This window comes from Amblyraja radiata, chromosome 28 (genome assembly GCF_010909765.2).
Source record: "Amblyraja radiata isolate CabotCenter1 chromosome 28, sAmbRad1.1.pri, whole genome shotgun sequence".
Classification (NCBI taxonomy): domain Eukaryota; kingdom Metazoa; phylum Chordata; class Chondrichthyes; order Rajiformes; family Rajidae; genus Amblyraja; species Amblyraja radiata.
In genome coordinates this window covers 34,425,667-34,546,384 of record NC_045983.1, presented here as the reverse complement: position 1 = coordinate 34,546,384, position 120,718 = coordinate 34,425,667, and the positions used below count along the sequence as shown (strand labels likewise).

The following is a 120,718-nucleotide window of genomic DNA, read 5'->3' as shown; positions in this document are numbered from 1 at the left end:
CCACTACTTTTTTCCCTTTGCTTCCTCAAGTTGCCAATACTGTTTGAAACATGGAGCTGTTCCTTTCAGAGATTAATAAGGAGTAGGGATAAGAAGACAATACAGGTAGGTTCTGGTACTCATTTTATCATGTATGAAAACTAACCTCACAATTATGAGCTATAGTTATTAAAGCATGTCTAAAATTGTGTTCAATTTTTATCTGACCTGATTCATAACTAGATTTATAAGTTCAAAGAACACCTTTGGCAATGACATCCTAGAGTACAATATCCAAAATGTTTGGCATAGGATCCATAATAGTGCATGTTGTCATTCTATTTAATCATATTTTACACAATAGCGGATCCAACTTTACTGAAATATTCACATGACCGCACCAGAGCAGGTGGGCCTTTCCTTTACCCAGGTGGCCAGTGTAAGGTCCTTTGCATTTTTGAATAATGATAAATACATAGTAGTAAAAGCTGTGTGGGAAGGAACTGCAGATGCTGGTCTACACCGAAGATGGGACACAAAATGCTGGAGTAACTCAGCTGTAGAGACAGCATTTCAGGAGAGAAGGAATGGGCAAAGTTACGGGTTGAGACCCTCCTTCAAAGTCTGAAGAAGAGTCTCAACCTGAAATGTCACCAATTCATTCTTTAGTACTAAAAGCTGTTGTTCTCCAATGATGTTCAAGAAGGAACTGCAGATGCTGGAAAATCGAAGGTACACAAAAATGCTGGAGAAACTCAGCGGGTGCAGCAGCATCTATGGAGCGAAGGAAATAGGTGAGAAAATATGATGGTTTATAATCTATCAGGACACAGGAAGGATCATGTCAGAGGAAAACAAATAAATCTCCTGATGAAAATACCTATTCATATAGCATTTGATATCTTCCTGAAACTCACTCATGTGTGAGAAGATAATCATGCATGAGAATTGTGTTGCCAGGGCGCAACCTGCAATAAACACGTCTGACAGAATCACGCTACAGGGAGATCTTTTCATGTGGCTTCATGAAGGGGAGGGATTTAAGGAATTGTTATGATTCGGTATCTCAGGGAAGTCGTAGACTAATTGAAAAGATGAAGGCTCCTTAAGTTTGATGAAAATGATCAGAAAAATAATTAGAAATCATTTTTATATTTTCTCTAGCAGGAAACAAGTCGTTACCCTCTTAGGAGCAGCTGGAATGGTGGAAAATTAATTTAAATCAATGGAGTACAGAAGTGGAGATTAGGAACTGTTCATTAGGTAAAGTGGACAACAATATTCAATTAGGTGAAAAAAAGGTTACAAGTAGGAACCTGTGGCAATTTGTTTGCAGTTTCACCTCTGGATTATGATGGTAGTAAAAATGTTTACTTTGTTATTTTTAAACGGAGAACTCAATTCCAATAGAAGGTATTTTAACTGTACACAAGCAAAGAAAGCCATGGGATTGCAAACATTGCAATTGATCAATAATGGACCACACCTATATTTGTGTTACTGACTTTTGACCGCCAAACAAAATGGTCAACACTCATGATTTTATAGGTCTAAACTCAAAATCCGTTTACAATAAATCTCAAAGACCTAGCCATCTCACAACAATAAAACACAAATCAATACATTTATTCCATGTCAGAAATATCTTTAATCTTAGAAAGGTTCAATCCAACAAATGTTATAGCTCAAGAAGTCATCAAATACTTGTTTGTTGGAGTTTACTTCCAGTTGGTTATGTACTTAACAGTGAAATGGCAAGCACACTAAAATTAATACTTTGCAAATCAAACATTTCAACTCTAAGACAATGCAAAATCACATGCACTCGTAATATTTAATAGTGACACAATGAATACCATGCTAATTAATGCACTAAATCCTCATTATCCATATGGGATAGGGACACAGCAGATTGTAAAATACAGAGACAGGCTCTCTCACTTCTATCCAATACACCCTTTTCGGAATAAAACACAAATATGCACCACTAATGAAAAATTCTAAGATTGCAGATGCTGGAAATCTGTGATAAACAGAAAATGCTACAAATATTTACATTAAGCAGTATCTGTGGAAAGTGAAAGAATTAACATTTCATGCAGTATAAATGATCCAAAAACCATTAACACACACTAAGATTCAAGATCCCATTTAATTGTCACACGTACCAATTAAGGTATAGCGAAATTTGAGTTACGATACAGCCATACTAAGTAAATAAGCAAAAATAAACACAGCACATAAAATAAAGTTTAACATAAACATCCACCACAGTTGAATCAACATTCTTCACTGCGATGGATGGCAATAAAGTTTAGTCATCTTCCTCCTTTGTTCACCCGTGGTCGGGGCCTTGAACCCTCCGCACTTGCCGTTGCACTAAACTAAACACACTAAACTATTTAGATGCCCATCAGGAAATGCTGTTAATTTACAACCTTTTTTTAAAAGAAGCTTGCATGCGGAGGGAGAGTGTGAGATCAAGGTGCACGTAGTGAGACCCCGCTGAGTTACAGTACACAGCACGGAGCCACTTGAAACAAATGGCCTGCAAACTGATCAATGCTTTGACAGACAATGATTGATTCCTCAACGTGTGCATGTTCTTGATATATCTGTTTGAAAATTAATTCAAGATGATGCCTTAGGCAGACTCCATGAGTATGGAGAGAGCAAATCAGCAGATAACATGGGCTGAATATATCATCATATCAACAATCACTTTCACAGTAGATTAAACTCCTTCCCCTTCTGCCTAGGCTGTCTGGACTTAGACAGACAAAGGCTGGAGTAACTCAGCAGATCAGACAGCATCTCCAGAGAAAAGGAATAGGTGACGGTTACAGGTCGAGACCCTTTTTCAGATTGAAACCCTGCCATTCATATTTCCAGTCTTTCGAGCCACCTCCAGTCATTTACTCCAAGCAACCTTGACAATGTTACATTTAAGAAGGAAATGCAAATGCTGGAAAATTGAAGGTAGACAAAAATGCTGGAGAAACTCAGCAGGTGAGGCAGCATCTATGGAACGAAGGAATAGGTGACGTCACTTTGGAAGAAGGATCTCGACCCGAAACGTCACCCATTTCCTTCGCTCCATAGATGCTGCACGCACCCGCTGAGTTTCCCCAGCATTTTTGTCTACCTTGACAATGTTACTGTACCTTTCGATCATTTATTGTGTAATGCCAAACACAAAAATAATCCTCTTGGATATCTAGAAAAACACTTGGCTCATAATTGCTGCACCAATAAACATTCTACTACTGTCACAACTCTATAATTAGCCATTGCCTTGGAAACACAATGTGAGACATCAATGGACCAGAAAAAGCTACGGAAACATTCAGAAAAAAAGGGCACAGAATACAAGGAGTATCGAATCTCAACATTCTTCTCCACAGAACAGCAAACAATTGTTCACACCAATGAAAGTTTTCTCATTTATTATGCTGCAAGGCCCAAACTAGATTAACGTTCTGGGCTCATTCTGCAATACAAATTTGTATTAAAATAAAGTTGTTTTGTGCATTTAAAGTCAAATCAGCAATATGCCTTTGTATTTCCCCATAAATTAAAAAAAATGGTGCCATGGGAATGTGACATTTGTTCAACTGTATTTCTCATTTAGACTTTGATAAACATTGCTAGTGTACAGGACTGATAAATAAAACACAATCCATGCCCATACACCTCTACCCCAGGCTTTGTCCTGCCCCCACCTCTTTTCCAGCGTTCTCCCCCCCCCCCCCCACCCCCACACTCCAATCAGTTCCATTCTCTCCACAGATGCTGCCTGACAGTTTATTCCAGTGGAACTCCAGTATTTTGTTTTACTTGTTTTTAATATATTTTTTCAAAAATGACACCAAGGCCACAAAATGTATTTCCAATTCCACATTATCATTTCACCAATGTATTGAGGCAGTCTGGATTTCATGTTAGCGAGGGTTATAGTTTGTGGGTAGTCGCTGTTCACCAGAAGCATGTATAGCATCAGATCACGATGTCAACAAGCACGAGATACTGATTTGACCGTAGTGTTGTTATTTTAGAATACAACGCTCCAAGTTAATTCGCTCACTTTATATCATTCAACTCAACTTGCATTCAATTTAACAAAATCCACCCGCACTATCCCCCTGAACCACAAAATAAAACAAGCATACTATTACTTCGCCAATTACTTTCAGCTTAATTCCTGTTGATGTTTTGTTTGTTAGTTCCTGCAATTGTAGAAGAGCTTAATGTTTTACAGTTGCAGGAAGTGGTGAGTCAGCTGCCGAAAGACACATCCTGACTTCAAGGCTTCTGCACAATCAGCTGCACCTATGCACCTGCACGGGAGGGGAGAGTGCGCAGAGTGGAAGAGGGGGCAGGAGACCATGTGCCCCTGCTGTTCAGGGACTCATCCTCCTCCCTGGACCAGTGACTAAATGCTGACATCCTGCCTGCAAACTGCAAGGTGACGCAGTGCTCCTCACCTTCAGGAAGTGCAAATTGATTATATCGGACCAACTGTAAGTGGTGCTAACCACTCGTGGGTTTGGGTCTGATGTTGAAATGAATGCTGTGCAGTCTGCTGTACAAGCTGGATAGTAGCAGAAGAATTGATACCCTAGTAAATAAACCAGTTTAAAAAACCCTTCCTCATTTTATCACCCACCTTTCATCGTTCTAAAGATAACACTGACTCATTAGAATTAGAATTAGATTAGAATTAGATTCCTTTATTGTCATTCAGACCTTTCGGTCTGAACGAAATTATGTAACAAACTCATGCACCTCAATCTGGAAGACCAGAAAAGTCATATGGAGGAAGTAAGAGAGAAATAAAGCAACTGGCAACTCACTTGTAGACTGATCAGGTATTCTGTAGGTAATCACACAGCTTCCAATTTTAGGGGGGGGGGGGGGGGGGGGGGACGACGGACGGACACATTTAGGACTGCCAAATGCAAGATACTAAATTGAATGCGGTGCAAGTAAAGTGCCTTTCCAACAAACCACAATGCAAGGTCGAAGACAACACATATTCTATCAACAGAGCCAAAGCTATTTTTTTTAACATTGCATGGGTTTCCAAGTTTTGTTGCATCCTAGAGATCAGAGAAGGATTGAGAGAGCTAAAGTGAAGGGCAACTGGAAGATCAGTCGGCAAGGATGAGTTAAAGCTTTTCTGCAGACTGGTCACCCAACCTCTATCTGTTCTGCCAAATGTAGTGATGATTATATTGGGAACATCAAATGCAATTTACTAAAGGACAGTGGGCAATAGAGGCAGTGAAGGTATTGATTTACCGTATTTCACAATTCTATTGATTCTGGAAGGCTGCTGCAGATTTAGGACCTGGCCAAAGGAGAGATTGCTTCACCTGGAGAGTGAATTCCATACCACAGCTGGCAGTTGAGCAAAACCATTAAATATATTGAGCGAGAAGTTAGACAGAGATCGAGGGATACAAAATAAACGCAGAAATACAGGAATTAGGATGATTATATTGAATGGCAGAGCTTGCTCAAAAGGGTCAAATACCTCTTGCTCTTAATTTCTACACTTACTCCTAATGAAAGATCTCATCCCTAGATATTGACAGTTTTTTTTTGGTTTTACAGATGATGTTGATCTGCTGTGCATTTCCTGTTTATTTCAAAGTGGCTTTTTGGGTTTAGTTTAGAGATGCAGCATGGAAACAGGCCCTTCAGCTCGAGTCTACACCAGCCATCAATCACCCATTGACACCAATTTTACCGTATTCCACTTTCTCATCCACCATCTCCACACTAGGGGCAATTTATAGAGGCCAGTTATCCTGTGAAACAGCACAACTTTAGGATGTGGGAGGACACCGGAACACCCAGAGGAAACCCACAAAGTCGCAGGGAGAACATGCAAACTCCACACAGACATCACCCAAGGTCAGGGTCAAACCCAGGTCTATGACGCTATGAGGCAGCAGGTCTACCAGCTGCACCACCCATGCATCACATTGTGTCTATATGAATCAACGCAGCCAGAGGTTGAAGAATTGTACACTTTCTGAATTGCCCCAGTGATCATCCAAAACTATGCCCGATTCTTCATGCAACTAATAAAAGTTATGTACATGGTGTTGGCTAAATCTATGTTTTTAAAAGATTCAGGAGTGAAGGATATCAAAACTAATTTCTTCAACTGATGTGGCCAGATTTATTTCACTTGTGAAAACGGAGAAAGAATTCTGCCCTGAATACTGCCTGTATTACATCCCCCACTTTAGAAAATATGTACTTTGCATGAATGCATGCACGTGAAACCATACAAGCAATTATAAACAGTCACTATAGTCACAGCCTGTAATTCAAAATCCAAATTGCAGACAAATGCATACTTGGCATTTTACAATGAATGTACCACTTTGAGTTGGAGTCTAAGCCAGTTCCATTTGCCTGCATTTGGCCCATATCCCTCTAAACCTTTCCTATCCATGTACTACTCGAGTCAGAGACCAGGAGACAGTTTGATCCTCGTCAATGGAGATATGACCTTACTGCCTCAACACCCACATCACACAAATGCATTAAAAGGGTCCTAATCTTGATCATTATCTAATGAAAGTACACGTGAAGAGGCAAGGATTGTGATAAAAACCATGAGGGGGCACCTCGTAGATAGATTATCATCCAGTCCACATCTAATTAAGGTTGAATCTTGAACCAGTGTGGTCACCAGAGTTAGATACCAGGAAACAACCACTACCTATCACAATTGGCCTACCAGGGAACCACCCTGCCAGAGATCATGTGTTGCCAGCCCAGAGTTGTCCTGGTCTTTTCCTCCCAACCCCCACCTTTGCTTTCAATCTGAAGAAGGTTCCTTACCCAAAAGGTCACCCATCCTTTATCTCCAGAGACGCTCCCTGACTTTGAGTTACTCCGGCAATTTGTGTCTATTTTTGCTATAAATAAACATCTGCAATTCTTTGTTTCTACCCTACATTACTGTTGGATTGTATTCTGGAACAGATGATTGAGCGACACCTTCTGGCATCAATGGAGTTTGAAAAACTTTATATTTCATTCAGAATAATGTGCTTTGCATGTTGGAGGAGATACAATGTGCAGCTTTATACAAACAAACTTCGCCTGGCTATAAGCCAATTCATCAGTAGCATTCCAAACTGAATACAAGGGCTTCTTCCACATATGAAGCTCCACGTAAAGGGGCTGGCCCACTGCGGCGACCTAATCTGCAAGTTTAGACGAGTTTGCCCTCGACTCAAACTCGCAGCATGGTAGACACGTGGTCCTAGGAGGTCCTACGAGGTAACTGAAACTCTCCTTCATGCTCGAGGGAAGTTCCCGAATACTCGCGGCCTCAGCTAGGTCGCGGAAAGATTTTCAGCACGTTGAAAAAATTTCCGCGAGTAAAATTTGGTTGGCATGGTTCTTTTTAACTCGCAGTGCAGTGGAGTGGGGTTGCTATTTAGTCACAGGCAGTCGAGGGCAGCCGTAGGCAATCTCCTTCGCTGACTGGGCATTTTGATTGGCTCATTGGAGTTTTCAGGACCAAGGAAAACCGACCTGTAGGTAAAATGCCCGCTAAACTTTATTATACTTCTTAAAAGTGTCTCCACTCCTCCTTCCCCCCCCCCCCTTCTCTCCCCCCCACCCCCCACCCCCACTTACTGTGACTGAATCCCAAACTGAATTGAAGGTTCAGACCAGAGACCAATTGTTGCTAAATCTGCCCTTCAATATTACTCCTATATTTACTTCTAGCTCTGATCTTATTTCTCTTCAACTCTCCCCCAATATTTTTGCTTCCTTCAGATAAAATTTACATTCCAAAACTTTCCAACCAACTGCTAGACATACAACTACTTAAACTTTGCTCGACGTTCATTGCAGCAAGATTCTTCAAGCTCTTGACTTCAAAGCTAGTACTTAGCTCCTCTACAAAGCTCATAAAATACAATCTGCCACTGGACAAATTGTTGAACATCAGGCTATTACAATGCACCCTTATTTTAGAAGCAGGCTGCTCCAACGTCATAGTTTTCGATCTAGAGGAAATTGAAACTGCCAAGAGATCCGATTTCCATTCGCAAAATCGTATTTATAGTAATGGCACATGTTTCTCAAGAATCAGGAGAGCAGGCAGATAGGAGCATCACCATCTGCAGATTGCCTTCCAAGTCACACACTATACTGATATTGGAAATATATCACTGGTCTTTTATTGTCCGAGTCATACATCACTGAAACAGGCCCTATGGCCCAACTCGACCACACTGACCAAGTTGCCCCATCCAAGCTAGTCCCATTTGTCCGCGTTCGGTCCATATCCGTCCAAATCTTTCTCGTCCAAATGGGTTTTTTTAAATGTTGTTATAGTACCAGTCTCAACATTTCCTCTGGCAGCTCGATCCATATACCCAACACCCTGCGTGTGTGTGTAAAAATTGCCCAACATACTACTATTAAATCTTTGGTCCAAAAACTGGATCTCCTTGCCTTAAGCACTGTTGGAAGGTCTTCTTCAAAAAAGTGCAGTGGTTCAAGAAAACAACCAACACCTCCTTTAAAGACAATTAAAATAGGCAGTAAATGCTGCTCTGTCAATAACGGATCGGGTAAATAAGGAATATAAATGAAAAATTACAGTTGCTGGTTGTTAATACACAAAAGGCTCCAGTAACTCAGCAAGTCAGGAGATGCTGCCTGACCCGCAGAGTTACTCCAGCAGCTTGTGGCCTGGAGAATAACATGTCCTTTCAATGCAATTTAAAAAAACTTTATCAACTACAGAAGTCAAAAACATAAAAATACATTTTCAAACACAAGCAAATTCTAATTAGGTCATCGTTCACAAAATATACTCTCAACAGCAGATACAAAAGAGATTATATTTTCCCAGCATAGTTAAATGGATTTTAAATCCATCTGAAGGGAATTAATTTAAAACCATTTCCCAATTTTAAAAAAATGGAAGGAGTACCGCTTTCAGCATTACACAACTGCTTATTTGGAGGCTGCATGAACAGAAATATCAAATGGAACATTTTCAGGTCATTGTACAGAAGATTGTAATCATTTTTAAACTCATAACTAACAACTTGGAGAACTGTCATCATGGGTCACAAGGACCACTTTGCTGCACTTTATTTTATAGTCGATCAAGAAAGAAAGATGAATTACGTAGTTATTCTATTCTGCAATTTCACTTGAATCTGAAGAAAATTAACATTGGATCCCAATGCAAGAGTGAATAAATGGATTGTTGGATTGTTTTTAAAAGCAGGATATCGATTATAGACATTAGGGGCAGTAGTAGACCATTCGGCCCTTCGAGCCAGCACCGCCATTCAATATGATCATGGCTGAGCGATGAAAGTCTGCTCGAGCGCAGCTGTAATAATGATTCTTTGTAATCTGTGAGCAAGGAAAAACATCTCTCCAGTGGCCAGAACAATTATAAAATGCCAACGAACAGCCAAACTATTGGCCTTTCAGTCAACTACTTGGGGTCAATGTCAACTCAGAACAAATACCCTTCCCAAACAAAGGACACAAAGTGCTGGAGTAACTCAGCAGGTCAGGCGTCTCTGGAGAACATGGACAGGTGACGTTTTGGGTCAGGACCTTTCTTTGGACTGATAAAACCAGCATCTGCAGTTCCTCGTTTCAAACCTGCATCAGTAGTTCCTTGTATAGGAAGGAACTGCAGATGCTGGTTTAAACCAAAGTGAGACACAAAAAGATGGAATAACTTGCTGTGTTACTTGCGTCTATCTGTAGTTCCTCGTGTACTCTTACCAAGCCAGGAATTAGTGGGTTCTAGAAATTTTCATTTGTAATCTAGACTGCAAGACTAACTCTTCCAAATAACCCAAGATGGACACGAAAAGCTGGAGTAACTCAGCGGGTCAGACAGCATCGTGGAGAGAAGGAATAGGTGACGTTTCAGGTCTTTGTTTTAAACCAGCGTCTGCAGTTCCTTCCTACACTCTTTCAAATAACTGGTCTTTCAAAGATCTGGCTCCTTAGCTAGAGTGGCTATTTCTAACTCTCAATGGTTTACCTATAGCCAACCTTTCCAACTGCTACATTCCTTAGGAGACACTTTCACTGCAGAAAGAGGTACAGGGGAAGGGTTAGGGAAATATGAGATCTATTTTTTTTTCTCACACATCAACCCTCCTTTTCTATCCTCCCACCACCATGGCTTTTAATTGCATTGGATATCAAAGATATATCATCCTATGGTCTGCCCACCAAGTGCTGCTGGAACCCAGTTGGCAGCCATTTTAATCTCCTTGCCATACTAAATTTGATATATCTTTCATATCCTGTACCTTCAACCCATAATCTTGCAGTCTCTTGTGTCTCTTTTTGCAGTGTGCTTTGCAACTTTTTGTTGACCTTTATGTCTTCCGTTACTAAGAACAGGGCAGGTTTTTCCACTATTGTGCTTTTTTAAAAGTTTTACATTCTCCCTTACCCATTTGGTTGTTTGTCTACTTTCTTTGACAAACTGCGTTCTAACCTTTTAATTGGTAAGTGGTCTGCAAGCTATTTTTTACCCAAACACATTCCAAGGCCTCACTAAAAATTTACCCTCAAGCAAATATTTTACCCTTGAACATAGGTTCTTTGTCTTTTTACCAAGAAGTCATACCTACCCAAAATTGGAATCTGACAAGCTATTTGTCTATCTCTTTTTGGAACACTACGCATAATTTGTTTGCGTGATCGCGGTTACATAATATGTTTACCCATCGTTAGACTGAGCCTATACAAAACTTCCACATTCTATCATAGATAAGAGATAATGCGATTTGACTGTCTAATTTGGGTCACACAATCTGTCTATCTCTACTCAGATATTTTACTCACCCCACTTCTCCAATTATTTAACCCTTCCTTTTTAGTTACTTGTAGCGCCTAAAGCAGTTTAACTACTAGTTGTTTCCTCCTTTCACGATCAAATAAAGTAGATGCAGACAAGGGGTAGAGCCAAGGGATATTTTAGAGCTAGTAGTTTTGCCTTATCCCCTACCAACTCCCCACCTAACAACTCTACCCTACTTCCAAACTCCTAATTCAAAGTCCTTAAATCACTATTTATCTAGTATCAAGTTGTCACCACAGTAATCTAGCCCTAAACCTAACATTGGTAAGAAAAAGAGTAGGTTGGTGAACTAAAGTGAAGTAGATGAACACATCCTGGTCTTCATCCATGGAACGGCTGTAGAGACAGTCAATGGCTTTAAGTTCCTAGGCATCCATAATCACCAGCAACTTAACCTGGTTCCTTCACACTGATGCAGCAATCTAGAAGGTACATCGGCATATTTACTTTCTTCGGCATCTGAGAAGATTTCAACATGTCCATGATGATTCTTTTGACATTTTTCAGATGCCTTGTGGAAAGTATTTTGACGTGACGGATCTATAGCAACTGTTCTGCTCGACTACCTGACCGTGCAGAGAGTGTAAACACAGCCCAGTTCATCACCGGCTTCCTTCCATCCAGTTCATTTTCGCGGTACGTGGCATCAAGAAGGCTGGAGGTATCGTCAGGACGCATGCCACCCTGAACATTACTTTTTTCTCTTCTATCTTTTGGGAGAAGACACAAGAGCTTGAAAGCTCAGCCATGCACATTTGAGAACCGCATCTTCCTCACCACTATCCCGTCTCTGAACCAATCACCTCTTTCACAATCCATCCCCGGATTTGCTGCCACACCCTCTTGAACTCTTCCCCATTCCATTATTGCGTTATTGTACTTTAATCTTCTTTTAAACTCATTGGATTTTGAACTACAATCGGACCATCCTGCTATTTTGCATTCATCGTTATATTTACCTTATGTATTCTGTTTACTCGGAGCTTCATGTGAAGAATGGATCTCATTGCACCCTGCTGTGTACATGGCAATAAACTAATCCAAATCAGAATCTTTTGAACCAACAAGGCAAAATTCACTTTGCACACTAATATTTTACAGTAGAAACAAAGAACTGCAGATGTTGGTTAATACACAAAAGGGATACAAAGTGCCAGAGAAACACAGCGGGTCAGGCAGCATTCCTGGAGAAGATGGAAAGGTGACATTTCAGGTCAAGACCTTTCTTCACATTTTGATTTAAAATAAATTGTTATTTCCTACTAAACCTTACATTTTCCAGTATTATTCTGTATCATATTTTCCACCTCCCTGTCCACATCATGTTGCAGTCTCAGTCTCCTTCCCACAACCAATTTGTAATTTAAGTTAATTTGGGAAAGTTGCTCTTTTTTTTTTTTTTTTTTGAGTACACAGACTGGAACCTGGTTCTATGTTCTCTTGCCCTTCCATTGGTGGGGAGGTCAGTAACTGTGATGGACTGGGCAGTGTACCACTCTGTGTTCCTGGGTATTTGAGTTACCAAACCAGGCTGTGATACAACCAGTCCATATTCTCTCCATTGTACACCTGTAGAGGTTTGATAGAGTATTCAGTGGCATACTGAATCACCTCAATCTTATGAAGTTGAGTCGTTGATGAGCTTTCTTTGTGATTGCATCATTGTGTTGGGCCCAGAACAGATCACCAGAGATACACATGCCCTTAGAGCTGTTGACTCTCTTCACTGCCGTAAAATCATAAAGATAAAGATTCTCCAACTTGGTCTGAAGAAGGGTCTCGTCCCAAATTGTCACCCATTCTCTCTCTCCAGAGATGCTGCTGGTCTCGCCAAATTACTCCAGTATTGTGTGTCTATCTTCAAGATTCTCCAACTGTCTGCCCATATTTGAAGCTTTCATTCACAACTGAACACAGGTCCAAATATTTTTATGACAAAACTCCAATGATGTAAAATATTTTGAGACTTGTTTGATTGGGTCCTTTAAAAGGTCATATGGAATAGGAGTAAAATTAGGCCATGCAGCCTATCAAGTCTACTCCGCCATTCAATCATGGCTGATATATCTCTCCCTCCTAACCCCATTCTCTTGCCTTCTCTCCATAACCTTAACTCAAAGGTCAAAAACTTTATTTGCCATTTGTGCTTACACACATAGGAACTCTTGTGCGGCTATTCAGAGAGTCAAGTTAAGTTAAAAATTAAAATTAAAAATTTTTTTAAATTTAAAAAGACACACAGAAGACACATAGAGCATTGTAACTTGCACAAACCCTATATCAGGACATCAGTTCATTTTGTTGTGTTTTGGCCAAGAGTCTCACTGTTGCAGGGAAGAAGCTCTTAAAAAAGCGTGTTCTATTTGTGGCGATACTGTCCGCTCGTCTGTGCCTGAGGTTGTATGTGCAGTTTTTGTGTTTGAGCAGGGAGTGAGCTGGATGTAGTGTGTCTCTAATGATTCTCTCTGCTCTTTTTTGACAGCGCTGTGTGTAGATTGTGTCCATGGAGGGGAGTTCAGTTCTGATGATCCTCTCTGCAGTCTTTATGACTCTTTGCAGGTGTCAGAGGTTAAGTGGGTTTTAATATGCTCGACTTGAAAGTAAAACTGAGGAAAATTACCTTGAAGGTGGATCTTAAAATCAAAATTAAGACTTCGTCAACAGCTCTGGTCGTGGCATTGCCTGTTAACACATCACTTCCTTCACACTACAAGGATATCTGAGCCAAGTGTGCTGAGAATTATTTTTCCAAGATCCACATCACATGTCTGATGTACTAATAAAATCAGACATGCGATCATTCAGAGCAGAAATATTAAAACTTTTACAAAAAGAGCATATTTTTAAAAGGGGATTCTAAATTTGAAGACCCTCCCCCCACCTAACTAAACCACATGACATCCAAAAGGAAGCTACCACGATACAATTGTCCCTCTGTATTTCCAATTTTGGCAGGAAATACGAGCAAGTTAATTTTTACTGGAAAACACACACCTTATTGCACATTTAAAACAAAATTGTTAATTTCCATGCTGGGTTATTCTTCCTGCCACCAAATAAACTAATCTGTTTGGAAATGTATTGGATTGGTTTAATTGTGCCTGTAATCGGTATCAGATGGAAATCATTTTTCTACGTCTGCCAGTTCATCCAGAACCTCCACAGATCACAGATTTCACATTCCAATCTACATTTGGCCTGATTGATGGTCCTAAAAGAACATTTTAAATCATTGCCCCAATTATACGAGCCGATTTATGGCTCCGTGGTGTCAAGCATTCATCACAAGAATACTGGGTGACGCAAGTGGGAGTGCAATTGCAACAGGCAGCAGCATCTAATCCTCTGTGGCCACACACAAAGTAACGCAGCACCAGAGGTGAATAGCAGACTACAACCACATCTCCCTGTTCCACCAGTGTTGTTCCCTCAGCTCCAGCAAGAATGACACAAGTCTAAAGAATAGCTAAATAATTATCCTGTGGAGGGATACAGGCTAGGCGCAGGTAAGTGGCACTAGTTTGGCTGGGCAAATTGGTCAGCATAGATGAGTTTGGCCGAAGGGTCAGTTTCCGTGTTATATAGCACTATGACTTCATGACACCATTCCTAACACGTGAAGACATTATCCACTCAGATTGCAACCAATTTACAACATTGAACTACACCACACCATCAAGGTCTGACACACAAGAACACAACTGCAAAAAAGCAATTACACAGCACAATATTTTAAGAATTTAATCGTCAGCAAATCCTAAGCAAAGCAGAGTGTATGAATATTAAGTGACCTTTAGAAACATACAAAATAGTTATTAGTGTTGGTCAGACACAAAATGCTGGAGCAACTAAGCGGGTCAGACAGCATCTCGACCCGAAACGTCACCCATTCCTTCTCTTCACAGATGCTGCCTAACCCTCTGAGTCACTCCACCATTTTGCGTCCACCTTCAATTTAAACCAGCATCTGCAGTTCTTTTCTATACACTTAGTGTCGGCCATTCAGCCCTTCAAGCCTGCTGTACCATTCAGGGCTAATCATCCAAATTCAGTACCCTGTCCCTGATTTTACCCCATCCCCTCTCTCTTTGGTCACAAGAGCCATGCCTTACTCTTTGAATTTAATGATTTGCTCTCAACTCAAATATAAATCAGTCGTTTTGTGTCAATAGCTGATAAATAATCCTATTGTCGTTTCCACAGATTTAGTTTATTTTTAATCACTGAGAGATAGAGCATGGAAACAGGGCCTTAAGGGCAGGACCTACACAGTAAATGGTCGGTCTCCAGGTAGTGTTGTCGAGCAGAGGGATCTAGCAGTGTAGGTGCATGGTTCCTTGAAGGTTGAATCACAGGTAGACAAGGTGGCCAAAAAGGCTTTTGGCACATTGGCCTTCATCAGACAGAGTATTGGGTATAGAAGTTGGGAGGTCATGTTGCAGTTGTATAAGACGTTGGTGAGACCGCATTTGGAATATTGTGTTCAGTTCTGGGCACCATGTTATAGGAAAGATAGTCAAGCTTGAAAGGGTTCAGAGAAGATTTACAAGGATGTTGCTAGGACTAGAGGGTGTGAGCTATAGGGAGAGGTTGAATAGGCTGGGTCTCTATTCCTTGGAGCACAGGAGGATGAGGGGTAATCTTATAGAGGTGTACAAAATCATGAGAGGAATAGATCAGGTAGATGCACAGAGTCTCTTGCCCAGATTAGGGGAATCTAGGAATATAGGACATCGGTTCAAGGTGAAGGGGGAAAAAAAATTAATAGGAATTTGAGGGGTAACTTTTTCACACAAAGGGTGATGGGTGTATGGAACAAGCTGCCAGAGGAGGTAGTTGAGGCTGGGACTATCCCAACGTTTAAGAAACAGTTAGACAGATACATGGATAGGACAGGTTTGGAGGGATATGGACCAAGCGCAGGCAAGTGGGACTAGTGTAGCTGGGACACATTGGCCAGTGTGGGCAAGTTGGGCCAAAGGGCCTGTTTCCACACTGTATGGCTATGATCCACCTATTTTGGTACAGGTGATAGAGATACAATGAAGAGCTTTGTTTGCGTGTTATTATCCCATTAAAAATCCCACTCGACATAAATGCAAACAAGCCATACACAAGTATACAGGTAGTGCAAAGAAAAACAGAGCAGTGAAAAGCTTTGTTTGCAAGCTATCCATTCAAATTAAACTCGAGTACAATCAAGCCATACACGTAACAACAGGTACAAAGAGAGAAATACTCATGTATACTATGGTGATGGGGATGGGGGTGGGTTTGCTGGTTTGTGTGATGGACTAGGCTGCATCCACAACACTCTGTAATTTCCAGTAGCCTTGAATGAAGCTGTTGCCAAATCAAACTGGGATGCATCCAAATAGGATGCTTTCTACAATGTGTCTGTTGGTTAAAACAGAGAACAGTATAGTACAGGAACAGGCCCTTCAGCCCACAAATTCTGTGCTGAGCAAAATGTCAAGACCATCTTCTTGCACATAATCTATATCCCTCCATATCAATAGGCCTATCCAAAACCTGCATCCACCTTGGCTGTAGCTTCAATATGGTTGGTCCAGGACAATATCACACAAATTGGTGGTGATATTTACACTTAGGAACTTGAATCTCTCCTCCATCTCCATACCATTGGTGCTGCGTGGTGTGTACTCCGCCTCGCTTCCCGAAGACAATAATTAGCTCCACAGCTTGCTGGCGTTGAGAGATAGGTTGTTGACTTGACATCTGGTTACTAAGCTCTTTAGCTCCTTCATGCACTCCATCTGGTCATTGTTAGAGATCTGGCCATTTGCTGCAAGCTTATAAATTGAGTTAGATCAGATATTGGCCGCACACTCATGAGAATTATCATGGAGGATGTTTTGCCATCTATCCTCATTAACTGTGGCCTTTTATTTATTTATTCTCCCCATGTTGGCATTAACTTCCTCCCAACTCAAGGCACAATTCACACTGGCAAGTTAACCGACCAACCAACACACCTTTGGGACATCTGAAGAAACCGGAACACCCGGAGTAAACACATCACCGGAGGAACCTGCAAACTCCGCACAGACTGCATCGGAGGTCAGGTGTGAAGCAGAGTCTCTGACATGGTGAGCAACACCACTGTGATGATTGAAGTTTCTGAACAGTGCTCGTAACGTCCGATGTTAATATTGTACTCTTGCATCTCACCACCAAAGTATGATTCAGCAACTGCAGGTCTCAGTTATCACACCATACGCAAAGAATCAGTTTAAGTGCTGGAGCAAGATGTTGACTGTAACCAAGAATGATCTCATCTTCCAACACAATGAGCCAAAGTCTAATCAAGTGGCCCATCCACCCTTATTCCACTCATAGCACCAATTCTCAGATTACTTGAACAATTTATTACATCATTATAAAAGAACTCTTAAGAATTTCTGATCTCGAGAAAATATTTTCCTGTGGCTCAGTGTATTCATTGGACATTCCTACACTTTGCTAAAAAAATAATAATTAAGTAGAAAAACTACTGTGAAGATCTACTGCTCCAACTGTTAATGAGAATAGAAGCAACAATCATAACTTATTTGGAAATGTTTATGCATTATCGTACCAGTTTTCATTTATTCTAATAACAGCATGAATTTAAAAAAAGAGACATCTTATTTTCAAATCCCTCCAATTCCCACCTTTAATCTCGTTAAAACCAAATGTCAATTCTTTAGATAGATAGATAGATATAATTTATTCTTTAGATAGATAGATAGATTCTCCAATTCCAGCTCATTTATCAACCCAAATGCTCCAGCAATGGTTGCTGCACTTCCATGTTCCAAGGTCCACAAGCTCTTGAATGCTCTCCATAAAGCAGAAGTGTCCTTAGAGATGACTTAAATCTTCAGCCCACAGCCAGCTTTTAAGTCATCCCCAAAATCTTCCTATGAGGCTCTACATTACATCTTCATCGATGACACTTTCGTGAAACCATTTGGGACATTTAATTATGCTAAATGGTATGATATAAATACGTCTATGCTCAGATAATATCAGCTGATCGGTACTGGAAACTAAATGACTCATTTCTCTTGGGAGGAAAGGAAGTAAATAAGAAAATAGCTAACTAGTATTTCAATTTTGAGCACTAGTGAAGGGCAAGGATAAGACACTTATTGGAGGGAAAATAAGTCAGTGGATAACATCAAATGAGTAATTGGAGCGAAAATTAGTCAGTGGATAACATTAAATTTACTGCCCAACCATAACTGATTGAGGTACGTGCTGGTTCATTTTTCAGTGAGTTTAAAAATAATTTAAAAATCAGCCACAATAAATCAAGGTGCAGCACAGTGGCGCAGTGGTAGAGTTGCTGCCTCACAGTGCCAGAGACCCGGGTTCGACCCTGACTACAGGTGCTGTCTGGAAGGAGTTTGTACGTTCTCCCAGTGACCACGTGGATTTTCTCCAGGTGCTCAGGTTTCTTCCCACACTCCAAAGACGTACAGGTTTGTAGGTTAATAAGCGAGTTCGGTATTCTGACTGCGCATGCCCAGGTCATAGGTCACTGGAGATAAACATTCTCAGCAGCTGAACTACTGTCCCCCTCAGCCACGGTGTATGTGTTCCATTCTCACTTGGGCTGCCCTCCCGGGTTATGCAGGGTTATGATGCAGGGGCGAACCACGCACCCCTCTCCTGCATAACCCCAGGAGGCAGATTTGAGAGCGGAGTCTCACTACCATCCCCATCCCCTCCCGAGTATCCCATCCCTGTCTGGGGGCGGCCGGAGATGTCCGGGATGACCCTGGAAAACGGGACACCAGCCCGGAGCAGTGGCAGCCCCAGGCTTACAGCCAGCGCAGAGAAGAAGCGACAACTACAGCTCAACTCTGCTCCAATTTCCAAGGAGCCCGTACCCCGACGGGCCAGGGACCGTCAGCTGCACTTCTCTCCTTATCCAGTGGTTGTTGGTTAACCCCTCGGTGCCAGCAAAAGCTGAGCACCAGTCATCAACGGGGATACACACAAAATGCTGCAGTAACTCAGCGGATCAGGCAACATCTCAGGAGAAGGGTCACGACCCGAAACGTCACCTATTCCTTTTGTCCAAAGATACTGCCTGTCCCGCTGAGTTACTCCAGCACGTTGGGTCTACCTTTGGTGTAAACCAGCATCTGCAGTTCCTTCCTACAGAGCGACGCTTGTACGCGAGTAAAGGCGAGGCGGCAGGGAGAGGGGAACTTGATATCACTTCACTGCAGGTTCCGGACACCCCGTCTCCGCAAGAACTCCCTGGCGCGAGGACAATCCCTCCACCCCCCAGCCCCAGACTAGAGGGAGAGACTGGGGGACATTGCCCGCCTCTGCAACCAACGTGCAAACACATCTGTGAGCAAAACACAAACACGCACGTCTTTCACCCCCTTCCCCCACCGTCTCCCACTCGCATCTGCCCCCTCTCTCTCTCTCTCACTGTTACACCCCGCTCTCTGGCATCCCTGTACGCTTTTTTCCCCCCTTGAATGAACTATGACAAATCCCATAATTCCTTGCATTTTTCGGAATACTGAACTCGCTTATTGATTTCAATAAAATTGCCCCTGGTATATAGGATAGTGCTAGCATACTGGGTGATCACTGGTCGGCACGGACACGATGGGCCAATGGGCCCGTTTCCGCGCTTTATCTCTAAAGTCTTCCCTCAAAATAGGTGAACAGTCTTCATTTCCTTCCTTAAAGGGCATTAATGAACCTGAAGGTTTTTTTTGACAATGCAATATTTTGGATGTCATGCTTTTTGTTCAAGATTTATTAATCTTCTGAATTTAAGCTGCCCAGCTTATTCCAAATCAATATTCCAGGCCTTTGGTTGCTCGTCCAGTAGCAGAAACATTCTCCTATAGGTTTGACCTTTGCTGTGATGTCTCAAGGCATAGTAATCTCCTATGTACAAAAAAACTCAAGTCCAGGCAAGGTCTGAATGTACAAGGAACCACCTTCAAGAAAGGAATGCAAGTAACACCAGCTTAAAAATGTCAGTGTTTGTAAAAGTTGGAGTCAATATAAACAGAACAAAAAGCTGGAAGAACAGTATTATAAATGTATTACAGTATTATAGTAATGTAACCAGTATTATAAATTTTGAGTGGTGAGTCTGTGGAATTCTCTGCCTCAGAGGGCGGTTGAGGCAGGTTCTCTGGATGCTTTCAAGAGAGAGCTAGATAGGGCTCTTAAAAATAGCAGTCAGGAGATATGGGGAGAAGGCAGGAACGAGGTACTGATTGTGGATGATCAGCCATGCGGTGCAGGCTCGAAGGGCCGAATGGCCTACTCCTGCACCTATTGTCTATATTGAATGTTTAACCAAGAATGCAACCTTGATCACAGTGGAGCCAACTTTTTTTTTTTTTTAAACATGTATATACGAGCAGTATTTTAATGTTGGAATTGTATTTTATGAATTTGTGACAACCCTGATTTTGTTTCCCCCCCACCCCATCTTTAGACAAATTTGATGACAACGTTTCAAGGCTTTGTTAGTAATAATATTGTGATGGCCCTTTGCTTTTGTGCCTCTACTGATAATAATGTAAACAAGCGGCTTAGAAGGAAACTAATAAATATGACCCATGACTTGCACACACCCATCCTTCCCCCGCCCTCCAGTTGACCCTTACAACTTCCCCATAGCAATGTAGGTAAAATTATTAAATTAGAAACTGGGTAGAGGAAAGAGAAGAAAACAGAACCAAACACCACAAATGTTTAAGAAGGAACTGCAGATGCTGGAAAATCGAAGGTAAACAAAAATGCTGGAGAAACTCAGCAGGTAAGGCAGAATCTATGGAGCGAAGGAAATAGGCGACGTTTCGGGTTGGGACCATTCTTCAGACCAGTACTGAAGAAGGGTCTCGACCCGAAACGCCGCCTATTTCCTTCGCTTCATAGAGTTTCTCCAGCATTTTTGTCTACCACCAAACACCACATATAGTCAGTCATACAGCACGAAAACAAGCCATTCAGCCCAAATTGATCACGCCGACCAAGATGCCCATCTAGGCTAGTGCCACATCACTGAATTGTGCCTATATTCCTCGCCCATCCTCGTACCTGTTCAAATGTCTATAGTTTCTGCCTCAACTACCTCCGCTGGCAGATCATACCATACATCCACCACCCTCTGTATGGAAAAAGATGCCCCTCAGGTACCCATTACATTTTGCCCTTCTCACCATAAACCCATGTCCTCTGGTTCTTGCTACCCCTACCCTGCCATTCCCCCCCCCCCCCTCCAGATTTTATTCAACCCTATAAAATCATCCCTTAGCCTCCTGTGCACACCTGTATTGTCATTTTAATACGAAGTTATCTACACAGAAAAAGTTTTATATGAAAAATAAATTATCTTGATAATAAATCAAATTTAAGGGAGGACTAATCCATATTGCTACACTTTTTATTGGCTATGGAAAATTCAAGCAAATAGAAACCTCATCTACTTTAGTGAAAACCATCAAGAAGCATTCACATTACCAGAGAACACAGATGAAATGCAAAATGCTTACTGCACAAGAGAATTAGTTTAGCACAATATTAAACAGATTATAATTTCTGTAGAAAACAAACTACATTTTATATGTGGGTTTCCAAGCATGTGATGTGTAATTACATGATGTAGGATTCTCAGAATAAACGATCAATGTCTAATTAAGGAGATGTGAAGTGAACTTGAAATTGCTCAAATCACAATTTTTGTGTTTTTAATCTCACTTTCCACCCTTATCCTCAATGATGGGCTTTCAGACACTTCAAAGATAATTCCAGTTAATCCAGATTGATACCAAGCCAAGCTCGATGTACCGTTATTATATCCTAGCTGTCCTGTAGCCTGCAACAGGCTGATTTAATACATTGAAAGACAGAGCAAATTCATAAACTCCCCCACCTCCTCCTCACTCCTAGTGTCCTACCCCAGAATCTACAACAAATTAATTTTTGAGTGTGGGTGCAAGGAGAGAATTAGTTGGAAATCAATATATTTGGATCATAATTTGCTCATTCTTAATATCCAAGTAGGCTACAGGCAGGCACATGCATCAGGGTAGGCAAGGTAGGCACTACCTGCCTACCCCGACTAAAATTAAAAAATGGTAATTACTAAATATAATATAGTAAAGGCATGGGAGAATAATGCCTATCTATTGAATTTTCCATAGCCAATAAAAAGTGTAGCAATATGGATTAGTCCTCCCTTAAATTTGATTTATTATCAAGAGATCGATCTCTTAGATAGGCATAATTCTCCTTGCCTTTCATCCCGATTGAGGTTACTCGGCTGTGGGAATTTAAGGATTTGCGGGAAGCGGCTGACATGAGCGAAGTCGGCGAGCAGCAGGTGAAAGTTGCTGAGACGGAGAGCACTGCCAAAGGTGAGCGGGCCGGCAGAATGCGCTGAAGTGGCGGCCAGTTCTGCTGTCGGGTCCTGGCGGCCGCTCGCAGTTACCCGAGCTGCTTCTATCCCCGGCCACAATGTGGTGGCTCCGCGCCCGGAGCGCCGCAGCAGTGGTGAGTGAGTTACTGGCATTATCCCCGACCCCCTCCTTCTCAACGTTTCTGCCCTCCCCGCAACTTTACCTCTGGCACAGACTCTCCACACGTTGTGAAAGGAACTGTCCCCCCAATTGGTCCCTTGAACAAGTATTGTTATTCAATAAGATGACAACTGATTCAACTTTTCCCTGTGCTCCCGTTTTTCCCACCATCTCTCCACCTGCCATCACCCTTCACCCCCCCACCCATTCAGTAATTCAGAATAAAGGAGACTTGGAAGCCTTGGGCAAATTGAATTGTTACAGTCTTTATTTTAATTTTTTATTTTTACGGAAAGAACAATGCACGGTTTAAGTTTTTTTTTTTAAGGCGACTGACTGCCTACCCTGAGTAATTACTCACGGCACGTGCCTGGCTACAGGAGAGGTTGATTGGTCTGACAACATAAACACATCATCAATAAGATGAATTGGAGAACTGGATAAAAGTAAGTTACATGGGGATGTGAAGTTATATCCAGGTTAATTGATGATAGTCAGTATAGTACCTTCTAAAATAAACACGACTTTATACAAAGCAGAATTCAAAACATCAATGAAATATAACAGCCTGAAGAAGGGTCTCGACCCAAAACATCACCCATTACTTCTCTCCAGAGATGCTGCCTCACCCGCTGAGTTACACCAGCATTTTGTGTCTATTTTTGGTAGTTCCTCATTATTGCAGACGACATTTAGGGTCAGAACCCTTCTTTAAGACAGGCTTCCGACTCAAAACATTGCCTGTCCATTTCCCTCCACAGATGCTGCCTATTCCTCCATTATTTGCTCATAATTCCAGCATTGCATTGTATCTCCAATGAAATAATTGTTAGCTGTAAACAAACCTCGGTCTCTAAAGCCCAATATATCCAGTACCTTGCGGCTTAAGTGAATGAACATGCTTACAATATTACCGTGACCATATTCAGTCATATCAAGTGCTTCAGCACTCGATCAAACATTTAATCTGCTAATAAATCCACAATTATTTGTAACGAAAACGCTTCGATGTTCCCTTCATGAGTTGCTTTTAAATCAATAATGGGCATTGGATTGGGTAGGGAAGGTCAGAGATGAGTCACATAATTTACATAAACTGATATCAACAACAACTTTCATTTACATAGACTTTCAAAGCAGCAAAGCAACCCCAGGCATCCCTCAGAGTATTAATTATTCCAAAGCCAAGGAAACACAATAGATGGCCATAACCATGGACACAGTTGTTTAAGTGTCTTATAGGTAGAAAGGAAGATATTGAAGTTTAGCAAGTCTTGTCTTCCACGCCTGAGCAAGTGCATCAATTACCAAGCAACTAAAGCTGGGAATGATCAGGACAAATGTTTTGAAAGATTAAGGGAGAGGCACTTTGAGGCATGTAAAATCAAGACTGTGGAGATTTGAGAACAAAAATTAGATTTTTTGGTGACAATGGGTGAAAGAAGGTGCATTGTGCAAGCTTTGAATGATGTCAAGTTAACAGAAGGTAGAACAGACTCACCTAATGTGTGCTAAACTAGTCCAGTACAGAATTGACAAAGACATGGATGAGGCCTTCATTAGAGATAAGCTATATAGAGCCAACAATGGTAAATGTTATGGAGATGAAGATAGTTGTGTAGTAACAGGGTGGACATGTACATGGGTAGAACAGGTATATGGACCAAGCACGGGCAAGTGGAATTAACTTGGCTGGGGCATCTTGGTTGGCATGGACGATTTGGGCCAAAGGGTCTGTTTCCGTGCTACATGACTCTAGTAGGTCTGAAGACTTGAGGGAATAAGAATGATGACATAATGTATAAGGATTTATCTATCAACTAAAGAAGCACATTTCAATCAGGAATTAAATAAGAATTTAATTCAAGCAGAACTCCAAAGGATTGGAACAAAATAGGGAGAATCCTGACCAAAGAACAATGGTGCAGCAATAAAGTTGGCAAAACATGCTTGCAACAATGACCACAGCAGTGCCAAGAACAATTATCAATGGTAAAAATCAAAGTGCGAGAGGAACTTAGCAGGTTAGAAAGGATCCGTGAAGAGAATAGGCAAGCGACGTTTTGGGTCAGGACGCTTTGTCAGACTTGTGGAGTAGAGCGGAGAGAGCTGGTAGAGAGCGAGGAGAAAAGGCGGAACAAGGGCTGGTAAGTGATAGGTGGATCTGTAGAGGGGATTCCACTGTCATTTGATTGCTCCAGCCCCACGCCTTCCACACACTTTCCACCAGCTTTATTCCCTTTCCTCCATCTATCTGAAGAAGGGTCCCGACCCAAAATGTCATCTGTCCACTCCCTCCAGAATGAAGCTTGATGCCACCATCACAAAGCCTCTGTGGGGGAGGAACATAGGTCTTGGATCCCTCCCCTGCTGGACATTGAAGGGCTGAATCCAATGAAGACACCCATTAAATATGGGAAGAAACATCACCACAGTGGCCACATGAGTGGCTATGGTGCTTTGTAAAAATAAGAGGTAATAATAGGTACTAGTGGCAGCATAATGGCACAGCTGGAGAGCCGCTGCCTCACAAGACAGACAGTGAGCAGCATGTGGCCTAACAGTAGAGTTGCAGCCTGAATGCACCAAAGATCCGGGTTCGATCCTGACCATGGGCACTGTCTGTACAGAGTTTATAACTCTCCACAGCATTTCTGGGAGCGCTGGTTCCCTCCCACACCCCAAAGACGTACAGGTTTGTAGGCTAATTGACTTTCCCACCATCAAAGGGATTTACAAGAGTCACTGCCTCAAAAAGGCAGCCAGCATCGACAGAGAGGTTAATTGGCTTCAGCAAGTTGTCAATTGTCCCCAGTGAGTGTAGGTTAGTTTACAGGGCGATCGCTGGTAGGTGCAGACTCACCGAAAGGTCTGTTTCCGCGCTGTATCCCCAAAGTCCAAAGACGCAGATCTAATCCTGACCTCAAGTACCAGCCATGTGGCGTTCATACATTCTCCCTGTGATCACGTGGGTTTCCTTCAGTTTCCTCCCACATCATGCAGGTTTGAGGGTAAACTGGCCTCTGTAAAATGCCCCTAGTGTGTAGGGAGTGGATGTGAAAGTAGAATAACATAGAACTAGTGTGAAAGCGTGATCGGTGGTCAGCATGGACTCAGTGGGCTGAAGAGCCTATTTCAATGCTGTGTCTTTCAATCAATCAATAGGCATAACACCAGCAATATTGAATAATAGAATAAGATTGCTTTGGATTTTGATTTTGCATAATTCTTTTACATTTATATATTTTATCGTGAAAAAATGTTTATGTAGGTAGGAAGATTTTCTGTGAAAAGATGCTGCATGACCTATCATTCCAGCATCTGCACTTCCTTGTGTCTCTATTATCAATAAACACACTGAGCCATCCATGCCTCTCTAGAAAATGCACCTTCCTCTCCCCCCCCCCCCCCCCCCCCACATCTTATTCCTGTGCTCATGTCATAGGAGCAGAATTAGGCCCATCAAATCTACTCCACCATTTAATTATGGCTGACGTTGGTTTGCTGGAAGATCCACAGCAGCCTGGGGCTCGCCTGGAACGGGTACCGCTCACGAGCTAGAGCGTGGACTGGACTTTGAAAATGGTGCCAAAACAATTGCGCCTCTTGCATGCGGGATCAGTAGACTATTTCTGTACAATTTGCTAACCAGAGATGTGCTTAGGTATGGCAATACATTACTGGACTGTTTGTAAGAATAGAATGTGTGTGTGCACAAATGCACAGCGACGTGACGATAAAGCACATTATTACCACTCCTCGTCTACCTGTGACATCACTTTCAGGGAAATATGTTCCAGCACTCCTAGATCCCTCTACTCCACGACACTCCCTCTCCACCCGTGACTACATTCAGGAACAAAACACCTGCACTCCTGGATCCCTCTGCTCTCCAAAACTCCCAATCTACTTGTGATCCCACTTTCAGGGAACTATGCACCTGCATTCCTGGATCCCTCTGCTCAACAACACTGCCTAGAGCCCTACCATTCACTGTGTAGGTCCTGCCCCTGTTGGACTTTCCAAAATGCAACACATCACATTTCTCTGTATTAACTCCATCAACCATTTCACAGCCCACCTGGCCAACCGATCAAGATCCCGCTGCAATTTTTGACAACCATCTTCACTATCTGCAAAACCACCAACTTTAGTATCATCTGCAAACTTGACCCCACCCAAATCACACCAGCTTCTCGTTCTCACCTAGCAAACAGCTAACAAGGTTTCCTTTATCATCATCACTTTTTTGCATATAATTCATGAATTTGTTCTATAGCTCTCTCTCTCTACATCATCGTCTATATCTCTCGTTTCCCTTTCCCATGACTTTCAGTCTGAGGAAGGTTCTCGACCCAAAACAACATTTCTTCTCTCCATATATGCTGCCTGCCCTGCTGAGTTACTCCAGCTTTTTGTGTCCAACTTGCAAACAATGCCTTGTAGACTCTCATCCAAACCATTGATATAGATGACAAACAGTAACATCGTTTGGGCCACCTAATACATTGGATAGGAAGGAACTGCAGAAATGCTGGTTTAAACTGAAGATAAGACACAAAATGCTGGAGTAACTCAGCGGGACAGGCACCATCTCTGGAGAGAAGTAATGGGTGATGTTTCGGGTGGAGACCCTTCTTCCGACCCCGAGAAGGTCTGAAGAAGTGTCTCAACCCGAAACGTCACCCATTCCTTCTCTCCAGAGATGCTGCCCGTCATGCTGAGTTACTCCAGCATTTTGTGTCTATCTTCTCTTAGTACATTTCCTCTGTATTGTATTAAAATTAAATGGCCAAGATGCAATTTTACACCCCCTGGCTGCAGTGAATCAGAGTCCATTTGGCCCATCCGGAGGCTGCAGTGCATCGCTCGATCAGCCAAGAAGGTTAATAGACAATAGGTGCAGGAGTAGGCCATTCGGCCCTTCGAGCCAGCACCGCCATTCAATGTGATCATGGCTGATCATCCACAATCAGTACCCCGTTCCTGCCTTCTCCCCATATCCCCAGACTCCGCTCTCTTTAAGAGCCCTATCGAGCTCTCTCTTGAGAAAGAACTGGCCTCCACCACCCTCTGAGGCAGAGAATTCCACAGACTCACAACTCTGTGTGAAAAAGTGTTTCCTCATCTCTGTTCTAAATGGCTTACCCCTTATTCTTGAACTGTAGCCCCTGGTTCTGGACTCCCCCAACATCGGGAACACGTTTCCTGCCTCTAGCGTGTCCAAACCCTTAATAATCTTATATGTTTCAATACGATCCCCTCTTATCCTTCTAAACTCCAGAGTGTACAAGCCCAGCTGCTCCATTCGAAGTTGTTGGCCTCAACCTTCCCATCGACAAACTGTACATTGCAAGAGCCAGGAAGCGAGCAGGTAAGATCCCTCTCACTCTGACGACAAACTCTTTGAAGCACTTCCCTCTTGGTGAATAAAAATGTATTCAATACACGTGGATCTCACACACACCGGGAGCCTGCCAGCGCCTTCCTCGCCTCCTGCTCTCCCCCCTCAGTGGAACCAGGAGCTCAACCCCGGGTCAGGGGGGGTTGAAAATTGGGCGCAAACACCGGCCGGCCGGTCGGGCAGCACGCATGCGCGCCGGGGCATTAGGGGGCGGGTGAGGGCAATGGAACCCGGGCTCGGGGAGAGATGACCGTTTGGTTTGAACTGCGTGAGGGTGAGCGCGCCCGCCACCCGCGCGGATCCACGTGACCCACCCTCCAAATATGGAGGCGCTCGACGTCACCGACCCGCCATATACGGAGGTGCTCGACGTCACTTAACTCCATATATGGAAGGGCGGGCGCGCGGCCGTCCAAATATGGAAGCGGGTGAAGCGCGTGCGCGGCACAGAGAGGGGAGGGAGGGGGTGAAGCGCGCGCGCGCGCGGGTGTAGTCGGGCGGCAGCAGCTGCAGCGGCGGCACTCACCGAGACACAAGGGCTGGAGGTGGTGCTTGGCGTCGGCGACCGCTGCACCGTCACCAAAGCCATCTAGAGAGCCCCGGACGCGGTCAGTCGCATCCTCGTCAGCAGTTCTCCGTGAATGTAAACTCTGTTTTTGAAGTGTGTTCCGCGGATCCCTCTCGCGGCGGTTCAAGTGGGAGTGAAGGCGACCAGCTGCAGCTACTACCCTCGGGCTGGGCTCCGCGCCGCACCCGCGCTCCAACGCGACTGACTCGCCGTCCGCCCCAACCCGGCGTTTCTAGCCCCGGGCGGCGCCACTGCGCACGCGCGGCGCGCCACCCTCGCCTTGTCAACAAACCTTTAACTCTTTGCAATCTTCACCTAACTCAACACAAGAGTGGTTTATGTCCCAGACAGAACAATGAAATTCTTACTTGCAGCACGTGTCAACAAACCATTGACTCTTTGCGATCTTCACTCTGCAACACTCCACAAGTAACTCAAGCCAAGAGTTTTATGTCCCAGACTGAACAATTAAATTCTCACTTGCAACCTCAAGATTCAAGTGTGTTTATTGTCATGTGTCCCTGATAGGACAATGAAATTCTTGCTTTGCTTCAGCACAACAGAACATAGTAGGCATGAATACAGAACAGATTAGCGTGTCCATATACCATTATATAAATATAAACACACATGAATAAATAAACTGATAAAGTGCAAATAAACAGATAATGGGCTATTAATGTTCAGAGTTTTGTCCGAGCCAAGTTTAATCGCCTGATGTCTGTGGGGAAGTAGATATTCCTGAACCTGGTCGTTGCAGTCTTCAGGCTCCAGTACCTTCTACCTGAAGGTAGCGGGGAGATGAGTGTGTGGCCAGGATGGTGTGGGTCCTTGATGATGCTGCCAACCTTTGAGGCAGCGACTGGATCCCCTAGATGGAAGGGAGGTCAGAGCCGATGATGGACTGGCAGTGTTTACTACTTTTTGTCGTCTTTTCCGTTCCAGGGCGCTCAAGTTGCCAAAACAAGCCACGATGCAACCGGTCAGCATGCTCTCTACCGTGCACCTGTAGAAGTTAGAGAGAGTCCTCCTTGACAAACCGACTCTTCGTAATCTTCTCAGGAAGTAGAGGCGCTGATGTGCTTTCTTAATAATTGCATCAGTGCTCTCGGACCAGGAAAGATCTTCAGAGATATGCACGCCCAGGAATTTGTAGCTCTTGACCCTTTCAACCATTGATTCGTTGATATAAACGGGACTATGGGTCCCCATCCTATTCCTTCCAGAGTCCACAATCAGTTCCTTGTATGCTGGTGTTGAGGGCCAGGTTATTGTGCTAGCACCATATGGACAGTCGCTCGATCTCTCTTCTATACTCGGACTCATCCCCATCAGTGATACGTCCCACAACAATGGTGTCGTCAGCGAACTTGATGATGAAGTTCGCACTATGACCGGCTAAGCAGTCATGAGTATAGAATGAGTAGAGCAGGGGGCTGAGCACACAGCCTTGAGGTGCTCCCATGCTGATTGTTTTCGACGCTGACACATTTCCACCAATACGAACAGACTGTGGTCTGTGAATGAGGAAGTCGAGGATCCAATTGCAGAGGGATGCGCAGAGACACAGTTTTATGAGTTTGGTAACCAGCTTGGAGGGGATGATTGTATTAAATGCCGAGCTGTAATCAATGAATAACAGCCTGATTTGAGTTTTTGTTGTTCAAGTGGTCCAGAGCAGAGTGGAGAGCCAGCGAGATCGCATTCACCGTTGATCTGTTCTGGCGGTGAGCAAACTGCAATGGGTCCAGGTTTTTGTCGAGGTAGGAGTTGCGCCATGATCAACCTCTCAAAGCACATCATCACCACAGACGTTAGTGCCACTGGTCAATAGTCATTGAGGCACGTCACCTTACACTTCTTGGGCACCGGTATAATTGATGCCCTTTTAAATCAGGTGGGAACCACAAACCTCAGAAGTGAGAGGTTGAAAATGTCTAAAAGCTCCAGCCAGTTGGTCCTTGTCAACAAACCATTAACTCTTTGCAATCTTCACTCTGCCACTTAGAAGCTGTCGGGACAGAAGAGGTGTTTACACTGGGCGGCGGACTGGCTTGTGATGCGAATAGGGCTGTTGAGCCAAAACCAAAAAGGCCTAAGGCAGGCAACGCCATTGTAGTGGGAGACTCCATTGTGAGAGGTATGGACAGGGGTTTCTGCGGCAACAGACGGGATGCGAGGATGGTGTGCTGCCTTCCTGGTGCCAGGATCCAGGATGTCACGGACAGAGTGCAGAAAATCCTCAAGGGCGAAGGTGAACATCCGTAAGTGGTAGTGCATGTCGGCACAAACGATGTCAGAAAGAAGGGGATGAATATTCTGCAGCCTGACTTTAGAGAGCTCGGAAAAATGCTGAAAAGCAGGACCTCCAGGGTTGTTATCTCCGGTTTGCTTCCAGTTCCTCGTGCTGGCGAGAGTAGGAACAGGGAGATACGGGACCTGAACGTGTGGCTGAGGAACTGGTGCACGGGGCAGGGATTTAGATTCTTAGATCACTGGGATCTGTTTTGGGGTAAGGGGGAACTGTACAAAAGGGACAGATTGCATCTTAACAGGTGTGGGACCAGCATTCTGGCAGGCAGGTTTGCCACTGCTACACGGGTGGTTTTAAACTGAATAAGGGGGGTGGGGTGTCGAATGGGCTAGTGGAGGATGGAGTTAAAGGGAAAGGGTTTCTTAAATGTGTGAGCGTAGAGACAGAGGGGTGTAAAATGAGGGTAGAATCAATAGGTAGCAAGGTGAAAAGTAAAAGTGGCAGGCCGGAAAATCCAGGGCAAAAATCAAAAAGGGCCACTTTTCAACAAAATTGTATAAGGGGTAAGAGTGTTGTAAAAACAAGCCTGAAGGCTTTGTGTCTCAATGCAAGGAGCATTCATAATAAGGTGGATGAGTTGAATGTGCAGATAGCTATTAATGACTATGATATAGTTGGGATCACAGAGACATGGCTCCAGGGTGACCAAGGCTGGGAGCTGAACATCCAGGGATATTCAATATTCAGGAGGGATAGAGAGAAAGGGAAAGGAGGTGGGGTAGCGTTGCTGATTAGAGAGGAGATTAACGCAATGGAAAGGAAGGACATTAGTTTGCAGGATGTGGAATCGGTATGGGTAGAGCTGCGAAACACTAAGGGGCAGAAAACGCTGGTGGGTGTTGTGTACAGGCCACCTAACAGTAGTAGTGAAGTTAGAGATGGTATCAAACAGGAAATTAGAAATGCGTGCGACAAAGGCAAAACCGTTATAATGGGTGACTTCAATCTACATATAGATTGGGTGAATCAAATTGGCAGGGGTGCTGAGGAAGAGGATTTTTTGGAATGTATGCGGGATAGTTATCTAAATCAACATGTAGAGGAACCAACGAGAGAGCAGGCTATTTTAGACTGGGTATTGAGTAATGAGGAAGGGTTAGTTAGCAGTCTTGTTGTACGTGCCCCCTTGGGCAAGAGTGACCATAATATGGTTGAGTTCTTCATTAGGATGGAGAGTGACATTGTTAATTCAGAAACAATGGTTCTGAACTTAAAGAAAGGTAACTTTGAGGGTATGAGACGTGAATTGGCCAAGATTGACTGGCAATTAATTCTAAAAGGGTTGACGGTGGATATGCAATGGAAGACATTTAAAGACTGCATGGATGAACTACAAAAATTGTTCATCCCAGTTTGGCAAAAGAATAAATCAGGGAAGGTAGTACATCCGTGGATAACAAGGGAAATCAGGGATAGTGTCAAAGCGATGGATGATGCGTACAAATTAGCCAGAAAAAGCAGCATACCGGAGGACTGGGAGAAATTCAGAGACCAGCAGAGGACAAAGGGCTTAATTAGGAAAGGAAAAATAGATTATGAAAGAAAACTGGCAGGGTTTGTTGACTGGTTTTTATAGATATGTGAAAAGAAAGAGATTAGTTAAAACAAATGTAGGTCCCTTGCAGTCAGAAACAGGCGAGTTGATCATGGGGAACAAGGATATGGCGGACCAATTGAATAACTACTTTGGTTCCGTCTTCACTAAGGAAGACATAAATAATCTGCCGGAAATAGCAGGGGACCGCGGGTCAAAGGAGTTGGAGGAATTGAGTGAAATCCAGGTTAGCCGGGAAGTGGTGTTGGGTAAATGGAATGGATTAAAGGCCGATAAATCCCCAGGGCCAGATAGGCTGCATCCCAGAGTACTTAAGGAAGTAGCTCCAGCAATAGTGGATGCATTAGTAATAATCTTTCAAAGCTCTTTAGATTCTGGAGTAGTTCCTGAGGATTGGCGGGTAGCAAACGTAACCCCACTTTTTAAGAAGGGAGGGAGAGAGAAAATGGGGAATTACAGACCAGTTAGTCTAACATCGGTAGTGGGGAAACTGCTAGAGTCAGTTATTAAAGATGGGATAGCAGCACATTTGGAAAGTGGTGAAATCATTGGACAAAGTCAGCATGGATTTACAAAAGGTAAATCATGTCTGACGAATCTTATAGAATTTTTCGAGGATGTAACTAGTAGCGTGGATAGGGGAGAACCAGTGGATGTGGTGTATCTGGACTTCCAGAAGGCTTTCGACAAGGTCCCACATAAGAGATTAGTTTACAAACTTAAAGCACACGGCATTGGGGGTTCAGTATTGATGTGGATAGAGGACTGGCTGGCAAACAGGAAGCAAAGAGTAGGAGTAGGGTCCTTTTCACAATGGCAGGCAGTGACTAGTGCGGTACCGCAAGGCTCAGTGCTGGGACCCCAGCTATTTACAATATATATTAATGATCTGGATGAGGGAATTGAAGGCAATATCTCCAAGTTTGCGGATGACACTAAGCTGGGGGGCAGTGTTAGCTGTGAGGAGGATGCTAGGAGACTGCAAGGTGACTTGGATAGGCTGGGTGAGTGGGCAAATGTTTGGCAGATGCAGTATAATGTGGATAAATGTGAGGTTATCCATTTTGGTGGCAAAAACAGGAAAGCAGACTATTATCTAAATGGTGGCCGACTAGGAAAAGGGGAGATGCAGCGAGACCTGGGTGTCATGGTACACCAGTCATTGAAAGTGGGCATGCAGGTGCAGCAGGCAGTGAAGAAAGCGAATGGTATGTTAGCTTTCATAGCAAAAGGATTTGAGTATAGGAGCAGGGAGGTTCTACTGCAGTTGTACAGGGTCTTGGTGAGACCACACCTGGAGTATTGCGTACAGTTTTGGTCTCCAAATCTGAGGAAGGACATTATTGCCATAGAGGGAGTGCAGAGAAGGTTCACCAGACTGATTCCTGGGATGTCAGGACTGTCTTATGAAGAAAGACTGGATAGACTTGGTTTATACTCTCTAGAATTTAGGAGATTGAGAGGGGATCTTATAGAAACTTACAAAATTCTTAAGGGGTTGGACAGGCTAGATGCAGGAAGATTGCTCCCGATGTTGGGGAAGTCCAGGACAAGGGGTCACAGCTTAAGGATAAGGGGGAAATCCTTTAAAACCGAGATGAGAAGAACTTTTTTCACACAGAGAGTGGTGAATCTCTGGAACTCCCTGCCACAGAGGGTAGTCGAGGCCAGTTCATTGGCTATATTTAAGAGGGAGTTAGATGTGGCCCTTGTGGCTAAGGGGATCAGAGGGTATGGAGAGAAGGCAGGTACGGGATACTGAGTTGGATGATCAGCCATGATCATATTGAATGGCGGTGCAGGCTCGAAGGGCCGAATGGCCTACTCCTGCACCTAATTTCTATGTTTCTATGTCTATATAACTAACTCAAGTGTAACCAACTCAAGACCAGAGTCTAGTCAAGAGTGGCTATGTCCCAGATAGAACAATGAAACTCTTACTTGCAACAGCACCCTTGTCAACAAACCATTACTTGCAGCTGATCACTCGCCTTGTCAACAGACCTTGAACTCTTTGCAATCTTCACTCTTCAACATTCCATGACTAACTCAAGACAAGAGTCAAGTGTATTTTATTGTCATGTGTCCCAGATAAAACAAAGAATTTCTCACTTGCAGCAGCCCAACAGAATGTGTAAACATAGTATACTGTAATCAATTTTATAAACAAGAAAATTCAGTGTGTGTATATATATACACATAAACATACATGCAAGAAGATAGACATAAAATGCTGGAGTAACTCAGTGGCAGCATCTCGCTGAGTTACTCCTGCATTTTGTGTCTATCTTTGGTGTAAACCAGCACCTGCAGTTCCATCCGGTAAACATAGTGCTCTGTAAACAATATAATAAATAAGAAAAAAAAGTTTAATGTGTGTGTGTATATATATATACACACAAATACACACATATGCATACATACTTTCCTTGTCTCCAGAGAGCTTTTGGTTTAATCCAGCATCTGCAGTTCTTTTATTTATATATATATATATACACATATATACATATATACATATATACATATACACATATACATACACACATATATATATATATATACATATATATACATACATATACATATGTGTATATACACGTACGCGCGCACGCACGCACACACACAAAACAGCAAAATCAATGCCCCAAATTCTATGTAGTTTAGAGCTTATTTGGAGGTTGTGTTTAATAGCCTGATGGCTATAGGGAAGAAACTGTTCCTCAATCTGGATGTTACAGTTTTCAGGCTCCTGTACCTTCTTCCCGATGGCAGGGTTGAGATGAGTGTGTGGCCAGGGTATGGGTACAGGTCTCTGATGATGCTGGCTGCCTTTTTGAGGCAGAGACTCCTGTAAATCCCTTAGATGGTGGGGAAGGTAGACAAAAATGCTGGAGAAACTCAGCGGGCGAGGCAGCATCTATGGAGCGAAGGAATAGGTGACGTTTCGGGTCGAGACCCTTCTTCAGACTGATGTAGGGGGTAGGGGGGGGGGGGGGGAGTCAGGAAGAAGAAAGGAAGAGGCGGAGACAGTGTAGGAGAGCTGGGAAGGAGGGAGAAAGCAAGGACTATCTGAAATTGGAGAAGTCAATGTTCATACCGCTGGGGTGTAAACTACCCAAGCGAAATATGAGCTGCTGCTCCTCCAATTTGCGGTGGGACTCACTCTGGCCATGGAGGAGGCCCAGGACAGAAAAGTCGGATTCGGAATGGGAGGGGGAGCCCGTGATGGACTGGTCACTTTTTGTAGTCTTCACTGCTGGGCATTCAAGTTGCTGAACCAGGCTGTGATGCAACCAGTCAACATGCTCTCTATTGTACACGTGTAGAACACAATCACACACACTCAAATGTGCCGTGCCATTACTGCAATAACCCAAATGGAAAAATAAAATCACATCCCTGCAAAAAGAAACCTTGTCTTGTGAATGGTGGCAATGCTTCAAATCACATTTGCACATTTTTAAAACACGCAATAAATATTTGTTTTGTGTTCAACATCAAATATCAAATCGTGGCACTGCCTTTGCAATATATTTTGAAGAGTTTATTTTTTTTTAAACTATATATATATATATATATATATATATATCAAGTTGTGGCAATTCTTTAGCAATATATTATGAAGACTTTAAAAAAAAAAACTATTTAAAAAATATATTCCAATAACTTTGCCACAATTTGATATTTGGAGCTGAGCACAAAAACATTATTGAATGATTTAAAAATGTGTAAATGTTATTATTAAATTATTCCACAACGTTTAAAATATATTTGAAATATATTAAAAAAATAATTTAATGTATTTGCAATATATTTTGAAAATGTAAAATATAATTTGAAAGTTTAAAAATATTTGCAATTTTGAAGTTTAAATAAATTTGTAATATACTTTGAAAATACATTAATATATTTGCAATATATTTTGAACATTTTAATTATAATTTGAAAAGTTTAAAAATATTTGCCATTTTGGTGATATATTTTGAAAAGACTAGCATATTTTGCAAATTTAAAATATATTTTGAATAGTTAAAAAAACATTTACAATATATTTTGAAAAGAGTTAAAACTATATATATATATATATAGTTTTAACTCTTTTCAAAATATATTGTAAATGTTTTTTTAACTATTCAAAATATATTTTAAATTTGCAAAATATGCTAGTCTTTTCAAAATATATATATATAGTTTTAACTCTTTTCAAAATATGCTAGTCTTTTCAAAATATATATATATAGTTTTAACTCTTTTCAAAATATATTGTAAATGTTTTTTTAACTATTCAAAATATATTTTAAATTTGCAAAATATGCTAGTCTTTTCAAAATATATCACCAAAATGGCAAATATTTTTAAACTTTTCAAATTATAATTAAAATGTTCAAAATATATTGCAAATATATTAATGTATTTTCAAAGTATATTACAAATATTTAAACTTCAAAATTGCAAATATTTTTAAACTTTCAAATTATATTTTACATTTTCAAAATATATTGCAAATACATTAAATTATTTTTTTTAATATATTTCAAATATATTTTAAACGTTGTGGAATAATTTAATAATAACATTTACACAATTAAAAATCATTCAATAATATTTTTGTGCTCAGGTCCAAATATCAAATTGTGGCAAAGTTATTGGAATATATTTTTTAAATAGTTTTTTTTTTTAAGTCTTCATAATATATTGCTAAAGAATTGCCACAACTTGATATTTAGCGCCGAGCACAAAGAAAATACTAATTGGATGTTTTAAAATATATGAACATAACTATTGTTCAAATGCATTATTAAATTCTTGCACATACAATTGATTGTAATTGGTGCTATGCTGTAGGCATTATAATTAATGTAGCATCCATGGACTAGTTTAATTTAGAGGTACAGCATGGATTCAGCTCACTGAGTCCATGCTGACCATCGATCACCTGTTCACACTAGTTCTATGTTATCCCACTTTCACATGCACTCCCTATATGCTAGGGGCAATTTACAAAGGCCAATTAACCTAGAAACCCCGCACATCTTTACGATGTGGGAGGAAATCAAAGCACCTGGAGAACAGACATCACTCAAGATTAGGATCGAACCGGGTCTCTGGTGCTGTGAGGCAGCAGGTCTACCCGCTGCGCCACCATGCCACACATCAAGTTAGGATAAAATGAAAAATCAGCTGAGGTTTCTGATGTTGATACAACTTCCTGTTGGAAAATAACATTGGTTGAAGATTGGTGTGGATTCAAACCTGAGGTTAAATAATTCGCTGAAGCTCACACACATAAATAACCACAGTGCCAAAAAAATAGACAGGTTATCAGGTGAAACTAGAATCTCAGCATCTATATTGGTGAACTATACCAAGATATTGCAGATGGTTCTTTGCTTCATCAACAAAGCAAAACCAATCTCAAGGTAAGGTGAAATAGTGAAGGCTATGTGAATTTAATGGTAACTAATGTTCTTGTTTGGTAAAGTTTCTGGAAAGGGACTTCTTTAAACTTTGCTTGAAATTGACGGTATCATCTGTTAAAGATGAAAAAAAGTAGCAGCAAGCAAAGAATGAAAGGAATAAAGAAGGACAGTAGTAACAGTGTATACACTACTCTGGTTTATAAACAAGCAACGTTTACAGAATTTAAAAAAAGAGTTGGGTGATTGTAAATCATTCTCAAAATATCAAAAAAAAATTTTTATATAGCAACTCATCAAGTTCTAAGAATGTCACAAACCACTTAACCATTCAATAAATCATTTAAGTGCTTTTGTTGTTATGTAGCAGACCCAGTGGCGAATGTTAACATCAGCCCCATAATGACCAAATGAGATGACTGACTAGTTATATTGTTTTTGGTGCTATTAGTTGAGAGAGGAATTTTGGCGTAGACACAGAGAACTCCCTGTACTTTTATATGCATCACACAACAGTGATCTCACTTCAGAAGTAATTTAATGGCTGTCATGCAATGTGAAACATATTCAGATCATAAAAGGATCTGGGAGATCCAAGTTATTTTCTTAATTTTTCTTTACCTGAATAATTCTCCGAGTACTTTTAAAATAGCAAAAGGCAGGACTGAAGATTGGTTTTGGCAGGAATAACACAAAACGGCAAGCTTTCTCTCCAGCTTTCACTCCAGCTTTCTCTAAATACTCTTCAAAACTCCAAGAGTCAAGAGTGTTTCATTATCAGACACAAGGAACTGTAGATGCTGGAATCTTGCAGGGAACTGAGTGACTCAGCGGGTCAAGCAGCATCTCAGGGACACGAGTAACAATTTACAATTTTTGCCAAAGCTAATTAACCTACAAACCTGTATATCTTTGAAGTGTTTGAGGAAACTGGAGCACCCAAGGAAAACCCACGCGGTCACAAGGAGAACATACAGACCACCCGTGGACAAGATCGAAACCGGGTCTCTGGTGCTCTCAAGCAGCAACTGTACCGCTGCACCACCGTGCCGCCCAAATTCTTGGACCGGTTGCTCCATTTTCCCCAGAGCATCTATCCTTGACGAGGCTCGGATGAGAGTGCTTGTTTCTGGTGTCAGGTAGGAACGGGTGGAGCACAGCAACTTCTGCAGCAGCTGAGTGGCTCAGGCAGCATTGATGCTGGAGGTTTTGGGCTGGTGAGGATGCTGGCAATGTTATGCCAATGCTGCCAATGGAGTTTCTGCAGAGGTAGTCTTGCTGCTACCACTCCAGTGATTTGTAGGGCCTGCTGTAAATGTCCTTACCTTGAGCCTGCAAGAGGTCAGAGACCACAGCCGCTCCAAATACCATCATTTATGTGATGGATCTGAGGTCTTTAGGTTGGATAGGCTGTGGCTCTTCTCATTCAACATTCTCCTGCCTTCTCCCGATAACCCCCGACACCCTTACTAATCAGGAATCTGTCAATCCATTGACTTGGCCTCCACAGCCGTCTGTAGCAAAGAATTCGCGGCACGGTGGCGCAGTGGGAGAGCTGCTGCCTCGCAGCCCCAGAGATCCGGGTTCGATCCTGACTGTCGCTGCTTGTCAGTACGGAGTTTGGGTGTTCTCCCCGTGACATGCGTAGGTTTTCTCAGAGATCTTCGGTTTCCTCGCACACTCCGAAGACGTACAGGTTTGTAGGTTAATGGGCTTGGTATAAATGTAAAAATTGTCCCGAGTGTGTATAGGGTAGGGTTAATATGCGGGGATTGCTGGTCGGTGGGCCGAAGGGGCTATTTCTGCGCTGTATCTAAATTAAACCAAACTACCCTCTGACTAAAGATATTCTTCTTCATCTCCTTTCAAAAGGTAAGTCCTTTTATTCTGAGGCTATTGCCTCTGGTCCTAGACTCTCCCACGAATTGAAACATCCTCTCCACATTCACTCTATCCAGACCTTTCACTTGAGATTAGTTCAATTAACATGGAGCAGAAATCAACTTCTCTTTCCCGATATGTATGCCCAAAGGCATAATAGTATCCTTGCCAACTAGCTCTCATTGATTTTTACATATATCTGTGTGTGATTGTGTTTACGGGTCTGTTAAGCTGCAGCAAATAAGAATTTCATTGTTCTGTTGTCCATTAAACACTCTCAACTCTTGAAGATCAGGAATATCATTTTACATTATATCAAGTTGCAATTTTGTAAAATAAATAATGGTGATGATATCATTAACATTATAAATAGTTTAATTAAGGGTGGGGAATCTATGGAATTCATTGCCACAGAAGGCTGTGGAGGCCATCAATGGATATTTTTAAGATGGAGATTGATAGATTCTTGATTAGTACAGGTGTCGGGGTTATGGGGAGAAGGCAGGAGAATAGGGTTGAGAGGGAACGATAGTGTAACGGATATAGCTTGGACCCAATAGCAGCACAGAATCAGGCAGGTATAATTAGTACTGAACTTTATTACGATACTGTAACACAGAGTAGTAACACAGGAATGGGTACACTGTACTCACACAGAGGCTCAGGATTGAGCGAGGGTTCCGAAGAGGGGCAGGCAGGAGACGTAGTCGGGGTAGCGGAAGGTCCGGTCACCAGGAGATCCAACACACGATGCAAACAAACCAACGAGGGACAGACGAAAGGAGAGTCGAAGCCAGGCAGGAAGTCAAGAAGTCGCTGGAGAGTCTTGCATGAATGCTGAGAACAATCTGGCACTGTGTGAACGGTGAGGAGAGTCTATATACCGGGTTAATTGGTGATCAGAGGCAACTGAGTGCAACAGGTGAGGAGAGTTGGGCTGATGAGAGGGGAGTGGCAGGCAGGCAGGTGAGGAGAAGGAGGGACCTGTGGAAAAGTACTGGGAGGTGAAGTGGATGAGAATGAGGAGAGGGCAGACTGTGACAGATAGTTTAGTTTCGAGATACAGTGCAGAAACAGGCCCTTTGGCCCACCGAGTCTGCAGCGACCAGCGATCACCCCACACACTGGCATGATCCAACACACTAGGAACAATTTACAATTTTCACCAGGCCAATTAGACTACAAACCTGTACGTCTTTGGAGTGTGGGAGGAAACCAGAGCACCCGGAGAAAACCCACGCACTCACATTGAGAATGTGCAAACTCCGTAGAGACAGCACCCGTAGTCAGGATTGAACCGGGGTCTCTGGCTCTGTGAGGCAGCAACTCCATCGTGCAGCAGTGATAGATCAGCCATAATTGAATGGCGGAATAGACTTGATGGGCCAAATGGCCTAATTGTGCTCCTACAACTTATGAACATAAATAATTAGATTTTATTATAATTTTTAATTAAAACAACATGGGTTTTTTTAAGCAATTCTGTGATAGCAGTCCTGATTTTGAGGAGCCTCCACTGAAATGTTTTGTGGACAAATACCTTACTGCTTTCTTTGAGTTATTTTTATACCACACATATCTGATTGAATACTGTTTTCTTCTTCTTGCGTATGCCGTGCAGAGCCTAAAGTTGTAAGTCAACTTGTTCTATTTGATCTATTTGTTTGTGCATGTCGGGTTGATTGCATTAGTAGAAACAGGGTGGACCACGTGAAGGTTGCAATCTCCCACCCTAATGAATACTGTAAGTACTTTGTGTTATGATTCTGAGAACTCATATCCTAAAGGCACGTGCGTTCCAGATGATCCTTTGTCCTCAGCTGTCATAACTTCCCCTCCATTGTTAAAAATCTTGTCTGTCTTCCAGATATGAAATCTCTGACTCAGGCATTATCTTTCAGTGCCAGATGGTGACTGAAATAAGACACGTACCCTGGGAGTAGACGCATGAAAACTTGGAATAAATATTCATTAACGTTTGATCTTAACTTTCATTCACAATCTTCTTCCTGCGTATATGGCGTGCACCGCCTAAAGTTGTAGGACATCTTGTTTTATTTGATCGTGCATGCCAGGTTGATTGCATTCGTCGAAACAGGTTGCAATCTCCCACCCCATTCCCAATCAAAACAGACATACCCCTTGGACCATATCTCAAACCAGGCTTTCAGCAAGAGTGTTAGGAATGTTTAACAGTCATATGTACCAGGAATAGAACAATGACATTGTTAATCGTTGCGGTTCTACAGGCATACTAATGCAACAACACAACAAATAAATAAATAAACAATAATCAATAATATCATGAACTGGATCAGCAGTACTATGTAAGCAGACCATGAGAGTGCAAACTGAAGTACCTGGTGCAACATAAACAAAGTCCATAGCAGATCATAGTTGCCGATAGAGAATTGTGGTGAGGGTGGTGCAACTGGTTGTTGGGGAGAGGCTGTTCTTGAACCCTATCGACCTCATTAATAGATAGTGCTGAACTACTATCATTGGTGGCCCTCATTGGTGACCCTCGGACTATCCTTGATCGGACTTTGCGGGCTTTACCTTGCACTAAACGTTATTCCTTTATCATGTATCTGTACACTGTAAATGGATCAATTGTAATCGTGTATTGTCTTTCCGCTGACTGGATAGCACGCAACAAAGGCTTTTCACTGTACCTCGGTACACGTGACAATTAACTAAACTAAATTGATCACGACGGTCACAGTTCTCAGCCTCCTTTCTCTTCTCCTCAAGGGTAGCAGCATGATTGGAATGTATAAGAAGGGTCTCGACCCGAAACGTCACTCATTCCTTCTCTCCAGAGATGCTGCCTGTCCCACTGAGTTCCTCCAGCTTTTTGTGTCTACAGTATCTTTGATTGGAATGTGGTTTGGTTCTTTGATGATCCAGGCTGTCGTTTTGCGGAAGACCCTTCGATGGTGGTGAGGTCAGTACCCGTGATAACCTGGGCAATGTTCACCACTTTCTGCAGCCTCCTTAGTTCAAGTTACTGAGCCATGCTGGGATGCAACCAGTCAGTCTGCCCCTCTACCTGTAGAGGTTTGATGGAATATTTTTGCCCAATTTCCCCAATCTTCTGATCAAGTAGAGGCATTGATGGGTTTTCTTGGTGATTGCATCAATGTGCTGGGCCTCGGACAGATCTCCAGAGATGTGCAAGCCCAGGAACACGAGGCTGTTGACTCTGCCGTCCCATCAATTAAAACATTCATGGGCAGCCATGGTGGTGCAGCGGTAGAGTTCCTGCCTTACAGCGCATGATACGCCAGAGACCCAAGTTCGATCCCAACTACGGGTGCTGTCGGTACGGAGATTGTACGTTCTCCTCGTGACCGCGTAGGTTTTCTTCCACACTCCAAAGACGTACAGGCATGTAGGTTAATTGGCTTGGTGTATGTGGAAATTGTCCCCAGTGTGTGTAGGATAATGTTAATGTGTGGGGATCGCTGGTCAGTGCGGACTCGGTGGGCCGAAGGGCCTGTTTCCGCTCTGTATCTCTAAGCTAGACTAAACTAATGAGTCCTCGGCTTTGGCTTTCTGAAGGCAACAATAATCTCCTTGTGTAGGAAGGAACTGCAGATGCTGCTTTACACCTAAGATAGACACGAAAAGCTGGAGTAATTCAGCAGGTCAAGCAGCACCTCTGGAGAAAAGGAATGGGTGACGTTTCAGGTCACGACCGTTGGTCTTGCTAACATTGAGAATACGATTGTTATTCTGGCAACATTCAATCAGATCATCCATCTCCCTCCTGTATGCTGACTCATCATTACCTGTTATACATCCAACAACGGTGGTGTCGTCTGCCAATTTAAAATGACATTTCAGCTGTGAATGGCTGCACAGTCACGCTTACAGAATGAGAAGAGCAGGGAACTGCACACACAGCCTCCAAGTGCTCCTGAGTTGGTGGATAGAGGTCTGCTGATGAGGGAATCGAGGAACCAAATTCATTGGGTCGCGCAGAGACCGTTTCTCTGAGTTTGATGATACGTTTAGAGGGAAATATTTAACATTTTTGATCACGGTTTTTGTCCAGTTCATGCAGATGCAGCTTGGAAACAGGCCGTTCGGCCCACTGAGTCCATGCCAACCATCAATCACCCGTTCACACTAGTTCTATTATCCCACTTTCTAATCCACTCCCTACACATTAGGGGCAATTCACAGGGGGCCAATTAACCTACAAACCTGTACGTTTTTCGGATGTCGAAGGAAACCGGAGGAAACCCACGCGGTCATGGGGAGAACGTACAAATACCATACAGACAGCATCCAAAGTCAGGATCGAACCCGAGTCTCTGGTGTTATAAAGCAGCAACTCTACCGCCGTGCTGCACAAAATATATTTACACCCCAGCGGTATGAACATTGCCTTCTCTAATTTCAGGTAGTCCTTACTTCCTCCCCACCCTCACATCAATCTGAAGAAGGGTTTCGGCCCGAAACGTTGCCTATTTCCTTCGCTCCATATTTTGTCTACCTTTAATATTTTATATCATGGTTTTTGTCCAATTGATTCAGATTCACCTTAAAAACAGGCCCTTCGACCCACTGAGTCCATGCCAACCTGTTCACACTCTAGTTCTATGTTATCCCACTTTCTCATCCACTCCCTACACACGAGGGACAATTTACAGAGGGCCGATCAACGTACAAACCTGCTCATCTTTGGGACCCGGGAGGAACCCGGAGCACCCGGGGAAAACCCACGCGGTCAGGTGGAGAACGTGCAAACTCCACACAGACAGAAACCCGAGGTCGGGATCGAGGTCAGGTCTCTAGCGCTGAGGCAGCGGCTCTACCAACTGCGCCACTGTGCTGCCATTAATCCATAATCCATGGTAGACAAAAATGCTGGAGAAACTCAGTGGGTGAGGTAACATCATAGATACTGCCTCACCCGCTGAGTTTCTCCAGCATTTTTGTCGACCTTCGATTTTTCCAGCATCTGCAGTTCTTTCTTAAACACTCCATAATCCATGTTACTTTTACAACACTGTGATATACTGTAAATGGCTTTTATGAACACGAGTGTCACTCCTTGCACTTTTATTCATGAAAGACAAACCAAATAGCACCCTTGACCAAATGTTCACAAGTTCAGCAATTGAATGGGGCCAGATGCCTGACCTACCGGCTATTTCCAAAATTAACTGTTTTATATCAGATTTCCACCATTTGCAGTCGTTTGCTTTTGAATAAAGAATGATTTTAATACCTCTGACCTTTCTATGAAAACAACTAACTTGGTACATTTGAGCAATAACATTTCAAACTTTTCCACATCACGTGGATCGACATCTGCTGTGCTAATGAAACACAGGAGAAACATACAGTTGACGGTTATTAAGTACTTTATCAGATTTATTTTAAAAAGTTTATTAGGAAGGTGTATGATTGCCTTAAATATGAATGCAACGCTGAACAGGAAAGCACAGTTTATGGAACAATGTCAACAATATAGTTGCATTGCTGGCCAAAGACCAAGTCAGAACAGATTATTATAGATGCGAGTTACCAAGTTACCAAGAAAAACACAACCTGTTTACTCAGTGATCCATGGCAGCTCTGAGGATTGTTGTTAAGATTACATGGAAGCTGAGGTTTTGGGCTTGGAAACCAAACGCGATATCAGCCATGACTCAATGTTGACACTCACCTCTGAATGAAAATTATTGTGGGGTCAAGTTCACGACATACCAGCAAATAATCCAAGCTGGATTGATGCCCCAATAACCAAGGAAGCACCCTCTCAACCTGGACAGCACAGTGTCAGTGCCTCCGTTATCAATACAAATTGGGAAGATGTCGTATATTAGTTACAATTTACCTCTCACTTGCGTTACTGAGAAAATAAGCTAATCTGGACACTGTTATACTGCTGTTTGTGGGACCATGCTGTGAACAGATTTGCTGCCAGATTACAATATGATGCTGACGCCACTAGCTCTTTGAAGTCCTCCCCTCCATTCCCAGACACAAAAACAGCTTCTTCCTATTTTTAACATTTTTAAGTTATAATGTTATTTTTAATTGTCAGCGGCCCATTGTGTTTTTACCATATGTGAGCAAGGCACCGTCAAATTCCTGGCATGTGTATGTACTTGGCTAATATAGTCTGATGGTAAATTGATAAATGTTTTCAGTTGCAAATGCATTGGAGAAGACTAACTGACACTATGAAAGGCACAGCAAACGTGCACGTCCTTGTAGAGACATTCAGCACAGAAATAGGCCCTACAGCCCAACCAGCCAAGATGTTCCATCTAAGCTCATCCCAATTGTCCGCATTTGGCCCATATCCCTATCCCTCTTGTGGGAAAACAATAAACTTTGCAAACGTAAAGGCAAAAAAATGTCTACACTTCTCACACAGTGCAATTCCACTTTATTATTTATAGAAGACACAAGGAACTGAGATACTGGTTTACAAAAAAAACACAAAGTGCTGGAGAAATGTAACAGGTCAGGCAGGATATGTGGAGAACATGGATAGGTGACGTTTCAGATTGAAGAAGGGACCCGACCCAAAACATCACCCATCCATGTTCCCCAGAGATGCTGCCTGACCCGCTGAGTTACTCCAGCACTCTGTGAAACCTCACCTATCCATGTTCTCCAGAGATGCTGCCTGACCCGCTGAGTTACTCCAGCATTCTGTGAAACCTCACCTATCCATGTTCTCCAGAGATGCTGCCTGACCCGCTGAGTTACTCCAGCACTCTGTGAAACGTCACCTATCCATGTTCTCCAGAGATGCTGCCTGACTCACTGAGATTAAGAACAATGTTCTTAATCTGTATTTACACAGTAAACGACTAAAGTTCCTTTTGCTGATATCATCAGTAATGTAAATATAGGTGAAAGCAGTAAACCTACGAAAGGTACAGAAGTGTGAAAACGCACACCTCCAGTTTCAGGTACAGTTTCCTCCCAGCTGTTATCAGGCATCTGAATCATCCCATCATCAACCAGAGTGTGGTCCTGATCTCCCATCTACGTCATTGGAGCGCTTTGAAATGTTTTAAATTGGACTTTATCTTGCACTAAACATTATTCCTTTTATCCCTCATTTGTATACCGTGAACAGCTCGATTGTAATGACATATAATCTTTCCACTGACTGGATAGCACGCAACAAAAAAGCTTTTTAATGTACCTCAGCACAGGTGACAGTAAAATAAACTAAATTCTGGAATAAAGATGAAATTTGGTTAATATTCCATTCTAGATTTACACCACTGTAAAGATATAACTTGGTGAAGAAGTTTTGAATTGAACTTTGCTTTGCAATGAACTAGTAAAATTCTGTTGAAACGATATTGATCAGAAATATTGAACTAGTTTGTCTCTCCGTAGCTGCTGCCTGACTGAAGTATTTTCAGCATTTATTTCAATCGGTAAATCAGCGAGACAGGCATCATCTCTGGAGAGAAGGAATGGGTCGAGACCCAAATGTTTTTGTGTCTATCTTAGGTATAAACCTACACATTCCTTCCTACACATTTATTTTAATAAAATATGCTTCCTGGTTGTCTATATTTTGTTTAGTTCAGTTTAGTTTATTGTCACGTGTACCGAGCTACAGTTTTTTTGTTGTGTGCTAACCAGTCAGCAGAAAGACAATACATGATTGCAATGGATCAATTTACAGTGTATAGATACATGATAAGGGAATAACGTTTAGTGCAAGGTAAAGTCAGCAAAGTCTGATTAAGGATAGTCCAAGGGTCATCAAAGGGGTAGATAGTAGTTCAGCACTGTCTATTAATGAGGTAGATAGGGTTCAAGAACAGCCTCTCCAGAGCACTGCTCTCTGGTTGTGGTAGGATGGTTCAGTTCAGCCAGCCAGCCAACAACGTGGTGGTGGGGTTTAGCTGTTATCCCCACGCCCACCTTGGTAACAGGGTCTTGAGGGTCTGTGTTACCAGCTGTTGATGCAGAACTCACTCAACAAGTCATGCTTATGACACGCTGCGTGAGCGTAGGCTGGTACACCCGATATAGCGCACAGGTATAGAACCACACTGATGCTATCCCAAGCAAGGTCTTGGATATACTGTAAAGGGAAAGGAACCGTAGAGGTGTTTCGCCATTGCTAAGCAACACCTAGACCTAAACAACACATAAACCTAGACTGACTGGGGCAGCGACACGGTTCATGCTCGAGGGGCCGAGGTGGGTCGCGATGACTTCAGATAACGAGTCACAAACAGGTCACAGCTCCGCTCTATGATCTTTGGGTCAGACTTGCGACGCGGCGGAAGGAACGCCTTACACCTGTTCCAATTTTCTGACCAAGGTAAGAATCGCTTGGGGGTTCTCGCCACAGTCTGGCCGGTGGCACTGGTCCAATGCACATGTGTTCACCTCGACAATTCCCACTGAACGAGACCAGGACACGAGTTTCATTAGACCCCCCTCTCCCGTGAAGGCAATCTGCCCGGCCCGGGATTGGAGGGGTGAACGCCGTCACAGAGACAGGTACACAGCTTTGTGTGTGGTTAGATATGCTTCATCCAAAACTTGAACAATGTTATTGAAAACTTTATTTTAAAAGTGTTAGGCTGGACTCCACGTGTTGTGATTGATTTTTATAAGAAATTAATTCAATTTGCGTGAAATTAATTCGGGATGTATCGGAGAAGGGTCTCGACCCGAAACGTCACATATTCCTTCTCTCCAGAGATGCTGCCTGACCCGCTGAGTTACTTCAGCATTTTGTGTCTATCTTTGGGATGCATCATATGTTGGTTTGGGAACAGCTCTGCCCTAGACTGCATGAAATCGCAAGGAGCTGGAGATGTAGCCCAGTCCATCACACAGACCACACTCCCCACCATTGTAGATGTAGCCCAGTCCATCACACAGAACACACTCCCCACCATTGTAGATGTAGCCCAGTCCATCACACAGACCACACTCCCCACCATTGTAGATGTAGCCCAGTCCATCACACAGACCACACTCCCCACCATTGTAGATGTAGCCTAGTCCCACACAGACCACACTCCCCACCATTGTAGATGTGGCCCAGTCCATCACACAGACCACACTCCGCACCATTGTAGATGTAGCCCAGTCCATCACACAGACCACGCTCCCCACCATCGACTCCATCCACACTTCACGCTGCCTCAGGAAAGAAACCGACATCATCAAGTAACTTTTTGACCCCGCTTATTCCCTCTTCTTTCCAACAGCTCAACCTTTCTTCAGACTGAAGAAGGGTCTCGACCCGAAACGTCACCTATTCCTTCGCTGCATAGATGCTGCCTCACCTGCTGAGTTTCTCCAGCATTTCTGTCTACCTTCGATTTTTCCAGCAACTGCAGTCCCTTCTTAAACATTTTGGGTCGGGACCCTTCTTCAGTCTATCTATGTTCTCCAAAGATGCTGCCTGACCCGCTGAGTTACTCCAGGATTTTAAGTCTTTCTCCCACAGGCTAGGGTATAGGCCCCATCTTCCCACCTACATTGTTGTAGACATTGGACTTTTTCACTGGAAGTGTAACTCTACCAAACTGTGAAGCTGTATTCTGCACTCTGACATGCTTCTCTTTGCGTTACTAGTGAGTTATAAAGCAAGAAGATGGCTTTTGGGCCAACTTGGCCATGACAACCAAGATGCCCCATCTACTCTAGTGCTAACTGCCAGCATTTGGTCCATATCCATCTAAATTATCCTAACCATGTACATGTCCAAATGTCTTTTAAATGTTGTTTAAATATTTAACAGCCCCAACTACCCTCTATGGCATCTTATTCCATACACCCACCACCCTCTAATTCCCATTAAATCCTTCTCCTCTTGCCTTAAGCCGATGTCCTCTGGTTCTTGATTCCTCTACCCTGGGTAAAGGACTCCTTGCATTCACTGTATCTATACCCCTCATCATCTTATACACCTCTATAAGATCACCTCTCAGCCTCCTGCGCTCCAAAGAATAAAGTCCTAGCTTGCCCAACCTTTCCCTGTAGCTCAGGCCCCTCGAGTCCTGGCAACATCCTTGTCTATCTTCTCTGTCCTCTTCCCAGCTTAATAACATCCTTCCTATACCAGGGCGACAAAGACTAAACTCAATACTCCAAATGCGGTCTCACATAAGTCTTCCAAAACTGTGACATAACGCCACAATCTCTACACTCAGTACCCTGACTGACGAAGCCTGTTGTACCAAAGAGTCAGGTCGGGGGGAGTTCCCCCCGCCAGGGGTTCCATGTAATCCCGTGCTACCTGCTCCATGGTCGGATAGTCGGGGACTAAACCGTCTCCCCCACCTGGTTTTCCAGGTGAGGAGGGGGCTGTGGACCCCCAGCAGGACCAAAAACAAGACCCGTCAAAGGGCGGATGAGCTCCTGGTGAGCCAACGGCCATCCACACTTCAGTAGAAGTTGCGATCACTGTCGTACACGGCATTGTAAGGCACTGCGCACGTTGATAATAATAATAATAATAAATTTTATTTAATGGGCGCCTTTCAGACATCTCAAGGACACCTTACATAGTAATCGGAATAACATATAATCGGAATATAACAAGTAATAAAGACATCACAGAGACACAAATTAAAAACAGAATTCAATCCAAAAACAGAAAATCAAAAACACAGTGTGAAAAGAGAGCAGCGGCAGCCAAAGCGCGCCAGCGTCCACTCTCTCTTCACGGCAGCCATCTTGGACACAGACCTACAGGACTACAATTAGACAAAAAAATCATCCCCCCACAGTGGGTACCACTGTGGAGGAAGGCACAATGTCCAGTCCACACCCCATGATCACCCCAAAGTCAGGCCTATTGAGGCCACCGCAATTGCCTCTACGGAGGCCCGATGTCCCTGGCCGTTCTCACCGGGTGGTCTTGCCCCGGCGTCGGGAGAGTCCTTTCGGTGGCTGGGCCACCTGGAACGGCCGCTTCCTGGTTGGAGCCCGCGGCTGCCGAAGCCGACAAGGCCGCTCCGGTTTGGAGCTCCCACGTTGATGTTTGCAACCATGATGATGACCAAAAGCCATCTTGCTCGCCTACCTACCTGTGACGCCACTATGTACGTGTACTCCTTGATCTCCCGGCTCTACAACACTCCCCAGAGCCCTGCCATTCACTGTGTAGGTCCGGCCTTGGTTTAACTTCCCAAAATGAAACACCTCGTGCTTATCTGCATTAAACTCCATTGACCATTCCTCAGCCCAGCTGACCGAGGACCTGCTGTAATTTTTAATAATCACCTTCATTGTGTATGGTCACTTGCGTATGCCCTCGTGTATAGTTTGATCTGACGTGACTGGACAGCATGCAAGCAAAGCTTCTCACTGTATGTTCGGTACACATAACAATAATAAACCAATAATAATTGTGTAATTCAAATAAAAATAGAAAGAGAAATGTGGGTTTAGTGTAAATATATGATTGCCCGGTTATTGTATTACAGAACGTATTTGATGGTTTGTGATCCCAGGTGATAATTCAGATAGTCATACATCGTGCAAACAGGTTCTTCAGCCCAACCTGTCATGTTGACCAACATGTCCCATTTACACTAGTCCCGCCTGCCTGCGTTTGCCCAATATCCTTCTAAACCTGTCCTATCCATGCACCTGCACAAAGGTGTTTTAAGCATTGTGATAGTCCCTGCCTCAACTACCTCCTCTGGCAGCTCGTTCCATTCACCCACCGCCCTCTGTGTGAAAAACGTTTCCATTCATGTTCCTATTAAATCTTTCCCCCTTCACCGTAAAAAATTATTATATGGTACGAATGTTAAATTTCCATGACCTATTGCCTACTGCGGTTAATACCTGTGTTGACATTTTACAGTATTGTACTTTAGTGCGGCACGGTTGTGCAGCGGGTAGAGCTGCTGCCTCACAGCGCCAGGGACCCTGGTTCAATCCTGACCATGGGTGCTGTCTGTACGGAGTTTGTACGTTCTCCCTGTGACCTGCGTGGGTTTTCACAGGGTGCTCCGGTTTCCTCCCACACTCCAAAGACGCACAGGTTTGTAGGTTAAGTGTCTCAATACTCATGTCCGAAGAAGGGTCTCGACCCGAAACATCACCTATTCTTTCGCTCCATAGATGTTGCCTCACCCGCTGAGTTTCTCCAGCATTTTTGTCTACCGTAGGTTAATTGGCTTTGGTAAAATTGTCCCTAATGTGTCGGTTTGGGGATTACTAGTCGGAGTGGACTCGGTGGGCTGAAGGGCCTGTTTCCATGCTATATCACAAAACTAAACTGAAGTAAACTCACATGTGTAGGAAGAAGGGTCTTGACCCAAAACATCACCCATTCCTTCTCTCCAGAGATGCTGCCTGTCCCGCTGAGTTACTCCAGCTTTTTGTGCCTGTCTTGAAGTAAGCTCAACCCTGGGATTCCACGTTGCCATAACATACCAAAATCATGAGAGGAATAGATCGGGAAGACACAAAGAATCTCATGCCCAGAATAGGGGAATCAAGAACCAGAGGACATAGGTTCAAGGTGAAGGGGGATAGATTTAATAGGAATCTGAGGGTTAACTGTTCCACACGGTGGGCGGTGGGTGTATGGAACAAGCTGGCAGAGGAGGTAGTTGAGGCTGGGACTATCCCAACGTTTAAAGGGCCTGTCCCACTTGGCGATTTTTTTAAGCGACTGCCGGCATCATTGACTGACGTATCAGGTCACTGAAATATTCACGATGTGACTCGGCGTGATGACATATCGACGCGCGGCGTTTTTTCAAGTGTTGTAACATTTTTTTTGTCGCCGCTGGATTTTGGAATGTTCAAAATCTTTTGGCGACACTGATATGACGCCGGCAGTTGCCGAAAAAATCGGCAAGTGGGACAGGCCCTTTACGAAACAGTTAGACAGGTACATGGATAGGACAGGATTAGAGGGATATGGGCAGGTGGGACTAGTTAGTGTAGATGGGACATATTGGTCGTGGTGGGCATTGGGCCGAAGGGCCTGTTTCCACACACTATCACTCTACGATTCTACTCCAGGCCGACCTTCCTTCCTGCTTTGTTGAAGACTTAGCCGCATGATACTATAAATGGGATGTTTTTATTACGAGGGCCTTCACAATGCCAAAGCCAGCAACGATGACATTAAAAAGAAATAGAAAATGCTGGAGTAACTCAGCGGGACAGGCAGCATCTCTGGAGAGAAGGAATGGGTGACGTTTCGGGTCGAGAGTCTTCTTCAGATGCCATTAACCTGGAAAGAATGCAGAGAAGTGGTGCAGTTGGGCTGGCTGTAAGACTATCACTCTTACACCTGTGTGGTTTTTTTCTTCCAGCAAACCCATGGTTACAATCCTGAAAACTACAGAGATGAAGTGACCTGTGGACCTTAAACAAATGAAAATCAAAGAGTAGTAAAAGAAAATAATCCAGGAGCAGTTGTGAGAAAGCAGCGATGGATAAAGAGGAGGACCAGATGAAACTTGCCTCCGAGCCAAAAAGGCAAAGCATTACCATCATTTCAGAAGGTGAAGCGGACGATGGCAGCAAGCTTAGTGTTCACGCTATGTTTGGGAGAAGTGCTTCACTTGCACCGTCCTCAACAGACAATGATTCCCTCAGCTCGTTGCGCCTGGGGTCGGGGAGGAGTACCTCCCTGGTCCCGGGCATCATCGACCACGTGGAGGACAGTCAGGGTGCCGGAGCCAGTGATTCCGCTATCTCCCAGCTTGTAGCCGATGGTGTCAGTAGTAAATTGCAGCTGGAATCAAGGGACAGCGATTCCTCTGCTCTTGGCGTGAGCGAGAATGAGTCGTTCCAAGGGATTGACAACCGATTGCAGTTCCCGCTCCTGTCCAAGCGGAGCGCCTCCCTGGCGACCAGCTTCATCCGCCGCCCTGGGGCTGATGGCCCATCGGACACCTTGCTGGGCACAAAACGCAGCACCTCTCTCGTCCCTGGGATCATTGACCGGCTGAATGTGGACAACACCGTTGGCAATCTGCTCGTGCCGTCAGCGAGCTCCATTGGACATGCAAGGGCAGCAGATGCAACCAAGTTTCACAAATCCTGGACTGACTTCGGGGCACGCGAGGCCCAGAGCAGGGAGTCCAAGTTCAACAAGGAGGGACAAAGCTCTTTGTACAAGCCCACCGCAGATGAGGCCGAGCAAGATCCAAAAGATGGCCGTAATTTGAGGCAATCTGCAAAGAGACCCTTTCCTTCAGGAAGTCCGGCAGGATCTGCAGAAGATCGGCATAAAATTGGAGAGAGAAAGATTTCCATTTCAACCACTGGACCCAATGTTCAGAGCGTTGTGAGCATAGGTAGAAAGGGTTCCATAGACACCTCAGGGCATTCTTATGTTCACCGCATTGTCAAACCTCCAAGGGCTAGATCTTCCTTCAGTGTACACGACCCATCCGAACCGCTGAAATCCAAGCTGGAAGTGAAGAGGGCTTCTTTCCAGACCTCTCTCATTGAAGGCTTTGTCGTGAGAGACATGAACTTGGATGAACAAGAAGACGGAGCAAAGAACCTTTGGAAGCGAATGTTTGGGCGCAAGGTGGCCAGGCGAGTGTTGTTCCTCCAGGAGCAGAGGACCTTGTTCATGCAGAAGCACAAACGGGAGAAGGCAAACTTGGAGAAGAAGATCCCGATGGATCTGTTGACCAAGGAGTGGTTCGACGAGAACAAAACCACAGTGCAGACCCGCATTTACCTTCTGGAGAAGCTCTTGCCCACTCTCATCCTGGGTCTGGAGAATCTGCTGACGGAGGTTGAGAAGAAAAGCCTAAACGTCCTGGACAAAGCCCATCCTTACTTCAACCCCATCAATTTCCTGGCCCAGTTCCTAATGCGCCACAACCCCAAATACTACAACCTCCCAGAAGATGATGCATACATCATTGGCCTTCAATATGTTACCCAGGAACTGAAAAACTATGTGGCTGATATTAAAGACAACAGGCAGGATTTTCTTTTTCCCATTTATACTTTGTTCTAGTTTATTAATGTAGAACCGTGGTATTCCCCCTTGCATGGAGTTCATGGTAAATATGAATAGGTCCAGGAGTTGGCCATTCGGCCCTTCGAGCCAGCACCGCCATTCCATATGATCATGGCTGATCATCCAAAATCCGTACCCCGTTCCTGCTTTTCCCCCATATCCCGGCAGTGGACCTTCTGAAAGAGTGGACACGGGTGTTCACAGAAAATGGAGAGTATTTGTAACTTCAACTAAGAAGTAGAAACAAAGAACTGCAGACACAAAGTGCTGGAGTAACTCAGCGGATCAGGCAGCAGCTCTGGAGATAAAGGATGGGTGATGCAATGCAACCCGATGCATCACCCATCAGAGGTTATGAGGAGAAGGCATGAGAATGGGGTTAGGAGGGAGGGATAGATGGGCCGAATAGCCTAATTCTGCTCCTGTCACTTCTGACCATACGACCATCCTTTTTCTCCAGAGATGCTGCCTGACCCGTTGAGTTACTCCAGCACTTTGTGTCTACCTTCAGCTAAGAAGCTCCATGGATAGTGGACGGCACGGTGGCGCACCTGCCTTACAGCGCCAGAGACCCGGGTTCAATCCTGACCTCGGGTGCTGTCCGTGTGGAGTTTGCACCTTCTCCCTGTGACTGTGTGCGGTTCCAGTTTCCTCCCATATACCAAGTACGGGCGGGTTCGTAGGTTCATTGACGTCTGCAAATTATACCTCGTGTGTCGGGAGTGGATGAGAAAGTGGGATAACATAGAACTAGTGTGAACTGGTGATCGTTGGTCAGCATGAACTCGGTGGGCTGAAGGGCCTGGTTGCACACTGTATCTCTAAACTAATAAGGGAACACAGTTGCAAATACCTGGTTAACTATTTTATCCCAAAATGTTGGCTAACTAGTTCCACAGTTGGTTCTATAGTTCCCTCCTCTAGCTCACACCTTTCTCCAGCCAACTAGCAGCCTATCTGGGACCCTCCCCCTCCTTGCCTGAGGTTATCCATTGCCGGCTCCGATTTATCCTGTATTTTCTTCCCCACTCTTGGGGAGTTTTTATCCCCACTCTTCCTTCTACAATCAGTTCCGACCCCAAGCATCTATCCATGTTCTCCACAGATGCTGCCTGACCCACGGAGCTGAGGAAATAGGCAACGTTTCGGGCCGAAATCCTTCTGGAAATAGGCAACGTTTCGGGCCGAAACCCTTACGGGTTTCGTCCCGAACCGTTGCCTATTTCCTTCGCTCCACAGATGCTGCCTGACCCGCTGAGTTACTCCAGCACTCTGTGAAACGTCACCTATCCATGTTCTCCACAGATGCTGCCTGACCCGCTGAGTTACTCCAGCACTCTGTGAAACGTCACCTATCCATGTTCTCCACAGATGCTGCCTGACCCGCTGAGTTACTCCAGCACTCTGTGTCTATAAATGCATGTTCAAAAGTTTTGGAGCAGAATTAGGCCATTTCAGCCCATCAGGTCTACTCGGCCATTCAATCATGGCAGTCTTTCTCTCAGTCCGAACCCCATTCATCTGCCTTATGACAATAGACAATAGGTGCAGGAGTAGGCCATTCGGCCCTTCGAGCCAGCACCGCCATTCAATATGATCATGGCTGATCATCCCCAATCAGTACCCCGCTCCTGCCTTCTCCCCATATCCCCAGACACCGCTATCTTTAAGAGCCCTATCTAGCTCTCTCTTGAAAGCATCCAGAGAACCGGCCTGCATGCTTACTTTCATTGACTGATAGGCAGCATCTGTGGAGGCAATGGACAGACAAGTTTTAATGTCAGGAGCCTTCTTCCGACAACTGAAAAAGGATCCTGATCCACAACATCATCTGTCCATTGCCCCCACAGAAGCTGCCTGACCCACTGAGTTCCTCCAGCACTTTGTCTATTGCTGAAAATTCCAGCATCTGCAGTTCCTTTTGTCCAAAATTTGATAGTCTGTTCTCTTTGTAAAGAAACATGGAATATCTTAAGCCTTGTTGAATAAAATGTAACTAAGTCTTTAAAAGTGTACTAAAATATAATTATAGCTAAACAATGTTCTGGACTCTGGAAAAAAATCACACTTTAAATGTCTGGATTATCAATCTCTCAAAATAGCATTTCATTTAATTGTTGATAATATAAATATTTTTTAAACTTTATTCTCATGTGTTTGTTAAAATTTGTAGTTTGCTTTGATAAAGTCTCCACAAATAAAATTAATATTTTTTTCCTCTGGGGTTTGTTGAATATGATAATATTCTTCCTGCTGAGAGGGTCACCTATCTTTGGTCAGAGGGCGGTGAATCTGTGGAATTCTTTGCCACTGAAGGCTGTTGTGATCTTGTGGGTTTCCTCTGGGTGCTCCAGGTTTCCTTCCACATTCCAAAGACGTGCGGGTTTGTTGGTTAATTCCACTGTGCCAATTGGTGCATGTGATAATAAATGTAACTTGAACTTGAACTAATAGAAACATAGAAATTAGGTGCAGGAGTAGGCCATTCGGGCCTTCGAGCCTGCACCGCCATTCAATATGATCATGGCTGATCATCCAACTCAGTATCCCGTACCTGCCTTCTCTCCATACCCCCGATCCGCTTAGCCACAAGGGCCACATCTAACTCCCTCTTAAATATAGCCAATGAACTGGCCTCGACTACCCTCTGTGGCAGAGAGTTCCAGAGATTCACCACTCTCTGTGTGAAAAAAGTTCTTCTCATCTCGGTTTTAAAGGATTTCCCCTTACCCTTAAGCTGTGACCCCTTGTCCTGGACTTCCCCAACATCGGGAGCAATCTTCCTGCATCTAGCCTGTCCAACCCCTTAAGAATTTTGTAAGTTTCTATAAGATCCCCTCTCAATCTCCTAAATTCTAGAGAGTATAAACCAAGTCTATCCAGTCTTTCTTCATAAGACAGTCCTGACATCCCAGGAATCAGTCTGGTGAACCTCCTCTGCACTCCCTCTATGGCAATAATGTCCTTCCTCAGATTTGGGGACCAATAAACCAATTGGAACCAGATAGAGTAAAGGAAAAGATATAGAGTGCAGAATATAGTTCTCAGCATTGTAGCGCACCAGAGACAGGTTGGTCGGGACCAGTCAAGGAAGCTGCTTTATCCTGGACTGTGTTCAGCCTTTTGAGAGTTGTTATAGCTGGTCAGAGTTAATAAATTCATAAGTGATAGGAGCAGAGTTAGGCAATTCGGCCCATTCAATCAATGCTGATCTTTCTCTCCCTCTCAATCCCAATCTCCTGCCTTCTCCCCATAACCCCTGACACCCGTACTAATCAATCTCCGACATAAATAACCAATGATGTGGCGTCCACAGCCGTCTGTGGCAATGAATTCCACAGATTCACCACCCTCAAGAAATTCCTCCTCAAGAAATTCCTCCTCATCTCCTTTCTAAAGGTACATCATTGTATCCTGAGGCTGTGCCCTCTGGTCCTAGACTCTCCCACTAGTGGAAACATCCTCTCCACATCCACTCTATCCAGATCTTTCACTATTCTGTACGTTTCAATGAGGTCCCCCCTCATTCTTCTAAACTCCAGTGAGTACAAGCCCAGTGCCGACAAATGCTCATCATAGGTTAACCCATTCATTCTTGTAAACCTCCTCTGGACCCTCTCCAGAGCCAGCGCATCCTTCCTCAGATATGGGGCCCAAAACTGCTCACAATGCTCCAAATGTAGTCTGACCAGTGCCCTGTGGAGCCTCAGCATTACATCCCTGTTTTTACATTCTAGTCCCCTCAAAATAAATGCTAGCATTGCATTTGCCTTCCTTACTACCAATTCGACTTGCAAATTAACTTCTTGGCAATCCTGTACCAGCACTCCCAAGTCCCTTTGCACCTCAGATTTCTGAATTCTCTCCCCATTTAGAAAATAGTCTACGCCTTTATTCCTGCTACCAAAATGCATGACTATATTAGACAGTAGACAATAGGTGCAGGAGTAGGACATTTGGCCCTTCGAGCCAGCACCGCCATTCAATGTGATCATGTCTGATCATCCTCAATCAGTACCCCGTTCCTGCCTTCTCCCCATATCCCCTGACTCTGCTATTTTCAAGAGCCCTATCTAGCTCTCTCTTGAAAGCATCCAGAGAACCTGCCTCCACCGCCCTCTGAGGCAGAGAATTCCACAGACTCTCTGTGAGAAAAAGTGTTTCCTCGTCTCCTTTCTAAATGGCTTACTCCTTATTCTTAAAATGTGGCCCCTGGTTCTGGACTCCCCCAACATCTGCCACTTCTCTGCCCACTCTCCCAACCTGTCCAAGTCCTTCTGCAGAGTCCCTGCTTTCTCTACACTATCTGCCCCTTCACCTATCTCCGTATTATCTGTGAACTTGGCCACAAATCCTTCAATCCCCTCGTCCAAATCAATAATGTACAACGTGAAGGGTAGCAGCCCCCGCACCAACTCCGCTAGTCACTGGCAGCCCCCTTCATTGCCACTCTTTACCTTCTGCCATCCAGCCAACCTGCTATCCATGCTCGTATCTGCCCTTTGATACTGTGGGCTCCCATCTCGTTTAGCAGGTTGTGTTTAAGGGAGGAGAGGCTGAGAAAGGTCATTCTTGAGCCCAAGACCTTGGCAACTGAAGGGTTGGCAACCAACAATAGAATGGTTATGTTCAGAGGAAAGGCGTGTCTTTGTTGTGTGTTGTGTGAGTCGATGTCGCTTGCAAGGAAGATGTTCCACTGTGCCCGTACCCAACTGTATTCATGGATATGACAATAAGGGGCGGTCATGGTGGTGCAGCGGTAGAGTTGCTGCCTTACAGCGCTTGTAGTGCCAGAGACCCAGGTTCGATCCTGAGCACGGGTGCTGCCTGTGTGGAGTTTGCACGTTCTCCCCATGATCTGTGTGGGTTTTCTCTGAGATCTTTGCTTTCCTCCCGCACTCCAAAGACGTACAGGTTTGTAGGTTAATTGGTTTGGTGTACATGTAAAATTGTCCCTAGTGTGGAGTTAGTGTGCGGGGATCGCTGGCCGGCCCGGACTCTGTGGGCCGAAGGGCCTGTTTCCGTGCTGTATCTCTAAACCTAAACTGAACTTGATCTTGAGCACTTGAGTCATGGAGTCATACAGCATGATAACGGGCCCTTCTGCCCAACTTGCCCACTCTGACCAACATGCGCCATCAACACTAGTCCCACCTGCCTGCGTTTGGCCCATATCCCTCTAAACCACCGTTACTGACTTCCTCATCTTGGGCCTTCCAGACAGGTCCTCGATTTAATAGTAACCTGAGGTACAACCTTTTTACACAAAGGGTGGTGGGTGTATGGAACGAGTTGCCGGAGGAGGTAGTTGAGGCTGGGACTATCCCAACATTTAAGAAGCAGTTAGACATGGATAGGACAGGTTTAGAGGGATATGGACCAAACGCTGTCATGTGGGACCAGCGTAGATGGGACATGTTGACCGATGTGGGCAAGTTGGGCCGAAGGGCCTGTTACCACATGACATGACTCTATGCACTGTGACCACACGCCACTCCGACCCTGGCCACAGGCAAATGAGCCACAACTGGAACTGATTAATGGTTATTGGACTAATTAATCTGAACCATGTCCTTATAAACCCGGGGCCCAGCTAGAGGGAAGGTGTTGCTGGCTTGGTTTGAGATGATCTTGTTTGCCGTTGGAAATAAAGCACCAATCTGAAGAAGGGTCTCGACCCGAAACGTCACCCATTCCTTCCCTCCAGAGATGCCGCCCGTCCCGCTGAGTTACTCCTGCATTTTGTGTCTGTCTTCAGCCCATTGGGTGAGTTCACCTTACTGTGTGTTCCTTGCTGAAGTGGTGTCATGATTGATGTGTCCGCAGCTTATAAGACCCTGTGATGTAACGACACAGTTAAATACTGGATACAATACTGGTTAGTTTAGTGTCACGTGTGCCGAGGTACAATGACAAGCTTTTGTTGCGTGCCGACCAGTCAGCAGAAAGACAATACATGATTACATCGAGCCCTTTACAGTGTGTAGATATATGATGAGGAAATAATGTTTAGTGCAAGGTAAAGTCAACAAAGTCTGATCAAGGCTAGTAATATAATAATGATCAATATCACTAGGTAACCAGAGTCCATTGTGCACTTTGGCCTTCAACAGTCAGAGTATTGAGTATAGGAGTTGGGAGGTCAAGTTGCAGTTGTATAAGACGTTGGTGAGACCGCATTTAGAGTATTGTGTTCAGTTCTGGCCACCATGATTCACACACAGAGAGTGGTGAATCACTGGAATTCTCTGCCACAGAAGGTAGTTGAGGCCTGTTCATTGGCTATATTTAAGAGGGAGTTAGATGTGGCCCTTGTGGCTAAAGGGATCAGGGGGTATGGAGAGAAGGCAGGTACAGGATACTGAGTTGGATGATCAGCCATGATCATATTGAATGGCGGTGCAGGCTCGAAGTGCCGAATGGCCTACTCCTGCACCTATTTTCTGTTTCTATGTTTCTATGTTATAGGAAAGATATTGTCAAGCTTGAAAGGGTTCAGAGAAGATTTATGAGGATGTTGCCAGGACTAGAGGGTGTGAGCTATAGGGAGAGGTTGAGTAAGCTTGAACTCTCTTCCTTGGAGCGCAGGAGGATGAGGGGTGATTTTATAGAGGTGTACAACTCATGAGAGTAATAGATCGGTTGGAGACTCGCACAGTGTCTCTTGTCTAGTGTAGGTGAATCGAGGACCAGAGGACACGGGTTCAAGGTGAAGGGGAAAAGATTTAACAGGAATCTGAGAGGTAACATTTTCACACAAAGGGTGATGGGTGTATGGAACAAGCTGCCAGAGGAGGTAGTTGAGGCTGGGACTATCCCAACGTTTAAGAAACAGTTAGACAGATACATGGATAGGACGGGGTTGGAGGGATATGGACTAAGCGCAGGCAAGTGGGACTAGTGTAGCTGGGACATTGGTGGCCGGTGTGGGCAAGTTTGGCCGAAGGGCCTGTTTCCACACTGTATCACCCCTCATCCTCCTGTGCACCAAGGAATCAAGTCCAACCCTGACCAATCTCTCCCTGTAGCTCAGGCGCTTGAGTCCTGGTAACATCCTCATGAATCTTCTCTGCACTCTTTTCCCAGCATGCCAACATTGTTTCTACAGCACAGTGACCAAAACTGAGCAAACTAAGATGCTGATTGCAAGATATAGTGTTTAGTTTCGAGCAACAGCATGCAAACAGGCCCTTCGGCCCTCGGAGTCCATGCTGACCATCGATCACCGCTATCCCCCTGTTATGTCCAATCCCTACACATTTTGCAAGCTGAGAATTCTTTATTGCAAGCCCACAGATTGGCACGGTGGCGCAGCGGTAGAGTTGCTGCCTCACAGTGCGGGAGACCCAGATTACATCATGACTTCGGCTGCTGTCTGTGTGGAGTTTGCACGTTCTCCCTGTGACCACATCCCAAAGACGTGCAGGCTTGTAGGTTAAGTGGCCCTCTGTAAATTGTCACTAGTGTGTAGTGGATGAGAAAGTGGGATAGCATGGTGCTAGCATGTCGCTGGTCGATGTGGGCCGAAGGGCCTGTTTCCCTGCTCAATCTCTAAACTAAACTAATTGATACTTTCCGTAGAAACAAGGAACTGCAGATGCTGGTTTACAAAAAATGACAAGTGCTGGAGTAACTCAGCGGGCCAGGCAGCATCTGTGGAGAACATGGATAGGTGACGTTTCAGGTCAGGCAAGAAGGGTTCAGATGTTGCCTGACCCGCTGAGTTACTCCAGCACTCTGTGAGGACTGTTGTGTGGAAGTAGTAACAATGCCCCCTTTATGTTCCAGGCTTTTCTATCTAAAATTAGAAACAAAACACCGGGATAAGGAGAAACAGGACAAAATAAATGCAGCGATTCGGGAACGGAGAAGAGAAAAACTACGGGTGCATTACAGAGACTGGAAGCAGAGCACGAATGGCATTGTGCTGCTTAGCTTGGTAACGAACTTAAACCTGGAGATACAGTGCAGTAACAGCCCCTTCTGCCCACCGAGTCCACTCCGACCAGCGATCCCCTGCACACTAACACTATCCTGCACACACACACTGGGGACAATTAAAAATGTCACCAAAGCCATTTCACCCACAAACCTGTACATCTTTTGGAGGGTGGGAAGAAACCAGAGCACCTGGAGAAAAAGCCACGCAGGTCACGGGGAGAGCGTGCAGGCAGAACCTTTAGTCAGGATCGAACTCGGGTCACTGGCGCTGTGAGGCAGGAACTCTACCGCTGCCCCACCATTGTAGATGTAGCCCAGTCCATCACACAGACCACACTCCCCACCATTGTAGATGTAGCCCAGTCCATCACACAGACCACACTCCCCACCATTGTAGATGTAGCCCAGTCCATCACACAGACCACACTCCCCACCATTGTAGATGTAGCCCAGTCCATCACACAGACCACACTCCCCACCATCGACTCCATCTACACTTCACGCTGCCTCGGGAAAGCAGCCAACATCATCAAAGACTTGTCCCTGTCCCACCCCAGTCATTCCTTCTTCTCCCCGCTCCTATCTGGCAGAAGGTACAGAAACTTGAAAGCGCGCACCACCAGACTCAGGAACAGCTCCTTCCCCTCTGTGATCAGGCTTCTGAACGGTCCTTCCATAAGCTAGGGTACTGTCCGATTCACCTCTACCCCATTGCGGACATTGGACTTGTCTCTGGAACTGATGCGCTACATTGCTGAGAACTATATTCTGCACTCTGTATCTTCCCCTTTACTCTACCTATTGTACTGGAGTTTGTGTTGATTGTATTTATGTGTGGTATTATCCAATCTGATTGGACAGCGTGCAGAACAAGGCCTTCCACTGTAATATTCTAAAAGCTAAGACTAAACCAAGTTCCAGTTCTCAGAAGTTCATGTGAATATTCTGGAATAGTCTGGGGATTTGGACCAGCTTTATTGGGAGGGCTGGGAAGTGTTCCACTTTCTACATTCAACTGATATTATTTCAAAGTATCAGCTCAATGTTTGTACAGGATTTTTGCAAAAACATCTGAAATATGACAAATTTAAAGATAAAACAAAGCTGGTGACTTTCTCCGAATTGTTTATCAAAAGCTTCACACTGACAACGAGATTCACTTTTGATTGAGAGAATCACTGTCCTTCCTTTGATTAAAAAGCCACACTAACTTACTTAACTAACTGTAAATATTGAAATCATAGGGACAACATTTAGAAAGATAATCTACAGTTTTTCTCTGAATTAAATCAAGGTTAGCGTCAGGTCAAACTGACGAACCGATCTGGTGTCAAGAATCTGTAGAAGGGTCCTGACCCAAAACATCACCCATCCTTTTTCTCCAGAGATACTGCCTCAGCTGCTGAGTTACTCCAGCACTCTCTGTCTATTTCCGGTATAAACCAGCATCTGCAGTTCCTTCCTGACACACATGTTTCCACTAGTGGGAGAGTCTAGGACTAGAGGGCACAGCCTCAGAATTAAAGGACGTTCCTTTAGGAAGGAGACGAGAAGGAATTTCTTTAGCCAGAGGGTGGTGAATCAGTGGAATTCATTGCCGCAGAAGGCTGTGGAGGCCAAGTCAGTGGACATTTTTAAGGTGGAGGTGGATAGATTCTTGATTAGTGCGGGTGTCAGGGGCGATGGGGAGAAGGCAGGAGAATGGGGTTAGGAGGGAAAGGCATCATTATCAAGGACCCACACCATCCTGGCCACACACACATTTCCCCGCTACCTTCAGGTAGAAGGCACAGGAGCCTGAAGACTGCAACGTCCAGGTTCAGAAACAGCTACTTCCCCACAGCCATCAGGCTATTGAATTCAACTCAAACAAAACATTAATAGCCCATTATCTGTTTATTTGCACTTGGACACACTGTATATGGACACACTGATCTGTTCTGTAGTCATGCCTACTATATTCTGTTGTGCTGAAGCAAAGCAAGAATTTCATTGTCCTATCTGGGCCACATGACAATAAACTCTCTTGAGTCTTGAGATAGATCAGCCATAATTGAATGGTGGAGTAGACTTGATGGGCTGAATGGCCTAATTCTGCTCCTATCACTTATGACTTTATGTTTAATTATCATATGTACCCACAACTGAATAATTAAATCTTACCTGTTGCAAGGGGGGGGGGGGGGGGGGGGGGATAGGGAACGGGAATGTATTGTAGAGAATGCCAAAGTGATTGCTGATCTGTGCATTTCTATTCTAGGCTCAGAGCGTTTTGGTTTCCTTCTCGGAGGCATTTGCTGATTATCTTTTTGAAACATTTGAAGGTAAGATCAGGATCATGCATGTTGTTCCGTAAGACTGGTGCCCGTGGGACTGTAAACAGCTTGAATCGCCCAGCCCAGGCGACTGTTTGTGTGCCAGTCACAGAAGCAGAGGTACAATCACAGGTTACAATCGCTCCGCACTTTGAAAACACTGTGAAAGACTCGATTGTAATCATGTATTGTCTTTCCGCTGACTGGTTAGCACGCAACAAAAGCTTTCCACTGGTACACGGGACAATAAACTCAACTTAACTGAACTGATCAGTTTCAAGTCCTAGGTAGACATAAATGCTGGAGAAACTCAGCGGGTGAGGCAGCATCTATGGAGCGAAGGAATAGGCGACGTTTCGGGTCGAGACCCTTCTTCAGACTGATGTGGGGGTGGGGGTGACGGGAAGAAGAAAGGAAGAGGCGGAGACAGTGAGCAGTGAGAGTGCTGGGAATGGGAGGGGAAAGAGGGGGAAAGCAAGGACTACCTGAAATTGGAGAAGTCAATGTTCATACTAAAGTCCTGATTTAGTTGAGTTTAGATTTGAGATACAGAAACATCCCCCCCCCCCTCCCCCCCACCCCCGTCCCCTTCCACCCACCTCCCTCCTCCGGCTTCACATTACACACCACCCCTTCTCTCCCTATCTGGCCCCCCCGTGTCTCCTTTTCACCTCCAGCCTTTGTCACTTACTCCACCCATCTGCTCACCTGTATCCACCTATCACTCGCTATGCTTTGTCCCACCCCCACCTCCCTTTCCCAGATTTCTCCCCCCGACTCCATCATCCTGAAGAAGGGTCCCAACCCGAAATGTCGCCTGTCCATTCCCTCCACAGATGCTGCCCGACCGGTTGAGTTCCTCCAGCACTTTGTGTTTTGCTCAACATTCCAGCTTCTGCAGTTTCTCGAGTCCCCTAATTGATCCAGGTTGTCTGGTGTTTTTTCAGTGATATGAATATCTAATCCATGGACCGACAAGTGAATCCAAACCCACTACCTGCTCCCTCGACCCTCTCCCCACTCCCCTGCTGAAGTCCTGCCTCCCCGTTCTCTGCCCCTACCTCACTAATTCTCTTCAACTCTTCATTGTCCCAAGGAATTGTCCCCTCCGCTTTCAAAACTGCTGCTGTTACACCAATCTTAAAGAAACCTGGTCTTGATCCCTCCTCTCTCATTAACTAACGCCCAATCTCAAACCTCCCCTTTCTTTCAAAAACCCTGGAGAATATAGTTGCGTCGCAACTTCATTCCCACCTCCTTGCGTATAACCTACTTGAACCCCTCCAATCTGGCTTTCGCCCCCTCCATAGCACAGAAACTGTTCTCCTCAAAGTCCTCAACGACCTCCTCACCTCTGCTGACACTGGTTCCCTCAACATCCTCATCCTCCTCGACCTGAGTGCAGCCTTCGATACAGTGAACCATAACATCCTGCTCACCAGACTCAAAGACCTCGGCATTGAAGGCTCTGCACTCAGCTGGCTCCGTTCCTACCTTTCCAACAGATCCCACTTCATCTCTCTCCACAACCACACCTCTGCTACAGCCACAGTCACTCAAGGCGTTCCCCAAGGCTCCGTACTCGGCCCCCTCCTCTTCATCATCTACATCCTCCCCCTTGGTCAGATACTCCGCCACTTCAACCTGGACTTCCACTGTTACGCTGATGACACCCAGATCTACCTCGGCACCAAATCCCCCCACAACCCCCCCCCCCTCTCCCATATCAACTCCTGTTTGTCAGCTATAAAAACCTGGATGCAACATAACTTCCTCAAACTCAACAGCGATAAGACAGAATTCCTCCTCATAGGCTCCAAAGCCACACTCAGCAAAATCAATAACTCCACTCTCACCATCGACGGCACCACTGTCTCCCCATCTCCCCAGGCCCGCAACCTTGGCGTGATCTTTGATTCCACCCTCTCCCTTGAGCCTCACAACCGCCACGTCATTAAAACCTCCTTCTTTCATCTCCGCAACATCGCCAAACTCAGACCCTCTCTCACACCTCCCGCTGCTGAAAGACTCATCCATGCCTTCATCTCCTCCCGACTGGACTACTGCAACTCACTTCTCCTTGGCATCAGCTCCACCTACATCAACCGACTCCAACTGGTCCAGAACGCAGCCGCCCGACTCATCACCCACACCAAATCCTGGCATCACATCACTCCAGTCCTCAAACAACTTCGCTGGCTTCCCATCTCCCACTGGATCACCTACAAAATCCTGGTCCTCACCTACAAAGCCCTCCACCATCTGGCCCCCCCATATCTCACTGACCTCCTCTCCCCCTACCAACCCTCACTGTCCCTCAGATCCACATCAGCGGTCTCCTCTCCATCCACAAGTCCAACCTCCGCAATTTTGGGGACAGAGCCTTCTCCAGGGCAGCTCCCAGGCTCTGGAACTCCCTCCCCCAACTGATCCGCAATTCCGTGTCCCTCACCATCTTCCAGTCCCACCTCAAGACCCATCTCTTCACCTCTGCCTATCCTTAGCCCCACGTCCCCGTCCCTTTTCATCTGTGCATTAATTAGAAACATAGAAACATAGAAATTAGGTGCAGGAGTAGGCCATTCGGCCCTTCGAGCCTGCACCGCCATTCAATATGATCATGGCTGATCATCCAACTCAGTATCCCGTACCTGCCTTCTCTCCATACCCTCTGATCCCCTTAGCCACAAGGGCCACATCTAACTCCCTCTTAAATATAGCCAATGAACTGGCCTCGACTACCCTCTGTGGCAGGGAGTTCCAGAGATTCACCACTCTCTGTGTGAAAAAAGTTCTTCTCATCTCGGTTTTAAAGGATTTCCCCCTTATCATTAAGCTGTGACCCCTTGTCCTGGACTTCCCCAACATCGGGAGCAATCTTCCTGCATCTAGCCTGTCCAACCCCTTAAGAATTTTGTAAGTTTCTATAAGATCCCCTCTCAATCTCCTAAATTCTAGAGAGTATAAACCAAGTCTATCCAGTCTTTCTTCATAAGACAGTCCTGACATCCCAGGAATCAGTCTGGTGAACCTTCTCTGCACTCCCTATATGGCAATAATGTCCTTCCTCAGATTTGGAGACCAAAACTGTACGCAATACTCCAGGTGTGGTCTCACCAAGACCCTGTACAACTGCAGTAGAACCTCCCTGCTCCTATACTCAAATCCTTTTGCTATGAAAGCTAACATACCATTCGCTTTCTTCACTGCCTGCTGCACCTGCATGCCCACTTTCAATGACTGGTGTACCATGACACCCAGGTCTCGCTGCATCTCCCCTTTTCCTAGTCGGCCACCATTTAGATAATAGTCTGCTTTCCTGTTTTTGCCACCAAAATGGATTGCCTCATATTGTGTTTTGAATTGAATTCTGTCTTTACTTTGTGTACTAGTCATGTCTCTACTATTTATTTCATTCCCCTTGCATGTTTTTCCTCTACCTGCTAAATTTTTGTAAGGTGTCCTTGAGACTCTTGAAAGGCGCCCATAAATAAAATGTATTATTATTATTATTATAGGAAAATGTTAGCTATGTATCATTGATTGATTGATTGATTGGAAGATAGATTGATTGGAAGAAGAAACGGGCCACTGATTCCGTATCGACCATCGATCACCCGTCCACACTAGTTCTACATTATCCCTCTTTCCCTTCCACTTCCCACACTAGATACAATTTACAGAAGCCAATTAACCTACAAACCCGCACGTCTCTGCTATATTGGAGGAAACGGAGCAACCATGGGCGTCATGGTGGCGCAGCGGTAGAGTTGCTGCCTCACAGCGCCAGAGACCCGGGTTCAATCCTGACTGCGGGGTGCTGTCTGTACGGAGTTTGCACGTTCTCCCCGTGACCTGCGTGGGTTTTCTCCGGGTGCTCCGGTTTCCTCCCACACTCCAAAGACGTGCGGGCTTGTTGGTTAATTGCCTCGGGAAAAATTGTAAATTGTCCCTAGTGTGTGTGTAGGATAGTGCTAGTGTGTGTGGGGATCGCTGGTCGGCACGGACTCGGTGGGCCGAAGGGCCTGTTTCCGCACTGTATCTCTAAACTAGACTAAACTTTAAAAAAAGCACCCTGAGGAATCCCACGCGGTCACAGGGAGAACGTGGAAAAACCACACAGACATGACACGAGGTCGGGATCCAACCCGAGTCTGGCGCTGCGCGTCAGCAGCTCCACCTGCTGCGCCACTGTTCCGACCGTTATCCTGAACATTCCACAACCTATGAAAGCACTTTAGTGTTTCATTGCAGATAGCTCGATGCAAAGTCCCACCTCGGGTTTGCCTGTGATATTGCTACTTGTCACACTTGTCTAAGTGAGATTGATAAATTAGGTATGTATTTGGACAAATTCGCAGCTGTGATCTCATGCTTTCAAGAAAAAATGGCTGGAAAATTTCTTGAGAAAATTATCTAAAAGTCCAACATTTTGTGGTCAATTTGTATTTTGTACATTACTCGGGTTCTCTACAAATATAGAGAAAAATATATATTTGAGTTTATTAAAATTTAGACAATTAATTTTATATTATTAGTGCACAGTATTTTGGCATAAGAATTTTATTTTTGAAAGTCATATCTTGCCACTGAGTGTGATGCGGTTCGACCTTCTATAAAGGTACTGTTGTCGACCTCTCTATTCCAACATAGATGTCAGATATGACAGGGAATTGGAAGAGATTGACACAAAAGGAAAAATATTAAATGAAGAGGAGTTTGTAGAGGTAGGAATTACATCTTTGAGTTTAGTTTAGTTTTAGATTTACAGCCCGGAAACAGGCCCTTCGGCCCACCAAGCCAATGCTGACCATCGATCACCGGTTCACACTAGTTCTACATTATCCCACTGTCTCATCCACTCCCTACACACTGGGGTCGATTTACAGAGGGCCGATTAACCTACATGTCTGTACATCTTTGGGATGTGGGAGGAAACCGGAGCACCCGGAGGAAACCCAGGCGGCCACAGGGAGAATGTGCAAACTCCACAGAGACAGCACCAGAGTCGACTAAAATAATTGCAGATCGGCTCATTCTTATAAGAGCAAAATATATCAACCAGGAAGAGGCATATTTGGCCAATTAGGTCTTCATTCACTGCATGTAATTGTGACACTGGAATTGTGGCTGTTTACAAATAATTATCTTAAAAACTCCTTTTTGAATATTTGCCTTTCTCCGGTACCGTCTATTTCTCTCGTTTCCCTCCCCCGTGACTCTGTCTGCAGAAGGGTCTCGACCAGAAACGTCACCCATTCCTTCTCTCCAGAGATGCTGCCTGTCCCACTGAGTTACTCCAGCATTTTGTGTCTGACCTCTACTAGTTTCACTGTTTGTATCCCTTTGTTATCACCTCCTCCACAGCCAACAACGGACCATTGTGGGCTCCGTGGCCATCGGTGCCAGCTCTGTTTTATTCTGTACCCTTTCAGATCTCTAGTTTCCCCCCCCCCCCTCCCCTGACCCACTCAGATGAAGAGTCTCGACCTGAAATGTCTCCTGGTTTAGTTAGACAATAGACAATAGGTGCAGGAGTAGGCCATTCGGCCCTTCGAGCCAGCACCGCCATTCAATGTGATCATGGCTGATCATCCCCAATCAGTACCCCGTTCCTGCCTTCTCCCCATATCCCCTGACTCCGCTATCTTTAAGAGCCCTATCTAGCTCTCTCTTGAAAGTATCCAGAGAACCGGCCTCCACCGAAGGGCCTGTTTCCGTGCTGTATCTCTAAACAGAGAGTGGTGTGTCTGTGGAATTCTCTGAGGCAGAGAATTCCACAGACACACCACTCTCTGTTTAGAGATACAGCACGGAAACAGGCCCTTCGGCCCACCGACTCCACGCCGACCAGCGATACCCACACACTAACGTTATCATTCACACACTAGGAACAATTTACCATTAGACCAAGCCAATTAACATACAAACCTGATCGTCTTTGGAGGGTGGGAGGAAACCGGAGATCCCGCTGGCCACGGGGAGAACGTACAAACTCCGTCCAGGCAGCACCCGTAGTCGGGATCGAACCTGGGTCTCTGGCGCTGTGAGGCAGCAACTCTACCACTGCGCCACCGTGCCACCCTTTTCTCCAGAGTTGCTGCCTGACCCGCTGAGTTCCTACAGTATTTTGTGTCGATCTTGAATTGGAGCACAGGCAGGGCTGCACGATGACAAGGTCCCTCAGTCACAAGAGGAAAGACACAAGAGAAATATGTGCAGGAAGGAACTGCAGATGCTGGTTTAAACCGAAGATAAACAACAAATGCTGGAGTAACTCAGCGGGACAGGCAGCATCTCTGGAGAGAATGAGTGGGTGATGTTTCGGGTCAAGATGTCTGAAGAAGGGTCTCAACACGAAATGTCACCCATTCCTTCTCTCCAGAGATGCTGCCTGTCCCGCTGAGTTACTCCAGCATTCGGTGTCCATCTACAAGATATATATTCCATTTTGTTATTTCTAAACCAAAGCCACAACACACACAGTGTCTTCAAAAATGACTAAAATTAACAAACAGACCACTGAAGATGAATTTGAGTTTTTAACAACTGATATCATATGTGAATAACCTTATCAATAACAAGCTTTGAGCCATGTGTCTTTGCTCTTTGACGTCTTGTGCTGCAGATGGGAATTAGTCGAATGCTTTTGACAAATGAGTATGTGACTGATGTGGACCAGATGAATGTTAAAACCGCCACTGTTTGTGCAGCAGTGTTTTGTTTACCAAAGTTGCATTTCTGCAGGATTAGTAACACATTCTTGCATCAACTAGTTCTATCCCCCTCTCCCCCTCTCCCCCTCTCTCCCTCTCCCTCTCTCCCTCTCCCTGGAGTCACCGAAGCAGGGCGTGATGCAACCAGTCAACTGCGCGCAATTGTCCGAATGCGTCCTGACCAGAGCCCTGTCGAGCTGCATCGTGACTTCCTGACTCGTACTCTCCCACACATTATCTCTAAAGTCTAAATGTTAGTAGCTGACATTTACAAAACATGAACTGGTGAAGTCGACGCAGGAATTGAGTCCAATAAGCTTCATGTCTGGTGTATGAGCACAGACCACTGTCTAAACTTTAGAGAGGAAACATCTCATGAAGCCACAAAAATAACTGTCTGAAAAAAAGTGTCTCAGCCTGAAACGTCACCTATCCATGTTCTCCACAGATGCTGCCTGACCCGCTGAGTTACTCCAGCACTCTGTGAAACGTCACCTATCCATGTTCTCCACAGATGCTGCCTGACCCGCTGAGTTACTCCAGCACTCTGTGAAACGTCACCTATCCATGTTCTCCACAGATGCTGCCTGACCCGCTGAGTTATGGTGCAGCAGCATCTATGGAGCTAAGGAAATAGGCAACGTTTCGGGCCGAAACCCTTCTGGAAATAGGCAATGTTTTGGGCCAAAACCCGAAAGGGTTTCGGCCCGAAACGTTGCCTATTTCCTTAGCTCCATAGATGCTGCTGCACCCGCTGAGTTACTCCAGCACTCTGTGAAACGTCACCTATCCATGTTCACCACAGATGCTGCCTGACCCGCTGAGTTACTCCAGCACTCTGTGAAACGTCACCTATCCATGTTCACCACAGATGCTGCCTGACCCGCTGAGTTACTCCAGCACTCTGTGAAACGTCACCTATCCATGTTCACCACAGATGCTGCCTGACCCGCTGAGTTACTCCAGCACTCTGTGAAACGTCACCTATCCATGTTCACCACAGATGCTGCCTGACCCGCTGAGTTACTCCATCACTTAGTGTTTTTTGCTCAGGATTCCAGCATCTGCAGTTCCTTGTGATGATTTCGCTATTAATTCTTATGAGGGAGTGGACGAAAAGCCACAAAAGGGCAGCACGGTGGCGCAGCGGGTGAGTTGCCGCCTCACAGCGCCAGAGACCTGGGTTTGATCCTGACTATGGGCGCTGTCTGCACGGAGTTTGTACTTTCTCCCTGTGACCACGTGGGTTTCCTCCGGGTGCTCTGGTTTCCTCCCACACTCCAAAGACGTGCAAGGCTAATCGGCTTTGGTAAAATTGTAAATTGTCCCCAGTGTGTGTAGGATAGTGTTAATTTGTGGGGATCGCTGGTCGGTGCGGACTCGGTGGGCCGAAGGGCCTGTTTCCATGCTGTATCTCTAAAGTCGTCTAAAATAGCGGAAATGGAAGTTCACACAAACACGCACACGCGCACACACGCGCACACACACACACACACACACACACACACACACACACACACACACACACACACACACACACACACACACACACACACACACACACACACCCCCACACACACACACACTATTTAATATATATAATTGATCATTATACCTACAAATATACCTTGGACAAATGTTAGCTTTGGAAGTGGATATGCAGGAAATAATTAGGATTTTTATTTCAATTAGACATTTATTCATTACTGATGTTCCTTTCAGTAAATCAGTCAAAGGAAAACAGAGGAACCTGTCCCTATATATAATTTCCCGGCAGCTCTAACACTACACACAAAGCAGCCACCGCATAATAACACGGGTTCTAAATAACATCATAAGACACGGTGCAGAAATGACAAGTACTGACCATTTTAAAATTCATGAGCAAAAAGCTTTACAGAATTACTCAATGGGTCAGGCAGCGTCTGTGGAGGGAATGGACAGACAACGTTTCGGGTCGAGACCAGTCTTCAGACTGATGGAGTAGGGGGGAGAAAGCCTGAAAAAAGAGGGTGGGAAAGGGACAAAGTCTGGCGAGTGATAGGTGGAAACAAGGAACTGCAGGTGCCAATTTACCAAGGAAAGCCACAAAGTGCTGGAGTAATTCAGTGGGTCAGGCAGCATCTCTGGGGAACATGGATAGGTGACGTTTAGGGTCGGGACCCTTCTTCAGTGATAGGTGGATACAGGTGAAATTGTCAGATTGGTGGACAAAGGCTGGAGTTGACACAAGGAGACAAAAGGATGAGATAAGGAGAGGAGAGTCATGAATTGTTGATAGGATGGTTCAGTTGCCGTGGATTAAGTATCTCCGTGGATTGTCACCTTGTCGTGGTGGAGAAGCTTGTGTGGACCTGAGATCCTGAGAGTGATGCCGTCTGGAGCTATGCTCCTGGTAGGGCCATCCATGGCGGTAAGGTCGAGGGGGAGGTCTCTGACAAAGAGCCAATCCAACCAAGACCTCAACGGTGGAACAGGCGGAGGACGATGGCTGACCTTAGTGGAGCGTCACAACGGCTGGGAAGGCGGATGAAGGCTGCAGCAGAAAAGGATCTCCGGACATCTTGGACTCCATGCCACTGGATCCTGACCCAGATCTGTCAAGGACCGTGTGGTGGCTTTCTGTGCACCAGTCTCCCCACGTTAAACAAAGTCACCCACTGGCGTCCTCCAACCCTGGAGACAACCATGGTCAGGTCAGCCACGACCGAAGGGGGCCTAAGAAGAGATTCAGTTGCCCGATAACAGCCGGGAAGAAACTGTCCCTAAATCTGGCGGAGTGCATTTTCACACTTCTGTACCCCTTGACCGATGGGAGAGGGGAGAAGAGGGAGTGACCGGGGTGAGACTGGTCCTTGATGATGCTGCTGGCCTTGCCGAGGCAGCATGAGGTGTAGATGGAGGCAATCGATGGGAGGGAGGTTGGGTTTGTTTGATGGACAATGGCAACAGCAAAAGCGACCGGACAGAGCTGGACCTTAAATCAGATCTTTAAAGAGGAAACCGGTGCGCCCGGAGAAAACCCACGCGGTCACAGGGAGAACGTGCAAACTCCATACAGACAGTACCTGAGGTCGGGATGGAACCCGGGTCTCTGGCGCTGTGAGGCAGCAACTCTACCGCTGCGCCACCGTGCCGCACTTATTGTTTTACGTTTCTATGTTAAGAAGGGTACAAACTGCCAATTTATTTTGCTTACAACCAACATTATGAGCATCTTTTTACCACCATGCATTGTACCAAGTGACAATGGGCCTGTTTCTGTACTGAATCAGTATGAAGGAGGGTCTCGACCCGAAACATCACCTATCCATGTTCTCCAGGCATGCTGCCTGACCAGCAGCAGTAGAGTTACTGCCTCACAGCTCACTGCCTCACAGCTCCAGAGACCCGGGTTTGATCCTGACTACGGGTGCTGTCTGTATGGAGTTTGTACGTTCTCCCCGTGACCCGCGTGGATTTTCTCCGGGTGCTCCGGTTTCCTCCCACGCTCCAAAGACGTGCAGGTTTGTAGGTTAATTGGTTTCTCTAAATGGTAAATTGCTCCTAGTGTTTAGGATAATGCTAGCGTATGTGGTGATCGCTGGTCAGCATGGGCTCGGCGGGCCGAAGGGCCTGTTTCCGCACTGTATCTCTCAAGTTTGGTATGGTTAAGAAGGAATTGCAGATGCTGGAAACTCGAAGGTAGACAGTTTACTGTCACATGTACCGAGGTACAGTGAAAAGCTTTTGTTGCGTGCTAACCAGTCAGTGGAAAGACAACACATGATTACAATCGAGCCGTTCACAGTGTACAGATACATGATAAAGGGGATAACGTTTAGTGCAAGGTGCAAACTCCGTTACTGGTTAACTGCGCGTTTAACGGAAGTGGGAGTCTATAATGAGGCCAGCGTGCACCATCCGTCTCTGTGAATTCCTCCCTCCCTGGCTCACTTCTCCTTTCACTCTGACTGCTGCACGCACGCACGCATGCACGCACGCACAAAGCCAGGCAGAGATCTGGGCGAGCAGGTCCCTGGTTGTTGCTGCCGCTCGTTGTATTTCCTGAGCAGCTCTGCGTCGAGCTCACCCACTCTTATCTCTCTGTAGCCCCGGCTGACAGACTTCCTGCTGCATTGCAGCGCGCACATCTTCTCCCCCAGGGCCTCTCATGCTATGGCTAGCCGCTTTGTTTCTGGAGGGGGTTGGGTGGGAACTGGTGTTGTGGTCAGTTTGAGGCAGCTTCCTCTTGTACAGAGTGGCCCCTGCTCATGGCCACTCCCTCTTCCCACTTGTTGCAGCTTCAACGTTGCATCCTCATCAATAAAACCCCTGCAGCTCCACCCAATGCTCATAGTTCACAAGTTCTAGGAACAGAATGAGGCCATTCGGCCCATTATGTCTACTCCACCGTTCAAGGTGTTGGAAGGAACTGCAGATGCTGGTTTACACCAACGATAGACACAAAATGCTGGAGGAACTCAGCGGGACAGGCAGCACCGCTGGAGAGAAGGGATGGGTGACGCTTCAAGTCGAGGCCCTTCTTCAGACTGTCAGGGGAGAGGGAGACACAGAGATAAGGAACGCTAAGGTGTGAAAACGAGAAATCAAAGGAGCCAATGAAAATGTAGAATTGTTAGCTTGGAGAATTGTTAGCTTGGAGAAGCAAAAAAATAGCAAACAAATAAATGCTGCCTGACCCGCTGAGTTTCTCCAGCATCTTTTGTCTACCTATCATTCATTTGTTCTATATCTCTCCTCATCACCAACTATATCTCTCGTTTCCCTCTCCCCTGACTCTCAGTCTGAAGAAGGGTCTCGACCCGAAACGGCTTGTCCACCTCGACTTGGTGTACACCTCGACTCGGCTTGTACTCGCTAGAATTTAGAAGATTGAGGGGGGATCTTATAGAAACGTACAAAATTCTTAAGGGGTTGGACAGGCTAGATGCAGGAAGATTGTTCCCGATGTTGGGGAAGTCCAGAACAAGGGGTCACAGTTTAAGGATAAGGGGGGAAATCTTTTAGGACCGAGATGAGGAAAACATTTTTCACACAGAGAGTGGTGAATCTCTGGAATTCTCTGCCACAGAAGGTAGTTGAGGCCAGTTCATTGGCTATATTTAAGAGGGAGTTAGATGTGGCCCTTGTGGCTAAAGGGATCAGGGGGTATAGAGAGAAGGCAGGTACAGGATACTGAGTTGGATGATCAGCCATGATCATATTGAATGGCGGTGCAGGCTCGAAGGGCCGAATGGCCTACTCCTGCACCTATTTTCTATGTTTCTATGTCACCCATTCCTTCTCTCCGGAGATGCTGCCTGACCCTCTGAGTTACTCCAGCATTTTGTGTCTATCTAATTCATCGTTGGCCGGTGGATGGGAACAGGTGACTGGCCTGAAGACTAAAATCCATTCAGGTTGAGCCAGTGTGAAAATACCACCTGCTAATGAATGAATTAGATCTGAATTTTGGCTTGTTAGTTTTAAATCATTGAGCCGAAATGACTCGATATTTCCTGACTGTTTAAAGAGTTATTTAAATCTGGCTGTGCGTATGGAAACATGTGGCACACGTTGCAATCAATTCACAATAAGACCATCTCCTTGTGGTGATTGAATAATGCTTTCCCTCCTCACTTATTTCTTTACTTCACTATTTCCTTTTTCTGCTTCTTACGCACGCACACTAGTCTATTCTTCACTCTTTACTATCTCTTTTTCTTTTCCTCTCCTTACTTTTCTCTTTAAAAAAAAAAAAAGGAAGTTGTACAAAGAATGTAATATGTTAACATAATTTTGGGAACCTGTAAAAAGGTGCCACTGTATTGTACTTCTAATAAATAAAATTTAAAAACAAAAATAAAAAAATAAAAATTCACAATAAGCTGCGTAATCCTTGCAGGGATTATGTATTCTCCGATCACAATATAAACTCGTGCGGCACGGTGGCGCAGCGGTAGAGTTGCTGCCTCACAGCGCCAGAGTCCCGGGTTCCATCCTGACACACTTTCGAGTGTGGGAGGAAACCGGAGCACCCGGAGAAAACCCACGCAGGTCCTGCGTGGGTTTTCTCCGGGTGCTCCGGTTCTCCCCGTGACCTGCGTGGGTTTTCTCCGGGTGCTCCGGTTCTCCCCCTGACCTGCGTGGGTTTTCTCCGGGTGCTCCGGTTTCCTCCCACTCTCGAAAGACGCACAGCTTTGTCGGTTCATTGGCTTGGGTAAAATTGTAAATTGTCCCTAGTGTGTGTAGGATAGTGTTGGTGCGCGGGGATCGCTGGTCGGCGAGGACTCGGTGGGCCGAAGGGGCCTGACTCCGTGCTGTATCTCTAAACTAAACTAAACGGAACTAAACTAAAGAATGCAGAAGCAGAATAAAAAGTGTTCTGCCAATTCCCCACCAAGTACATTTTTATTAGATTTTGTTGCCTTCTTTAAAATAGATTTATACGCTTCTGTGCAAACAGCTACTGTAGAGGCTGTGAGGTGGAGACTCCGGGAACTGTGGTGGCTGCAACTGAAACAAGAACTGAAACTTTGATTCCACCTCTGCACCACCCATCGGAAAAACCACTTGATCTGAAACTTGCAGTAGAAACTCAGAACTGCAAATGCTGGTATACAAATAAAAAAGACACAAAGTGCTGGAGGAACTCAGCGGGTCACAGAGGGAATGGACAGACAGCGTCTCTGGTCGGGACCCTTCTTCAGATTGATGGAGAAAACTGGAATAGAGAGGTGGGGGCGGGGCAAAGCATAGCGAGTGATAGGTGGATACAGGTGGGGGGGGGATGGGGAGATGGGTGGAGTAAGTGACAGAGTCTGGAGGTGCAAAGGAGACATGAGGGGGTCAGATAGAGAGAGAAGAGGTGTTACCCAGTGTGAGGTGTATGTCCTGTATCTCTGCACTGTGGGGGGGGCTCAATGTGTCAGGGGTTATGGGGAGAGGGCAGGGGAATGGGGTTAGGAGGGAGAGATAGGAGAGCCGTGATTGACCGGCGGAGTAGACTTGATGGGCCGAATGGCCTAATTCTGCTCCCATCACTTATGACCTTATGATCAAGTGTAATCGTGTATTGTCTTTCCGCTGAGTGGTGAGGACGCAACGAGAACGCTTTTCACCGTACCTCAGTACACGTGACAATAAACTAAACTCAACTTAAGCAGGAGAGAGGGATAAATGTGGAAGGGGGCACTGGGGGAGGGGAAAGCGGGGGGGGATAAATGGGAAATATTGGAATTTTGAACGGGAGGCGTGTGTATGGAGAATTGGAAAGGAGGAGAGTGACTGGAATGAACGAATGCTTCTTCTTCTTGCGTCTGAGGCAGCAGAGGTTATGTAACGGCCTCCAGGCACTGTAGCCAGTTCAATGTGCTGTTGTCGAGGGCTGTGAGGTCTACCCCTCCACCAGGGGGGCGGAGGGCGGAGGGCGGAGGACAGCGCCAGTCGGAAATGACGTGCTGCTGCGCTGTTTGCTGGTCTGCTCCACACACGCAGGCTGCTGGTGAACGCAGGCAGCCCCCCAGCGATGCATGTTGGCGTTGAACCGGCCGACCCCTGTACGGAGCCAGTTCAGGGCCACCCACTCGTTGCGGGGCAGGTCCGAGCCGAGTGGGGCTGTGGTGTTCGTGCAACAGTGAATTGAGGAGGTCGTGAAGTCTGTTCCCAGCTGGTTCTCCATGCTCCTAGTGTGTTGACACCGGAACCACAGAGGGAGAAGGGGCGACGAGATGACAGGTGTTGAGGTCCCAGCTGCTGGGCAAGGTGGTGCAGAGGATGTTGGGCGTCCGATGGGACCTTGCACACCAGCCTTTGGGTGAAGTGAATGATAGAAGCAGCAGAAATGAATGATAGAAACATAGAAAATAGGTGCGGGAGTAGGCCATTTGGCCCTTCGAGTTATGGCTGACCATCTAAAATCAGTACCCTGTTCCTGCTTTCTCCCCATACCCTTTGATTCCGTTAGCCCTAAGAGCTAAATCTAACTCTCTCTTGAATACATCCAGTAAATTGGCCTCCACTGCCTTCTAGTGGCAGAGAATTCCACAGATTCACAACTCTCTGGGTGATGAAGTTTTTCCTCATCTCAGTCCTAAATGGCCGACCCCTTATTCTTGAACTGTGACCCCTGGTTCTGGACTCCCCCAACATGGGGAACATTTTTCCTGCATCCAGCCTGTCCAATCTTTTAAGAATTGTATATGTTTCTATAATCCCCTCTCAGAAGTGGGGATCATAGAAACACCGGAAGTGGTGGCGCTGCCTGGCAGCTGCGGCTCGCTTGCAGTCCGTCTGTTTTTTCTTTTTTTTTGTTGTTGTTTTCTTTTGTCTGTTTTAGTTAAAGTTAGTTAAATTTTGTTTATTAGGTTGTGTATGTGTGGGGGGGGGGGGGTGGGAGAAACAGGGTTTTGGTCTCTTCCTTCGGGGGGGAGGCGACTTTTTTCTTGTCGTGTCCCCGTCTCCGTCTCCGCTGAGGCCTAATGGCGGAGCTGGCGGCCTCGGGGCCGTGGCGGCGTTCCGGCGGCAGACCTGGCTTGGAGCTGTGGCGGCGTTCCGGCGGTGGACCCTTCTTCGGAGGTTCGACCGCGGCCCCAGTGGACGACATAGTCGGGAGCTCGCAGGTCCCAGGTTGGTGACCTGTTTTTCCGGAGCTCCCGCAACAACAGCTTCGTCCGCTGGACTGGAGGGCGGCAGCTTCAGCGGCTTCGACCGCCCCAGGCCACGGAGCTTGAACCGGCCCGTTCGCGGAGCACGGTTGAGCCGCGGGACTCACTTACCGTGACCCCACCGGGTGATGGAGGCCTGGATCGCCTCAACGCAGAGGGAGAACACAGAGGGAAGAGACAAAGACTTTAAGACTTTTGCCTCCATCACAGTGAGGAGGTGTCTGGTGAACTCACTGTGGTGGATGTTACATTTGTGTTTATTGTGTGTTTTTGTTCTTTTTATTATATGTAGGACTGCATGGCAACGAAATTTCGTTCAGACCGAAAGGTCAATGACAATAAAGGATACTTTGACTTTGACTTTGATCCTTCTAAATTCCAGTGAATACAAGCCCAGTCGACCCATTCTTTCATCATATGTCAGTCCCGCCGGCACAGGACCATTGTTCGCTCCTACCTTATAAAGAGATTGGAAGATGAATTTATAAACGGGTTCCATGCTGGAGCTGGAGCTGACCCCTGGTTCTGGGCTCCCCCAACATCGGGTAACATTTTTCCTGCATCTAGCCTGTCCAATCACTTAAGGATGTAATATGTTTCTATAAGATCCAATGATTCCTTTATCATCACATGCACCTGGTGTGTCTTGTGTACGGTGAGATGCTGACGTATTTTCCCTTCTCCCTCCAGTACATGTACTCGTACATCAAGGGACTGTCGGACAGCCCCTTTGCGGACTTCCTTGTCTACCTTTCCCACAGCTCGGATTTCTTCTATCACAATGGGCAGCAGGATTGGTGGAGACAGCGGTTTGCAGAACTCTTCCTGGAATGTGACGTCGGCAAGGCCAGTATTCCCAGGAAATGTCCACTCGCTAACACTTACAGCACGACAGGTGGGATAGAGTGGATGTGGAGAGGATGTTTCCACTAGTGGGAGAGTCTAGGACCAGAGGTCACAGCCTCAGAATTAAAGGACGTTCCTTTAGGAAGGAGATGAGGAGGAATTTCGTTGCAGACACTGGGCCTCTGGTCACTGGAGTTTAGAAGGATGAGGGGGTACCTTATTGAAACATACCGAATAGTGAAAGGCTTGGATAGAGTGGATGTGGAGAGGATGGTTCCACTAGTGGGAGAGTCTAGGACCAGAGGCCGTAGCATCTGAATAAAAGGACGTACCTTTAGGAAGGAGATGAGGAGGAATTTCTTTAGTCAGAGGATGGTGAATCTGTGGAATTCTTTGCCACAGACGGCTGTGGAGGCCAAGTCAATGGATATTTTCAAGGCATAGATAATTAGATTCTTGATTAGTATGGATGTCAGAAGTTATGGGGAGAAGGCAGGCGAATGGGGTTAGGAGGGAGAGATAGATCAGCCGTGATTGAATGGCGGAGTAGACTTGATGGGCCGAATGGCCTAATTCTGCTTATGAACCTATGAACTGGCACACAAGTGTGAGTGTATAACAGGCAACAAGAACTTTTCACTGCACCCCTTTACACATGACAATAAACTAAACTCAAACTCAAATTAATTCATAAGTTGCAAGATGTTTCAGATGATGAAAGTGAAGTAAAACTCACTCCAGCACTTTGTGACTTTTTTTTTGCATAAAACTTCTCTTGATATAGTGCGGGCTTTTGAACAGACAAATGATTCTCCTGTTGTTTGAGGAATTCTATGACCAACAATCGGACGCAAGTAAACTAGAATTACACAACCCCAGGAAATGTGAGTACTAAACAAGTGGATTAGTGATAAGGAGTGGTTCACAAGGTCATGTGATAGGAGCAGAATTAGGCCATTCGGCCCATCGACTCTACTCCACCATTCAATCATGGCTGATCTATCTCTCCCTCCTTCTCCCCATAACCCCTGACACCCGTACTAATCAAGAGTCTATCTATCTCTGCCTTAAAAATACCGAATGATGGCCTCCACAGCCATCTGTGGCAAAGAATTCCACAGATTCACCACCTAAAGACATTTCTCCTCATCTCCTTCCTAAAAGAACGTCCTTTAATTCTGAGGCTGTGACCTCTGGTCCTAGATTCTCCCTCTAGTGGCAACATCCTCTCCACATCCACTCTATCCAGGCCTTTCACTATTCGGTACGTTTCAATGATGCTTCCCCTCATTCTTCTAAACTCCAGCGAGTGCAGGCCCAGTGCCGTCAAACACTCATCGTATGTTAACCCACTCATTCCTGCGATCATTCTTGTAAACCTCCTCTGGACCTTCTCCAGAGCCAACACATCCTTCCTCTGATATGGTGCCCAAAACTGCTCACAATGCTCCACATGCGGCCTGATGCAGCATCAGCATTACATTGCAGTTTTTGCATTCTAGTCACCAATAAATGCTACCCTTCCTTACTATATGATTATAACTAGTATGAACAGGTGATCGATGTTTGGCATGGATACGATGGGCCGAAGGGCCTGTTTCCATGCTTTATCTATCAATCAATCAATCAATTGAATTAACCTCTCCAAGCTGGAGTTAATTATGAATGCTAATAAAGTCTTGCATAAAAGGCTTTGCCACAGAAGGCCGTGGCAGCCAAGTCAGTGGATATTTTTAAGGCAGAGATAGATAGATTCTTGATTAGGACGGGTGTCAAGGGTTATGGGGAGAAGGCAAGAGAATGGGGTTAGGAGGGAGAGATAGATCAGCCATGATTAAATGGCGGAGTAGACTTGATGGGCCGAATGGCCTAATTCTGCTCTAACTTATGAACTCATCTTTCAAGGTTTTATTGTTTGAGATTATCGCGATTAGCTTGGGCTGAAGCACCTATCACTTATGATCTTATAGGTTGGTACATATCTATACTCCAAAGCCTTTCCTGACGTCCTCTGAGTGAGGGCTACATGTATATATGTATGTAGTCTGTTTTGTTGTGCTATTCTTATAACAAATGTAAAGCACTTTGGCCAACGAGAGTTGTTTTTTTAAATGTGTTATATAAATAAATGTGACTTGACTTGACGTGACTAAATGTTGGGACTTTATTAAGGACTTCTTTGCCACTTTCTTAGGGCCTCTCATTGAACTCGATGAAATGGAGCCAGAGGACTTTATGGTTGACTTTGGGAATGAGTACATCAGTGGCCAGGTGCCGGCCTTGTACTACACTGCGCCAGAGAGTGGCCAAGATGAGGAAGAGGCAGCTGACGGAACACCACGAGACCAGCAGCAGGCCAGAGAGAGCAATGTGGCAGTGAGGCCCATAACTGCACAAACTTTCAGAACAAGCATTGGTAAGGCCAGCGGAAGAAATGTGTAGGAAGTAAAACTGTAGATATACGCGTAAAGCTGGAGTAACTCAGCGGGACGGGCAGCATCTCTGGCGATGAGTCACTCCCACTGTACTCACTCCCCTCCCAGTCTTGTGTGGCCAAGTAACATGCCGACTCAACCATCCAGTTCACCAATGAGTTCCCTGAAAGTGGCATCACCGGTAGACAGGGTGGTCAAGAAGGCTTTGGGCACATTGGCCTCCATCAGTCAGGGTGTTGAGTATAGATGTTGGGACGTTGTATTACAGTCTTGACATGGGAAAGATGCAGGAACAAAGAACTGCAGATGCTGGTTTCCACCAAAGACAATAGACAATAGGTGCAGGAGGAGGCCATTCGGCCCTTTGAGCCACCACCGCCATTCATGTGATCATGGCTGATCATCCCCGTTCCTGCCTTCTCCCCATATCCCCTGACTCCGCTATCTTTAAGAGCCCTATCTAGCTCTCTCTTGAAAGTATCCAGAGAACCGGCCTCCACCGCCCTCTGAGGCAGAGAATTCCACAGACTCACCACTCTGTGTGTGAAAATGTTTCCTCACCTCCGTTCTAAATGCCTTGCCCCTTATTTTTAAGGGGTAAGAGACACAAAGTGCTAGAGTATCCCAGCGGGACAGTTACTCCAGTTACTCCAGTTACTCCAGTTACTCCAGTTACTCCAGCATTTTGTGTCTATCTTCAGCATAGGATTATAGCCTCATTAACGCAGCCTTTTTTTTCATAGTCAGAGGAGCAGAACTAGGCCATTCGGCCCATCGAGTCCACTCTGCCATTCAATCATGGCTGATCATTCTTTCCCTCTCAACCCCATTCTCCTGCCTTCTCCCCATAAACCCTGACACCCGTACTAATCAAGAATCCATCTATCTTTGCCTTAAAAATACACAAATCATCCACAGTCTTCTGTGGCAATGAATTCCACAGATTCACCACCCTCTCACTAAAGAAATTCCTCCTCGTCTCCAGAAGTCCTATAATTCTGAAGCTGCGATCTCTAGTCCTAGACTCTCCCACTAGTGGAAACATCCTCTCCACATCCACTCTATCCAGGCCTTTCACTGTTTGGTAAGTTTCAATGAGGTTCCCCCTCATTCTTTACATTTATACCCAGCCAATTAACCTACAAACCTGCACGTCTATGGAATGTGGGAGGAAACCGAAGATCTCAGAGAAAACGCACGCCGTCAGGGAGAGAACGTGCAAACTCCGTACAGACAGCACTATCTGCGATCTAAGGACCTTCAATATTTTACTTCAAAGCCAACTATACCAATATAATAGGTACACAAAAGGCTGGAGAAACTCAGCGGGTACAGCAGCATCTATGGAGCGAAGGAAATAGGCGACGTTTTGGGCCGAAACCCTTTGGGTTTCGGCCCAAAATGCTGCTGTACCCGCTGAGTTTCTCCAGCCTTTTGTGTACCTTCGATCTTCCAGCATCTGCAGTTCCTTCTTGAACACGTATACCAATATAATTGTGTGTTTTAATTGACTTTTTCTTGCAGGTGACATTCCTATTGGAATACCTTCTCATAATTATATCCGTGAAGAAGAGGAAGCGAGATTGTCGAAATTTCCAGGTATTGTAACATTCTACCCAGATTAGATTCTTCTCCAAATTTAGATAAAAGCAGAATGGATGCAAGGGTCAAGAGTGTGTCATTGTTGCATGTACCGATTATAGAAGAATGAAACTCTTACTTGCAGAAGCTTCATGCAACAACCCACAGATAATATCTTTATATTTTTAAATTAATTACCATAATAATACGGGAGCTAATACCATGGGAGTCCATGTTACAACCAAAGACACAGTCCGTAGAAGATCACAGTTGCTGAGGTCAGTGTTGTGCAGTGTTCAAGAGTCTGGTGGTTGTTAGGAAGAAGCTGTTCTTGAACCTGGAGGTCACAGTTTTCAGTCTCCTGTACCTTCTTCCTGATGGTAGCAGTGAGATGAGAGCGTGGCCAGGGTGGTGTGTGTCTCTGATGATGCTGGCTTCCTCTTTGAGGCAGCGCCTCCTGTAGATCTCTTCGATAGGGGGATACGAAGAAATCAATGGCAATGAAACTAGTTCTAGACATTAAATATACTTGTTCTAACTTCTGATGGATCAATTATGCAATATTATACAAAGGATCTCAAGGAAGGTGCAAATCTTCCACTTTTAGTTCCTAAAGTTGAATTCTGCTTCACTTCTGATCCAGCACATCTAAAGTCCTCTTGCAATGGAGGAGGCCCAGGACATAAAGGTCAGCGTGGGAATGGGAATGAAAATGGTTGAGGAATGTTTTGGTAGGAAAAAACTGCAGATGCTGGTTTAAATCGAAGGTAGACACAAAATGCTGGAGTAACTCAGTGGGACGGGCAGCATCTCTGGAGAGAAGGAATGGGTGACGTTTCAGGTCGAGACCCTTCTTCAGACTGAATTATTGGAATATTTTAGGTAGCAAATATAAATAAATGATTTATTGTCTATTTAAGTTTGCATGTCTACTTCATGGTTCTTTAGACCTTAGAGATACAGCACAGAAACAGGCCCTTCGGCCCACTGAGTCCGCGCCGACCAGCGATCCCCGCACACTAGCACTATCCTACAAACTAGGGACAATTTACAATTTACAGAAGCCAATTAACCTACAAACCTGCACGTCTTTGGAGTGTGGGAGGAAACCAGAGCACCCGGAGAAAACCCACGCAGGTCAAGGGGAGAACGTACAAACTCCGTACAGACAGCACCCATAGTCAGGATGGAACCCAGGTCTCTGGCGCTGTGAGGCAGCAACTCTACCGCTGCTCCACCCTATTGGAATGTATTGGAATCTTTTGGATAGTGAATACAAATAAATTATTCAATAGCATATTTTAGTTTGCATATCTAGAGTCATAGAGTGAAACAGCGTGGGAACAGGCTCTTAGGCCCAACTTGCCCACACTGGCCAACATGTCCCATCTACACTAGTCCCACCTGCCTGCGTTTGGTCCATATCCCTCTAAACATGTCCTGTCCATGTACCTGTCTAATTGTTTCTTAAATGTTGCTATAGTACATATGGTTCTTTAGACTTTGATTTAAGATCACAACTACCCTGTATTGCATACAAGAATTCGAGGATCGCTGGCCAGCATGGAATCGGTGGGCCGAAGGGACTGTTTCCGAGCTGTATCTCTAAACTAAACTAAGTAAACAGTGCTGCCTGGGTCAGAGAGGTTAATCTTTCTCCTTGGCTTCATCCAGATCTGACCACCATCATCTTGGATCTGCAGTCTCACAGCCTTGCGCTGCACACGAGTCCCTTCAAGCGGAGGTTCAAGAATATTGTGCAGTTTGTGCAGCTGATGGAGGTATATGTGGGCAAAAGTACCTCCACCTCGACCAAGGAAAACCTGATCGAATTTATTCAGGCGACGTATAAGGAAACCAAAGAGGAAAAATTGGAAAACATAGCTCAGGTAATTCCCACAAATCTTTCTTGTTGCCGTCTCTGTTAACTTCAGCGTGTAGAAGGGAATGTTGTGCTATTTTAGTGCAATACTCGTACCCAGTTGAGTTTAGTTTATCGTCGTGTACCGAGGTACAGTGAAAAGCTTTTTTGTTGCGCGGTGACCAGTCAGCGTGGAAAAAGGCGTAGAATGAGGGTCAGCCATTTAGTACTGAGATGAGGAAAATCGTTTTCACCCAGAGAGTTGTAAGTCTGTGGAATTCTCTGCCACAGAAGGCAGTGGAGGCCAATGCACTGGATGTTTTCAAGAGAGAGTTAGATTTAGCTCTTGGGGCTAACAGAAACATGGGATATGGGGAGAAAGCAAGAACGGGGTACTGATTTTGGATGATCAGCCATGATCATATTAAATGGTGGTGCTGGCTCGAAGGGCCAAATGGCCTACTCCTGCACCTATTTTCTATGTTTCTATGTCTATGTTTCTACATAAGGCCCTTTGGCCCAACTTGCCCACAACGACCAACATGTCCCATCTACATGTCCCATCCCCACCTGCCTGCGTTTGGTCCATATCCTTTCAAACCTCTCCTATCCATGTACATGTTTAAATGCTTCTTAAATGTTGGGATAGTCCCTGCCCCAACTACCTCCTCTGGCAGCTTGTTCCATACACCCACCATCCTTTGTGTGAAAAAGTTACCCTTCAGATTCCTAGTAATCTTTTCCCCCTCACTTTCAACCGATGTCCTCTGGTTCACTGGTTATTGATCTGGGCAAAAGACTGTGCGTCTTCCCGATCTATTCCTCCCATGATATTATATACTTCAATAAGATCACCCCTCATCCTCCTGCGCTCCAAAATAATAGAGACCCAACCTGCTCAACCTCTCCCTGTGGCTCAGACTAATTGATTGGACTATCAGACCCTCGGATTATCCTTGATCGGACTTTGCTGGCTTAACCTTGCACTAAACGTTATTCCTTTATCATGTATCTGTACACTGTAAATGGCTCGATTGTAATCATGTATTGTCTTTCCGCTGACTAGATAGCAGGCAACAAAATATTTTCACTGTACCTTGATACACGTGACAATAAACTAAACTAAACTATCTTGTGATGTTCACCACCGGAAATTGGAGGAGCAGCACCTCATATTCCGCTTGGGCAGTCTGCACCCTAGCGGCATAAACATTGACCTCCAATTTCCGGTAGCCCTTGCTGTCTCCTCCCCTTTTCAGCTCTCCCTCAGCCCTCGGGCTCCTCCTCTTCTTTTCACCTTTCTTCTCCCCGCCCCCTCCCCCACCCCACATCAGTCTGAAGAAGGGTTTCGGCCCGAAACGTCGCCTATTTCCTTCGCTCCATAGATACTGCTGCACCCGCTGAGTTTCTCCAGCACTTTTGTCTATCGTGTGATGTGTTGGCTTTGGCGTTGGCTAAACTGTGGAGATGGGAGGCAGTGGACAAGGCATTTTTGAAAAGGTTTTTCCTTTCTTGAGGGGGGTGTCGGGAGTTATGGAGAGAAAGCAGGAGAATGGGGTTAAGAGGAAAAAAATATAGATCAGCCACGAGTGAATGATGGAGTAGACTTGATGGGCCGAATGGCCTAATTCTGCTCCGATGACTTATGAACAGCACGGTGGCGCAGCGGTAGAGTTGTTACCTCACAGCGCCAGAGACCCGGGTTCGATCCTGACCATGGGTGCTGTCTGTACGGAGTTTGTACGTTCTCCCCGTGACCTGCGTGGGGTTTTCTCCGAGATCATCTGGTTCCTCCCACACTCCAAAGACGTGCATGTTAATTGTAGGTTACTTGGCTTGGTGTAAATATTAAAATTGTCCCTAGTGTGTGTAGGATCGTGTTGGTGTGCGGGGATCGCTGGTCGGTGCGGACTCAGTGGGCCGAAGGGCCTGTTTCTGTGCTGTATCTCTAGACTCTAAACTGCCTCATTCATCATTGTTTCTGTTTGCAGGCAAACCAGGTAGCTCTGCAAAACACCCACAAGATCATCCTGGACGCACTGTTTGAGAAGTGGGACAACGATGTCTCAGGACACATTAAGCTGCGAGAGCTCACCGAACTCATCAGTAAATACAAGGATGGAACGGAACGCAACTCCTTAAAGAGAGGTAGGAACACTGATTTGCCAAGTTGGCTTATTGTAGATGAATCTCTTTCATGTCAGAGTCAAGAGAGTTTTATTGTCATGTGGCCCAGATAGAACAATGACATTCTTACTTGCAGCAGCACAACACAATGTGTAAACATAGTACTCTGTAAATATAATAAACGAGAAAAAAAAATTCAGTGCACACATGAAAAACAAACAATAATAGTGGAAAGATAATAATAGCTCGGAGCTTATTTGGAGGTTGTAGTGTTTAATAGCCTGATAGTTGTAGGGAAGAAGCTGTTCCTGAACCTGGACGTTAGGTTTTCCGGCACCTGTACCATCTTCCCGATGGCAGTGGTGAAATGAGTGTGTGGCCAGGGTGGTGTGGGTCTCTGGTGATGCTGGGTGTCAGGGGTTATGTGGAGAAGGCAGGAGAATGGGGTAAGGAGAGATAGATCAGCCATGATTGAATGCCAGAGTAGACTTGATGGGGTGAATGGCCTAATTCGGCTCCTAGAGCTTATGATATAGAATATAGAAACACTCTACTGGACTGTTTGTGAGAAAATAATTTCACTGTGTGTTTGCACTTCACTCAAGTGGCACTAAAGCACCGTTGAACATTGAATCTTTGATATTACAATGGCCTCCAATACAGAAATCTGTTTCTGGGCCAAAGCTAGAAATTATTGCAGCTGATGAGAAATTATACACCAGTTTGTGATTGAAATTGTCCCAAACTGTATTATAGGGAGTCACAGAGTGATACAGTGTGGAAAGAGGCCCTTCGGCCCGACTTGCCCACACTGACCAACATGTCCCAGCTACACTAGTCCCACCTGCCTGCGTTTGGCCCGAATCCCTCTAAACCTGTCCTATCCATGTAGCGGTCCGAATGTATATTAAATGTTACAGTCCCAGCCTCAACTACCTCCTCTGGCAGCTCGTTCCATACATCCACAACCTTCTGTGTGAAAACGCTGCCCCTCGGGTTCCTATTAAATCTTCTCCCACTCACCTTAAACGTATGCCCTCAGGTTCTTGATTCCCCTACGCTGGGTAAAAAACTCTGTTACTCTCTCAATAAAATTCCACTCAAAATGTTATACACATCTATAGGATCAGCCTCCTGTGCTCCAAGGAATAGAGTCCTAGCTTGCCCAACCTCTCCCTATAACTCAGGTCCTTGAGCCCTGGCAACATCCTCATAAAGTTACTATTATTCACGGTGGCACAGCGGGTAGAGTTGCTGCCTCACAGCGCCAGAGAACCCAGGTTCGATCCTGACTACGGGTGCTGTCTGTACAGAGTTTGTACATTCTCCCTGTGACGGCGTGGGTTTTCTCTGGGTGCTCCAGTTTCCTCCCACACTCCAAAGGCGTACAGGTTTGTAGGTTAATTGGCTTGGTATAAATGTAAAATTGTCTCTAGTGTGTGTAGGATAGTGTTAGCGTGCGGGGATCGCTGGTCGGTGCAGACTCGGTGGGCCGAAGGGCCCATTTCCACGTCTCTCCAAACTAAACTAAACTAATTTATTTGTTTCATAGCATCTTGGTTTTCCCACGACTTTTCCTGCCCTTATATAGAAAATCATTCGGATCGTGATGTTTGCAATTGTCTGCATTTGTAAGTTCATATTTCAGGCTAAAGGTCTTACGATTGGGAATAAAAGAAGGATCAGAGGATATGGTCACAGTGGGAGATTTATTAGATACAGCTGCTGAGTTCAGACATTTTTTACCGTGACAAGACTTGTATCTACTTTAGTTTAGTTTAATTTTAGTTCAGATATACAGCGCGGAAACAGGCCCTTCAGCTCACGGAGTCCAAGTCAACCAGCGATCCTCGTACACTAACACTATCCTACACACACTAGGGATACCAAGCCAATTAACCTACAGACCTGGACATCTATGGAGAGTGGGAGAAAGCTCACGGGGAGAACGTGCAAACTCCGTACAGACAGCACCCGTAGTCAGGATTGAACCTGGGTCTCTGATGCTGTGAGGCAGCAACTCTACCCGCTGCACCACCGTGCTGCCCTGTTCCTTACAAGTGTGTGCTTGGACGACTCTCATTCTCACCCCCCTGAAAACTTTGTGTGTTTTAAGTCAGAATGAGTGGATTGATGCAATGCTGGGGATGAGTGGGTTAAAGTGCGATGAGCGTTTGTCAGCACTGGGCCTCCACCCGCTGGAGTTTAGAAGAATGAGGGGGGACTTCATTGAAACTTACTGTTTAGTGAAAGGCCTGGATGGAATGGATGGGGAGAAGGAATGGGTGACGTTTCAGGTTGAGACCCTTCTTCAGACTGAGAGTCAGGGGAGAGGGAGACAGAGATATGGGCTGATCAAAGCAGACGATGATAAGCAAATGTTAGAACTAGGGTAGGGGGGGAAGGGAGAGAGAGGGACAGCGAGGGTTACTTGAAGTTCGAGAAATCAAAATTCCTATTGCTGATAGGCACAAGATGCTGGAGTAACTCAACGGGTCAGACAGCATCTCTGGAGAGAAGGAATAGGCGATGTTTCGGGTCGAGACCCTTGTTCCACTGGGTTGTGAGCTGCCAGAGCGAGAGGCTGTGAGAAAGGTGTGGAGATTTCCAGGCCTCTGCCAGAGATGGTGGGGAACCAGGATATCGACAGCACATTCCTGTAACTGCGTGGTCACAGACGCTGATAATCCTTCGTTCCACTCTCCATTGTATTACACAGCTGCTGAAGTTCCCAGACGCACTGTTTTTGGCCGGCTGGAAGGAAGTCCAACAGTCATAACGACTCCATCCCTGAAATCACAACGGGTGACATGGGCGGCACGGTGGTGCAGCGGGTAGAGCTGTTGCCTCACAGCGCCAGAGACATGGGTTCTATCCTGACCACGGGTGCTGTCTGTATGGAGTTTGTACGTTCTCCCCGTGACCGCGTGGGTTTTCTCCGGGTGCTCTGGTTTCTTCCCACCCTCCAAAGACGTGCATGTTTGTAGGTTAAATGTCTTCTCTAAATTGTAAATTGTCCGTGGTGTGTGTAGGATAGTGTTAGTGTGCGGGTGATCACTGGTCGGAGTGGACTTGATGGGCCGAAAGGCCTGTTTCCGTGCTGTATCTCTAAACTAAAGCCGAATTAAACTACAGATGCTGGAATCTTACAGCATTGTAGTTTAGAGACACGGCACGGAAACAGGCCCTTCGTCCCACCGAGGTCGCGTACTAATACTATCTTACACCCACTAGGGACATTTTATATTATACCAAGCCAATTAATCTACAAACCTGCACGTCTTTGGAGTGTGGGAGGAAACCAAAGATCTCAGAGAAATCCCACGCAGGTCAAGGGGAAGACATGCAAAGTCTGTAAAGAAAGCACTATCTCTACCATCTACTACTGCCTTAAAAATACCCATTGCCTTGGCCTCCACAGCCATCTGTGGCAATGAATTAAACAAAACTTCTCACAGGTAATTTTTCCTGCGCTGTGGACAATATGGGCGCTGTGTTTTGCCGAGCTATTATAGGAAAGATATTGTCAAGCTTGAAAGAGTTCAGGAAAGATTTACGAGGATGTTGTCGGGACTAGAGGGTGTGAGCTATAGGGTGAGGTTGAGCAGGCTGGGTCTCTATTCCATGGAGCGCAGGAGGATGAGGGGTGATCTTATAGAGGTGTACAAAATCATGAGAGGAATAGATTGGGTAGATGCACAGAGTCTTTTACCCAGTGTAGGGGAATTAAGGACCAGAGGACATGGGTTCAAGGTGAGGTGGGAAAAGATTCAATAGGAATCCGAGGGGTAACTTTTTCACACAGAGGGTGGTGGGTGTATGGAACAAGCTGCCAGAGGACGTAGTTGAGGCTGGGATTATCCCATAGTTTAAGAAACATTTAGACAGGTACATGGATAGGACAGGTTTGGAGGGATATGGACCAGGTGCAGGCAGGTGGGACTAGTGCAGCTGGGACATTGTTGGCTGGTGTGGGGGAGTTGGGCCGAAGGGCCTGTTTCCACACTGTATCACTCGATGACCCGCGTTTGCCCCACAGCCCATCACAAGCTGAAGCTCTACCGCAAGTACTACTCGGACAACCCCGCCCTGACCAAGTCAGAGTTCAACGTGTACATCGAGACGCTGGTGGCTGAGATCTCGGGCAAGGAGGACGACTTTGAGAACCTGGTCACGTTCCTGACGGCCAGAAGTGAACAGAACTGCCTGGAGAGAGCACGTCACAGGGCCAGGCGCAAATGGTTCTACGACATCAAATGGGCCGCAGTCACCTCCAGCTCCAGCATGGAACCCGTTTATAAAGTTGTCTTCCAATCTCTTTATAAGGTACGACCGAACAGTGGTCCTGGGCCGGCGGGACTGACATATGATGAAAGAATGGGTCGACTAGGCTTGTATTCACTGGAATTTAGAAGGATGAGAGGTGATCTTATAGAAACATATAAAATTCTTAAAGGATTGGACTGGCTAGATGCAGGAATTTTTTTCCCGAAGTTAGGGGAGTCCAGAACCAGGGGTCACAGCTTAAGAATAAGGGGTAGCTCATTTCAGACTGAGATGAGAAGAAACTTTTTCACTCAGAGAGTTGTGAATCTGTGGATTTCTCTGCCAGAGAAGGCAGTGGAGGCCAATTCACTGGATGTATTCAAGAGAGAGTTAGATTTAGCTCTTAGGGCTAACGGTATCAAGGAATATGGGGAGAAAGCAGGAACGGGGTACTGATTCTGGATGATCAGCAATATTAGTGCAATAATAACAATAATAGTTCAGAGCTTATTTGAGGTTGTAGTGTTTAATAGCCTGATGGCTGTGGGGAAGAAGCTGTTCCTGAACCTGGACGTTACAGTTTTCAGGCTCCTGTATGTTCTTCCCGATGGTAGTGGTGAAATGAGTGTGTGCCCAGGGTGGTGTGGGTCTCTGTTGCTGGGCGCCTTTTTGAGGTAGCGACTCCTGTAAATCCCTTCGATGGTGGAGAGATCAGAGCTGGTGATGGACTGGGCAGTGTTCACAACTTTCTGCAGTCTATTCCGCTCCTGGGCATTCAAGTTGTCGAACCAGGCCACGATGCAACCAGTCAATATGCTCTCTACTGTACACCTGTGGAAGTTCAAGAGAATCCTCTCTGACATCCCGAATCTCCATAATCTTCCCAGGAAGTAGAGGCGTTGATGTGCTTTGTTTATACTTGCATCAGCGTGCTGGGTCCAGGTCTACCCTTGTAATGGGACAAATTTTCCCGTGACAGGACACGGAAGCGCACGGTGACAACAAGAGAATCAGCTCGTCCATTGCCCTGCTGAGGCACAATTACCACAGACCAGACAGGGGTGAGGTCTTCCTACACTATGTGGCATGCACAGTGGAAGATGCACCTTATGTACTAAACCAGGCACTGTACAGAGATATGGGTGTAAGGTAAGTGTGGGCCTTTAATACATCGCGCCTCCACTCCCAACCCTGACGTCTATCAACATAAAATACTGGAGTAACTCAGCGGGACAGGCAGCATCGCTGGAGTGAAGGAATGGGTGGCGTTTCTGGGTCGAGACCCTTCTCCTATTACTTGTGGACTTATGGACTTGCATTGGGGATTTTGTGGGACTAGAGTCAAATAGTGAATGGACCGGATAGAGTGGACGTGGAGAGACAGTTTCTAATAGTGGGAGAGTCTAGGACCAGAGGTCACAGTCTCAGAATTAAAGGATGTACCTTTAGGAATGAGATGAGGAGGGATTTCTTTAGCCAGAGGGTGGTGATTCAATGGATATTTTTAGATTGATTCTTGATTAGTACAGGTGTCAGGGTTTATGGGGAGAAAGCAGGAATATGGGGTTAGGATGGAGAGGTAGATCAGCCATGATTGAATGGCGGAGTAGACGATAGGCCCGAATGGCCTAATTCTGCTCCAGTCACTACTAAAGTCAGTGGGTCAGGCAGCATCTGTGGAGGGATTAGACAGTAGATGTTCTTGGCCGGGACCCTTCTTCATACTGATGGTGTAAGAGGGAGAAAACTAGAAAAATGAGGTGAGGGTGGAACAACGCTTCTCTTTTGCAGCTTTCTCCTCTTTACTCCAGTCTGAAGAAGGGTCCCGACCTGAAACGTTTGTCCATCCACTCGACAGATGCCGTCTGACCTGCGGAGTTCCTTCAGCACTTTGTGTTTGTCTCAAGATTCCAGCATCTGCAGTTTAGTTTAATTTAGAGATACAGCGCGGAAACAGGCCCTTCAGCTTGCTGAATCTGCACCGACCAGCGATCCCCGCACACTAACACTATCCTACACACACCAGGGACAATTTACATTTATACCGAGCCAATTAACCGACAAACCTGCACGTCTTTGGAGTGTGGGAGAAAACTGGAGCATCTGGACGAAACCCATGCATGGGGAGAACGTACAAACTCCGTATAGACAGCACCCGTAGTCGGGATCGAACCCGGGCCTCTGGCGCTGTGAGGCAGCAACTCTACCGCTGCGCCACCGTGCCGGTCCCTAGTTGAGCTCATTGATTATCAGTCTTATCCATGCATCATTAGCCTGCCAATATCATTGTTTTGTTTTTTACACAGAGAGTGGTGAATCTGTGGAATTCTCTGCCACAGAAGGTAGTTGAGGCCACAGTTCATTGGCTATATTTAAGAGGGAGTTAGATGTGGCCCTTGTGGCTAAAGGGATCAGGGGGTATGGAGAGAAGGCAGGGATGGGATACTGAGTTGGATGATCAGCCATGATCATATTGAATGGCGGTGCAGGCTCGAAGGGCCGAATGGCCTACTCCTGCACCTATTTTCTATGTTTCTATGTTAATAGACACAAAATGCTGGAGTAACTCAGTGGGACAGGCAGCATCTCTGGAGTGAAGGAATGGGTGATGCTTGGATGTTTTGTGTCTATCTTCGGTTTAAACCAGCATCTGCAGTTCCTTCCTACACAATGTTTAAGAAAGAACTGCAGATGCTGGAAAAATTGAAGGTAGACAAAAATGCTGGAGAAACTCAGCGGGTGAGGCAGCGTCTATGGAGCGAGGGAATAGGTGACGTTTCGGGTTGCGATCCTTGCAGGTGAGGCGGCATCTATGGAGCGAAGGAATAGGTGACGTTTCGGGTCGAGACCCTTGCGGGTCTCGACCTGAAACGTCACCTATTCCTTCGCTCCATAGATGCTGCCTCACCCGCTGAGTTTCTCCAGCATTTTTGTCTACCTTCCTACACAATGTAATTGTTAAGATCGCTATGTGAATGACGGTCACTTGAGATGCGGTTTCTAAGAAAGATGGTGAAATAATAATAATAATAATGGATGGGATTTATATAGCGCCTTTCTAATACTCAAGGCGCTTTACATCGCATTATTCATTCACTCCTCAGTCACACTCGGTGGTGGTAAGCTACTTCTGTAGCCTCAGCTGCCCTGGGGCAGACTGACGGAAGCGTGGCTGCCAATCTGCGCCTACGGCCCCTCCGACCACCACCAATCACTCACACACATTCACACACATTCACACACAGGCAAAGGTGGGTGAAGTGTCTTGCCCAAGGACACAACGACAGTATGCACTCCAAGCGGGATTCGAACCGGCCACCTTCCGGTTGCCAGCCGAACACTTAGCCCATTGTGCCATCTGTCGTCCCATAAGGAAATAAGGAAAGGTTCCAGGTTCTGCAGCCCCTTGAGTTGGGCCAGCGACCTGTTGGTGCGGTGAGTGAGCTTGTGTCTGTGTTGCTTGCCGCTTTGTGCCACAGTTTTGCGGTGGTGGACGAGGGAAGGCCGCTGCACATCTACAGGGTGCAGGATCACAGCAAGGTCCACTTCTGGAACTGCCACCGGGAGAGGACGGAGGGGTCGTTCCTGGCCATCCCCATCAAGGACCACCACAACCGAGTGTTCGGAGTGATGGGGATCGACACGCTGAGGGACAAGTGTGGCAAAGTGTTCACCGCTCACGAGATCAACTTTTATCAGGTGCGTGGCCCCCGCACGCGGGGAACGGCCGGGCTGACCCCCCCGCTGACTTCTGTGAAACCTGGTTAACGTCTCCGAAAGAGCAAAATGTATTAAAAAATGGAAAGTCGGTGTTTGCCTTCTCCTAACATTCCCGTTAAGTCAAGAGCGTTTTGGTGTCATAAGTCCCAGAACAATGACAATAGACAATAGGCGCAGGAGTAGGCCATTCGGCCCTTCAAGCCAGCACTGCCACTCACTGTGATCATGGCTGATAGACAATAGACAATAGGTGCAAGAGTAGGCCATTCGACCCTTCAAGCCAGCACCGCCATTCAATGTGATCACGGCTGATCATCCCCAATCAGTACCCCGTTCCTGCCTTCTCCCCATATCCCCTGACTCTGCTATCTTTAAGAGCCCTATCTAGCTCTCTCTTGAAAGTATCCAGAGAACTGGCCTCCACCGCCCGGCAGAGAATTCCACAACTCTCTGTGTGGAAAAAGTGTTTCCTCGTCTCCGTTCTAAATGGCTTACCCCTTATTTTTGTGGCCCCTGGTTCTGGACTCCCCCAACATCGGGAACATTTTTCCTGCCTCTAGCGTGTCCAAACCCTTAGTAATCTTGTATGTTTCAATAAGATCCCCCCTTGTATGTTTCAATAAGAGTATACAAGCCCAGCCGCTCCATTCTCTCAGCATATGACAGTCCTGCCATCCCGGGAATTAACCTCGTACATGACGTTCTTGCAGCAGCACAACAGAATATTAAAAAATAGTATTGAACCCGGGTCCCTGGCGCTGCGAGGCAGTAACTCTACCGCTGCGCCACCGTGGCGCACCAATGACTCTTATGACTTAGGAATGTATGAGCTTGTGAATTCGTAGGTGCTAACCTATACCATTGCAACTCTGCCGCTGCCCTCAGAAAATGGCATATTAGTCAGGGGAATGACGGGTGTAATGTGTTTACTAGGGCATCGCGAAGGCGTTCAGCATCGCCTACCACCATGTCCGTCTCCAGAGCAGCATTCTGCGGGCAGTGGACAGCGCCATGATGTGGCTGTTCAACATCAGCCCCAGCATCCAGACCGGCATCACATATCTCGTGGAACCGACCACCACCAAGGTAGTCCATCACTTCCCTCACAAGCGTTTTTAATGAGTATCTTCAGGCCCAGCTTAATCATTTTAGTTGTAGATTTAGAGATACAGCGCGGAAACAGGCCCTTCGGCCCGTCGAGTTTAGTATTGAATGATTTATTGTCACGTGACAAGTCACAGTGAAATTCTTTGCTTGCAAAGGTATGCAAATAGTGGCCACAGGAAGGGCACTTACAAAGTTACAAATTCCCCCCCCCCCCCCCCCCTGTGTCATGTCCCCCTTTGTTCTTTCCCCCCCTCCCCTCTCGTCAGAGCGGTCCCCCCACGCCAGTCCTCCTTCGTTCATTCCCCCGGCAGTGGCGTCCTCACTTCCACGTATCCGTCCTCATCTGTCGGTCAGTGCCATCATCGACCGTCGCACCGACCCCTCCACTCTCGCCGCACGGTTCTCTCCAGATGGCTCCGTGGCGCTGACCAGCGATCCCCGCACACTAACGCTTTTCTATACACACTAGGGACAATTTGCAATTGACCTACAATGTTTGGAGTGTGGGAGGGAACCGGAGCACCCGGAGAAAACCCACGCAGGTCACGGGGAGAACGTAGCAGGTCACGGGGAGAACGTACAAACTCCGTACAGACAGCACCCGTAGTCAGGATGGAACCCGGGTCACTGGCGCTGTGAGGCAGCAACTCTACCGCTGCGCCACCGTGCCTCGACAGTGATTATTATGACATAGGAAGGTATGAGCTTGTGAATACATACCTGCTAACCTATTCCATTGCCCGTCAAAGGAATATGTTTTATGCAAGACGATGACGTCTGAAAACGACCCCATTGAGCAATGGTCCGATGTTCACTCTCCCCCGATGATTCTCAACAGAAAGGACAACTACTTCAGGTCAGACACTAACTTTTGGTTGAAGGTACACAAAAAAGCTGGAGAAACTCAGCGGGTGCAGCAGCATCTACGGAGCGAAGGAAAAAGGCAACGTTTCGGGCCGAAAGCGAATGAAAAAGGCAACGTTACCTATTTCCTTCGCTCCATAGATGCTGCTGCACCCGCTGAGTTTCTCCAGCTTTTGTGTACCTTCGATTTTCCAGCATGTGCAGTTCCTTCTTAAAAACGTTTGGTTGAAGATGGACACAAACAGCTGGAGTAACTCAGCAGGACAGGCAGCATCTCCGGAGAGAAGGAGTGGGTGACTTTTCAGGTCGAGACCCTTCTTCAGTTCCTACACTAACTTTTGGTTTATTGTTGTCACCTGAACCGAGGCTACAGTGAAAAACTGTTTTGCGCACTTATCTCATAGAGTCTATTTTGCACGGCAGTAAATTTCATCAAAGGTTCAAGATATGCAGTAAAGTGCCTTAACCTGGAATCCCCGTGTTCCGTTCCTTTCATATTTAATTGACTTGTAGGGAATGTGAATCGGGTCAAACTGAAACAGATGCCACAAAATGCTAGAGTAACTCAGCAAGACAGGCAGCATCTCTGGAGAGCAGGAATGGGGTCACCAACAGCATCTGCAGTTACTTTCTACACAAAACTGTGTCTCTGCCTCAGAGGGCGGTGGAGGCCAATTCTCTGGATGCTTTCAAAAGAGAGCTCTTAAAAATAGCGGTCAAGGGATATGGGGAGAAGGTAGGAACTGGGTACTGATTGTGGATGATCAGCCATGATGTCAGTGAATGTCGGTGCTGGCTCGAAAGGCCGAATAGCCTACACCTGCACCTATTGTCTCTTGAAAACAGATGTCATTTCATTTCAAGTTGATCATCCCTTAATAGAGTCACAGAGTGATACAGCGTGGAAACAGGCCCATCGGCCCAACTTGCCCACACTGCCCAACATGTCCCACCCAGCTACATTAGTCCCACTTGCCTCAATTTGGCCCATATCCGTCCAAACCTACCCTATCCATGTGCCTGTCTAAATACTTCTTAAATGTTGTGGTAGTTCCTGCCTCAACTACCTCTTCCAGCAGCTCGTTCCATACACCCACCTCCCTTTGTGCGAAACAGTTGCCCCTCGGGTTCCTAGTAAATCATTCCCCCCTCACCTTAAATCTCTGTTTAAGAAAGAACTGCAGATGCTGGAAAAATCAAAGGTAGACAAAAATGCTGGAGAAACGTCACCTATCCATGTTCTCCACAGATGCTGCCTGACCTGCTGAGTTACTCCAGCACTCTGTGAAACGTCACCTATCCATGTTCTCCACAGATGCTGCCTGACCCGCTGAGTTACTCCAGCACTCTGTGAAATGTCACCTATCCATGTTCTCCACAGATGCTGCCTGACCCGCTGAGTTACTCCAGCACTCTGTGAAACGTCACCTATCCATGTTCTCCACAGATGCTGCCTGACCCGCTGAGTTACTCCAGCACTCTAGCTTACATTTAAACTAGATACCAATCTGAAGAAGTGTCCCGACCTGAAACGTCACTTATCCATTTTCTCCAGAGATGTAACAAAAAGGAACTGCAGATACAGGTTTATACCAGAGACTTTAAATGTTGCCCCTCCCAACTTAAATCTGTGCCCTTTAGTATTTGATGTATGCATTCTAGGATTGTTCTGACTGTCTACCTTATCTATAGTGCTCATAATTTTATATACTTTTACAAGGTCACCCCTCATCCTCCGACGTTCCAGAGAAAACAATCCACGCCTGTCCAACTTCTCCCTGTAGCTAATCCCCTCCAGTCCAGGCAACATTCTGGTAAACCTCCTCTGCACCCTGTCCAAAGCCTCTGTATCCTTCCTGTAATGTGGCCACCAGATCTGCACACAATACTCCAAAATGTTGTCCATGCGATCAGATAATATTATACAAGCAAGTCAAACTAGCTTACAATAACTCAAACTAACTCCAGTACAATAGGTAGAACAAAGGGGAAGATACAGGGTGCAGAATATGGTTCTCAGTATTGTAGCACATCAGTTCCATTGATAAAATCCAATGTGGTAAAATATGATTGGAAGATTTAGAATAGTTACTGCCTCAGAGGAGGCCGGTCCTCTGGATGTTTTCAAGAGAGCTAGATAGGGCTCTTAAAGATAGCGGAGTCAGGGGATATGGGGAGAAGGCAGGAACGGGGTACTGATTGGGGATGATCAGCCAAGATAACATTGAATGGCAGTGCTGGCTCGAAGGGCCGAATGGCCTACCCTTGCACCTATTGTCTAAACTAGATAGAAAAGAGATTTAAAACAGAGTGATTGTATCGGATGATAGTTGATCATCCTTTAGACTCTGGCAATACAGCGTGGAAACAGGTCCTTCGGCCCACTGAGTCTGTGCCGACCAGCGATCGCTCTATAGGCACTAGCACTATCCCACACACAATCCCACAATTGACCTACAATCTTTGGAGTGTGGGAGAAAACCGGAGCACCCGGGAATAACCCACTCGGGTCATGGGGAGAGCGTAAAACTCCGTGCAGAGAGCACCTGTAGTCAGGATCGAACCTGTGTCACGGGTGCTGTGAGGCAGCAACCCGACACTGCACCACTGTGCACTGGGAAGAGCATGCTCAACAGCGCCACACTGTGGTGACAACTTCCCATTACGTTGAGTTCCACCTGCCATTGTGTGAACTTCTGTGCTCTGTACAATTATTTTTTTCCTATATTGCACTTGGATAGTAGATTTAGGTTTTTTTCCAGATTTGTAAGATTTTTGTAGGGTAACTTCAATTTTTGAAACAATGTTCTCATGGGCCAGTTCATAGAAACATAGAAAATAGGTGCAGGAGTAGGCCATTCGGCCCTTTGAGCCTGCACCGCATTCAATATGATCATGGCTGATCATCCAACTCAGTATCCTGTAACTGCCTTCTCTCCCTTTAGCCACAAGGGCCACATCTAACTCCCTCAGATCACCAGCACGAAACTTCTGATCGGAAGTGTTTAGCTTAGGGATACAGCACGGAAACAGGCCCTTCAGCCCATCGAGTCTGAGTCTGAGAAACTTATTGCCTCATAAGTTCATAAGTAATAGGGGCAGAATTAGGCCATTTGGCCCATTAAGTCTACTCCGCCATTCAACCATGGCTGATCTATCTCTCCCTCCTAACCCCATTCTCCTGCTCTCTCCCCATAACCCCTGACATGGTCCTGCCTGTTGTCCAATAACAGTGCACATTCTAACTCATCTTCAATGTTCTTCACACTCAGAAACTACCTCTTCAGATGTGCTGACACCTCGGAAGTAGTCTTCTCATCGACGTATAAAGGGAAGAGGGTGTGTGTGCCTCTGCGCGGCAGAGATGGGATAACGATGGCCATCCTTGACATTGACCTTGGAACCGAGCATGAAATTGTGGCTCACGAGTACAGGAGCATGCTGAAGATGCTGGACATCCTCAACAAGACCTGCTCCATCATCGTGCAGGGATCTACTGACCCAGAAGGCAGTTTGGACATTGGTAATCTGCCCACCCTCCTCTGTAGAGTTGAATTACAATTAAAATATCAGGTTAAGTGCTCAATCAAGAAAACCCAACCCAAAGTATAGAGTCACAGTGATACAGTGTGGAAACAGGCCCTTCAGCCCAACTTACCTACACTGCCAACATGTCCCATCTACAGTGTACCAGTCCCACCTGCCTGCATTTGGTCCATATCCCTCTAAACCTATCCTATCCATGTACCTGTCCAAATGTTTCTTAAACGTTGTGACAGTGATAATAACTCTCGGTCAATAATGTGGCAAGTGTATGGGGTCTGAAGAAGGCCCTCGACCCAAAACGTCACCTGTCCATGTTCTCCGGAGATGCTGCCTGACCCACTGAGTTACTCCAGCACTCTGTGAAACGTCACCTATCCATGTTCTCCACAGATGCTGCCTGACCCGATGAGTTACTCCAGCACTCTGTGAAACGTCACCTATCCATGTTCTCCACAGATGCTGCCTGACCCGCTGAGTTACTCCAGCACTCTGTGAAACGTCACCCATCCATGTTCTCCACAGATGCTGCCTGACCCACGGAGCTAAGGAAATAGGCAACGTTTCGGGCCGAAATCCTTCTGGAAATAGGCAACGTTTCGGGCCGAAACCCTTACGGGTTTCGTCCCGAACCGTTGCCTATTTCCTTCGCTCCATAGATGCTGCCTGACCCGCTGAGTTACTCCAGCAGTCTGTGAAACATCACCTATCCATGTTCTCCAGAGATGCTGCCTGACCCGCTGAGTTACTCCAGCACTCTGTGAAACGTCACCTATCCATGTTCTCCACAGATGCTGCCTGACCCGCTGAGTTACTCCAGCACTCTGTGAAACGTCACCTATCCATGTTCTCCACAGATGCTGCCTGACCCGCTGAGTTACTCCAGCACTCTGTGAAATGTCACCTATCCTTGTTCTCCAGAGATGCTGCCTGTCCCGCTGAGTTACTCCAGCACTCTGTGTCTATCTTTGGTATAAACCTGTATCTGCAGTTCTTTATTATGACATTTTCTAACACAAGCATCTTCTTTCTTTCACTTGCTGTGTGGTTCTCTGCAGAATTTGATAATGAGTATGAAGGCCGAGAGAAGGTGTTGTTCCATGAGCTAATGTTGAAGGAATTGATTGAAAATATCAGGAAACTGAATGAACAGGATGTTGCAGAGGTCATGGCGTCAATTGACCCTCCACTGATGGTCCATAAGGTCTTCAAAATAGTGTTCCATCTCATGAAACCAAACATCACTGTGGAGGGCCTCACCTGGAACCAGTTGAAGGAGGTAAGCGACAAGCTGCATCCACAAGCGTCAGGTCGGCACAGTGCCGCAACGGTTTACTTTAGTGGACTTTAGTTCATTGTCACGTGGACCGAGGTACAGTGAAAAGCTCTTGGTGCTTGCTAACCAGTCAGCAGAAAGACAATACATGTTCACAATCGAGACATTCACAGTGTACAGACATATGATCAGGTAATAACGTTTAGTGCAAGGTGAAGCCAGCAGAGTCAAGAGTATTTTATTGTCATATGTCCCGGATGGGACGATGGAATTCTCACTTGCTGCAGCACAACAGAATATGTCAATATGTAAACATTGTATATAACGGGGAAAAAAGAAACTCTTCAATAAATAACAAATATAGTGCAAATAACAAATAATAATATAGCCTTTTGCAGTTCGGAGCTCAGAGCTTATTCGATGTGTTTAATAGCCTGATGGCTGTGGGGAAGAAGCTGTTCCTGAACCTGGATGTTACAGTTTTCAGGCTCCTTCTACCTAATGGCAGTGGTGAGATAAGTGTGTGGCCAGGATGTTGTGGGTCCTTGATGATTTTTGAGGTAGCGACTACGATAGATCCCTTCGACGATGGGGAGGTCAAAGCCGGTGATGGACTGGGCAGTGGTCACAACATTTTGTAGTCTATTTTGCTCCTGGACGTTCAAGTTGCCGAACCAGGCCACAATGCAACCAGTCAGAATGCTCTCTACTGTGCACCTGTAGAAGTTTAGGAGAATTCTCTTCGACATGCCGAATCTCCGTAATCTTCTCAGGAAGTAGAGTCGCTGATGTGCCTTCTTGACAATTGCATCGGTGTGCTGGGTCCAGGAAAGATCTTCTGATATATGCACGCCCAGGAATTTGAAGTTACTGACCCTCTCCACCATCGTCCCGTTGATATAAACAGGATTGTGGGTCCTCATCCTTCCCCAACTAAAGTCCACAATTAGTTCCTTGGTCTTACTGATGTTGAGAGCCAGGTTGTTGTGCTGGCACCATTTGGTCAGTCGGTCAATCTCACTTCTATACTCTGACTTGTCCCCATCTGTGATTCATCCAACCACAGTGGTGTCATCGGCGAACTTGATGATGGAGTTCGCACTATGACCGGCTACACAGTCATGAGTATAGAGTGAGTACAGCAGGGGGATGAGCACGCAGCCTTGAGGTGCTCCCATACCGATTGTTACTGAGGATGAAGTGGTTCCTCCAATTCGAACAGACTGTGGTCTGTGGATGAGGAAGTCGAGGATTCAATTGCAGAGGGATGCGCAGAGGCCCAGTTCTGTGAGCTTGGTAACCAGCTTGGTGGGGATGATGGTATTAAACACCGAACTGTAGTCTATAAACAACAGCCTGGCGTAAGTGTTTTTATTGTCCAAGTGGTACAGTGCGGAGTGGAGAGCCAGTGACATCGCATCCTCCGTTGACCTGTTGTGGCGGTTGGCGAATTGTAGTTGGTCGAGGTTCTTGTTGAGGTAGGAGTTGATGTGCACCATAATCAACCTCTCAAAGCACTTCATCACCACAGACGTTAGTGCCACTGGTCGATAGTCGTTGAGGCACGTCACCTTGCTCTTCTTGGGCACCTGTATTATTGATGCCCTCTTAAAGCAGGTGGGAACCTCAGACCTCAGACGTGAGAGGTTGAAAATGTCCGTAAAAACTCCCGCCAGTTGGTCTGCACAGGTTTTGAGAACTCGACCGGGTATACCATCAGGTCCAAGCGCTTTCCGAGGGTTCACCCCCCTGAAGGATCTTCTGACGTCGACCTCTGTGACTGTGACTGTAACACCGTCAGAGCGAATAGGGGATCGGGAAGGCACATCAGTGTTCTCCCGATCGAACCGTGCGTAGAACGCATTGAGCTCGTCAGGGAGTAAAGCTTCGCTGTAGTTTGAGCCGCCTCCGATAACTATCAAAGATAGTCCAATAATAGTTCAGGACCGGTAGGGCTGCTGCCTCAAAGCGCCAGAGACAAGACCTCGGGTGCTGCCTGTGTGGAGTTTGCATGTTACCCCCTGTGACTATGTGGGTTTTCTCCGGGTGCTCCGGTTTCCTCCCACTTCCCAAAAACGTGTGGGTTTGTAGGTTAATCGTCCCTCTGTGTGTAGGGAGGGGATGAGAAAGTGGGATAACACAGAACTAGTGTCAACGGGTGACGGATGGCTGGCATGGACTCGATGGGCCGAAGGGCCTGTTTCCATGGTGTTGTTATCTTTAAAATATCCTCCAAAACCAGAACAAATGGAATTGGAAAGTTGATGTTTGTCTCCCTCTGCTGGCAGTTCACAACCTAGAAACCAAAGAGTCAGAGAGTTGTACGCACGGAAACAGGCCCTTCGGCCCACCTTGTCCATGCCAACCAAGTTCCATATCCCTCTAAACCCTTCCTATCCATACATCTGTCCAAATGTCTTTTAAAAGTAGTCATTATATCGGCTTCTATAGCTTCCTCTGGCAGCTCGTTCCAGATACGGACTACCCTCTGAGTGAAAAGGTTGCCCCTGAGGTCCCTCTAAAATCTCTCCCTTCTCACCTTAAGCCTGTGCCCTCTAGTTTTAGAATCCTCTACCTTCTCCCCATAACCTCTGACACCCATACTAATCAAGAATCTATCTATCTCTGCCTTAAAAATATCCATTGACTTGGCCTCCACCGCCTTCTGTGGCAACGAATTCCACAGAATCACCACCCTCAGACTAAAGAAATTCCTCCTCATCTCCTTCCTAAAGGAACGTCTTTTAATTCTGAGGCCGTGACCTCTAGTCCGAGACTCTCCCACTAGTGGAAACATCCTCTCCACATCCACTCTATCCAAGTCTTTCACTATTCGGTAAGTTTCAATGAGGAACCCACTCATCCTTCTAAACTCCAGCGAGTACAGGCCCAGTGTCATCAAATGCTCATCATCTGTTAACCCACTCATTCCTGGGATCATTCTTTTAAGCCCTGTATTTTTAAGGTGGAGATTGACTGATTCTTGATAGTGTTAGTGCATGGGGATCGCTGGTCGGCACGGACTGGGTGGGCCAAAGGGCCTGTTTTCTCTAAACTAAATTAAATGTCGACACTCAATGGCGTTTTGATTTCTCTCCTTGCAGCAGCTCAATTATGATTTGATTCAACAAATCTGTGACTTTAATCCCATCACCACGATCTCTAAGATGACAACATACCTTCTCCAACAGTACTTTAAAGGTAAGACCTGCCGAGAATGGTATTGAGTGGATTTCAGATGCTTCACGACCAGAATGGTGCCCGGTTTAAAGGGTCTCAGCTCGAGAGAGATGAAGGGAGGGGAGGTGGTGATGGTTAGGGAGTGGGGTTGGAAGCGAGGGTCGGGGAAGAGGGGGGAGGCACCCCGAAGGTCAGAAGTTGGGGCACTCCCCGCCCCCTCTTCCCCGCCCCCACACCCCCCTACTCCATCTTCCCCCTCCTCCACCCCCCCCCCCCCCCCCACCCCGCCTCCTTTTCCCCACCCCTCCTATCAGGAGTGCCTGTTTTGCTGAAGTCTAAAATGGCTATTTTTTACCCGGAGGATAAGGGCATAGGAGTTAAGGGGACATAGAGCATGCAAACAGGCCCTTCGGCCCCACTTGCCAATGTTGACCAACATGCCCCATCGACACCAGTCCCACCTGCCAGCGTTTGGCCCATATACCAGGGAGAGGGAGTGTCCATTGAGTAACTTATTTTCAATTCGGCAAAATAATTGTGTTCATCTCAGTATCCCACGGACACAAGGGTTGATGTGGCTGGAAGACAGACACAAAGTGCTGGTGTAACTCAGCGCGACAGGCATCATCTCTGGAGAGAAGGAATGGGTGATGTTTCGGGCCTACACCCTTCTTCAGACATGTTAGGGGGTGGGAGATTGCAACCTTCACGTGGTCCACCTGTTTCGACGAATGCAATCAACCTGGCATGCACATACAGAAGATCAAACAGAACAAAGGTACATAAAAATGCTGGAGAAACTCAGCGGGTGCAGCAGCATCTATGGAGCGAAGGAAATAGGCAACGTTTCGGGCCGAAACCCTTCCGGGTTTCGACCCGAAACGTTGCCTATTTCCTTTGGGTTTCGGCCCGAAACGTTGCCTATTTCCTTCGCTCCATAGATGCTGCTGCACCCGCTGAGTTTCTCCAGCATTTTTGTGTACCTTCGATTTTCCAGCATCTGCAGTTCTAAACATCAAACAGAACAAGTTATCTGACAGCTTTAGCAAGAAGAGATGTTAGCACGCAGTGTCATCTTGCGACCACAAAGGGGTGCTGGGCTTCATGCCACAGCCACAGTAAATTATCCTAATGGCCTGTCCCCGCTGACTGACCCCAGCATTTTGTGTCTATCATTTTGAAACCACTAAACACTCCTCCCTGCGTGTGTTTTTCAGATGTCCGACCTGATGAAGTGTGGAACTATGGCTGCCATATTGTCTACTATCTCTATAACTGGTCGTACCTCTGCTTCACACTGATGGAGGTGAAATCCAACCTAAGACACTTCTATCGACCACCCTCTGTGTGCCACTTGGCTTCATCTTTGGAGAAAGGTTCTGAAGACACACTGTCTGGGAGGAAACCCATTCTCAGTGAAAGATTCCAAAACCCTGCAGCTGCATTTAATATTTAAATAAATGCCTGCTTGTTTCATTCATGATGCCTGTCAGCGCTCACTGAAAACTGTGCTGTGTGTCGTGCAACTAATACTGACATGTCAGTGAACCGAACTTGCTGGGAAGAAGCTGTTCTTAAACCCAGGGGTCATGGTTTTCGGGCTCCTGTACCTTCCCGATGGTAGCAGCGAGATGAGAGCGTGGCCAGGGTGGTGTGGGTCACTGATGATGCTGGCTGCCTTTTTGAGGCAGCGCCTCCTGTAGATCCCTTCGATGGTGGGGAGGTCAGTACCTGTGATGGACCTTCGATGGTGGGGGGTCAGTACCTGTGATGGACCTTCGATGGTGGGGAGGATCAGTACCCAGTCTCTGTAATCTCCTTTGTTCCTGGGCACTTGAGTTGCTGATCTAGGCCGTGAGGCAACCAGTCAATATGCTCTCCACTGTACACCTGTCGAGGTTCAATGAAGTATTCGGCAGCTTTATAAACCTCCTCAAACATTGGGTAGAGCTCTGCCTCACAGCGCCAGAGACCTGGGTTTGATCCTGACTACGGGTGCTGTCTGTATGGAGTTTGTACGTTCTCCCTGTGACTGCGTGGGTTTTCTCCGGGTGCTCCGGTTTCCTTGAACGCTCCAAAGACGTGCAGGTTTGTTGGTTAATTGCCTTCTGTAAATTGTCCCGGGTGTGTAGGGTAGTGCTGGTGTATGGGAATCGCTGGTCGATGCGGACTCTGTGGGCTGAAGGGTCTGTTTCCACGCTGTATCTCTGAAGTCTAAAGTAGAGGGGAGATGGGCATGCAAGCAGCAGAATCCCATAATCTCCTTATTTCCATCTTGTTTAGTTTATTGTCACGTGTACCGAGGTACAGTGAAAAGCTTTTGTTGCGTGGTGGCCAGTCAGCGGAAAGACAACACATGATTACAATCGAGCTGTCCACAGTGTACAGATACATGTTGAAGGGAATCACGTTTGGTACAAGGTAAAGCCCGATTTAAGGTAGTCCGATGGTCTCCAAAGAGGTAGATAGTAGCTCAGGACTGCTCTCGAGTTGCTGGTAGAATTGTTCCGTTGTCCGATAAGCCTGATCAGGTACGGCAATCAAGGTTCTGGAAGAATCTGGGAGAATTACCAATATCCTTCTATTCGCCTTGTATCCATCAGATATCTAATTCTCATATATCCACCTGGAAAAGCAAATAGGATCTCAGTTTAATGTCTTATCCAAAATAATGGCATCTTCATCAGTGTTACAGTCTTTCAATGATACACAGATGTGTTTGCCTAGATATTGAGCATTGGACGAATGTATGACCTTTCTATCAGGTGAAGGGCGTGAGTATCAGAAGCCAGTGATGTACAGGTCAGCACAGAAATAGCAACTAGAAAATGGCAGTTTTGCAGCCATGTCATCCGTATCCTGAAATTTAATTTTGGAGGAATAAATAAAGCCTTCCACTCAGGGCAGCTGCCACAGTGGTGCAGCGGGTAGAGCTGCTGCCTCACACCTCCGGAGACCCGGGTTCCATCCTGACCTCGGGTGCTGTCAGTGTGTGGAGTTTGCACGTTCTCCCTGTGACAGCTTGGGTTTCCTCCGGGTGCTCCGGTTTCCTCCCACATCCCAAAGACGTGCGGGTTTGTAGGTTAAATGTCCCTCTGTAAATTACCCTTCGTCTGTAGGGAGTGGGTGAACATAGAAGTCGTGTGGAGCCAAAGAACTGCAGATGCTGGTTTATACCAGAGATAGACACAAAATGCTGGAGTAACTCGGCGGACCAGGCAGCATCTCTGGAGAAAAAGGATGGGTGATGTTTCGGGTCAAAATGTCACCCATTCTTATTTTCCAGAATTGCTGCCTGACCCACTGAGTAACTCCAGCACTTTGTGTCTATCTTTGGAACCAGAGTAAACAGTTGATCAATGGTCAATGTGAACTCGATGGGCCGAATGGCCTGTTTCCATGCTGTGTCTTTCCATCAATTAAAGAAAACTAGAATACAAAAACAGTGATGTAATGCTGAGGCATAAGACGCTATTCAGACCGCATTTCGAGTATTGTGAGCAATTTTGCGCCCCATTTCCAAGGAAGAATGTGCTAGCACTGAGTGGGTCCAGAGAAGGTTTGCAGAATGATCGCAGGAATGAGTGGGTTAACATATGATGAGCGTTTGACGGCACTGGGCCTTTACTCGCCGGAGTTTAGAAGGGTGAGAGGGAACCTCATTGAAAGTTACCGAATAGTGAAAGGCCTGGATAGAGTGGATGTGGAGAGGATGTTTCCACTAGTGGGAGAGTCCAGAACCAGAGGTCATAGCCTCAGAATTAAAGGATGTTCCTTTAAGAAGGAGATGAGAAGGAATTTCTTCAGTCAAAGGGTGGTGAATCTGTGGGATGGCTGTGAAGGCCAAGTGGGTGGATATTTTTAAGCTGGAGATAGATAGATTCTTGATTAGTACGGGTGTCAGGGGTTACGGGGAGAAGGCTGAAGAATAGGGTGAGGAGGGAGAGATAGATCAGCCACGATTGAATGGCGGAGTAGACTTGATGGGCCGAATGTCCAAATTCAGCTCCTATCACTTATGAACCTGTAAACAGTGGAACAAAGTCTGAGGATGATCAGCCATGATCACGCTGAATGGCGGTGCTGTCACAGGTGCTGTCGCCGAGGGAGGACGGACGGAGCCGCGGCTCGAGAAGCTAACAGAGGCAAAGAGGTTTGCCACGCACTGCAAGGGAGCAGTGGACCAGACAGGAAGAACGGACGGAATTACCACTAGACAGCCAAACCAGTAGGTAATTTACGGCTGGGGTGAGTACTTTCCCATTTATAGGAGGTAGGATTATATAAATAAGGGGTGTATCAATACAGTAATCCGGGTAGGGGATTCTTAAATAGGACCAGTTAATTACTTATATAAGATGGGCGGCCAGGAGATGTGCCAATACTGTGAGATGTGGGAATTTGTCGACACCATTGATGTAGAAGATCCCTACAGCTGCAGTAAGTGTTTGAGGCTAGAGGAACTCGAGCTCCGCATTGATGAGCTGGAGACCCAACTTCATACGCTGCGGTACATCAGGGAGGGGGAGTATTACCTGGATGTTTTGTGCCAGGGGATGGTCACACCGACCAGTTTAACTAATTCAGTAGGCAGTGAGCAAGGAAAGGAAGGTGTGGCCATAAGCGAGGCAGGTAGGGGGAACCAGGAGGAGATGCGGCAGGAGCCACAGCCCTTGTCCCTGACGAGCATGACCGAGGCTCTTACTCAATGTAAGGACGGGATCAGGGGCTGTGGGAGGGATGAGCAACCTGGCTGCAGCACCGTGGATCAGGGGGCCATTCAAGAGGGGGGAGTTAGAAGAAATGCCGTAGTGATAGGGGATAGTATTATTCGGGGGGTAGATAAGGTTCTCTGCGGCCAGCAGAACATGTCCCGAAGGCTGTGTTGCCTACCCGGTGCTAGGGTTAAGGATATCTCTGCGATGCTGGAGAGAAATTTGCAGTGGGAGGGGGAGGATCCAGTGGTCGTGGTCCATGTGGGGACCAATGACATAGGAAGGACGAGGAAGGAGGATCTGCTGAAGGAGTTTGAGCAGTTAGGGAATAAATTAAAAAGCAGAACCTCGAGGGTACTGATCTCCGGATTGCTACCTGAGCCACGGGCCAAATCGGCGAGGGTACGTAAAATTAAAAAGCTGAATGCGTGGCTCAAAGACTGGTGTGGGAAAAATGGGTTTGGTTTCTTGGGCCACTGGCACCAGTACTGGGACAGGGGGGATCTGTTCTGTAAGGACGGACTTCACCTGAACGGTGCTGGGACTGGGGTCCTGGCAAATCATATAACTAGGGCAGTAGAGAGGTCTTTAAACTAAGTAGCGGGGGGGAGGTATCAAGGGGGGTAATAACGGCAGGGGTAGAGGAAATAGAGCAGGGTATCAGTGGGGAAGCGGAAAGTCAAAATGTGACAGGAGACAGAATGTGTGAAGATAAAGCTCTAGATGTAAAAGGGGCAAAAACGGAAAGGAAGGGTAGTAAAAATCATCTGAAAGTGCTTATCTAAATGCACGGAGTATTCGAAATAAGATAAATGAATTAACGGTGCAATTAAGTATATATAGTTATGATATCGTGGCCATTACGGAGACATGGCTGCAAGGGGATCAGGACTGGGAGTTAAATATAGAGGGGTACTCGACAATTAGGAAAGATAGACAGGAAAGAAACGGAGGAGGGGTGGCCCTTTTAATAAGGGAGGGAATAACGGCAATAGAGAGGAAGGATATTGCGTTGAAGGATCAGGATAGTGAAACAGCTTGGGTACAGATAGAGAATAACAAGGGGAAAAAAACACTAGTGGGTGTAATTTATAGACCTCCAAATCGCTGTGACGCTGTTAGTCAGAACATAAATCTGCAAATAGTTGACGCATGTAAAAAGGGAACTGCTGTAATCATGGGGGACTTCAATTTTCATATTAATTGGGCAAACCAAACTGGGCAGGGTAGACTAGAGGAAGAGTTTATAGAATGTATTAGAGACGGGTTCCTAGAACAGTATGTCACAGAACCGACAAGGGGGGAGGCAATCTTGGATCTGGTCCTGTGTAATGAAGCAGGATTGATTAAAAATGTCATAGTTAGGGACTCGTTGGGAACAAGTGACCACAATATGGTCGAATTCCATATTCAAATAGAAGGGGAGCAGGTTGAAACTCAGGCTAGGGTGCTTAATCTAAATAAGGGGGATTATGAAGGTATGAGGACTGAGCTGATCAAAGTTGACTGGGATAGCAGACTCAAGAATAAGACGGTACATGAGCAGTGGTGTACGTTTAAGGGTCTACTGTATAACCTTCAAGAAAAATGTATTCCTATGAAGAAAAAAAGGGGTAAGGGTAAGAACAGTCAGCCATGGCTCAGTAAAACTATAAAGGATAGTATTCGGCTGAAGGCAAGGGCATATAAGGTAGCCAGAGATAGTGGGAGGGTAGAGGATTGGGAAGCATTTAAAGGTCAGCAAAAAATAACTAAGAGATTAATTAAGACGGGGAAAATAGACTATGAAAGGAATTTAGCGAACAACATAAAAACTAATAATAAGAGTTTTTATAGCTATATAAAAAGAAAAAGGGTGGCTAAGGTGAACGTTGGTCCATTGGAGGGTGAGACTGGAGAGTTGTTGGTGGGGAACATGGAAATGGCAAAGGCATTAAACGAGTATTTTGTATCAGTCTTCACCATAGAAGACACAAAAAATATTCCAACGCTGGATAAACAGGGGGCGGTAGGAATGGAGGAGCTAAATACTATTAAGATCACCAAGGAGGTGGTATTAGGGAAATTAATGAGACTGAAGGAGGATAAATCCCCTGGGCCTGATGGATTACATCCAAGGGTCTTGGGGGAGATAGCGGTGGGGATTGTGGATGCATTGGTGATAATTTTCCAAAACTCCCTGGAGGCAGGAACGGTCCCAGTGGATTGGAAAATGGCCAATGTAACACCTATATTTAAAAAAGGAAGTAAACAGAAGGCGGGTAACTATAGACCGGTTAGTCTAACATCGGTGGTGGGTAAAATGTTAGAGACAATTATTAAAGAAACACTAACGGGGCACTTGGATAAACATGACTTCATCGGACAGAACCAGCATGGTTTTGTGAAGGGGAAGTCCTGTTTAACGAATCTGCTCGAATTCTTTGAGGAAGTAACAACCCGGGTGGATAAAGGGGAACCGGTGGATGTGGTATACTTGGACTTCCAAAAGGCTTTTGACAAGGTGCCACATAAGAGACTATTGCTAAAAATAAAAAATTATGGGATTGGGGGTAATATATTAGCATGGGTAGAGGATTGGCTAACAAATAGGAAGCAGAGAGTGGGGATAAATGGTTCATACTCGGGATGGCAACCGGTAACTAGCGGGGTTCCGCAAGGGTCGGTGCTGGGACCCCAGTTGTTCACAATTTATATAAATGATTTGGAGGAGGGAACCAAGTGTAATATATCAAAATTTGCGGACGATACAAAAATGGGAGGAAAAGTAGGGGATGAGGAGGATAGGAAGAGTCTGCAAAAGGATATAGATAAGCTAGGTGAGTGGGCAACAACTTGGCAGATGAAATTTAATACTAATAAATGTGAAGTCATTCACTTTGGGAAAAAAAATGATAGGGCAAGTTATTTTCTAAATGAGGAGGAGCTGCGTTGTAATGCAACGCAAAGGGATCTAGGGGTATTAGTACATGAATCACTAAAAGTTAGTATGCAGGTGCAGCAAGCAATCAGGAAGGCCAATGGAGTTTTGGCCTTTATTGCTAGGGGGATTGAGTATAAAAACACGGAGGTCTTGCTGCAGCTGTACACAGTATTAGTGAGACCACATTTGGAATACTGTGTACAGTTCTGGGGTCCATACTTAAGAAAGGATGTACTAGCCCTGGAGGCAGTGCAGCGAAGGTTTACAAGATTAATTCCTGCAATGAGGGGATTGACATATGAGGAAAGGTTAAGTAGGCTGGAACTCTACTCTTTGGAGTTTAGAAGAATGAGAGGCGATCTCATTGAAACATATAAGATCGTGAGGGGCCTTGATCGGGTGGATGCATCGAGGATGTTCCCAATGATCGGGGAAACTAGAACTAGGGGACATAGTTGCAGAATAAGGGGGGGCTCTTTTAAAACTGAGATGAGGAAGAACTTCTTCACCAAGAGGGTGGTTAATTTATGGAATTCACTGCCCCAGGGAGCAGTGGAAGCAGAAACGTTAAATATATTTAAGACTAAAATAGATGGTTTTTTAGCTGCCAAGGGGATAAGGGGCTACGGGGAGAGGGCAGGGATATGGACCTAGGTATGGTTAGTATAGTAAGACCTGAGTGATCTCCTGGACAAGTGTCGATCGCCTGGATTGGGGTCGGAGAGGAATTTCCCGGATTTTTTTCCCGAATTGGACCTGGGTTTTTATCCGGTTTTTTGCCTCCCCCCAGGAGATCACGAGGTTCTTGGGGTGGAGAGGGGTGATAGCGGTATAAAGGGGAGGGTAGTGTCTTGTGTTCTGTGTCTTGTGTCTACTGTTTGTGGGTAAGTGTGTCTGTTTAGTGTTCAGCCATGAGCGAATGGCGGTGCGGGCTCGACGGACCTGGTGGTCTACTCTCGCACCTACTTTCTATGTTTCTATGTTTCTATGTTTCTATGAAGGGCTGAATGGCCTCCACCTGCACCTATTGTTTATTGTCTATTGACATTTCCATCCTTTGCGGTGGCATTGACTGGCAGATGTTCAACGGCATTACGTTTATTCCCTGCAGGGAAAACATCCACACTGAGGGAACATTAAATCTTTCATCGCTCGCCCTGAACTTTATTGAATCAGCTGATGATAAGTATTATATGAGCTGTGTTATTTGTCCTCTTTCAGCAGCCTGATATAATGTAGCACAAATGTCAATTCATTTATTAGAATGTGGAACCAGGAGCAGAAGTGGCATCAGATAAAGTAGACGTTGAGGGACATTAATAACAGAACGTTGGAGATTCTCGTATCTTCAAAGCCTGTGACAGTAATGCCAATGACGGCTTGTTCAAAGTGAGCGCGCAAACGTTCAAAGTACAACTTTGTGCAAAGTGCAACTTTCAGCCATTCCAGTGATTTGCGAAAGAACTGGAAAGGGATGGTTTTCTTTTCTTTTTTTTTGTTTGAAACGAAAAGTGTTTTTTAAGCTTAAATGTCAGTAATTCAACTTCAGTTGCGTGATAAATAAGCAACACAAGTTAAGACGATCTTCAGAACAAACCTGCGAGTGCGAGTGAAGATTGAGAAACACATTTGAAGATTATTTGCTTAGCGTTCACCTCAGTCCGTTTGTAAATAGCATGTGATCAGTCGATTTGCCTCTTATTCATCTTGACTGTAACAATTTGTGACTCTGCTTTTTAATATAAACACCGTAATCTAACTGAGACGACTTGCCCATTGACCAAACTCATCCATGCTGCAAGATTCCTGCCTTTGCTAGTCCCATCTGCCTGTGTTTGGCCCATATCCCTCTCAACTTTCCTATTCATGTACCTGTCCAAGTGTCTTTAAAATGTTCTCATCTACCTGCCTCACCTACCTCCTCTGGCAACTCATTCCATATTTCCACATCCGCTGAGTGAAAAATGTGCCCCTCAGATCCCCTTTAAATCTTGCCCTTCTCACCTTATACATGTCACAGAAAAACAGAAAATAGGTGCAGGAGTCGGCCATTCGGCCCTTCGAGCTAGCACCACCATTCAATATGTTCATGGCTGATCATCCAAAATCAGTACCCTGTTTCTGCTTTCTCCCCACATCCCTTGATTCCGTTAGCCCTAGGAGCTATATCTAACTCTATCGTGAATATATCCAGTGAATTGGCCTCCACTGACTTCTGTGGCAGAGAATTCCAGATTCACCACACTCTGGGTGAAAAAGTATTTCCTAAATGGCCTACCCCTTATTCTTAATCTGTGACCCCTGATTCTGGACTCCCCCAACATGGGGAACATTCTTTGTGCATCTAGCCTGTCCAATACCTTAAGAATTTTACATGTTTCTATAAGATCCTGTCTCATCAGAATACAGTAGAGTACAGAATCAGTTGTGGAGACTGGTGGCCGACATGTTTTCTAAAGACAAACAATAAGTGTGTGGATAGACACAAAAAGCTGGAGTAAGTCGGGGGGGGGGGGGGACAGGCAGCATCTCTGGAGAGAAGGAATGGCTGACGTTTCGGGTCGAGACCCTTCTGCAGACAGAGTCACGGGAGAGGGAAACTAGAGAAATAGACGGTACCCAGGAGAAAGGCAAATATTGAAAATAGAGTTTGTAAGAGAATTATTTGTAAACAGCCACAGTTCCAGTGTCACAATTACATGCAGTGAATGAAGAGCTAATTGACCAAATATGCCTCTTCCTGTTTGATATATATTGCTCTTACAAGAATGAGCCGACCTGCAATTATTTTAGTCGACTCTGGTGCTGTCTCTGTGGAGTTTGCACATTCTCCCTGTGGCCGCCTGGGTTTCCTCCTGGTGCTCCGGTTTCCTCCCACATCCCAAAGATGTACAGACGTGTAGGTTAATCGGCCCTCTGTAAATCGACCCTTCTTCAGTCTGAAAAGATGCTGCCCGTCCCGCAGAGTTACTCCAGCATTTCTTGTCCATCTTCGGTTTAAACCAGTATCTGCAGTTCATTCCTACACAATAAGCGTAATGTGTTCTGTTTAAGAAGGAACTGCAGATGCTGGAAAATCGAAGGTAGACAAAAATGTTGGATAAACTCAGCGGGTGAGGCAGCATCTATGGAGCGAAGGAAAAAGGTGACGTTTCATCACCTATTCCTTCTCTCCATAGATGCTGCCTCACCCGCTGAGTTTCTCCAGCATTTTTGTCTCCCTGCGTAAGGTGTTCGTTCACTTTTAAATTAAACAAACTACTGGAGTTTGATAATAATTCTCAGAGGGCGACGGATTGTTTACTGTGAATTCTGTGTTGATGTTAATAATGGTTCTGAAAAGGTGATTTTTATCTTTGTAATAAAGCCCTGCTACAATAATATTTTTGGTACTTTGCATGTAATTTGGTTTCTTTCAAAATGACAATTTTAGCGTAGCTTTGCAGATAAGAAATATATTGATTTCAGAGCAAAACCAGCAGGATTTTTTTATTACATGCACTGTTCTGTTCTTTATCTTTTGATATCCAATGATGATTTGTCATTGTTCGGTATGTCTCGCTGACATGTTCAACATCAATTAATAAGTCCATTGGATAGGCATCTGAAAAGCGAGACACTGATGTAGGAAGGAACTGCAGACGCTGGTTTAAACCGAAGACAGACGCAAAATGCTGGAGTAACTCAGCGGGACAGGCAGCATCTCTGGAGAGAAGGAATGGGTGACGTTGCAGGTTGAGACTCTTCTTCAGACTGAATCAGGGGAGTGGGAGATAGAGATAAGGAAATGTGAGGTGTGAAAACATGACAAAGGGGACGGAGACCAAGGAACATGTAGAATGGATCAGTCTGAAGAAGGGTCTCGAACGAAAACGTCGCCAATTCCTTCTCTCCAAAGATGCTGCCACACTGGGTTTCTCCAGCATCCAGTCAGGCTGGTCGGAGAATTGTGAAGGGGGGAAGGATGGAGAGAGAGGGAAGGCAAGGGTTACTTGAAGTTGGAGAAGTCAATATTCATACCGCTAGGTATAAGCTGCCCAAGCAAAATATGAGATGTTGTTCTCGACCCGAAACGACACACATACCTTCTCTCCAGAGATGTTGCCTGTCCCGCTGAGTTACTCCAGCATTGTGTGTCTGAGGTGTTGTTCCTCCAATTTGCACTGGGCCTCACTCTGACAATGGAGGAGGCCCAGGACAGAAAAGTCAGTGTGGGAATGGGAGTGGGAGTTAAATGTGGGCGATATAATGATGCTTGGTACCAAGATTCTCCTGTAAGCCCACGTTCAAAACTTCAAAAATCATTCATTCTTTAAACATTTTTAAACTAAAATTGTGTCTTTAATTAACCGATGGACTGGACAGGTTTAGAAGGATATGGGCCAAAAGCAGGCAGGTGGGACTAGTGTAGATGGGACCTTATGGCATCAACATTGCGTCCTTATGGCATCAACATTGAATTCCCCCAATTTGGCTAGCCCGTGCTGTCTCCTCCCCTTCCTTCACCCTCTAGCTGTCTCCTCCCACCCTCCCATCCGCCCGCCCTCGGGCTCCTCCTCCTCCTCCCTTTTTCCTTCTTTCTTTCCCCACCCCCCATCAGTCTGAAGAAGGGTTTCGGCCCGAAACGTCGCCTATTTCCTTCGCTCCATAGATGCTGCTGCACCCGCTGAGTTTCCCCAGCAATTTTGTGTACCTTGTAGATGGGACATGTTGGTCAGCATGGGCAAGTTAGGCTGAAAGGTCTGTTCCCACGCTGTATGATACAGGAACAGGCCCTTTGGCCTACAATGTCTGTGTTGAACATGATGCCAAATTAAACTAATCTCCTCTACGGGCACATGATCAATATCCTTCTATTCCCTGCATCTCCATGTACCTCTTCAAAAACCTCCACCACCACCCCTGGCAGCACGTTCCAGGCACCCACTACCCTGTGTAAAAACAAGCTTCACACATCCCCTTTCCTCTCTTACCCTAATGCTAAGCCCTCTAGATTGAGATAATCTATTATACAGATCATCTTAAGCATTCCTCAAATCACAAAAAGACATCTTTAATGTCCAGTTTATTGTCACGCATACCGAGGTACAGTGAAAAGCTTTTGTTGCGTGCTAACAAGTCAGCAGAAAGACAATACATGATTACAATCGATCCATTCACAGTGTACAGATACATGATGAGGGGATAATGTTTAGTGCAAGGTAAATCCAGCTAAGTCGGATCAAAGATGGTCCGATAGTAGTTCAGGAATGTGTAGGAAGGAACTGCTGATGCTGGTTTAAACAAGAAGATAGACTCAAAAAGCTGGAGTAACTCAGCAAGTCAGACAGCATCTCGAGAAAAGGAATCGGTGACGTTTTGGGTCGAGACCCTTCTCTGTCTGAAGAAGGGTCTCGACCGCAAAACGTCAGCTATTCCTTTTTTCCAGAGATGATATCTGACCTGCTGAGTTACTCCAGCTCTTTGTGTCTATTATCAGAAGTTTAAAGCTGCTCTCTGGTTGCGGTAGGATGTTTCAGTTGCCCAGTAACTGAGCTGAAGTGTGTCAATAATGAGCAGATTCCAACGCGAGTGATAAGGCCACGTGACGATATTCACCCATCAGCCAACCACAGCTCCAATGTCAATGACACCACTGTTGTTGCACATATCACACGAGGTGATGAGTCAGCATAAAGGAGAAAGAATATACCTGTGGCATGCACTGGAAGCTGAAAGAAGTTAAATTTTTCTATGGATGTACGGAAACTTAATTATTTATTTTATGTAAAGCACTTTGGTTTCAACACGAGTCGATTTAAACGTGCTATAGAAACATAGAAATTAGGTGCAGGAGTAGGCCATTCGGCCCTTCGAGCCTGCACCGCCATTCAATATGATCATGGCTGATCATCCAACTCAGTATCCCATACCTGCCTTCTCTCCATACCCTCTGATCCCCTTAGCCACAAGGGCCACATCTAACTCCCTCTTAAATATAGCCAATGAACTGGCCTCGACTACCCTCTGTGGCAGGGAGTTCCAGAGATTCACCACTCTGTGTGAAAAATATATAAATAAAATTTACTTACTTACTTACTATGTGCTTG

General features: G+C 45.6%; 1 protein-coding gene and 1 long non-coding RNA gene across 2 annotated transcripts; both read left to right on the top strand.

Moving 5' to 3' along the window:
- Window positions 1-28,351: 28,351 nt before the first annotated feature.
- Window positions 28,352-41,641, top strand: LOC116989103. Its single transcript, XR_004416129.1, has 3 exons — window positions 28,352-28,493; window positions 30,087-30,181; window positions 41,453-41,641. It is a non-coding gene; the product is annotated as an uncharacterized LOC116989103 (long non-coding RNA).
- An 11,254-nt stretch (window positions 41,642-52,895) lies between these two features.
- efcab5 (EF-hand calcium binding domain 5) lies at window positions 52,896-108,447 on the top strand. Its single transcript, XM_033045537.1, has 19 exons — window positions 52,896-54,555; window positions 62,354-62,504; window positions 64,767-64,830; window positions 79,858-79,862; window positions 80,876-81,031; window positions 81,816-81,915; window positions 83,226-83,447; window positions 84,991-85,065; window positions 86,722-86,936; window positions 88,900-89,056; window positions 93,075-93,361; window positions 94,281-94,450; window positions 96,781-97,000; window positions 97,955-98,107; window positions 98,878-98,984; window positions 102,265-102,515; window positions 103,594-103,814; window positions 106,916-107,012; window positions 108,209-108,447. The coding sequence occupies exons 1-19, from the start codon at window positions 53,012-53,014 to the stop codon at window positions 108,445-108,447; spliced, it is 4,434 nt and encodes a 1,477-aa protein (XP_032901428.1). The 5' UTR covers window positions 52,896-53,011.
- Window positions 108,448-120,718: the final 12,271 nt, after the last annotated feature.

Excerpts from the sequence above, each read along its gene's own strand:
- efcab5 (XM_033045537.1), top strand. The coding sequence starts at position 53,012 with ATGGATAAAGAGGAGGACCAGATGAAACTTGCCTCCGAGCCAAAAAGG. Across the intron at positions 81,032-81,815 it reads TGGAATGTGACGTCGGCAAG|TGCGGGCTTTTGAACAGACA; the intron begins GCCAGTATTCCC and ends CTCTTGATATAG. Across the intron at positions 83,448-84,990 it reads AACTTTCAGAACAAGCATTG|GTGACATTCCTATTGGAATA; the intron begins GTAAGGCCAGCG and ends TTTTTCTTGCAG.